This window comes from Gobius niger (assembly GCF_951799975.1).
Source record: "Gobius niger genome assembly, chromosome: 12".
Lineage (NCBI taxonomy): Eukaryota > Metazoa > Chordata > Actinopteri > Gobiiformes > Gobiidae > Gobius > Gobius niger.
In genome coordinates, this window is record NC_136863.1 from 10,718,135 (window position 1) to 10,856,355 (window position 138,221).

A 138,221-nucleotide genomic window follows, 5' to 3' on the forward strand; every position below is an offset into this window, starting at 1 on the left:
AATACCCTTATTTATTTGTCAGTTTGTGTTTCTCGTTTGTTTGTTTTTTTGCGTTTTGTTGTGTAATTCGGGGCTTCGTAAATGAAACAGCATTCCGCATGTGTTCACTATTAGAGTGTCCCTCAGAAATATCCAACTAACCACCATTTCCATTATAACCCCTTACTAAGTGTTATGAGTAAACGTGAGACTGGTCATGAGTAGTCACTGCAGTAGAAAAGCTCCATGTTGTGCTTTGCTTACTTTTTCGCACTTGATGATGTACTGTATGTATAATATTTATCTGGTGACAAAGGTATTTTTTGTATCTACCATAAATAAAAAGAAAAAAAAACACAAAAGGTTATGTCCATGGCTCTATATCTTCAAGAGGTATGACTGAGAATGAAATAACGTTGTCGCAGCACATTTTAACCAGCAGGTGTCAGTATTCGTCTCAACACCATAAGAAACACTCTGCACTCTAATGGAAAAAGTGTAACATCCCAGACCAAATATGGTGATAGTGGATGTGCCTTTTCCCGTCTGTTTCTAAGGGCAGATGCTTTACTGAACATGCATCAAGCTTTCCCATGGTCACGTGTTGAGGATAAGCCCCCAGCCTCTAGATTTCACATAGTCTTTTGAAAAATATTTGCACTGATTGGTCCCAATGTGTGTTCTAGAATCTACAAAAGATTATCCTTTTTGGCCAGAGGGAAGACAACAGGGCACTTAATGGGATAAATGCAGAGGGGGGACATCATAGAAAGGGCAGCTCTTCATTTTGGACCTTCTAGTTCTCTGTGGCAGTGCAAAAAATAGTTTTGCAATAATGTCACCATTTATAATTTAGTGAAAGCTAATGTGTGTCACTCTCTAATGTGAAGCCATGAAAGATGACGAGGGATTCCCTCAGCCATCACATGACTATTTTAGGTCAGCATAGTTGTTCCAGAGCTGCCCATCTCATCATAGCACTAAAGTGGTCTGTCCACTAACGAGTCTAATGTTGTGTAATTCAGCTACTGGTGGACTGGATTCTAACTCATATGGGAGCATTTATACTGGTTTTGTGGGTCTGTGACTAAGTGTCCCAGTCAAAGCAAATACCTTCTCCAGGGATTAGGCAGAAAAATGCAGGGATTCTTCCACATTTTACTGTCAGTAAGATAAAGCGTACAGTGGAATGTGTATCAATTATACAATGTTGGATGAAAGTCCCAATGAACTCACATTGTTGTCTTATGCATTCAACATGGCAAGTTTATTCCATAACATATAACTGTCTGCCTGCCATGGCTGCAGCATGTCTCCCCCCAATGCTGTCTAACAATATCTCACACTTTTCCATCGGATATGAGCTATGTGGACCTACAGAAACTCAGCCTGTTCCTGACACACTGCAGGGCCATATATGGACTTGTGCTGAAGGTAAACACGCACAAGTCTGTGGCACCAGCGCACAAATATTTAACAAGGCCATGCACACGCTCCTGTGTGCTGTCATTGAGAGAAAGGAAATTGGGGCTAGGGTTAAAATGTCAACTAACCAAAGTAAGTACACTCCTACGAAGCTACTCAAGTGTTCTCAAAGCATAAGGAGCTCTCTGCCATTTTTATTATGTCAAAGTAGCTCACAGAGTAAAAAGGTTGTAGACCCCAGAATTCAAGTCTGAAACATATCATTAACCGTGAACTTTAGCCCTGCCTCAACGTGAACTTGGTCACTGCCATTTTGCCCAGGCTGGAGATGATAAATTCTTCCTTCAGCAGCCCTCACTACTGCCACAGCACACACTCCCTGGCACAGGCTTCCCCACTGACCTCCACTCTGTGCACCTGCAACTGAAGAATGTGACCTTCAGTACCCAGGAATTTCTCCCCCTGAGCAACGCCCTCATGAAGAATACACTACATTTGGGACTGTAGGTTGTGTACATGACATTCAAGAATTTCATATAATAATATCAGGTAATGAATAAGGGTTTATGTAACTCTATGGCCAATTCACTAGCTGTTTTTGAAAGAAATATCAAGCAGAAATCCAGGTCCTTGAACTTGTAATTTTGTTAGACAGTGAGTTCATAAACTCGATGTCCAGTCAGGATGCCTGGGCCTGGTTAGTACCTCAACAAGTGAGATTTTTTTTGCCTCAAAGCCAGGAGCCAAGTGTACAGACATACTTATAACCATAAACCAGTTCAAATCACTTTCTATAGAAGTGCAATAATTGTTCAAACTCTCAAAAATGTGTGTCACTCCCCCTGTGTGTTGGTGTCAAATGTTGTATCTCTTATTTTTTCAATCATATTTTGTCTTCAAATTCACACAAAAACAGGCATTGCAAACATTAATATATTCAAATTGTATTCGCCTTTGAATATGGTCGCTGTTCACCTGGTTTGGGAAACTCCTGCAGCGTGCCCAAAGCAGCTCAATTTAAGAGAGAGTCAGTTGCCATAAAGCCAGGCTAATTTACAGGCGTGCTGACAGCTTTACCACCACACAGGACAACATGTGTCAAAATGGCACGGCCTCGTTGTGTCTGAAGGGGCTCCAGTCTGAACGTTTGTCAACGGTGGATAAACAGGCTCTCCAGGAGAAGCTTGGGGCGTCCCACTGACAAAAGTGTGTTAGAGGCAAGAACTTACTCAACATTAAATTGATACATTGCCATTTACACTGAGTGAAAAAAGAGGAGTGACCTGCCACAGAGAGAGCATAAAGAGAGGGTGAGTGACTCACCCAGAGAGAATCTATGACCAGGCCTCTTTTGACACCTTGTTTAGCCCTAATTTGAATACAGCTGAGAATGACAAGCATGACTCTTTAATTGTGTGTTTGTTCTTGAGTCCTTTTTCCCCTGTAGTGAGGCATCAAAACAGGCCTTGGAGTAGTTGGCATCGTCTTTCAAGTATTTATTATTAGGACTAACATTAACAGTATTTTGTAATAATTTCTAATCATTTTGAATGTATTGGGGTCATATTTCTCATAGGAAATTAGAAAAAAACATTTCCTTTTCTCAAACTTCCACAGTTCTTTTAATCCAACAATGTATTCAAATATTAACTTTTTATTTGATAAAGAATTACAACTGGCCATAAAGCACAGTATGCACCAGAGATTATAAACTTGATTCACGAATCTTGCTGCCAGTGGAACATGACTCTAAATAGCCGGCTCACAGCCGGCATAGCTAAATTGGGATATGTATTAGCTTCCCCTTCTCGCGTTTTGCTAGGCTAAATAACTATGGAGCTATCCAATCCCCGGACTGATGTCCAGCAGGACCCAGCCCCCACATTTATATATATTTATATATCTGAGCGGCGTCTGCGAAACTGTCCACATGGCATTTGGCACAAGGCCTGCCAGGACTCACACTCAGAACGAAGGCCCTCTGAGCTGCCCTTAATGCCCCCTGCCCCTTTCTGTCAAACAGTGGAAGTATCAAACAATCAAAGGATTACCATAATGCCAATGTGAGAGTTATCACAAAGAACAAATACTCAGAGCTAATCCTTTGAGCCCAGAAAGAGCTGCCATAATGCCCAACATTTGGACCGGACAGCTGTCTATCATGCCCAGGCATGGCACCCCGGCCCCTCACTGAGAGACAGACCTGGTACTGCGGGCACCCACTGAGAGAGAGACCTGGTACTGCGGGCACTCACTGAGAGAGACCTGGTACTGCAGGCACTCACTGAGAGAGAGGCCTGGTACTGTGGGCACTCACTGAGAGAGAGACCTGGTACTGTGGGCACTCACTGAGAGAGAGACCTGGTACTGTGGGCACTCACTGAGAGAGAGACCTGGTACTGCGGGCACTCACTGAGAGAGAGGCCTGGTACTGTGGGCACTCACTGAGAGAGAGACCTGGTACTGTGGGCACTCACTGAGAGAGAGACCTGGTACTGCGGGCACTCACTGAGAGAGAGACCTGGTACTGCGGGCACTCACTGAGAGAGACCTGGTACTGTGGGCACTCACTGAGAGAGAGACCTGGTACTGTGGGCACTCACTGAGAGAGAGACCTGGTACTGCGGGCACTCACTGAGAGAGACCTGGTACTGCGGGCACCCACTGAGAGAGAGGCCTGGTACTGTGGGCACTCACTGAGAGAGAGACCTGGTACTGTGGGCACTCACTGAGAGAGAGACCTGGTACTGCGGGCACTCACTGAGAGAGAGGCCTGGTACTGTGGGCACTCACTGAGAGAGAGACCTGGTACTGTGGGCACTCACTGAGAGACAGACCTGGTACTGCGGGCACTCACTGAGAGAGAGGCCTGGTACTGTGGGCACTCACTGAGAGAGAGACCTGGTACTGCGGGCACTCACTGAGAGAGAGGCCTGGTACTGTGGGCACTCACTGAGAGAGAGACCTGGTACTGTGGGCACTCACTGAGAGAGAGACCTGGTACTGCGGGCACTCACTGAGAGAGAGACCTGGTACTGCGGGCACTCACTGAGAGAGACCTGGTACTGTGGGCACTCACTGAGAGAGAGACCTGGTACTGTGGGCACTCACTGAGAGAGAGACCTGGTACTGCGGGCACTCACTGAGAGAGACCTGGTACTGCGGGCACCCACTGAGAGAGAGGCCTGGTACTGTGGGCACTCACTGAGAGAGAGACCTGGTACTGTGGGCACTCACTGAGAGAGAGACCTGGTACTGTGGGCACTCACTGAGAGAGAGACCTGGTACTGCGGGCACTCACTGAGAGAGACCTGGTACTGCAGGCACTCACTGAGAGAGAGGCCTGGTACTGTGGGCACTCACTGAGAGAGAGGCCTGGTACTGTGGGCACTCACTGAGAGAGAGGCCTGGTACTGTGGGCACTCACTGAGAGAGAGACCTGGTACTGCAGGCACTCACTGAGAGAGAGGCCTGGTACTGTGGCAACTCACTGAGAGAGAGGCCTGGTACTGTGGGCACTCACAGAGAGAGAGACCTGGTACTGTGGGCACTCACTGAGAGAGAGACCTGGTACTGTGGGCACTTACTGAGAGAGACCTGGTACTGTGGCAACTCACTGAGAGAGAGGCCTGGTACTGCAGGCACTCACTGAGAGAGAGACCTGGTACTGTGGGCACTCACTGAGAGAGAGACCTGGTACTGCGGGCACTCACTGAGAGAGACCTGGTACTGCGGGCACTCACTGAGAGAGGCCTGGTACTGTGGGCACTCACTGAGAGAGAGACCTGGTACTGTGGCCACTCACTGTCTTTTTTTTTTTTTTACTTGAGGTATATAATATGTCATAGTGCTACCGGTGCTGATAATTATAATGCATTATAGAACTTTTCCAGATGCTCAAAGTTACTTTACAATTTTGTACTTTATTCAGCCACAGCTGCCCTGGGATAGACTGACAGAAGCGAGACTGCTGATCTGCGCCATTGGCCCCTCCGATCACCAACAACTAATCACTCACACTCGTCATTATCAAACTGGCTTCCTGGTGTTCCCTCACGGTCGCCCACTAATGAGGCCCCTCACTGCTTAGCTTCCTGCCTGGCACATCAAAAGTTAGTTTTTTGTTTTTTTCCTGTGAATCAAAGCAACTGGATGTATACTATACCGAGTATAGTATAATCAAATGATTTCTTCTGAAGTTTCTGTCATGGTCCCATAAAATATAAATTACAAAAACAGTGTTAGTGTTTCAGAAGGCTCTCTCTGCAGCAGGATTTTTCCAAAGAACACCAAATTATATGTTTGAAATAGTTGGACTTCTCTAGTGCCTCCGAGCCAGAGGCTGCTTTTGGACTCAACATGAGCTCTCCAAGTCAAGTCAGCAAACATTACTGCCAATTTGACCTTTTTTATCTTTTTCTTTCTCAATTTTTTCCTTTTTCTTAATCCCCCCCCCCCCTCCCTTTAACCAGGAAGGTCCCACTGAGATTTCATAATCACATTTTCAGGGGAGTCCTGGCCCCAGAGAAGAACCCTTTTGTACATGTTATTCGTGGTAGGAAAAAGCTGAGAAAACCTGCAAACATGTAAGCCACACCCAGCCTGGAATACAGAATAACCGAGGACCCTTGCAGTGAAGCCACCATGCCCCGCGGAGTCAGATTGTGTGGCTATGTCCCTATGTGAGCTCAGAACATAGTATAGCAGTATATGCTTATATTTGTCTTAGTCAAGTCATAGCGTTATCAATAGGGTGTATGTCCCTGTTGTATTGAGGAGGGGCTCATATCCGATGGCATCACACTACTGGCTCTTCTTACAGACAGGCCAGGTGCATGAAGTGATGGCAGTGCCAAAAATATCCCTGATATTTCTTCGAGGAGACGCTTGGAAAGCTCCGGGTCACCTCTTGTCTGCTTCATAATTGCATTAAAGAATAGTGGCATGTTTAGGAAACGTGATTTTTGAGGATGACGAGCAATGCCACAGGCTTGGGCGTTATCTCTTTGCTTTGGACTTTCCGCAGGAACATTGCTCAGTGTAAGGGCTGACATGGACAAAACCACACAAACATTCACTCTCACGTTTAGAGTCACAGTTGACCTAACTGTCAGACAGTAGGGTGAAAGAGAATCCCCATAGTAAAGGACCGTGAGTGACACAATGTGCTCATGTTCCATGTCCTGTAGTAACTTGAGACATGAAATCCTTCACTGATTTTATTTTACATTCAAGATGGCATCATTTAAAAATAGGATCAGGCAATAATTGACATAATAGATGTTCCCAGACTTTTCTGTCTTGCTTGATGTGGCAACACAATACCTCTTGTGGATCAATAGTTTGTCTAAGACTAAGTATAAGGCTTTAACAAGACCAAAAGTATGTGTTTCTTGATCTCTGGCTTTACAAATTAAGAACAAGCTCTCCACACATGCATGGAGCGTTGTCAGCTGTTCACGGACTGAAGATGTCTAATCTCCAGTTTAGAAAAAGGTGTTACTTTGAAATTGTTAATCAATCCTCCCCGAACATTGTAATCGGTGACTGAGGAATTGGTGAATTTATACACATTTTGAGAGCGCAGAAAATATGATTTCATTTTCTTTTTTTTGAACGAATGTAACTTGTGTGTATGTGAAATTATTGCCCTGTCGCTTGGCCAGGACACTCTTGAAAAGGATATTTTTAGTCTCAATGAGTTTTATCCTTGTTTAATAAACGTAAAAAATAAAATACAACAAAGGCTTGTGACTGATGTTTGATGTTTTTGACTTTATAAAACATTGGCTTAATGTTGGGCTCCTTCTTTGAGGGACTTCAAGCTGCTGAGGCGGCTGTCTGCAGCTCCCGTCATGGTCAAATGCCACATAAACAGTTTGCAGGAAGGATATGAGATCCTCTATCAGCTAAATGCGCGCTCCACTCATTCCTGAGGACGCTGCACGCACCAAGTCGACAACAAATCTATACGCGAGTCTGTTCACCAAACCCTCATCCTGTGGCCCATCTGTGCGTAAAATAGTATTGAGGCAGGAGCTGCATCCACTCAATCTTATATGCCCATCATATCCCATATAAAGGCGTGTCAAACGTGTCAACTTTTTGCGCACGGTGAATGGCACTTGGCGCAGGGACGCACGCCCACTCCCAAAAAAGTCTTGCATGTCCAAAGGCATCCAGAAGCCCCCCTCTTTCCCAAGTTCATATTTGACAGAGCGCAGAGAGGCAGAGCCCGCACTCCAGCTTTGCGTTCAGCTCAGCACAGGCGCCCCGTGTCCTCCCGAACTTTCCCCTTGTCTTCCACAGGTGTTGGTCCCTTACCAATAAGCAGCCATGGACGCCATCAAGAAGAAGATGCAGATGCTTAAGCTCGACAAGGAAAATGCCTTGGACAGAGCTGAGCAGGCCGAGTCAGACAAGAAAGCAGCGGAGGACAAGAGCAAACAGGTCGGCCACTTCAAGCCTACTTCAAAACTTTGTGGGATTACATTAAGAAATAGATTTTTTTTTTCAAGCAAAGTAACTCCGGGATTGTCGACCAATTATAACTGATATTATCAATCCATCCTAAATTTGCATGAATTTGATTCAGGTGTCATAGTTCTATCCAAGAAGCACAATTTGCATGTGTGGTAACTATATCATTGGTTTTAATTGCATGTTTAGTTAGAGGATGAAATCAGAGAAATGGAAAAGAAATTACGCGCAACTGAAGACGAGCGGGACAAAGTGTTTGAGGAGTTTCAATCGGCAGAGGAGAGGCTCCTGGCCGCGGAGGAAGTCGCCACCAAGGTATCCCCCCCACACGTGCATGAGACTAATCCCCTCTCTCTTCTTTTCTCTTCTCCTGTGCTGCTCTGTCCTCTTCGCCCTATCCATCCACCCACCCGTGCGTCCTTGTGGCACGGCTCCCTCCGCACCTGCACCTTTCTTCTCCTTGCTGCCTGCTCACCTGTGCGCGCACCCACATCACTGCCACGCCGCAGCTGGAGGACGACCTGGTAGCTTTGCAGAAGAAGCTCAAGGGAACAGAGGATGAGCTGGACAAGTACTCCGAGGCGCTTAAGGACGCCCAGGAGAAACTTGAGCTGGCGGAGAAGAAAGCCACTGACGTGAGTATAAGGAGTTCCAGCTGTACACACGCTTCCTCACACTGTTTCCTTTCCATAAAGTGGCACACAGATATCATTGGACACTTTAGTCTGTATGATCTAATAAAAACCGCAATGAGTTGAGCTGTTTTGGCCTTTAGAATAAACCAACTTCTTCCTTTTTTGCTATTCCAGCTTTATGCTGTCTTTATGCCTCAAAAAAAAAAAAAAAAAGGGAGAAAAGCCAGATCCGCTTAAGAAGTAAATATAGGCCCATGTCTTCTAAGTCTTACAAATATGTTGGCTCTTTACTCAACTGACAGACTTTTATAACTCCAAACTGTCTGAGCTGAGGAGTACAGTGCGCACAGACTCAGACGCGCACGCGAAGACGGACTGGATAAATATAGCCCACTGCTTTATATGGTCAAGAGAGGCTCACATCTGCAGCCTCGCGTACTTCGTTTACCACAAGAAAAAAAGGAAGGAAGGAGGGGGGAAAAAGGGATCCCAGCTAACGGCCATAATAATAATATATGAAGTATGTGAAGAATTTAGATGGAGGTATTTAAAGTTCTCAAGGCTGACCGCCGTGCAGAAAGTGAGAGGGAGAGAGTGACGGCCAAGGCCATGAGCTCAAAGGTCCCACCTGAGGAAGCACTGAACTTTTGGCTCTCACACAACAAGACACTAACCATTACTATATAATTATTATAATTATTAATATCATGACATTTATATTTTGTTAACTACTTTACATTGTAGGCTATGTGACAATGTCAGTCAGTCAGCAGGGTCACTCGGGGTCACACAGCAGTGATTCCCAAAGTGGGGATCGGGACCTCAAATCCCTCAAAACTTTTGGGAGCTTTTTTGGAAAAACGAGACCCAAACACGGTTGATTGAAATATAATCAGAGGTAGAGCAGCTAAAATGTTTACTCAAGTAAGAGTAGCGTTACTTACTTACTAAATTACTCAAATAGGAGTAACAAAAAAAGTAGTAGGGTATAGGGTCTGATTCAGGGTTCAGTTATGACATAAATTATGAGAAACGAAACATGAAATAATGTGAAAGTTGTAATATAAATAACCAAAAAAACACAAAAGAAATTATTATAAAGAATGAATTAAACAAAAGAAATGAAGATTTGTCACTTAAACATTTACTCACAGTAGCACGAGCTTTTTTTACTCAAGTAAGAGTACCGATACTTCATTTTGATATTACTCAAGTAGAAGTAACGTATCGCATGAAAAAAACTACTTGCGAAAGTACAATTACTTTACAAAGTTACTGAAGGACATGTACTTGAGTAAATGTAACTGAGTACTACCTCCCTCTGATTATAATGTCATGTATACATCAGTGGCCTTCTCTAACTCATTAAAGGCCTATTTCTGACTCCTTTATCCCTAAAATAGACTCGCCTACAGTAGAGTTTCGAGCATTGGCTTTATATTGCGCTTTTCTGGTCACTCAAAGACGCTTCACACTGCCTTATTCATTCACTCCATATTGTAGCCACACTCACTCACATACACACTTAAAAAAGCGGACCCCAGAAAGAATAGTTATTGTTGTGGTGGTAATAATAATAATAATAATAATAATAATAATAATAATAATAATAATAATAATAATAATAATAATAACAATAATAATAACAATAACAATAATAATAATAATAATAATAATAATAATAATAATAATAATAATAATAATAATAATAATAATAATAATAATAATAATAATAATAATAATAATAATAATAAAGAAAAAACATCGCCTGGGTAAAAAGGTTCGGGCCCAACCCACTGTATATAGTAGGCTACACAGAAGACCGCTCTAAATGTAAAAATGTGCAGTACCCACAGTAGCACAGAAGATGTCCCCATTGCTCTTCTGCTCACTCAAAACCTCTGCATTCCCTAATGTGCATAACTGAATGGGAGTGTTTCTCTAACTAAAGAGGCACACAATCTGGGCCCAGATAAATTTGACATTTTACTTTCCCCCACACATAATGAATGCACAATGTGCAGTCCCAGCGCGTCATCGCGCGCTGAACCTGTTTGCGGTCGGTATTGTTGCAACTTCCTGGATGCAATGCAATGAGTGCGTTTCTTGGTCTTGCGCGCTCTCTGTCGCTCGCCTCCTGCAGCCTTCAGCACACACGGACGTCATCTCGTGCCTTGATATTTTCACAGACACCGGTGTAGTTGTGATTTAGGAGGCCTTTTAGGGGCTAGTGATTGTAGTAGTAGTAGAAGAAGATGGCCGGAATTACATCGCTGGATGCTGTGAAACGAAAAATCAAATCGTTACAAGACCAAGCAGACAGCGCTGAGGAGAGAGCTGAGCAAATACAGAAGGAACTGCTCGCGGAAAGGAAAGCGAGAGAACAAGTAAGCATGAATGATCTGTGGGCCGTGCGCTACTGCAACCAACAGTGGAGAGACGTCCTCTCTCTTTGTAACCGTGTCCACTGTACTGGTAAAATGTTGCTGGATTTCTCTTGTCTTGTGACACTGCGCGTTGAGCTTTTCTTGGTCCCACACAGGACTCTATTAAGTTCCAAAATTGACTTTAGTCTGATAGTTTCCCTCGGTGCTTATAATTGGTAGCATCAGGCCGCTGATGTCAAAGTCCAATCAGCTGTGTTTGGATGCGTTTAACTCTTTCAGTGACAGATTCACCTGCTTTCTGACTTATAGTTCTTAAGAGTACCTAAATGATGCGTTTGAATATGTCTCAAAGCAGGAAGTCACTTCTAAATATCTGTGGTGCCACTCTGATGAGCTCTCACTTGCCCTTATATGGACAAGCAATGAGAGATTCTCCTCTGCTGAAATGCCAGGGGAAAGACAAGACAAGCAAATCTGACTTTAGAGCACTCCACTCCCTTCCTCAAGATTTAATAATCATTCACCAGGGCAGTGCAGGCCGTCACCTCAGTTGACAGATTATCAGTGAGTTGCACTTTGGCCCAGTGTTCACACTTTAACAAGCAGCTGAACAGTTGCTGTTTGTTTTAAAGGAGCCAACTCAAGTCCATTGTCAAAGCACCTACTCTTTGTGCCTTAATATAAAATGAAAGGATTTTGAATGGGGTGGGGGTGGGGGTGGGGTATACTTTTTGAAGCTACTGTGTTGATTTATCCTGAATTACTGAATTCTTTATCAACTATAGTGTAGTCTAGTCTAGTTTCTAATATTAATACAGGGGAAATCTACAAACTCTGACAATGCCCTGTTTCCTGCTATATTTATCCAGCCCTTCAATTTGCAGATTAAAATGTAAACATTTTCATTCCACGTTTCAAATGAATACTACAAGCCCGTGCATGGGTTCCAAGTGATGTAAAATGAAGATCACTAGAGCAGAACGCCGTTTGAAACATTGCAGCTGCAACTTTTGAATTGTTAAAAGTCCTTAAAATCTCATGTTACCAAAACCCATGGATTAAATGTTTTAGCATGACATGAAAAACCCAGTGTAAAAAGTGTCTCTCTCTGACAGGCCGAGGCAGATGTGGCTTCCCTGAACAGACGCATCCAGCTGGTTGAGGAGGAGTTGGATCGTGCTCAGGAGCGTCTTGCCACTGCTCTGACCAAGCTGGAGGAGGCTGAGAAGGCCGCAGACGAGAGCGAGAGGTGGGTCCATACTGGCCCCTTTGTGTTCCCGGAGCCCGGCGGATAAATGGGCCGCTGTGTAGACCTGTCTTTGTAATAGAAACAAGTGTTGCCTTTTAGCTTTAGATCTGCATTTAGGAGATGCAGGGATGTTAGGATAACTCTGCAATCAGCACATCTCAGCAGCACTGGGGTTCACTGCATCAATTTATTCAGGCCATGTCTATTGATTTTCTTTATGTATCTTATTTGGATACAGTGTAATCCAAATCCACTTCATTTATTTGGCACATTTTATAAACAAAGTTTCCACATGTGCTGCACAAACAGGATAATCCTCTACTTTATAGAACTTAAACATTGCACGTTACACTTTTTCAGCACCCTAAGAATGTGCCATAATATAGATGTGTGAGAGGCACCTTTTGATTTGGACCCCAACCATTCAGAAAATACTCTTTTTGAGTTCAAGATGATCTAAACCTGCTTTGAATTACACCAAGCTTCTCATAGTGCTTAATACTTGAATAACATAAATTAGAACTGGAGAGGATCCCACACACAAGGTTCACCTGTACTGCAGAGTGAGAACTACTCCTAGCTCATAAACACAGATCTTTCTAATCATTATAGCAGAATATATTATATCAGTTCAGTTGCTGTTACCTGAGCTTTTATCCGCAGCCTGTTTACTGTGTTCTTCTCTTACACAGAGGCATGAAGGTCATTGAGAACAGGGCCATGAAGGATGAGGAGAAGATGGAGATCCAGGAGATCCAGCTCAAAGAGGCCAAACACATCGCTGAGGAGGCTGACCGCAAATACGAGGAGGCCAGTTTCTCAATTTTCCACATACACTCTTGCACACATACCCCTGTATCATATTACCATCCACTAGGGCTGCTCCGTACTGCAAATCACAAAACTACTCTTATTCTAGTATAACTTACTTACACTCCAAAAATGGTTGTACAATTTTCTTTTTTTTTTTCGAACCAGTAGTTGTTGTTTTTTTGTCACAATGGAGAAACTTGAATGGGACTGTTTTGAATATCAAGATTTCCCCTCATTCTCCTGTTAGATTGTTTACGAGGGATTACAAATGTGGTATTTAGGCATTAAAATGGCATTAAAAAGCATTGAATTTAACGTTTTAACACCATGATAATACATCCCATGTAAAATTGGCTACTGCTTCAATTTTATGCCGCAATAGTTAGATCAGTCAAACATTGCCGCTGTTTTCCCTCAGTACCGAGCAGCCCTGCCATCACACAGCCAATCCATCCTCTTATGCCTAACATTGAGTTGGGTTGTGCTCACAGGTGGCCCGTAAGCTGGTCATCATTGAGGGCGAGCTGGAACGTACAGAGGAGCGCGCTGAGCTCTCAGAAGGGTAACGCACACTGCCACGCTACAGATGATGAACCCACACAAACACGCCGCCACGGCAACAGTGCCCTCCACTTATATCGGCACCCCTAATGAAATCTATACAGGCAACCGGCACTTTGTAGTTTTGATTCTCAGCTGGTGCAATTTGAGACCCACATTGAACCTTTGATGACAAATATAAATGTTAATTTCAACATGAACATTTAGCCGTTTGTCTCTTGGCTATTGTCTGTTATCAGGATACAGGATTTTGTTCGTCAGATAGTTCAGTTTATTCACATTAAGGCTCACTATTAAAAACTATGAAAACAAGATATCAACATGGCAAAAACCCTTGGCCCACTGAAAACACTGGTTTATATATATGATGTTATATTATTTCTGTTCTAGACTTGGTTTCATCTTCAATTTACGTTATTTTCAAAAATTTCTCAAGGGTGCCAATATTTATTTACTACCCACTGCCTACTCGCATGAACATGCTGCCATGCATAGCCACAGCTCAGACACAAGTCATATTTACACTGAACCAGCGTCTTGTGTTCTCACCGTATACGCTGGTTATTTGCATGTTCTTTACGGTCTGAATTATTTTGGCTTGCACTCGTACGCCACACCCTACTAACAGACGAGCACGTCGACTTGAAGAGGAGCACAGGGTTCTGGAGCAATGCAGCAAATCACAAAACGTCTCGGTGCTGAAGGTACACGAGCACTCAGCGGCCACTGTCGCCTTCTCTAATGCTCACCTTGCTGTTGCTTGGCTTGCTCACTTGCTTTTAAGGCTTTCAAGATCCCTGGCAACTTTAACAACAGGAGGAACAGTGCACACATACTGGATTACTAATGAGGTTATTATCTAATCATTGCCAGTTGTGTTTACTGTTGGAACTTGGTACTGGTGTTTGGGTTGCGTTTATGTGATGTCAGATTGATTGTGGTGGGCAGGTAAGAAGAATTCAAAGGCAAAATCTGCGTCTGAATTCACATGAATAGTTTGCATTGGTTTATGGTTAATATGTGCATTTACACCGCCTGTCCGTCTGAAACAAAAGCTGTGAATTCATTCTTAACTGCAGAACCAAAAAGTAGTAGATCTAGGGCTGCATGATTAATCGCAAACTAATAAAAATTGTAAATTGAGACTGCAATTATAAAACATTTAGGTAATGCCTTGTTTACTGATAAACTCTCCATAAGGATTTATCATGTATCAAAGCTGCTAACCCAAGTTGTGGAGGCATTAACATATTCTCAAATGCATGGGATTCTTATGGTAATATAGCAGTTTATATATATCGGTCTTCTTTCAAATGTTAATGCAAAGTTATTTAAAAGAACAGAATGTGTTTTCCCTCTTTTAGAATATTGTGAACTCAGTGATTAGATGTACTGTGTTTTTCCTCAAATGTCTAAGCATTTGGATCAATTTAATGACAAGGCAACCTTTGTAGCATTTCTGTAAAAGCGACCCTGCAAGAGACATGTGCCTGTAATAGGGCTGGGCGATATATCGATATTTAAGATATATCGATATGTTTTTAAATGAGATATGGAATTAGACAATATCGCATATATCAATATAGTTCAAATTCAGATAAGCTATTAAGTTAACAAAAAACAATCCCAAGCTCATGTTTTGAAAAGTTTATCTTAAACTGAGCACTTTTTTTTGTTATCTCTTTGTATATAAATGCTGCCCTCAGAAAAAAGATTGACCTATTTTATTTTATAAGATATTTTTATTTAAGATATTTTTTTTTTCATTTAAATGTGCACCTTATGGAGCTTTGTTATACAGTGTTAATGTTTACATTAAGAGTGAGTTTTTAATAAAGCTAGTTATATTTGGCTTTGACTTAACATTTTACAGCTCTCACTTTGCGGAAAAAATATCGGGATATATATTGTATATTCAACCTAAATATATCGGGTTATGACGTTTGGTCCTTATCGCCCGCCCAACCTGTAAACTCATCCCTGTGAAGAACTGGGATGCTACAAACAGTATATCTTAGGAAAGTTGGGAATGCATTTAGACCACAACTAACCTTTTTATTCAGTGGCTTCCTCATTGTTTCAAGTCACACTTTACTCTGAAAAATTGCAATTAGGTCTTTTTTCAGAATTGTGCAGCCCTAGTGGCGTCATTATTCAATCACACTGGCTCGATAGTTGTAGTTTTACAAGACTTTAAGCCCCACAATTCACATAGTGAGTAAGTGTCTCACCATTTGACATCGTGAGCCCACTCAACAATGTGTCTGTGACATCTCTGCTCTGTTTGTTTTTCTCATTTTTCGGGTTCTTCTTTTCTAATTGTGTATTGTGTCCACTTGTTCCCCCCTTGTTATTCCTTTCCCCTCTATCCTGATTTCCTAAAACCCCAGCAAATGCGCTGAGCTTGAGGAAGAGCTGAAAACCGTAACGAACAACCTGAAGTCACTGGAGGCCCAGGCCGAGAAGGTAGGTGGCTTTTTCCGTTGGGGATTGCATGCTGCCAGTCTGTGCCAGAGCAGGTGCTGGTTTCACGGGGGCCGCCCTTTTCCAATATAGCTCACTCTTAAGCACTGGCTGTTATGCCTGATTGTTTCTCTGTCCGTCATTTGTCCAACAGTACTCACAGAAGGAGGACAAATACGAGGAGGAGATCAAAGTCCTGACAGACAAGCTGAAGGAGGTAATGTCCCATGATGAGACCCCGAAATGAGTCTTTCCATCCAAATCAGGATTTTTGAGAGCTTATATTGACACCTGTATGATTACCGCAGGCTGAGACCCGTGCTGAGTTCGCTGAGAGATCAGTAGCCAAGCTTGAGAAGACCATTGACGATTTGGAAGGTAATATTTTCCCCCACCTACCATTATACATGTACATATCATTGTTTTCACTTACAGTACAGTGGGTTATACTTGTTTCATTTTTGCATAATGAATTAAATCACTCTTATCATTCCAATCCAATTTAGTTTTACCAGTTTCACACATGTTTAAAGGCCCTGTACCAGTCTTTTTTTTTTGTCCTCCACAATATTATAAATCAGACATAAGAGACAAAGGGACCACTGTGCACTATGTATATATGTGTAAAGCCTTTTAATCCATTATGAAAGAGCAGACTCGTTTTTGTTAGCATTATGGTTCAGGTACAGGCCCTTTAATCTGTGTTTGCACTTTTCTTAAATAAATATAAATATGTATACAGAATAGACAAGTTGGTGTTACTAAAGATTAGTCGCTTCTTATTTATCAAAGGGAAATCATGATAGGTCAGGTTTGCTGTTCTTTTCCCCGTTTTCTCACTTTGTTTTGCATTCGCTCACTTCTCTGTGCCACTCCGGCCGCTTCACCTCCTTCGCTCCACACTCCCTCTCTCTTCCTCCTCCTCCTCCTCCTCCCCAGACGAGTTGTACTCTCAGAAACTCAAGTACAAAGCCATCAGCGAGGAGCTCGACCACGCCCTCAACGACATGACCTCCATGTAACTTCCCACCTGCACCCCGTTCTGCTGCACCCCATCCTCCTGCACCTGTCCTTTCTTCTGCCGTCTTCTCTCACCTTCAGTTCAAGCCCAAAGACACTTGAACTATTGTGGTTATGGAGTGTTACAAATAGGGCTGCGCAATATATGGCCTAAAGATTGTTATTGCAGTTAGAGGGGATGCAATGTTGCGTTACGGCACATTACACTGAAGATTTTCCATATGACTGCATGCAGCCTAAAACAAAACTTAAGGTCAAGTTTCAGTTTTAGTCATCAATCTCTTAATTTTGTTAAGTTTTGGTCCTGATTTTGTTTTTAAGTCTTATTTTAGCACAGTCTTATGGTGGGAAAAAAAACTAATTACTTTCAATTTAGTTTGTTCGTTATCAGTTTTTTTTTTCTCATATTGCACAGCCCTAGTTACAAAGTCCTTAATTATTTTAGTCTTAAAAATGTCTGCGTGCTAATCCTTTTGTTCCGATTTGAAGCCGAGACACTGTTGGATATAATGATCCTATTTGCGATGATACTGTCTGTGGAGTATCATTGGTGGAGATGCTGTTTTGTGCATGAACCATGATGGAAACTGTAAAACGCATGGTTTGGTTGAAACATAACAACCTGATGTATACATATGGTGTATGTATACTGTAATTGCAAGGATTTTTGGTAAATTTTAAAGGTCGCAAAATTAATCACAAAATAATTTTGCTGCAATGTAATGTCCTCTGCAGCGACAGCTAAAGGCCTGTGCCTCTGAGGTCTTTTCATTTACAAAACCTTGACCTCTATCAACATGTTTTGAAACGCATGTGATTCTTGTATTTGCTTAGCAGTGATCTCTCAAATGTTAAGGATCTTGTTCCTGCACCTGCACTATTTTGAATCCAAATCTGATAGCAATCGCTGTGAAATGGGTTGCTCTGCCCTATTGTATTTAAATACATTGGGTTGGTTTGGAAGTATCAGTACTTGTTCCTCCCCGGCATCTATGGTCTCCTCCTGTTTTGAAGAAAGGCCCGTGCGTCTTAAAATCTCTTGTAAGATTTGCCTTTTTCTTTTGAGCCGGAGTCTGTCAGCCAGGTGTTTGGATACTGGGTAGTGCCTGTTCCGCTCAGTTTGCGCATTGTGCCTTGTCATAATGGTTCGGGTGCATTTATAGAGCACTGCCAGGTGCCACAGTACCTTTACTCTACCTCTTCTCTCCTCACAGATAAACAGTTTCCCCCTCCTCAAGGGCGCCTCCTGTTGGCTGCGCGGCGCCTGTGCCCTTCCTTCAATTCTATTCTATTCCTCTCATACCATCCCTATGTCAACATCACTCGCCTCCCATCTCTTGTACAGTCTCAGAGAAACAGTCTGCGTCTTGTGAAAAATAAAACGTTTTTCTCTGTTTTCTGTATCTTCTTAATCTGTCATTCATCTCCCTTTGGGTTTATTTAATTTTCTGTTTGCCTTAATAAATCTTTATGTTCTTCCCTTTTCTTTGTCCATCTCAAGTAGAGCTATAGCTATGCTCTTCAGTGTAGGCATGTAGGCAGGTAAGGTTTATGTTTATCAGGATGAGTTTAAAATGGCTGCCGTTCGTATGTGACATTTTGCAACAGAGGCGGGTAGTACTCACTGACATTTACTCAAGAAGAAGACGTAACTTTTTCAAGGAACTGTACTTCTTGGAGCCGTTCTATCGTGCTGTTTCCTCATCACTTCTACATGAGTAATATTATCTTTAAGTAAAAGTACACGTTTGGTTACTCTCTCCACTATGAGTAAATCTGAATGGAAAAAGCTTATTTATTCTACCAAAGTGAATGTATTTTACAGTTACTCTTACTTGAGTAAACTTTGGCTTCTCTACCCACCTCTGGTTAGCTTCAAGGAGGATTGGCAGGATTTTACAGGCAAGATATGAAGCATAGCTGTTGTATCACAAGCTGATTTAAGAATGAGAAAGACGGTTGAGATGATTGTATGTAAAATGATATGATATTGAAATAAATGTACAAGCACATGGTTAAAGTGTGTTTATTAAAGCTCAGAACAAGCACAGGTTCTTGGGGGAGGTAGTGGGTTAAGGGAACACTAATAGACTGGGGAGTTGAACACTGGCCCACTGTAGTTGTGTCTCTTGGCAACTACAGACATTAACTACTCCAGTCACAGTATAGGAGGCCACAGAGGAAGGATTTGTGGTGTAAAAAGGGAGAAACTTAATTTTACTAATACAGTGGGATCAGTTTCCCTCTACTCCTTATGTTGAAGTCTGATACTATTTTTACAACAATTATTGTGATTGACAAAATGGCTACACTAAGGCTTGCTGTATTTCGAGCCTGTATGTTTCTTTGTTGTGGTCTATTTGTGGGGAAAAAAATGAACTGAAGAAATGCATACAATTTTAGTATCAGGCTGCTACATAATATAATTGGAAGATGTCTGGAACCCTTTTGAACCATATTTTAGAGTTAGTGAATAGAAAGGTGTTTTAAAGGACCTTTTTCAGATTCTTCTTGGAGGTAGGTTTCTTTCCTTTTTCCTATTTTTCCACTGATTCCCTCTTTTCTTTTCTGTTTCTCTAAACTTGCTTTCTGACTGCAAAGATCGCCTCCACCAGCAAGTGGAGAAAAGCTGTCTCCTCAGCAAAGAGCTCTGCCTGGCCCTGAATAACGTCTAGAGTTGCACTTTTATATATATAGTTTGGTGCATGAATTTCGTCTATAATAGTGGAATGATTTGTGTGGTTTGTGACGATTTGAAGAACGGGCTCAAGTCAATATTCTATCATTTAGGAATGAGCAAATGATAAAGCTGTGAAAAAGGTCTTCCCCTCTTCTCAAAATGTGTTACATTACAGTTCCTCTTGCACATGCTTGTTGAGTTTAGAAATACAGCTAACCAATACATACAGAAAGCTATTAAATGATTCCTTTCTTATGCGTAAAGGCTACCCAGACAATAGTGTAGTGAATTCCTCTTTCATTTACCTCTGGTTAAATCACCATTATTAGAAAGCAAACAGGGAGGGGTTACAATGCTACTAGAGAGAGCCATTATTCATAAATGAATCTGTCTGCAGGGAATGTTCCGAGACTAATAAGTGTCTTACATTTAGTAACAATATCTTGATAATCATCCGTAGTTCTTGAAAAAATCAAGGCATCAGGGAACTGCTAAGGGGCCCTTGAGCAAGGCAACAAAAAGCCACTTCTCAGCGTTGTGCTGACGATACTCAGTGGGTGCACCTGTGATTTTGTGTGTCGTGTGCGGTGTACGGTGTACAATGTCATAGCAATGAAGCCACCCACTTCTGTCCTTTATCAAACAAGAGGGTGGGCGTGTTCTGGACTAACCACATTCCTAAGTCTTTGTGAAGGACATTTGTGAATGATTTGTGAATGATGGCTCACATTATGGTTTACTGAAGCCTTCCAAATGGCTCCACCACTCTTTCCCGCCCTTATTACGTCAAAACAGCATTTTGTTTTCACTCTGCTTTGTTGTGGATGAAAAGGTTAATTTTACCGTGCCTTACACATTGAGAACAGGGCTACTGCATTTCCACTGTTCACTGTGTAATCACTGTACCGTCTAATGTGATGATTAAAATGTGGTTTTGATTTGGCATCCTGACAGAAAAAGTGGCCCAAGCTAAAGAGGAGAACCTGAACATGACGCAGATGCTGGACCAGACTCTGATGGAGCTGAATAATCTGTGAAGTGGCTCTGCTGGAGTGACTCCTCACACACAGCACTGACCCGCCCCTGCCCCAGTCACTGCTCACACCAAGGCACCAATCCCTTTTGTACGTCATATGTGGTCATTCTGCCGCTCTCGCACACTGCTGCTTTAGCGTGGCCCTTTTGTTTAGGCAGGCGGTCAGTGTGTCGACTGGTGCTACACTCCTCCACAACAGTGACTGAAGATGCAAACCTCGCGCAGTGTGTCGGGCCCAAATGTGTTCTTTACACAGATTCAGTCAGCTGATTTTGTTTTAAAATACTGTATGTCATGTATGTAGAGGTTTCTCGTTTTGCTGTACAAATTATAAAAATAAATAAAAAGCATGTTTCCATTTTTTTTCCTTATTTGTTTATTTTATAAACCCTGACAGAATATGGTTCAGACAAACTTCTCAGGAAGCATTTGACACTAGCCTCACAGTGACTAAGAAACTCATGGGAAGAACATGCGAACTCCACATACAAAGGCCCTGTAGCCTGGAACTCAAATCCTGGAGTTCTAATAGGCCTTCAATTGTCTCTGTTGTTGACTTTAAATAAAATATCGTGACTCTATTTCAGTTTATTTCACAAATTATTGCTTCTTTCAAGGTACTAGCTGTAAGGTGCGCTCTTAGTGTTTTAAAGGAACAGGCCACCGTTTTTCCATACTGTGATATGTTCTTTCCTGAGCTTAGACGAGTTAATACATACCTGTCCGGTCTTTGTGTTTTCTCGTGGAAGAGCTTGGTCGCTTCTAACTTCACCCCGTTTGGGGCCATAGGAATACATTGGGAGGGGCCAAATGTGAACAACATCTTTGGTTGTTATGCGTGACTGAGGGCACGCATAAAGACTAGACAAGTACACATCAACTCGTCTAAGCTTATGTAAGGACATGTCTCAGTATGTAAAAACGGTGGCCTGTTCCTTTAAGGCACTACAAGTTTGAGTTGTCTGAAGCTGCAAATGAGAACACAAGCACAAGTTTTCCTGTAATAACATGCTTTTCTTCATTTGAATGACCTCCAGAGTTCAGTCAATGGACGATCGTAAGAGTACTGTGTTAGTGTGGGGCTCATTCTGCTTTCTGATGTGATCATGCATCCATGGCATAAATAAATATAAAACCCTCATTGTTACAATTTGTAAAATATTTTGTTTATTGTGAATAGCCAACATTACAATAAAACCAAAGTTTGATTCATGTTTACCTCATATCTGGAGACGCAAACCATTATTATTATTATTTTGACCTTTTCTTTTCTTCAGTTCGGCTTTACCCAAATCTGAAAGCTTCTTGAAAAAAGCGTCAAAATAGCAACACAAATTAGATGAAAACTAAGACAAAAAAGCAACAAAAGAGTGACAAAAACGTGATAAAAAATGTATGAAAAAGTGACAAGAAACACCAAAAAGCAACAAAAAACTGACAAAAAAAACAATGGAAATTTGGCAAAGATGTGATGAAGACCCAACAAAAAAGCAATGGTTAAAAAAAAAAAAAAAAAAGGGGGACGACAACGCAAGGAAAAAGATCCATTTAGATGAGTTTTGTAGGTCTTAGCTTTCAAATGAGGCGTTACACACTGGCGTGCAGGCTGTGACCTTATTTGGGTCAAGCCAAAGTGGAGAAAATGTGCTCGGTTCATGTGGGGGTTAAAGGGTTAAGAGGTCAATCAGACCTAACATTTTCTTGTAATGTTATAGAGCGGCCGAAAGAGGCAGCAATGTGCCCCCAAATGCTTGGCCACTCAAAATAACGTACGAAGAAGAAGGTACCCGGAAGTTTACAAAAGTAAACTCAGCAGAAGAGCTGAACTTCGTCGAAAGAAACATGTCCCTGCACATCATGAGTCGGGTGATCAGTCCAGCCCGGACGCGTGTGCCATGTTCAGTGCTTTCTGCTCACAGCCAGCGCCAACTGCAGCGCGTCAACAGGTTGTTTATCCACCAGCAGCAACAACAAAGAAGTCACGCCGGAGAGAGAACCAAGTCCAAACTGTGGCTGTGCGGGCTGGGGGTCGGGGTGGCTGTTGCTTTTGCTGTTGGTCTGAAATCTCGTTGCGACTCGGCGGAAAGTCCGAATGGTCCAAACCGAGGCGCAGATGTGGCGCAGTTCAGAGCAGCGGTGGAGGCGAGCCGGGAGCTGCTGGAGCGGGTCCAGGTGAGAGCTGTTGACTGTGCGGACTGTGCAGGAGCGCAGAGGCACTGACATGGTGTGCTTGTGTCCAGGCGGAGGTGGGAGCCCCGGGGCTGGTGGTGGGAGTCTCTGTGGATGGTGTGCAGGTCTGGTGTGAAGGTGGGTGTCACTTCACTTTACTTCATGGACTTTATCCTCACACAAACAAGTGTAGTCTCTCCACCACTGGACATACTGACTGCTGTCCTAACATTACTAAAGACTATTATGTTCTAACCCTCATAATCAAGGGATTACTTCTCTTTCGCTCAATTAAATGCATGTTTTCTATTTATAGAGATGACTTTTGTGGCTTTATTTTAAAATCGTTGCTTAAGACACATTTCTAAGCAAACGCTTTTAACACTGTTTAACACATATCTTGGCCAAAATATAAGCTGTTAGTGCTTTTTGCTTGTATATTGTGTTTTGTTTATTTATTTATTGTTTCTGTACTGTAGACCTTTTTGTGAAGCACTTTGGTCAACAACAGTTGTTTTAAATGTGCTATATAAATACATTTGATTTGATTTGTAAATCATTTTTTTTACTTCTTAAAGTATCATAAGCATTTAAAACAATTTTACACTGGTCAAAAATTATTCAAAGGTTATATTGAGGCAATTGACTCATTTACTCCAAATATCAACACCTTTTTACTCAAAAAAGTATATTAACACAATATATTAAAACTTGTCTTAGAAGAAATTTGTAGAAAATACAGAATTTATGGAACACACTGCCAGTATCTTAAACTTCTTTTCTCGTCATGTAACGGCCACTGTTGTCTGATTTCCAGGACTGGGTTATGCGGATTTGGAGAACCGTGTCCCCTGCACAGCAGATACAGTGATGCGCATTGCGAGCATCAGCAAATCTCTCACCTCTGCTGCTGCTGCACGTTTATGCGAGGAAGGCAAACTGGAGCTCGATGAGCCAGTTCAGAAATATGTCCCAGAGTTTCCCAAGAAACAGTTTGAGGGGGAGGAAGTGAGTGGTTTCAATGGTGCGACTGAATGTTGCACTTTAGTATCCCGTTTGCCAGATCTTACCTGCATTAATGTGGAGGTTTTAAGTAATGTTGCCGCTACCTTCAGCATTACAGTTATAGTTACATTACAGTTCTTCTTCCCATGCACCCCTTGAACTTTGGCTTAAGCTATCAGAGTTGAATGCTCCAAAATGGGCTTTAGACTACTTTTTGATGAGCATAATTTTTGCAGGTAGCGATCACCTCACGGATGCTCCTCTCCCATTTAAGTGGGATCCGGCATTATGAGAAAGATGCAAACAAAGTGAGAGAGGAACGAGAGAAAGCGAAGTGCCGTTTAAAACCACAAGGAGGCGAACAGGAGGAGAAGCAGAAGCAGAAGCAGAAGAAAGTGGTTCAAAAGAAGAGTGAGTTTGAGCTGGAGGAGTACTACCTCAAGGAGCATTTCAACAGTGTCGTTGATGCTCTGGACCTCTTCAAGGATGATCCTCTCATTTTCAAACCAGGTTAATGTTATTCTTTGTTTGTTTTTTTATTGTTAAGTTGGGATACATTTCTCAGCAATGTGAAGTAGCCCACCAACAATCCTTAGTTTAATATCCATTTCCGATGGTGAAATTTCAGATCCCAGAAGTGGGATAGTTTTAGCCTTTTGAATTATTGGTCCTAATCAAAAGTGACTGTCCACAGGCACTACATACCTGTATTCCACCCACGCATTCACGTTGCTCAGTGCTGTTGTGGAGAAAGCAGCTGCCCAGCCCTTCCTGGACTACATGGCGGCCATGTTCCGTGAAGTGGGCATGCTCCGCACTTTGCCTGAGCAGAATGAACCCATCATCTATCACCGCTCAAGGTAAGTCTGCTGCTATGAGAGTAAACATATTTCAATGTCACCACCTTAATCACAGGAATATGGTAAGGTTTAACATTGGGCCAAATTCACAAACCGCCTCCAGCAGGACATTCTCCTGGTATGGGCAGGATTATTGGAATATCTGCAATGTCAGGTCATAAGCCAGTAATCCTATTAAATGTTCATAAATATACTATTTCCAAATGTAGATGACCAAGATTGAACCAGATCATTTATAGCAATTATTTAGAGGAGAGTCCCTTTTTTAAAATTTCCAAGCTAATATTAGCAATAGGATCTGTAAACCCTTAGTGTGGACCTCTTTTGCTTTTTGCTTGAATATTCGCCAATACAAAAAATGTCAGCATTAACAGCGTTTACGTAATATTAAATGTGGACTCATATTTTTTGGATGTCATGTTTGAAATGTTGGAAAATATGTTGGAAATATTTGCAAAATACTCAACCTATCCTCCTTTTCAGGTATTACCATGTTAACAAAAAGGGCCGTGTTGTAAACTGCCCATATGTGGACAACTCCTATAAATGGGCTGGAGGTGGATTCCTTTCCACTGCCGGTGACTTGCTTGTGTTTGGAAATGCTCTTCTGTATAGCTATCAGATTGCACAAGTCAAGGACACTGAGAGGTTGCTGCCTGGCTTCCTCAAACCCCACACTGCTCTGGAACTATGGGCTCCCGTGGACAGGACAGAGGGAAGTTGGGACAAGGATGGACAATACGCTCAGGGATGGCTAGTTGTGGAGAAAGACCAGAAATATGGCCAGTGTAGGAATCGCAGGCACTATGTTTCACACACAGGGGGCGCTGTGGGAGCTAGCAGCGTTCTCTTGGTGTTACCAGTGGAGAAAATAGAACAATGCAAAGGGAAGACTGAGAAGCTACCACAAGGAGTGGTGGTCACTATCATCACAAATATGCAGTCCGTAGGCCTCAACACCACTGCCCTGGCAATCGCACAGCAGTTTGATCAAGCCAGACACAAACTACAGTGAGCTTTTGTCGGCGTCTCAAGATTGTGTAAAATGTGTGCGATAGAGAAGACTACAGTGGCTCAATAATATGATTTTATTCTCCATACTCTTTTAAACAAAAAATATATTTTTATCATATGTGACATTTTTTATTTTTACAGTGTAAAGAAATAAACACAAAAGATAAGAAGATAAAAACCTGCTGTTTTATGAATACTGATGTGTGCAGTTAAATTACCTGTCAACTGAAATCTCCCGTCTTACTTACTGGAACTCCAACAAATGTCTGTTTTGTAATATTTAATCTCCAATGTTATGGCTTGATTCACAAATGTATTTACAATATTAGTATTTTATTTTTAAGTTTGCAGTGACTGCAGTTAAGAGTAAAATAGAAGTTTGCTTTTGGTCTCCTTTTCTACATTGTTTTGAAACAGGATTGTCTGAAATAAAAGCTTTTATTCACAATTTAAAACTTTTCTTAACAAATGGACAGGCATCTATAAAATGTCTTCAGAATCCTTTGATCCTGCAAGCTTTAAGTGTTTATGTAGACTGGGTAATCTGTGTTATCTATAATGCTCCCAACTTCAGTCAGTGACCCTAAAAATCACTTAACCAACAACTCGGGACCCACATGTGTAAAATGTAATTGCCGTTTATAATAATTATCATGGTTTCATGATGTTAATTTGGATACTGTGTTTTGGCTTCATTTCAGTGTCATGCTACCCCCACTTTGGGAACCACTGCTCTAAAGCAATATCCATTGATGTTTATTGCGCACAATAATGGACGTGTTCTAGCACATTTGTGAGAGGCATGTGTATCTCTTTTGTAATGATGAAGAGAATTGGCACCAATTCCTACAAGATTTGCATTTAAGCTTGCCAGTTGCATATATAAATATTGTTTGTTTAGCCATTAGAAATCTTGCACATTTATATGACTGATCAGAACAGAGTAAAGACACAGGCCAAGTTGTGATGCTAAGAATTTTTGGAATGGCCATTTTCCAGCCAGCAGGAGACAAATAGTCACTTACCCTACACATACCTTTTAAAATTCTGTAGGGGTTTACATATCTCACTGACTTCATAGAGTTGTAAGAAAATAAAACTGCGACTTCCCTGAGAGCCATATTTCTTTCTTCAAATTGAAAAGTGGTATGTTTAAGTGCAGAGCACATACCTTTTAATTCCCCATATTAAAACAACTATCTCAACAGCATGTGAGGACATGCACAACCTGCAATCTTGTTCAGCTGACATTTAGTTGACATTTAGCTGACATACTGTGGTTTTTGTCAGTTTTAAAGTCATAAAACCTCTTGACAGTTGTATTCTCACAGAAACAACACAGACTGGTTATAAAGTCATAAATATATTTACAATAGCAATATACAAGGTGATGCACAAGTGTTGTATTACATCGATACAATTGTTCCACAGAACTTAGCTTTGTAATAAATACACTTCAGGCAAAGCATGTGTATTGAAATGTACCTAGTAGTAATAGTGTAATTAACAGAAGAACCAGCTGCATACCACTGTTTAGAAGTGATTATTGTGATGGTCACCTCCTGGTTTATGTCAATAATTAAATATGACGACATTTTCCATTAGCTTGTCTATCCAGTCATTACCGCATTCAGCCACATACAACCCTGGTGTAGAGGGGCCAACCAGGACAGGCCTCATGCTCTTGATTTTACTTTCCAATAATGGCCCTGCTGATCACTGTTCTGGCGCTGTTTTCGGCTGATTTTCAGTCTCCTGCAGGTAAATGGGAGCATGGTTAAAGACATTCAAACTGGCAAATATATGGCCCTTCGTGAGATGTGCTCTCCAACTTCCTCCAACTGTGAATAACCTTAACAATATTTTTGCCCAAACTCATGGGTTAATATTGGATCTTGAGTAACTGCGCTAGTAGTACTACCCCCATATACTGATAGAGCATCTACAGTTGATTCACCTGAGCCAGGCCATTGAAAACATGGTTTGGGGCATGTTGCTTCAAACCCAAGTAGACCATGAAGACAAGTCCTGAGCTCCAGGATTTATTAACTAGGTTCCAGTGCCCGGATATTTGTTATTTTCTACATTGTTCGTAATCTGGGACTGAGTTGCACTTACTTGATAATGTAGAAAATAAAGACTGCCACAGCCACTGCAATGAGAATGGTCACAATAATGATAGCGGCGATAAGGCCCTTGTTGTGTCCATCCTGAGCACTGGTGAATAGGCTGAGGGTCTCACAGCGACTGCCTGTGTACATAAGCCGACACCTGCAGGACAGCACAGACACAGGTCACATATGTCCTCGTGAACAGCGCTTTGAACAGGTAAAAGCCTCACTTTCATAGGACAGGAATAGATGGTATGTACATAAGGCATGAATGGAATGGCTGGGAGGACCTGCTCCGGTAATTGAGAAGACGACACTTTATCAAAACCGTTGGATACCACATTGCTACATGTTGCCGCAATGTAACTAATGGAGAACGCCCACGTGTCATAAAACCACATGAAGAAGATGTGGCAAATGTTGCCTTTTGTTGCAACATTTGTCTTCGGTTACAAATGAAAGTTCTGCTGTTCTGAAAGTCTGACAGTCAGGGTCTGGGAAACAAATTAGTTGTAATTTAAAATATATTAGGCCAATTTGCCTAAAGGTCTTGGTGATACTATTGGTCTATTTATAAAATTATTAGCCTAAAAGACTTAGATAGAATAAGTATCAAGCACAAAGACCTTTATCTTAGATTGGCAGAACATAATTTAAAGAACTGTAGATGCCAGTGTAGCCAGGGCAACATGTTCATAGACTGTGCAATTTGGTTACACTGGGGATGAACTTAAGAATAAATTCTTAATATATCTTAACAGCCTATTACTCGGATTCAGTCAAGTTAATACTTAGACTATCTATGTCAGTTAACTTCTTAGAACATATTCAACATTTTTTGGAAAGTACAGTGCTACGTGAGCCTATTATTAAATCTCAATACGCTATGACACATTTATTTAAAACAAACAAAAAACCACAGAGACACAATGAAGCACTGACTAGACAACAACCCAAAATAGCCTACCTGTCCATTGCATTCTTCAACTTCCACACCTGAACTGGCTACTAATAGCCTGCAATAAGTCTCAAAACTTACACGCATGAGAGCTGGTTCATGGAGGGTAATCTGTAACAGGTTCCACCGTTCATGCAAAAGGTGGCTTCCTGCCCACTGCAAGTATCTCCATGTTCTGGAAGAATAGTGACATTAAGTAAATCCAGTAGCTAAGGCAACACAAACCCACACTTTGTTTCTAACCTGCCATCATCGGAGCTGTATTCGGGTTGGCTGAATCAACACATCTATCAACATAGACTAGAATAATTAATGTTATATTGATGTTTTGTTGTTGTTTTTTGCCCAGATCCAAATTGGAAAACAATCTCGGAGCAAGTCCTTACCTGCGAGCGAAATGCGGCGTGTTCTTGGAGGCGCCTCAGTTACAGTGACGCGCCGATTGCGCAGAATAGGCTGCTATGATCAGGCGACAAGTGGGTGTGTCCATCCCGTCACCGTGCCTAAAAAATGTAGTGATGGCTGTTTGTTCACATTGTCAATGAGAATCTGGACGATACGAAACTACATTCTCATGAGTGTGTCGCAAGTCTATTTCGTTGTGTGGGTAGAGCTAGATCAACCGCACAGGTTTTGACAGAAACTTCCTATAGTGTTCCAGCACGTTTACCCATGAATTTTTAATGCAAGATTAGTTTGTTGCCAGAACAAGAAACTCACTCTATTCGACCCGACCGGGTCACAAATTAGATTTTTGCAGGGCCCTGCAGGGGCAACAATTATGATGAATTACTCCCTGATCATCTTAATGTCAGGCTGCCTTGTTATCTCTCACTTCCCCTTTAATCAGGACAGGTGTGGGGGCTGATGGTAGGTGTTGTGGGCTGATGACAGGTGTTGTGGGCTGATGGCTGGTGTAGTGGGATGATGGCAGGTGTGGGGGCTGATGGCAGGTGTTGTGGGCTGATGGCTGGTGTAGTGGGATGATGGCAGGTGTGGGGGCTGATGGCAGGTGTTCGGGGTGATGAGGGGTGTTGTGGGTTGATGACAGGTGTTATGGGCTGATGGCAGGTGTTGTGGGCTGATGGCAGGTGTGGGAGCTGATGGCAGGTGTGGGGGCTGATGGCAGGTGTTGTGGGCGGATGACAGGTGTTGTGGGCTGATGACGGGTGTTGTGGGCTGATGGCAGGTGTGGGAGCTGATGGCAGGTGTGGGGGCTGATGGCAGGTGTTGTGGGCGGATGACGGGTGTTGTGGGCTGATGGCAGGTGTGGGAGCTGATGGCAGGTGTGGGGGCTGATGGCAGGTGTTGTGGGCTGATGACGGGTGTTGTGGGCTGATGGCAGGTGTTGTGGGATGATGGTAGGTGTGGGGGCTGATGACGGGTGTTGTGGGCTGATGACGGGTGTTGTGGGCGGATGACGGGTGTTGTGGGCGGATGACGGGTGTTGTGGGATGATGGCAGGTGTGGGGGCTGATGGCAGGTGTTGTGGGCTGATGACGGGTGTTGTGGGCTGATGGCAGGTGTTGTGGGATGATGGTAGGTGTGGGGGCTGATGACGGGTGTTGTGGGCTGATGACGGGTGTTGTGGGATGATGGGAGGTGTTCGGGGCTGATGGCAGGTGTTGTGGGATGATGGTAGGTGTGGGGGATGATGGCAGGTGTGGGGGCTGATGGCAGGTGTTGTGGGCTGATGACGGGTGTTGTGGGCTGATGGCAGGTGTTGTGGGATGATGGTAGGTGTGGGGGCTGATGACGGGTGTTGTGGGCTGATGACGGGTGTTGTGGGATGATGGGAGGTGTTCGGGGCTGATGGCTGGTGTTGTGGGCTGATGACGGGTGTTGTGGGCGGATGACGGGTGTTGTGGGCTGATGGCAGGTGTTGTGAGCTGATGGCAGGTGTTGTGGGCTGATGACGGGTGTTGTGGGCTGATGGCAGGTGTTGTGGGATGATGGTAGGTGTGGGGGCTGATGACGGGTGTTGTGGGCTGATGACGGGTGTTGTGGGCGGATGACGGGTGTTGTGGGCGGATGACGGGTGTTGTGGGATGATGGCAGGTGTGGGGGCTGATGGCAGGTGTTGTGGGCTGATGACGGGTGTTGTGGGCTGATGGCAGGTGTTGTGGGATGATGGTAGGTGTGGGGGCTGATGACGGGTGTTGTGGGCTGATGACGGGTGTTGTGGGATGATGGGAGGTGTTCGGGGCTGATGGCTGGTGTTGTGGGCTGATGACGGGTGTTGTGGGCGGATGACGGGTGTTGTGGGCTGATGGCAGGTGTTGTGAGCTGATGGCAGGTGTTGTGGGCTGATGGCTGGTGTTGTGGGATGATGGCAGGTGTTGTGGGATGATGGCAGGTGTGGGGGCTGATGGCGGGTGTTGTGGGCTGATGACGGGTGTTGTGGGCTGATGACAGGTGTTGTGGGCTGATGGCTGGTGTTGTGGGCTGATGACGGGTGTTGTGGGCTGATGGCTGGTGTTGTGGGCTGATGACGGGTGTTGTGGGCTGATGGCTGGTGTTGTGGGCTGATGACGGGTGTTGTGGGCTGATGACGGGTGTTGTGGGCTGATGACAGGTGTTGTGGGCTGATGACGGGTGTTGTGGGCTGATGACAGGTGTTGTGGGCTGATGACGGTGTTGTGGGCTGATGGCTGGTGTTGTGGGCTGATGACGGGTGTTGTGGGCTGATGGCTGGTGTTGTGGGCTGATGGCAGGTGTGGGGGCTGATGGCAGGTGTTGTGGGCTGATGGCAGATGTTGAGGGCTGATGACAGGTGTTTTAATAGATTTGAATTAATGGATAGAAAGTAAATGCAACAGGCTTCCCAATGAGATACATTTTCGCTACACTGTCAATGAACACCTTGCCTGTTATCCCATAATTTTTGGTCTTTGTGCTGATTTTTATCTTGGGAATATGAGACTGTTGAATAGGCTATGGGGCATCACACACAACAAAAGCAAAGAGGAGGTGTATGTGAGACAAATGTAGGGTGACGGTGGCGCTCGGGTCGCGGGTTCGATCCTCGGATGGGCCTTTCTGTGTGGAGTTTCCATGTTCCCCCGTGTCTGCGTAGCTTTCCTCTCGGCATTCCGGTTTCCCCTAACAGTACAAACATGTACAATAGGCACAATACTGTATTTGAGGGTCCGAGTGTGTGGATGGAAGTAAGCCTGAAGCCACTATCCGGCATGGCTTGTTTACATGCACGAGTCCCATGAAGCCTATGTTCAGTTGCATGCACTGCGCAACCTCTTCGTCGTGCTACCACCTCAACCAGACATAGGGTGAATATGGGTAAAGTGGGACACTTTTTGAAAATTGAGTTTCCACCTAATTTTTTGTTTGGAATTAAATGCCAAAGTCTTTAATGTTATATATTTTTAAAAAGCTTTAGATGTCTATTTTACACCAGTGGAGGAAAAAAAGTCAAATGTTTAACACAGAAGCTATAATTTTGCTTCAAACACAGGTTGGTCCAATGATACATTTTTAGAGGTGCTATTGGTAAAGTGGGACACTTGTAATTGGTAAAGTGGGACACTATTAACATGGTAATTTTTGTATTCAAAATCATTAATATTATTGTAGCAACTACTTTTATGAATATGTGAAGAGGTTATGAATAATAATAACCATTCTAATGGTTATTCTAACTGGTGTGTGAGACATATGACCATGATGGACATGTGTCTGATGTGCAGCCTGTGCTGTTGGTGCAGAAGGAGTCAGACATGTTACAGTGTGGAATATCTAACTGGGACCTTTGGTATAAACTAAAAACAAGAGTGACAGAACAATGGAAGAATAATATTGTAAAGTGCCTTCATCAGATTTGTTTTTGTTTATAAATGAGTGAGGAATAATATGAAGGACATGCCCAAAAAAACACATGTTAATCTGTGAACTCAGGCTGCCTTTAATTGGTGAAGTATAAGGGAACAAACATGTTTTAAAGATTTGAAAATAATTATATATATATAGAGCCAATATTTAAAAAAAAAAAAATCTACAATTAAAGAACTTAGAAACCTCAAAGAACAACTTAATGTTGAAATGTTGCTAAACGGCGATCAACAGTTCGTAGTGAACAGGAGAAGAAAAATGTAGAAATGCAATCATCAGAAAACTTAATCAAAACAAGACATATAGAGTTAAATTGATCTAATTTGAAGATGTGTGAATACAAGAAACACCTAATACCCAGGATTTTCCACAAAAATATACTGTCCCACTTTGCCAATAGCACATTGGTAAAGTGGGACAGTGATAAAATCTCTTATAAAAATAAAAGTATAAAGAATAAACATGTGATTTTGAGATGTTTTGTTTGCAGATGCATTCCATTATATAATGTATCAACAAAAATCTGCATGTCTGTTAGTTTTAAAAAGTTATAACCTTAAGATCATAAATCCCCAAATGCTATGTCATTGGACATACCTTCACTTTTTTACTACTTGGTGGTAGATTATGGTTTGCCACGCCATGTGAAGTGAATTAATATCCACAAAACCATTATTTTCTTATCCTGCACATTCTAATTATTCGGTGTGTATGTATTTTTAGTTACAAAATATGACACATTAAAAAATAATCATGATTAAAGTTAAGTGTCCCACTTTACCCATTGTCCCACTTTACCCATATTCACCCTATCAATAAAAGATGTTGAACAGGAGACTTGAAAAGACGAACCAATTATAGATTTCCTCTTGCAGTGTTGAGGGGGAAAGAATGAGCGCACAATTTGCTACACTTACGCTGCAAACCACTCTGTTTTATTTTTTTTTATTTTAACGCACCCGCGCCATTTCTCAGTCTCGTGCGTGAGAGTTGTTATCGCGAGGAAGAGCGAAGGTGACTATTTTTTTCAGTCGAGTCGACGCTGGCAGGGTGGAAATTGTTTCGCACAGGGACTGTTAATTTGCCGCTAATTATAGAAATTATTGGAATAAGAGGATTGTTTATTTTTTTATTCTAAGTCTTGGTTAACCATCTCTTTATTCACGACCACTGGAACCACGACTCACTCTGCCCACGTCTGGTCTGTTCTGCCCATAGTTCAGCCCCAGTGGTTCAGACCTTGGACAGCTCCTACGGCTCCCCCCCTGTTGTCCTCGGGCACATGGAGTCCGAGGTGTGCTTGTGGGAGAAGAGCCAGCACATTTTAGCCTGCACCGAAGACGCTGTTTTCTGTTCGAGCCAGTGACAGCAGTCGACGCATGCCAAAGCATGGTGCCTTCGGTCTGGTGGAGAAGGACCGTATACGTGGCGATTGTGAGAGGAAGCGCATCCACGCATCGGCCAACTGTACGTCCGAGCATCCTTAGCGCGCTGCATCTTCTCCCTCGGTGAGGAAGGGCACAGGAGGCATCGGAACACCTTGTACATTGTAGAGCGAGTACAAGGCTTGCAACCTACGTGCAGTCTATTTTAAGAGCACATGGAGAGAATGTATTCATGTTGTAAGGCCTATATCTACACTAAGCAATGTGTAGTCTAGGGATGCATTCTCTCAAGATAATCTAAACAGCTAACCTGTCAAAGCAGCTGGTATGGGATGTATGGCCTTGTAACGGGCTGATATTACGAACTGTGCTTTATGATATCTTTTCTCTGTGTCCACTGGAAGACTGTGTGGCTGCAAAAACTCATCACCTCTGTAAACTCTACAAGAGCACAGAGTCCATATATCCAACTGTGTCCACAAGCAAGGACAGAACAGAACTATGGTTTACATGTAATGGTCATAATAATGCTGATTAGAAAATTTATTTGCATAAATGCTTGTCAGGTCAATAGACTGCTCTGCTGATGTGAGCCTTCTCACTTGGGCATCAATGGCTGCCTGTTTTTGTGGCTCAATGACCTACCATGCCCTGCACTTGCTATGCAAGAGAAGATGTCCCCGAGTCTCTGTCTGTATTTTTTTAAAAGCACAAAGAGAGCAGCCAAATTATTTGATCATGTTTTTTTATGCAATATTACATTTAAAGTAAAAGGTTTAGTTTATTGTAAGTTTGTTGCAAACCCCGTTTGCTCTTGCCTGCTGCTACTATTCATCCTGAGGACCTATTCACATTAGCACATTTCAAATTCAACATTTTACTACAATATATTAGGGATATAATTCATCAACTCAAACAGTCCAGCGTTTGTTCTTTCTCAAAATCATGTCTTCTGCAAATGCTACCTGAAGAAGCGCTTTGGTTAATGTTTAGAAGTACTTAAAGACACTTTACAAATGACAAAAACAAGACAAGATGCAGTAATAGAGCAATAGAGACAGGCTGAAGGTAATTGATCATACTGACTATTGCTATTTTCTTCTGTTTAGAAGTGTTATGAGTCAAACGTCCATTGTGGAAACACTCCATTAAGTGTGAACATCTGAAACCAGACCTCACCATGATGAGCAACAAGTAAGTAGGAACACACACTACTACACTGTGGATTTCCTGAAACTATGACAAAACTTGGCTGTAGGAACATTTCTAATGAAGAAAAGAAAGACTTTGTTGATCTCATTGATCTCACTTATTACATAAAGTTTAACTAACTTTTAGCCCTAAACCTGATTTACAAAGATAGAATAACGATATCTTATGTGCATAATATATGATCTATTAAATACTGCTGAGTTAATGCTTTTGCCTTTTGCACAGGGCTCCCCCACAGACCGGGGCCTCTGATCTGGAGGTGATTTCAGCTCAGGTTGAAGAGGAAAACCAGCGCCTGGGCCCTGTCCCGCTGGTCGGCTTGGCCTACAGAGACCTCCCTTTGGCACCTCTGGACATGTCCCTTGCTGGCTCTCAGCTCATCTCCAACCCAGACGAGGATGACAACCGTGATGGGTGAGTTCGATCAGAAACACAACAGGCATTACTGTAGCAGGGTTACTTTGACTTTATTGCTTGAAGTGGTCGGGCTTTAATATTACACACTTGAGTCTGTAAATTTAAGTGTTGGTTAAGGATTTTTTTTTACAAAAGCTTTCATGTTAAATTGTATTCAGTTATGACATTAAATTTTACAATGGAATGGGCCAGCAACAGATCATAGAAGTTCAATCAAGATGCACAATGTGCCTTTTATTTTTCTGTGAAGAGCTTCCGGCTCCCAATGGGATCAGATCATGCACAGACAGTACCACAGAGGCGCACATCTGAGACAGTGCAGTGAAACTGTCCTGAGATCGGAATGTTTGATGGACACAAACATTCCTCACTAGATGTGTCACCGCAGGTTTTACACAGGAAACATTTGTCTTATGAGTTGCAGTATTCTGAAATAGTTTAACTCTGAAATAGTTAGAGCATTAGGCAGGTCAACACAAGTTTGGCATGTCTGTGTAAACTCCTTATCACATGACAACAAATCTGATTTAACAATGGCAGAAATATGGTCTTGTTGTGGGGCCTGTGCCAAACTCTGGTGCAATACCTGGATAAGGGCGCTCACAGGCGGGTGGATCCTCTTAAGGCATTCTTCACTGGGGTCGAACTCTATAGGCGATTTGGTTAAACCTTCTTTACCTTGCACTGACAGGTTTTTAGTCATTAACTTAAGACAGTGTGTCCTAAATGTCGCTTTGTTACTTCCAAAGGTCCAACTGGCTAAAGCCGTGCTGTGGACACCGGGCCGCCCTGTGGCAGCTCTGCCTCCTGTCTGCAGGCTTCAACTGTGTCCTGGTCTTCTGTGTGGTTGCGGTGGTGCTGCTGCTCACACTGGAGCTGCTCATAGACACCAAGTTGCTGCAGTGTAAGTACCACTGCCTCAAGAGAAACTGCTAAATGAGATACTGACCTTTGTCACTTCAAAGTCAACAATAGCTACAATCTCCACTTCACGCTGTATCATCTGCTTGGGGCTCATAATAAAGTACCTTTTGTTGTTACAGTTAATAATGCAGTGCAGTTTGCCTGCATTATCCACTGGATCAGTTTGGCCATTCTGTCAGTCTTCTTCACTGAGGTGAGTGTACCTGCCTCATATTGCAGCCATTCACACATCCGTTAATGTTATCTGAGAAGAGCACAGGGTCAGGCCTGGAAGAGGAGAGAGCAAAGAGGAACAAAGTGCTGAGGGAGAGAGTTGTTTCTGTCTCTCATTCTAATACTTTATATTCAATCTGTTTGTCCTTCCGACGTAAATTAATCTCATATAATTTAGGGCTTCAAAAATGTGACTTCCATAATCTCTTTGAGAGCCACACAGGTTTTCTTCTTTCCACAGACTGTGTTCCGGATCGTGGTTTTGGGAATCTGGGATTACATAGAGAATAAAGTGGAGGTGAGTCCTTGCTCTGAATTATTTCTCCTCAGAGTTAGAACTCAAGACTTTTTCGGTTCACAGGTGTTTGACGGAGCTGTCATTGTGCTGTCCCTGGCACCCATGGTGGCCTCAACTGTGGCCAATGGGCCCAGCAGTCCATGGGACGCCATCGGCCTCATTGTGACCCTGCGCATTTGGAGGGTCAAGAGGATCATTGATGGTGAGTGATCTTACGTGATCTACAGCTCTGGTTCACAACCATTGTTCTTGGAGGCCCACCCTCCTCACACCAGACAGCCTTCTACCCTACCACTCAAAACTGTGGCCCCCCATGATTGTGTCACAAGATAAAAATATGCTTTAATTACAATAACAATTAAAACTGAGAGTGTTGTTTGTTGTTTTATTTTACTACACTGATCTAACACATCCCGACTATAATAAAGTAAATGCTTCTGGTGAGTTTCTATAAATGAGATGGTAATGCTGGGCCCTCTGTGTTGCAGCCTATGTACTCCAGGTCAAAGTGGAGCTGGATTTGGAGATTCAGCAGTTTGAGAAGGCCAAAGCCATTCGAGAGGAGCAGCTTGAGCGACTAACTCACATCTGTCAGGAGCAGGCTGTATGTGCTGCTTTCCTCTGTCTATCTTTGTGCTGCCACTAGAGGGGGATATAGTTCTGTTCATCAACTAGCCCACAGTCTTGGATTTATGTGTCAACACTAATTACGTCTTATCTTAAAGTAACATTAGTAAATCTAGTATTCTGTTTGTTCAGTTTGAGATCCGGCAGCTGAGGGCACATCTGGCCCAGCAGGACCTGGACCTGAGTGCAGAGCGGGAGGTGGCTCTGCAGATGCACCGTCTGTGGGGCAAACGAAACAGCAGCTTCCAAGAGATGGACGGGCTTGAGCAAAGAGGGGCAGTGAGAACCCGGGAGCCTGGTGAGGCCACAGGTAATGCCATATTTTAACACGAGCAGTGCCATTGCCCTGTCCAGATGACATGATAGATCAAAGCAGTTCCCCCACCATTATTATTATTCATCAAATGGGTGACACAATATCGGGCCGTTACAGTCATAAAAGTCAGGTTTGCATCTACAGCTTATTCTGTGCTCAAAGAGGGGAAACAGCTTTTTAAAATACAATGAGGTGCAAAGAGAAACATTGTAGAAGTGTTGGTTATGCCAGATGTGTAGTTTACAGTATAAATATCTAGCTGTGATCATAAATCAATGTTTCTTTCAGATCACCGCGGTCAAGACGACATGAATAACTACATCAGCCAGTACTACAGTGAACTCAGCAGTGGTGAGCATTGACTCTGTCTGACTTTCTACTCAGTCTAGCAGCATGTCCTTAACATAAAGGATTGTTTTTGTAGACATGGGTATTCCAGACCCTGCCGCCAGAGTCATCACCACCGCAGCCATAGATGTCCATCTACCCACCAACCCCAGCCAGCTGCCCTCCACTCTGGTGAGTGCGGAGGCTGTGAGCTCAGGTCGTCTACAGCCAACAGAGAGTTCTGTTAGTGAGGCATCCAGCATAGACCTTAGCTCCACAGTGAGAGAGGCCTCCACCTCCACAGATTACCCCCCGCCCTACAGCAGCCCCCTGGTCCGGGGTAGTCCCAGCGCTGTGGTGCAGGAGCTGCTGTCCTCGCTGTCTGAACACTCATGTTTGACTCAGAAAGGCTTGGACCCTGTCAACCTCAAACCTCCAAGTCCAACAGGGTCCACCAAAAGCAGCCCTGAACTAGAACGCAGGTTAAACATCTACAACAAAAACCAGGAGAGAGGACTGCACAGCAAAACTCTCATCCACCTGCAGAGCAACGAGCCGCTTGTGGACGAGAAGCACAGACTGATGGAGCCAGTGCAGACGTCACTCAAGCGCCTCTCGAAGACATGATACATTCAAGGGCTGCAAAGGACAACTCTACACTCAAATACACTTTCAGAACAACCCAGAATGAAGTCTGCTCTATGCTCTAACTGCAGAATCTACTCAGTTTTTTTCAGGCTCCACTTCAGGAACAGACACTGTTTTTACTGAATGAGCTGGCAGCAGTGGCTTCACACATGGCTAAATTTCTAAAGTGATTTCTACTGAAATTCCATTAAGCTGCGTAGTGGTTTTGGCTCATTTGATACACTTTTTACAAGATTTAGATGCAGACTTTATTAACAAAACTACACATTTGTGCATCCGCTCTTTGTAACTGCAATATACTTTTGGTAATATTGCTGACCAGTTGATTTTTCTGAAAGTACTTGTATTTAAGTTGCAGTGTTACAATTGTTCAGTTTTACTGGCTTTTTCAGGTGCCATAAGTGGGATGAAGACAAGCTAACTACCTACCTGTATTATAAATTGAGCCATACAACATCCTACACATGCTTGTTAGTTTCTTTTAGCTGTAGAAATTTCATTGTCAAGTTTACTGTCACAGCCAGAAAACTGAGATGCTGCTGAATGCAAACATTTCAAAGCATGAACTTTCCTTTGAAGATATTTCAAACTAACCTTGTTTAGGGTTATATTTTTTCCCCAGATTAAACAACAAGACTGTACAGGGATTTATTACAAACTTAATAAATGCATAAAATCACAATGAAAAGGCCGTTGTAACATTATTCAATTTCATGATCAAAGCTTCTTGGATGAGACTGAAAACGTATTCAACTCAAAGAAATAATGTCAACATTTTGGAAATAATTAAATAGCTTTATTATTTTGCAGCAGCCCAAAAAGGCAGCCGTAAATTTAAAGAGTTGAGGATAAAAAATAGCAAGGCAGTAAATTGACAGATACCACAACACATTTCTACAGTTCCATATCCAAAGATGTCAATCCAAGGGGCTTTTTATTAAAGAAGGCAACACAAAATTTGCTTAGTATTGAAAGCAATGTTGTTCTTAAAATTTACATTATGATTAAATATATAAAATAGATAATATCAACTACATATTTTTACATGAATTACAAGTCAGTTCATGGGTTGGCAAAGCTCTCAGCTGCTCTGACTCAGATTATTCATCACGGATTTTAAAGATTGACCTCAGAAAGATGCTTGTAGCCAGTGAGGGTCACACACTTTCCATCTTTTTACTTGTCCAGAATGGTAGTCATCTCAGGAACAGCCTAAAAACAAGAGAATATGTCAAACATCAACTATGTTTGGAAGAGTTTGTGTTTTGTTTGACTATTTGTATTGGAGGTAGAGATGCATCGATCCAGCTTTTTGCATCTGATACCAATACCGATACTGGGGGATAACGATTTAATTCTCCAGGTTCTTAGCTTCAGAATGATATACAGCATGTCAAAATTCACTTAGATTTAGTTGGTGAAAGTTTTGTTTTTAAAAGCAGCGAGAGCCAAAACTGGTATTGGTTCAGTATCAGATATTTGTAGCCGATACTCGATATCATATTTTTTCCAGTATCGGCTCCAATATCCAGTACCATAATAGGATTGGTGCGTCCCGAATCGGAGGTTGACAGTTTTTTGAAAATGTAGCCGGGACCTTGTTTTCTGAGGCACTTAATTTTCATTGAATGATTAAAGTGTGTTTAAGATGTTTTCTCATAAATGCAATGTCACTTGTTTGTGTAGGATGAACAAGCCCCTCCACCATCACCTTAAATGTTTACTTGGTACTGTGGCCTTAGAGCATTTTTGCAAGATTGAGTGATCATATACCTTGAAAAGATCCGCCACCAGGCCATAGTCAGCCACTTGGAATATGGGTGCCTCTGGGTCTTTGTTGATGGCAACAATAGTCTAAATATCAAAAACAACATTATTCATTTGGAAGGAGAATGTCCATGGAAAATTGTGAAATGACAATACATTTTCCATTACAAAAGGCAATAATAACAACGCAGGACTACGTTTTGGTGACAAAATAATAACAGCTCAAGTATTGTGCAATTTAGACAGTGATTGAGGAGAATATTCTGTGCTGTGGTTACCTTGCTGTCTTTCATTCCAGCAAGATGCTGAATAGCTCCAGAAATACCAACAGCAATGTACAGCTCCTGTAACATGGACAGACATAAACTTCGCATCGGACTACACACACAGACTAAAATGTAGCAAAATGTTGAAAAAAATAACTTAAATGTGACGGAACAGTTACAATTCTAGCCCTTAACTCGCTTTGTATGTTGTTTAACTTCCTCAAAGTTTCTCTCCAAGTACAGCTCATGACGATCATAGGACGAAAATGTAAACAGCATCACCATCACTATTCTGTTAGTAAAAGACTTCTTACCGGTGCCACAATTTTGCCTGTTTGTCCAACTTGCATATCATTGGGGACATATCCAGCGTCCACAGCGGCTCTAGAGGCACCAACTGTCAAAACAATTGCATCATTTAACACACATTCAAACCAAGTAAAAACGAGACCGCTTTTAACACGAACCTGCAGCGTTTAACTTGTCAGCAAGATCGTAGAGCAGTTTAAAGTTGTCGCCACTCTTCAGCCCCCTTCCTAAAACAGAGGTTAAATTTTGTTGTAAAAAAACAGCTTGACCTGACAATAGTATTTAGAAACAGGGTACATACCTCCGGACACAACCACCTTAGCACTGGTCAGCTCTGGACGATCACTTTTGGTCAGATTCTGCTCGAGCCACTCAGAAACGCCCACAGTTGAAGAGGCATCCACTAACAGAACAGAAATATTGTTTCACTAGTCCATATTTTAAGTGTTTTGTTATCTCGGCATAAACACGCTTTTCAGATTCGGGTAAAAAAAATCCACTGTACACTGTAACTCCCCAATAGACTTCTTGTGGTCTTCAGCACATGTTCAATTCTGTTTGACCCCAAAAAGTGGGGGCATCCACGTGTAATGATCAGAATTTACCCTTTAAACCCATATGGACTCTGTGCTTGTTGTCCTCCACAGGCAACATTAGTGAAGTGCAAAAGACATCCTGTCCTGAGACCCGTGTGTTTTGTTCCTCAGTCAAATCTTTCAGAAATTGAATATGCAAAGAGACAGGCTAGAAAGACTTGTACCGGTTTCAGATGTGGCGCTGCCCCCCTCAGTAGCAGCTGCCTCGAACGAAGTCCCTCTCACAGTAAACACCTTGACTGGCTCGTTACACTTCACAGTACTGAGAGCGTTCCCTTCAAATCAAACAAGAGAAACACTTAGATTATAAAAAATATACACATGTACAAAATAAAAACGTATCATTACACCAACATCTTTTTCTAAATCAGTGGTTCTCAAACTTAGTACAACCTTTAAACGTTTTTGACCTTCCATGTACCACCAGACCTACACCAAGATCAAACAGGGCTAAACCAGTGTAAACAATATCAACACACCTAACTAAAATACGTTGCTTAAGCATATATTAAATTATCTCTAATCAAAATGAATACATTCTAAAATTGCAGATGACCCTGAGTAAGTAGGTACCGCCTGAATAACCCCAGGCAACACCAGAGGTACACGACACATACCACAGTTTAAGAACCACTGATCGAATCAATAACAATACCTAACACGCACACATAATAAAATATCGGTTTGTATGTTCCAGGCATTATAATGGCATTCTGTACCTGCATAGATTGTTCTAACAAAGGTGTCTGGAGCCTTGATTTCAATTATATCAGAAATTGGAGCGACATCCAACTTGGCCGCCACTCTGGGGAGCAGGTTCTGACAAAGGCAATTCATGTCAAGTTATGTATTAAATACACAAAGAAAATGTCATTGTTACTTTTTACCTTTCCAAAGGCGGATGCACCGGCACAAATATGGGTGAAGCTGAACTGCTTCTGTGTTGCCAGGATCAGTGGAGTTAGCTCCTCTGAAAACAACCTAAGTCATTTCATCTGACTATCCATATTAAAATGTACATTTGAGTCACATACCTGGTAAGCCACCTTTGTAACAATCATGTTGGGCCACCAGAACTTTTGTTATTCCTTGGACTTTGCTGATCTCTTCTGCAACCTGACAAAGATCAGAACAAAATGCAGATGAAACACATGAAACATGCCCGCAGAACAAACTCTGTACAACTCTCCACCAAGCTCTCTCTACCTTTGCACAGTTTGTCCCAGCAACTAAACAGGACACTTCTCCACCGAGCTGACTGGCAGCAGTGATGGCATTTAGGGTGATTGGTGTCAACGCATTATTGTTGTGCTCTGCAACCACCAGCGTGCTCTGACACCGGTGGGCGAAGCCCATCTGTAGACAACAGTAAATAGTTAGACAATAAACTTCTCCATGTCTTTTACTGATGTAGCCCATAAGTCCTTATACATGGGGCAGGAAGAGACATCTATAGCACCAAACGTGGACTACACTGAACCATTTTGTGGAGGGGGTGCAGGAGGAGGCATATGGCAAAAAAAAAAATTGTCAAAATGTTCATAATTTTATGCTTTTATCGGTTTGTTTTGTACTTATGCAAGGTTTCCATCAGTTGCTCCAGGTTCATGCTCACCCCCAGCATAGAGACAGTGGAGGCAAAGTGTGAAAGGTGTGGGTCTATTACTGTATTGGCCATGTGCACATTGATAAAGGCAGACTTTTTGGTCACTGCCGACCTTGGAAATGCAGCTCTATGCGTATTTGGTAAACTCCACATATGTTTTAGTCAATTCCTCCAAATGCATTAGGGCAGGGTTAAGCATATTTGCACAGTCGTGGGTCCGAGTCTAAAGATAGGGAGCTTAGGCTGTCCAAGGTGGTCCAAACAAAGAACAACAAAGAGAACAAAATGTACAAATATTAAACGATATTTGTGTATTTTGGGAAATGTTAGAAATGTTAGAACAGCTTAGATAGATAGATGTTGTGTAATAATTTTAGCGGACACTTATCCAATCTCTCCGTGCACTGCCACATAAGCGGTGTTCAAGCCGCTATCACCTTGGTCAGGTTAGGGCCAGTCCTATCTGGACCTACTGGGGCTGGTCATCCGTATGAAAAAGATATCCAAACAAACGTAATGCTGACTTATCACGATTTTACCTCCGTATAGCCTACTGACAATATGCCCAAGGAAAATTTCATAACAACTGCTCTTGACAGCGTGGTTGTTGTTGTTACCAGGTTTCATAACTGTTCTTTCGCTTTGTTTGCTAACTGCGGTGGGAAGGTGAAGATTGCACATCGGAGTAGACCTACTGGTAGGCTCTGCAGATAGCCTGTCAGATTTACCATTAGTCTGAAGATGACTTTTGTCTCATTTCAATAATACCCGAGTCTGCTCTGGCGTTAGCAGTTGTGCAACCCCGATGTGCGACGCTAATGTGTTGAACCCATGGATCTATTATAAACCACTCCGAAACCATGCACCCGGCAGGTTAGCCTCGGATCAGGAACGTAGTTATAGCTAAATAAACCACATAAGTTATAGCCAAAATGACTCACCAGGAGCCTCAGGTGAGATTTGTTGAGTGCTCTGTTCATCTTGGTCCTCCTGTGTCGACACTTCAGCTATAACTGTAGCAAAGGTCAGTCACTCCACGTTTATCTTCGAGTTCTCGCGAGATTGAAAGGGCTCTTACGAGAGTGGAGTGAAGGTGGAGAGTTTGTAGCATAAACATAAGTTTGGTTTGTAACCATTCCAAATAATAATAATATTAATAATAATATAATAAAAAATATCATTTTAATATAATAATAATTAATTAATAATATTAATTAATATTAAGAATAATTAAGAATGGTTAAGAATGAATAAATAAAAATGTTACTATATTATTATAATTATACTTATTAAAATTAAAATAAAAACAACGATAAATTATAATTATCATGCATTATTATTATTAGTAGTAGTATTGTTGTTGTTATTGTAATTGTTGTTGTTATTATTATCACATGAGGGCGAAAATATGCGTGGTAAAAAATTAAGGTTCTTCTTGTGTGAGGATGTGTCATATATTTCGTAAGGCCCATCACAAAATAGCTTATAGTCTAGGCCATAAACTATAACACAAAAAATTAATTGCGCAATGAAAATTTGTCATTTAGAACACATGTTTGAGTGGTTTCTGGAGCTGGCATTTGTGCCATAAGTCAGAGGGCCAGACTTCTGACACAGACACCAGAGCTGGCCCCAGACGTCACCGGCTCTTCCCCCTCCTCCTCTCTCCTCCAACTCCTCCATCAGTCACAAGTTGAAGTCGCGCGCACTAGACGTCCAGTTTCTTTACCGTGTTCAGGGTCCGTATTCCCACCTGCTTCTTCATGCTGGACATTCTTCTTGCTTTCTACCTGGATGATATGGGGGGTCATTCACAACGTAAGTCTATTCGTGCGTTCATGTCCACACGTGCGTATAATGACCTATTGGCATCGGCCAATTGATAGCATGGGGAAATCGAAACTTTTACTGTCTAAAATTAAACTATGGAAGGCTCTTACTGTTTCGCTTTAATGCAAGCTTTAGAGTTTTGCGCGCAAACGGCATAATGCATTCATGTTTTGTGGTCCAGAAAGGTCAGGAGGACTGTGTGCGGGCTGTGGAAACCAAATACACGACCAGTACATCTTGCGCGTTTCCCCGGACCTAGAGTGGCACGCTGCGTGTCTCAAGTGCGCTGAGTGCAGCCAACACCTGGATGAGGCGAGCACATGCTTCGTGCGCAATGGCAAAACCTACTGCAAAAGAGACTACATGTGGTAAGGGATTTTTTTTTTCTTGCTTTTGTAAGGTTTCTTTAATGTTTCTCCCTGCTACCCATAGGTTGTTTGGAATAAAATGTTCAAAGTGCAACAAGAGCATCAATAGAAACGACCTGGTTATGCGAGTGCGTGAGAACGTGTACCACATGGGGTGTTTCCGCTGCACGGCATGTAGCAGACACCTTCTGCCCGGGGACGAGTTCTCTCTCCGGGATGAGGAGCTGCTTTGTCGCGCGGACCACAGTGCGCTGCTCGAGCTGACCGACAGCGCACCAAGCCCCGAACTCAAGACGCACGTTCGACCGCTACTTATGGCAGGTAAGGGGCAAAAGATATCACACCAATAGCCTACATTATTATTGTTATTATTATTATTATTATTATTATTATTATTATTATTATTATTATTATTATTATTATTATTATTATTATTATTATTATTACTAACAAAAGCAGACTCCATATAAAAACTGTGTTGAGATAAAGTACTGACAGGGCCTTCTTTGGGACTAGTTAAAATGAGAGAAAAAAAAATGAAAGAAAATATACATATTAGCTATATTATTTTTTATCAGGCATCTCTCACTCACTACAACTTCACACACACACACACAATGAAGTTATTCTGCTATTAGGCTTAATTACCGCGCCTTTGCCATCACTGCAGCCAGTCAGAAACTCTGACTCACTGCAAACTTTTAAAACATGCTCAAAACCCACCTCTTCCACAAAGCTTCACACTCATAATCACCGTCACTACTTTGTTTGTTTGTTTCTCTTATTTTTTTGTCCCTATGCAAAGCATCTTTATATCATTTAAGGGAATGGCTGAAACACATTTTCAAAGTGGTGCTGTTTACAACTCTCCCCATTTCTAGACTGCCTTATATTCTTATTTTATTCCATTTAAGGCTGTATTTATGGTGTAGAGGTATGGAGCTGTTTTGTGAAATGTTTACTCCTTGAGCTGTTCATATCCAAATCAAAACTGTTCTCTAAATCAGATCCGGTGTCGGTTCGACAGTCTCATCATCGAAACCATGTCCACAATGCCTCTGAAAAGACTACACGTGTGCGAACAGTGCTTAATGAAAAGCAGCTACACACCCTGCGTACATGCTACAATGCAAACCCTCGCCCAGACGCACTCATGAAGGAGCAGCTGGTGGAGATGACCGGCCTCAGCCCCAGAGTCATCCGCGTGTGGTTCCAGAACAAGCGCTGCAAAGACAAGAAGAGAAGCCTGCTCCTGAAGCAGCTGCGGCGGCCACAGCCAGGCAGCCACACGGTACAGACTTAAGATGCTCATGATAACCCAGCTGCACACAAGTATGAGCCTTTAGTTGTGTTTATTTAAGTTGTTTCAACTTAAGGACTTAAGAACGGTTTTGCTGAGCTGTCCTTTCTTTTCTTAAACAGACTTTTTACATAATTCAAAATGGTCTTGTCAAATGTTCCCAACCACATTAACAAACTATGACATCATCTCCCAATATGAAGTTAAGGGCATTGGACTAGCTTTTAACTGATAAAAGTGTGAATGTCAGACACCAGAAGTGGCACAGAAGTGGGACACAATCTTCAGGCTACTTTTGATGAACAAAAACTGAAAAAGTACAATCTTTGTTCAGCTGTCCATTATCCATTGCTCACATTAGTAAAATTATCCAGCTGGTAGAAAGACAAAATTCAAACAAAGTCTATAAAGTTTAGAATTGAATTTTATATTAAGATACTGTTATAGTCAATAGAGAGGTTTTGTGTAAGATAATGCAAGTGGAAATGTGAAATGTGATATGAATCTTTAAAAAAAAAAAGAAAACGTCAAATGTGAGGACAAACGTAATTTATGTCGGGGGAAAAAAATGTATTATCTTTCCAAAAATGTAGCTACTTTGGGAGTTTACTATGAGTTAAATGATTCTATTGCTCTGTGTAGAACCTGCAGGGTCTGACAGGAACCCCACTGCTCGCGTCAAGTCCAGTTCCCCAGGAGAACACTGTGGAGGGAGAGCTCGTGGAGGTGCACGCCCATCAGCTTCTGTGGAAATCCCTCAGCGATTTCACCCTGCAGAGAACAGTGAGTATCAAAACTTGAACACAACAAAACAGAAATAAATGCAGAGTCCACCTCCTTCTGGTTTGTCTGTTCAGGTGTCTCATTCGGACTCTGGAGGCAGCTCCACTGGAAGTGAAGTTTCCATGTCCTCGCACTTACCGGACACCCCCAGCAGCATGGTTTTCAGTCCTGATGACACGTGAAGGAGCCACAGTCATTCAAACCTCACTGGTCCTGGGGACACTCGAGACTAACGTGGACTTATTCAGACCGGACTTAAGGACACGTGAGACAGGAACTTATTCACAGCTCACTGGTCCTGTATTGTTTTTTGCAATACCGGACCTTAAAGTGTTTTCGGACAGAAGAGCCCAAAGGTGACATCTTTTAAATGTCTGTCTGGTTATTACTGTGTCGAATTTAGGAGGAGGTTAAAACACAGACTCAGTAGAGAGAAGCATATTCTATTTGTCAAATCAGTGGCTACGTTTTAAACCTGCTAATATTATAACTGTAATAGGCTAAATTCCTGTTGGATGATAGGACAAAACGAAAAGTAAATTAAGTTTCAATCCCATATTTAAATTGCAAAGTACTAGAGTCATCTATTTTTTTTATTTTTTTTACAGTTGTGCTGTTGTGGTGTAAAATATTTGAATTAAATCAGGCTATCAGGTATGGGCTACGACATTTCTTTTTAAATACTGGATAATAAAGAACAAACACAGAATCAACCGTTCTGAGTTTAATTTCTAACCCTGTATAATTAATAAGTAGACTCGCACAGGAAAGCATTACTGCATACCTGACAACTGAAAACTTTTTGATCATACTGTTGTGAGCAATATAAACCATGCTTCTCTTGGCCAGCTCGGCACAAAAAAAATGCTATTTTTGCAGAGGGTAATCACAGAAAGGATTTAGATGAGGACGACCTAGCCTATTTATATCCCATATTTGACTGTCTTTAGTGAACATGATGTCGTCATGTCGGGGGGCTCTGGTAACTTGATGAGTTCTATGATTGGAAAAAGCAATGTTCACAAACAGGGCATTGCTTCCCTAGATTGTTAATTTGATAAAACAGCGTTGAGCTGGTTGCATCAGCTGTTGCCCCCATTCACTAAAACATCGCCGATGCAGTAAAGTTACAGGACCTTATAGCAGTGAGCCGCTCACAGCAGACACATGCCATTTTTTCAAGGATAAAAATGTTTGTAAAAAAATAAATGCTTCTTTTTATTGGGTTAAATGTTACGCAATGTGGTTTTAGGTCAATTAGAATAGGACATAAAAATGATTATTATTGTGAAAGAAAACAAATTCTTCCAAATTAAAGCTGGGCTGTATGGAAAAAAGAAAAAAAATCATCACAATTTTTCTTCCCACATATTGATCGGTCTTAATTTTTTATCACTTAAAAAACAAATAGACCAGGAAGATCTTTTTAAATGAACTTCTGCTCAAAAAATGTGTGAATGTTTTCCACTCCTGTATCATTTAACTCCAAACCGGATGTTATTACTGCCACAGAACTGGCTGCAGACCTGATGACTAAACAAATGCCACATTTGAGACTGACCGTAGAGCAGATTCTGATTTTGATTTGAAATGAATTGCGCCTCAGCCATTTTAATTTATGCCTGATCAGCATCAAAACCATTGTACACTTAATTTATTGAGTCAAACTCTTGTACAAACTCATACTTTATTATGTCAGAATGATAAAGAAACCAATAAATTAACATTTAATAAGTGCATTCAAACAAACTAAAGAATCCAGAAAACAACATGAAATATACATCTTTTTTTCCTTTTCAAACAAGGCAAGTCATGGAACACAGGACTCAACGAAAAACTTCATTTATCGTTATGACATTACAGTATAACGTGTTTCCAAAGTATAATACACAAACAACACAAAGTATGGACACGAGGCAGTAAACAGTATTTAACCGTGTGATGAACAAAAACATTATGTGCAAAGGCAAATCTATATGAACGGTCAGAAAAGGAAACAATGTCTGACACAGGGATCAGGGCAGTAGTAGTGTGTTTATGATTGCTCTTCTTTCTGGAGAAAGAACTTGAGGGCAGAGTCCCACTGATCTCTGGGGAAACGGTTGGACAGCTCGCCATAGTCTGGCATCGGAGAAACTGCAAAGAGATACCGATAATATAAAATCGAACCCCACGGGACACATGCAGTGTACATGTATGTCCACAAACAATATTTATCAGGGTTCCCATCACATCACTCACCAGCCTGCCTGGTCTTGTTGTCTGACTCCTTCTCATTTGTCGCACAGTCCTAGGAAATACAGAACATAGTCTTGAAAACCAATGCACTCTTTCTGCATCAAACATCTCTGTACACTTTCTCTAAAATGCTTTTATTTTATTTTTTATTTTATTTAAAACATTGCCTCCTGGGTGTTTTTGTTTTTGCATGCACAGCAGCAACCAATTTGAAGGTAAATTTAAGAAACATCTTATTTCCAAAGATAAGCAAATGTAAATTTCTTCTGGAGTTTGAAGGTGTAGACTGGAATCCATTGTCTCTGGAAAAGTAAAGTGAATGTTTGGTTTGAAGGTACCGCAGAAAGTGCACCCCCTTGAGGAGAGAATACACTTCAAAGAGTTTGTGGCACGCTGCCCAGAGACAATGGAGCTCAAACAGACTGCATGTGTTGTTATGACGATAAAAAAATCAAGAGTAATATTTTAGATCAGAATTAGAGAGACATTTGTATTTGTGTTGTATACTGTGAGTATGTGAAGTACATTTCATACCTGAATGAAAGTAGCGAGCAGCACACAGCTCATCTCATGCTGGAGGATGACCTTGTTGTGAGGGTTGTTGTAGCAGGCGGAGATCAGAGTGGGAAAGAGCACGCGGATCAGGCCTGGGTGACTGAAGTACTGGAAGGGTAATTGACAAAGCTTCTGCAGCACACTGGGCTGTCGGCCCGACTGCACAATCCCCTGCAACAAACACACAGAGAATCTTATCATATAGTTATATAGCCATTTTACATTAAGCAATTAATGACAAAGAACATGTGTTTTGAAAGCATTTGACTGCGGAGGCAGTGGACAGCAGTTCTATATTGTATGAAAAAACAAAGTGTAAAAACTGTTTTTGGCACAATAAGAATGAAGGAATTATCCTTTTCTTCATGTTGCGTGCATGAGCCCATGCTGAAGAAAATTGGTTTCTTAACATTGTCACATAACTTGACGATTTGAAAGGGAAACAGGAATTAGCAGGTTTAACCTGTCAACGATTCCAAACAACTGTTCCAGGTCAGACGGGTCAAAGATCCAAAATCTCATCACCTAAAATGATTCACCTGTGATTACAGTGAGCCCCAGAGATTACTGCTACGTGTCTCGGCAGGCTAAGCTACACTTGGCTGTTCCTACTTAAATAAATGATCAAAATAAAAACTACCTTACTTATTTTGCTCAGAAGAAAAAAAACTTTCATAAAATGTACAAACATTATTTCACTGTAGTCCATTATTTCATATAATCAATAGTGTAAGTAATGAAAAAGACAAGATGATGTACTGGTATCAGAATCCAAGCACCGTTACAGTTCTACCAAAACATTAAGAGTCCACACTGGTGGCACTGGTTCATACTGATGGACAAAGTAGAACAAAGTTCTTTAACTTAACAGACTTTACAAATTTGACCATGTCATCATTTCCAACACGGCAATCGATAGTAGATGAAAGGCTTTGCTGTGAATGGCTGATTGCTGGTGTACCTGGTTGTCGGGGTGATTGACGGTGAAGTAGCCCACACTGATGATGACCTCGTGCAGCAGCGCCTGTGAGGAGTGCTGGCTGCAGTACCAGAGCAGGGAGCTGACAATATGCCGGAAAGCCAGGGACAAGCCCTCAGCCCCTAAAACAGACTGAAGCGTTTCCCATTACTAACGAAGACCCAGATTTAATCTCAAGATACGCTAACTCCTCCACTTGAAGCGGGGAGAGTTGAGACTGATGCCTCTGCAACTCAACCCCAAATAAAGTGGAGAAGATGAATGGACGATTTATTCCTGATTTTGGGTAAAACTGCATTATAGTGCATACCTGAAAGGCTGGTAAGTCAAGCAGTGCGAAGCTGTTGAGGAAGCGGATGCCGTGCAGAGCCACCTGGATGACTCCGGGGCTGTAGGGCTCGTGGCTTTGGGATGAAGACTCGGGGAAAGCGTGTAGAAGGATGGAGTACAGAGTGTGAACAACCCCCACCAGGTCAGTGCTCTGCAGGAGGCTGCTCAGTCCAGTCGGGTCCTGACGCTTGTTATCAAATATACTGGGAGCCCTGATAAAATGAGTATATAGTAAGGGCAAGGGCTGCAATTCAACTGCTACAAAGAATATCAATACACACACAAAAAAGTGTATACTATGTACTGTAAGTAAATGAGGTAAACGATGTAGTGTAAACTCCTGACAAATCAATAATGTACAGGCTACATAATTTCCTTTTGATGTGGGTTAAAATGAGCTGTAGTCGGACAGATTCTTTAAAATGTCCTGGAGAAACGTTTTGGTCAAGAAATTCAACCACTATTGCAGCCAGTCTGACACACACACAGAGCGACTCACCGTCCAGTAACCACGAAGCACAGCTTACACAAGCTGTGGAGCAGAGCAGAGGCTTCACGGAGGAATGAAGACATTTTGGGGCAATCGTCTACAGGAGTTTGGACAGACAAGAAGCAGCCGTACAGCTTATCGATTAAGCCCACGTTAACCACATAGCTGAAACACAGCAGAGAAAGCACAGTTCAGCACATTTTACAAACATCATCTAAATATTCATCAAAGTTTTGACAAGTGATGGTGCAGAACACACCTGATGAGGTCCTGGGTGCGAGTGTTGAAGGCCTCTGTGCCAGAACTCTTGGTCTTAACATCTGGGGAGGAAATTCTTTCTCCACTTTCACTAATGGGAGGCCATAAGGATGAGAGAATGGAAGAAATGGTCTGCAGCAGGCCTGTAGTCAACCCTTCAAAGACCAGTTTGTTCACGCTGCGCCCAAAAATGGACTTATCTTCATCAGGAACGTAGAGCTTAACATTTGAATGAAGGCAGAAATATTAAAACAAAGCCTTCGTATTTGTTTAGTATCAACATTTCTGTGTGACATACCGTGAGCTGATGCAGCAGCAGGTCCATGAGAAGAGCGATCTTGTTGCCGAACAGGACATAGGAACAGTTGGGTGGGCAGGAGGCACATGTCAGGTAGTACGTGTTTACAGCTGCACAAAGCGACCTGTGGACAGACGCAAATCACAAAAAATAACAATGCTCAAGCTGAAAGAAGACATTTTGCCTGTACGTATTCGAAGTAGATTAACTGTTTGAATGGTTCCAATCAGCAAATCTACAATAAATTAGGCAGTATGTCATTTTTTTGAGTCTTCTTTACGACCTGCTAACCCTAGTATAAACCGCTACCATTCTGAAAAGCATCCAATTCTTGTATTTGTGTAGCAATCCACATATCAGTCTCTCATCCCATCTGCAGCCCCAGCTAGTGGTGAACTTTTTATTTATTTATATCTCTGCTTACAGACAGCTCTTGCGGGAGGGAATAAAATGTTTCCCCCTGGTCCATTTACTTTGAGGAGAGAAGGTGTTCTACAGTGTCCCTCAAGGCTCATGTAGGGGCTCTTCACTAAAAGCAGGTTTTTGAATGACCCTTTTTGCACTGCTGTGGCTTGATTGAGTACAGAAATGCCTTAGGACTCCAAATGTGATAATTTGTCATTGTTAATATGTAGACCGCTTTGTGTGGGAGAAATGGTTCAGCACCAGCACCCACTCAAATCTTCTCGGGGAATTCTTTCTCCTAATTGGCCTGTTGAGGCCGACACCTGATACCACGCCCTCTTCGTCACCCTCAACCACCTCTGTGCTCTTCAGGGGCACATTGTGTAGGATCGTTTTGTAAATTGTTAGGCTCACCTGTCTCAAGTTGCACAAAATGACTGGTGCACGCCAACAGTGATTTTCCTGCCCGTGTTAATGATGAGCCTCATTACCAGAACATTACACGGGTTTTGCTAAATATGTTCCACAAAGTGACCACAAATTACTGCTGCTGGCTTACTCAGTTTTAACCAATCTATCACTGTCAAACGCCACTGAAAAGATCAAAACGACACTATGCTATTGTATTATCTTGCTGTATAAGCTTTCTCTGCCAACAGGATACCCAATGATCGCTTCCTGGGCTGTCAAGTGAAACCAAGAGTGGGCGAGCGGCTCGGACACCCCTCCCCTGTGTCACAGCTCCTGGGACCTCTGCATGGGTGGTCAGCAGCTTCCCAACGCACAAATCCACCAGAACACCACATTTTTATTCAGTTTATTACTATTATTTAGACTTAGAGCTTTGAAAAAAGGTTTTCAGTCAAGATTCATACGGCAATTTCTTTTTAGTGTTTTACTCTATGAAAATAGCATAAAAATCTAGTCAAACAAATACATTTGGTCAACTTTTCACAGTCACATAATTATTCAGGCATATTTAAATTGCACTGTTCATGGAGCTTTACCATGGACTTATTTCTTGGACATGGCTTTAAATGACATGAGGCTTTTTCAAATGGTGTCATCGACTCATTGGAAGCTTAGATGTCCCGAGTTTCTTTTCCTTTAATTTATATTTAGTCAAAAAAATAAAATAACTGAAGGTTTTCACATAATTGTTGTCATCAACAACCATTTAGTTATTTATTTGCTTATTTTGTCGGGACGGTGCATGTTAACCTCTTACCCCCCGCCTTAATTTTCTCCAGTTCAGCTCTAACCAGATCTAAAAGCTTCTCGACTGGTGTTGTCGCTGCGTTTTTGTCACATTTTTGAAAGTGTTTTTGTCATGTTTTCGTAATTTTTGATGCGTTTTTCTTGTCTTTTCATTGTTTTAATTATGTTGCTTTTTTTGTCTTGGTTTCGACCCATTTATGTCACTTTTTCATCACATTTTTGTTAGGTTTTCAGCCTAATTTTCGTTGCTATTTTGACGCCCCTTTCTCAAGAACCTTTTAGATTTCATCAGTCGTCCCTACTCGCACTCTAAAATGCACTCTCATTCATCCTGGCCTATTGTACATGTTTTTAGTGGTGGGAAACCAGAGTAAAGCTACGAAGACACAGGGTAAACATGCAAACCGCCCTACTACTTTTTATTTAGTTTCAGCCTAATCTTTTTTCAGATTTATTGTCATTAATTAGTCAAGTAATACTTTTGCTTACTATGACAATTTCATTTTAATGAAAAGAACACTGCTCATTGCTCAAGCAAAGGCCTGTTATTCTGGCTGATACATAGGGAGCAAAACAAATCAACCAAATTTAGTTTCTCTATACTGTATGCTTCCTCAGATTCTGGCAGGAGCGACGGCCACTGCAACTTAAACAAGCTAAAAGTGAGAGGAGGAAATAGAACCAATGCCAAAATAAAAGCAAATCCATGTCCTTGTGCCATGAAACAATCCCTTCATTCAGAGCAAGTCAAGTGACATTTCATTTGATTCTGCCACTGATCTCCGTAATACCCTTAAAGTGTGTAGGATATGCAGCCAGGCTGTGTGGGGCACGGAAGGGCAGTGAAAGGAGGAAATCTGACACACCGGCGCGACACAAATGGCAAAAAACATCCTGAAATCGAGCCACCAGAGCCACTACGATTCGCAACAAGCTGTGGTCATGTGACAGGACAGGGCCCAGTGGACTGACAACAAAAAAACTGAATACATTATCGCAGTGGGAGGATTATTCATACAGTGTGTGAATATCAAGAGGAGTTAAGTGCTACTCACTTCACAGGGATGCGGGGGACAGCGCTGGGGGTGGATGCAGCAGTGATGACCTGCAGGATTTGCTCCAGAGCCAGTAGACCGCCGCCCATTTGGAAAGAAACTTGGTCTGCATTGTTCTGTGGAGTCAACACAGTAAATTCATTCATTTTAAAACTGAACAAATGTCGTCATCATATTCACCCAGTTACATCAATGTTATAACATGTTGTGTATTTAATATTTAAAGATTGATTTAGGTAGATCGCAAAGGCAGTGGATGGCGGGACAGGATGTACACAGGTCTCCTGCAAGCTACAAGTCAGATTACAAGCAGTTTACTGTACTGGCCACTGGTGCACTCTGCCCATCAGAGTGCCATGGACAGTACAGACTCGCTCGCACTGTATGTTGCTGCTAAGCTTGCGCAGAAGCGTTACAAAGTGTTACAAAGAGTAAGAGACAAGTGAGCAGATTCCAACCTGCCTTAAAAAGGAGATCGCGAGCCCAAATACGTTGAGCACTCCTGACATAGACCATAGTGTAAGATTACCTGTGACTGGTTCCCTGCCCTTTCAAATATATTGTTAAATGGAATTTTGACTGAACCTGACAGAGGAAGTTGTCTGCAGACCAGAACACATGGAAATGTCATGTTCTCATCAGCTACAACAACATCTAAAATGTTCTACGACCAGATGGGGGCCCACTCAACATGAAGAAAAGTTACCGTATATACTTTTAATGTATAATTTTCAGTCTTGAAGCAAAAGGAAACATCGCTCCGTAACTTTCCACTTCACAGAGTCTAATCCACTCTTGTCAATACGTCTGGTTAGGTTAAAATAGGAATTCTTTTCAGAACCTGTTCATAGCAGCTTATCAGAGGGTATTAAAAGAAGCAGCCCGGGCCTGCCCAATCCTGACTGTCTACACTCTGTCCTGCTGACAGATCTTCCTCCTGTGATGATGGAACTAGACTCCAACCCATCCTGTGTCTAGGTGGTCTCCAGTGAAAGTCTACTGCACAGACGTCTTAAAACTGTGCTTCCTAAATAAACAGTAACAGACATTTTTTTCTAGATAAAAGAGCGTGGGCACTAGCGCCTTCCACAATGGCCGAGGTCAAGCCCTTCTACATAATACTTGGGTTTTACATTGTATTAGAGACCTAATGTGGGTCTGGCGGTTTTCTATCACAATTTTCAACACTTAAACTTCTTATTTCTAATCTGAATAAAACCTTACACATACTGTAATACACCAGTAGCTCATTTTGTACATGTCAAAACCACAAACTTCTACCAAGATAAATATAATGTGGTAAACCACCAGTTTGCTGCTGCGAGATAATGTCAAATGTCTATAGCTCTACAATTTTGTGATTAAAAAACATCAGCATTTGAGCTTGTGTTAGTTCTTTAACCCATTATTTTAACTGTATCAGAATCATTATCACAAGTATCTGGGAGGAACTATACTTGAAGACACAAAAAAATATGTTTTAGGGTTGCACATATGAAATACAGTGGAAGGAAAAAAGTATGTGAACACTTTGGAATTTCTCCTGTGAATGTTTACATGTTAAAATACGACACTGTTTACTCATTCTTGTGATTTTAATAAAGATCAGACCACATTTTAGGACCAATATAGGCACAAATGTACAGGAAGAAATTCCAAAGGGTTCACAGACTTTTTCCTCCCACTGTATATTTTGGGGAATAAGAAATATATCTACTTCTAACAGACTGTTTGGAAATACAATTCAATGTAACATCCAAGTTAAACAAGTGTTTTGGAGAGCTGCTCTCGTGTTGAAGACACCTACCATTAACGCCACGTGGTCAATGAAAACACAGTGAGTCTGCTCCTCATTAACCAATAAGAAAAGGCCAGTGGTTAGAGTAAGCGATACTCCGCCTGTGCCCAACCACAACATCAGCAACACAGACAGCCTGGTATTTAATATAGGCTTTTACTTTTGCCGAGTTGCTGTTGGACATGTTGAAATCATGTCAATCGTATCCTTTCTTCATGTGAATGTAAAATGTATGTATTGAATGTAAAAACGCTCTATATTATACTATCTGTAAAGCTTCAAATATAAATTTTATCTGAAACAGGAACATTGCAAGCTGTTGAAATGGTGCTTGTACCTGTTTCTCTAAAATGCGAGAGATCTCTCCCAGAGTTCGGTCGAGCGCTGACACTCGGCTGCTGCTCCACTGCCCGCTGTCCTGGCCCTGCAGCTGCTTCAGGAGGTCCCGCACCAGCCGCTGCAGCCTGTAAATACACGGCACTCTTTACCTACATTTGTATTTTAAAACCTCCCTGGATGGACTTAAACTGATTTACAGGAACCAGATTCAAGCTAAAAAACAAGTAAATTACATCCAACTGTATGTAGCAAGCATATGTATCCATTGTTAGATCAATAAAGTCTTATCTTATCTTCTGTATTTATTGCAAGTGGGAAACATACACAGGTTTTGTGACTTGTGTACTTCCACTTATACTGTAATAAATTGTCTTCTGTGATTAAAATGATATTATAAAATTGTCAGAAACACAGAGCTTTGGAATTGTTACTAATAAATTGGTTAATGTAATAAAAATAATTGTGATACATTTGCCCAATAGTTGAATGTGAACGGATTTACACAACTCGACGACAAAACACTGCACTCACTTGGCCTTGTATGGAGAGTCAGAGACCTGGGCCTTTGCCTCCAGTGACGTCTCATATTCCTTTGCCCTGCAGAAAACAGTCGGTACAAGACACACAGCATGTCAAAAAAAGAGAGTCTAGTTTAGTCTATTTATTTGGCCTGTCTGTCAGACATTCCCCGCGTAAGCTGGCTCCAAATAATCACCCACAGATCAGTAAAAATGTGTTTTTTCTTCCATCTTGTCATACCACATATAGCCTTAGCCCAACCCTCAGTCACACTTAGCACGAGAGGATCAAATTCTTTATTCTACTCAATGTCAAATAAACAGTTAAGAGGGGAGTATGCCCGAGCGTCCCCTTGGTCTGGGTCACTCAGACATTCCCACACACGATAAAAAACTATTGATTACAGCGGCACATTCCAGTCAGCCATTCCACAGCGATGAAATCAGTGTTCCCGGAAAAGCACAGGTGAAGACAAAATCTAATAAGTCTAATCAGGAGTAGATGGAGGATGCCTTTGAGGTCTGTCTGGAGGGCAGTAGAGTAGAACGAAGCATTAAGTCAGGGTTTCCCATTTAAAGAGGAGACTAGGGTCCCCCCCCCCATAGTCTAAAAAATAGATACAAAGTAAATTGATATAATACTTTTGTCTTCTGAAATGATCCCACATTTAACATTTAAACCAATACTATACTGATCAAAAATAAATCCTTAGAGATTACATTACAATGATGTGTTGTAAGAGCACAAAATGGCAGAGCAGCTCATGTACACCTCACTCTACTGATGGCATTTTACAACATGCTGAAATCATCGTGTGTGTGTGCGTGCTTTAGAACCTGGAGTTCATCCTGGCGCGCAGTTTCTTGGCCTTCTTGCGCGCCTTTTGTCGCTCCTCTCCGTCCTTCACACTCTCAGAAGTCACACAAGTGTCTGGCACTATATCCACAATGTACTTCTTTAAAGAAAGGTGCTCCTAAAACAGAAAAAAGAAAGAAAAAGATTACCATGATTCCTGTGGATAAGTAGGTCAATTAGGCATCTCAGTTTGATAAAGATAAATGTCCAGGGGAATCATGTCAAATCAGTGCATACAGTGCTGTTAAAGATACAGTGCCTGTCAAGTTTTCTGACAACACCAGGCAGAACAAATAAATATGTAATCTACACAACTGTCTGTATTGCTATTAATGTCATGTACATGAGCACATTTTACACACAAACCCCTCCATTTCAGCGATGTTGAGTGGTGTGTTTTTCTGTTTGGACATATCAATTCATGCGAATCCCGCTGAGGTCACTGTTGTTTGGTATTTTATTACTGTATCTATTAAGCCACTCTTAATGACAGCCTATTTTATCCTGCCCATAAGTGTCAAACTTAAAGATGCTAATACATTAAGCTAACATTTGAGGTGGTATCTATATCTACCCCAGGGCATCCAGACTGAGAAAGCAAGTACACACCACTTCCTCGTCAGAGAGCTCGCGGCCCTGTATGCTGCTGCTGTCCCGCACTGCCTGCTGGTGCCTCTTGCCCTTGGTGTGGCTAAACAGGTGCACCTCAGAGGTGATCTGTAAACACAAGCAAACAAAAAGAGAAAAGGCCATCAGAATCCCTGGGGCACTCAACCCAACAAGAGCTGCTGAAAGAGCCTTCACTTATAGGATTATTTTCGCTAAGTTCCCTGCAAGGCATTAAATACATGTGAAATGAAAAGAAGAAACAAGAGCTCAGTGAAATGATTTATATGAAATCAATCAACCTTAAAACACCAATGTTAGAACTACACAGTTTGCAATATAAATTAGCTTTGGAGGGGAGAACGAATGTTTATTTTGGGTTCTTTTCTTGAGCAATGTTTTATATTTGGCTCATGGGCACCCACCATCACAGAGCACAGGGAGCAGTGCTTCTTGCGTTCATATGGTGTGAGTTTCGGAGCGTAGTCGGTGTTGGCGTGGCGTCCACTGCTCAGCTCAGCAGCCTTCTCCTTTCTCTGCTCTATCTGCTCCATGTGCCTTCTGCTGCTTTCATCGTGCTACATTAACAAACACACACACAAACACAAAGGTCACAAGACAAAATCAGTTTGGGATAAAGTATGAAAGGGAGGTTTCCCATACCTTCATCTGAATCTTCTTCTGCAGTTCCTCCATGGCCTCCTGTTGGGCCGCACTCAGAGCTGCCAGCCGCTCCTCTCGATCCCTTTAAATTAAAATTTAATCTGCCCATCACACAACTGGAAAACAGTCTTTTGAATACCACTCATCTATAATGTGAAACTATGACGTGTTTTTTTATTATTTATTTCATTTCTTTGTAACAGACTGCAGTGCTGTTTTTCAACTATTCCATTTGGCCATTCCCAAGTGTAACCAGTGTTGGGGGTAACGTGTCACAAAAGTAACGAGTTACAACATATTACTTTTTTCAGTAACTGAGCAAAAAAACATATTTCTTAAACAAAATTTTGGTAATATATTAGTCATTACAGGAACTTACTATGTACAGTTTAGATTTTGACAAAAGTAACTCAGAAGTAACTCAAAGTAATGTAACTCAGTTACATTTTTGAAACAGTAATATGTAATACAAACATATTAATTTTTTAAAGCTGTAACTAATATAGATTATATTACAATTTTAGCAAACCTGGCTCTTTCTCGTGCAGCGTCCTCCCGGGCCCTCTCCTTCTCCTGCCGCTGTTGTTCGATACGAGCTTCCTGTTCCTTCCTCTTCGTCAGCAGCTCCTCGACCCTCGCCTGCCGCTCTGCCTCAAGGACCCGCTTTCGCTCCTAATAACACCAATAGCTCATTAAAATGTCTGCTTGTGCAGTTCTCTTGAATATGCACAACTGTAAGACACTGTCTATGGGAGCAAGAGCTGTGCTTCAGTTTCTGTACGTCTGCACAAGCAGAGAAATTGACAATAAAGATAATCTTGAATCTTGAATCTTGAAAGCGATGATGATTTCACCTGCACGGCCTCGTCGCGTGCCTGTTTCTCCTCCTGCCTCCGCTGCCGCTCTTCCTGGAGCTCGTTCAGGCGCTGCTCGTACTCATTTAATTTGGCCAGAGCATCGTGCCTCTTGTTTTGGGCCTCTAGGGTGTTGATGAAGGCTATTTCATTCACCTAAACAGATTATATGGTTTATCTCAAGTACATTTCTGTGTGATCTGTAATGTTCAGTCGAAAGCCAATGCACAATGTACAACAAACAAGAATTGTATTGATTATTTGACTAATTGTCAAGGCACAATCTCAAGTACAAGGCTCATACAAATACTGAACAAGTATTTGCACCTATAAATACTTTACCTTGGCTTCTTCTTCTTGTGCCTTTTTTACAATGGCCTGTAGCTGCACCTCGCGCTTTAGCTCAGCATGTAAAAGTTTTTCTTCCATCATTTTTCTACGTTGCTCGAGAAGCTCCTCTTTCCATTTTCTTACATCCTTCTCCTGACAAAGACAGAAAAATAAACACAGTTAAAATACTGTCCACTTTTTATCCCTACATGTTACAGCAACATTTTCAAGTCAGAACTGCTTCACACAAAATCAAAGCAAACGAAGAAGAATCCAAATAGTAAAATACTACCAAATACAACAAATATACAGTACAGGTAATCATCATCAAAAAGCACTGTCAGGAGGATGCTTGCAATGAACGAAAAAAAATCTCAATGAATCAGTGCTGGACTCTGGGGAGCTGTGGAGGTTAGTTGGGTCCGAAAGTGACTACAACTACAACAAAGTAACTTATAAAACGATGGATTTTATCAGGGGTGCCAAAATAAATGGAGGGCACTGTATATTTTATTCAACCATCTGAACTCTCTCTCACGCCTGTCTGGGCCCAGCTGTCCACAAAGTGATAGGCGTTTGGATATTTGGTGATTGTATCAGGCGGGGCGCTGACAGACGCCCTCATGGGAGCCGTGTTGGACCGTGCTTGCATGGGGCATCTGACTTACCCTCTCTAAGAGCTTCTGCAGTTTAAGCGTCTTTTCCTCTCGAAGTTTGTCCCTCAGCTGCTGTGCCTTCAGCTGTTTCTCCTCATGTTTCTTCTTCGACTCCGCAATGGTTCTGCCAAAAATATGGAAACAAATCATTTATCAACAATGCACTTGCACACAGCTAAACTGCAGTTGTTTTGGAGTTCTGGGTGGTACTACGGACAAAACAGAGGGTCAAATGACTTGGAGATTTAAGTCATTGTCAGGAGACCAGAATAAGGGCTGCAGGATATCCATATCGCAAGAAGGCACAATATTTCACAGAATAACTAAGGTCTACCATTTGACTGAGATTGGCATTTATGGCCATCACAGTCAAACAAAAACACGTGGTAACTTAAAGATGTGTAAAAGTTCAGTTGTAGTGTCCAGATATTGCTAATTTAGTTCAATTTCAGCCTGGTTTACAAATACTGTAAACTGTAATTCTTTCTTACACTGCAATAATACAACAGCCCCAATAACAAATGACCCCTTCAGAGCCGTCATGCACCTCTTGCGTGATGGTGAGGACAGTTTCTCGTGCATGTGGATGCCGTGTCCCGGAGGACGCGCTGGCTCCTCCTCCACCATATCCCCCCATGAGGTACTCTGCCGCCACGGCTCCCTCGCTACATTGACACAATCAACAAGTAGAAATAACAGGTGACCAAAACAGTGAGAGATTTAAACAGTGATAACGAAAGCCGATGTAAATTTCTTACCATCATAGTCTGCCAGCATGTCGCTCCAATCGATATTAGCTCCGCCTCCTCCATTTTCAATGCTAACCTGTGGCAATCAAAGAATATTTGATCCCAACTCAGAAATGCCGACTTTTATCAAGTGAGTTTCCACATCAAAAAAAGTCACTGTGATTTGGCATTAGCATGGCAGTATTTTTGTTGAGGAAGGAACTTTCTGTCACAACCAAACACATACTTGTAGGGCTGGACAATACTGTATGATGATCAGATTGAATCAAGAAAACAGGAGCTAGAGCAGCCCATGACCTGATCCCTGTGATGACCAGCCAATCTGGAGAGGTCTACTGTGATATAATGTTTTGTTTTTTGTCAAATGTGAATTTTCAGAAGGAGTATATTTTTAGTTATGTCTTGAAGGCAATATGAAGCTACTACCGTATTTTTTGGACTATAAGTCGCTCCAGAGTATAAGTCGCACCAGCCTTGGCAACTACCTGGGCATAGAGGCGTAACTGCACCGTTGACAAGCCTCTCCCGGCAGCAGGTTGTTCAAGCACCCATTTGCGAACTCGTTCCTCTAGCTGTGGCTAGGTGCTCACACCACACTTTTTTATCTGCTGCTCGGTGTGAAAATACCTAACATGCGAAATTATATATTTTGATAAATAAGTCGCACACGAGTAGAAATTGACTTATAGTCCGGAAAATATTGCAGATATACATTAATTGTATTAAAATGTATATGTGTGCCCTCGGCATTTTCCCCCCTCCCACATACTTGATGGGTGAAGAGTCTAGCTGCAGTCAGTGCTAAGGAGATGTTAAACACAAAGCACCTCAAAAGCCCCTCATTTTTACACATTAAAATTACATCTGAACTAGAAGTATGGGATTGAAAATAAAGACGAGCGCTTACAGAGAAATCACTTTCGTTGTCAGTCTCCAGCTCATTGTTCTCTGCCTGGATCTCTCTGGTCAGCTGCTCCTCCTCAGCGATAGCACTGGCGATGGCCTCCTCATTGGCTTTTTCAAGACGGTCAGCCAATTCCTCTTTCTTCGCCAGCACTTCAGCCATGGACTGTGGCTGGAAAATAGCACACCGCAATGTAGCACCAATCACACTGTACAGGCACCGTGTACACGTATTTATCAAAACTTCACAACAACCCACTAACAAATGGAGCACGCAATAATTACAGGTGCTGCATACAGGAGGCATGCATAGTTACTGTGAGGATGGAGAGATGGTGGAAGAAGGACCAAGGCTTTGCTTGATTACTATTAGACTGATTGTGGTGTTCAACTTTTTTTTATGTTTTAGAAAGACTGGCCAGGCTTACAAGAAGTTATGCGAAACATATAAATCATAATCTTCAGCAATAATATTAAACAAATTCACTCAATCTACGTGTAAATGTGCAAAACAGTAATTCTCCCTGAGCCCCCTTTTTCTACAACATCCAACTGACAGCTATTTTTCAGCGAACACAGCTTTTACAACACCACTCGGAGCGTTGCAGCTTTGCTTTCTTAAGACTGACTATGTTTAGGCGGTTAAGTACCCATGGGGGGGTACAGCGCCACCATCTCTCAGCACTCACAGTAGAAAGCTCTGTGGCGTCCAGTTTCACCGCTGCCATGGACGTCCTGGCCTTTCCTGGAGCAGATGTGGCCCACTCGGTCTCACCGCCCCCCACAGTCAACAGCCCGTCGGCGGGGGCTGACGGGGCAGTGTCTGAGGGGGAGGTGAGGGTGGGCTCAGGGGCTCGGACAGGGAGGAGGGGGGGTGGCGCTTCATCCAGGGGAGCAGTGCTGACAGTCTGCCCTGAGTCTCCTGCACCCTCTGCTGGGGGCTGCACCAATAATTACACACAGAAAGATGCAAACTCAATTAACACATGCAACTTCAAACAATCCATGAAAGCAATGGCAAACATCAAAACCAGTCCGTGCGACACAGTTGCACACACACACATGCAGGGATATACTGATACCGACAATTAGGGCTGCACAATACAATGCAAAAGTATTGTAAAAAATTATATTAGGGAACATCTGACAGAGATAAACACATTTTTGCCAACATAGCTTAAAAGAGGATGCATGAAAACAAATAAAATTAAAATTTAGTCATGTCTTTCCTAATTAACTACCATTTTTGTCTTGATTTGTCCCGTTTTAGTTTAGATTGAGCTAATTAGTGTTGAAATGGCTTCGTAAAATATTGCAATCTATTTGGAAATCACACTTGCCTACTCATATTCTCATACTTGCCTTCGACTGACAATGATATCCTAAAAATCCAAATGTTTTAATGATAATAACAAGGATAATTTCTTCTTCTCCATTTTAAATTAATAACAATGCATTGAAGGCAAGAATTCTTTGTAATCACTTCTTTTGTACTTATTAATTTTGCAATGGTGGTGTCTCGTATTGTAAGAATTCTACCATTTCTTCAATAAAGCAGTGAAAATCATCATTACTGTTATGATAATCTGCTTATCTATAAAGGCCAAAGAGAATAAAATTTTATTGATTTATAACATCTACCACAAAACTTTTTATTGTTGGGCTGTCAAAATATTGCCAATATTGTTGCACCTCTACTTGTTAGCATCATTGCTCTCTCAGCACACGACTGATGAATAAAGCGCTCGGGCCACCCCAGTGTACCCCAGTACCTCCAGTGCATCCCCGTTCTTTGTAACCTCTTTTGGTAGGTCCTGCTGAGTTGGTTGAGGGTCCTGCTCGGTCTGGCATTGCCGTTGGGAGGCCGCTGGCTCCTTTAGCGGCGGTTGGGAAGCTTTGGGCTTGGGGTTGTCCGCTTTGGGAGGAACCTGAGCCACAACAGGACTGACCTTGGCGATCATGGTGGCGGAGCGAGGTTTGGCAGGTCGGCCCCGGTGCACCGTCTCCCAGCCTTCCGCATCTTTTTTTGCTAGAAATGAGAAATTATGTATTATTAAAAATATATATAATTAGAAAAAAAACATTGTATGGCTGTTTTTCAGATTTACAATTAGCCAGAACTATGCTGTAGATGCCACAGAAGGAAAGACGCAAGAATACCTAATTTTAATAGTGACCTCTCTAAAAAACGACACTACATTACATTGTGACGTTTCAATTCCTATCAAGGCAAACTCTATATTTTACAACGAGTATAGATCTTAAAGGTTAGAAGTGAACAATTTGTCTTTCCTGAGAAGTTACTTACCTGGTTTCTCCACCTGGAAGACTATAGTTTGACTGTTGTGTGGTAGAGACTGAGAGCATTTGACTCTGTCGGCCCAACTGAGGCCTGTGTGAGAGAGACGTGCTGCGGCCAGTGAAGTTGAAGGTCCCCTAGATTCACAGAACCGCAGTTACACAGGAAGCTTTCAATTTCCCTGGGAGGCTAACATGCACACCAAAAGTGGAGAAAAACATGTCAACAGATTTGTTCAACGCCAAGAATGTTATAGTTAAAATCTCAAACTGCACAAAAATGTGTTTCTATGATGCCTATGCTTTTATTGATCACCGGTGCTAAGAAAACTTACCCAAAGTTTAGTGCCCGGCGAGCCCCAGGAGAAGGGACCATTCTATCAGCTGAGGGGCTGGCCATCACATGTCGCCCTGGAGACATCTTCCGTACCTCCCAGGCCAAAGATGTGGGTCTAAACAAAGGAGTACATGGGCATTAGAAAGGTCTTTGCCCTCACTCATTTAAATGGCAAGACATAACGGGGCCGTGGTTGTCTCTTTGATCATCATTTGTGAGAAGTGGACAAATCAGCACCTATTTTGAGCATCAGTGTTCTCCAATTTCTCCTGAAGCTGGATCCAATCGATGAGCGCTTTGAAATCCCGAACATAGTTATCCAACATCATCAGCACCTCCTTATGAAGAAAACAAGGGAAAATGTGATATTTTCTATTGGCATGGATGTTGCACACACTTTTTATGGATGGATAAAGTATTGTGTTCAGAAAGAGACTACAAATGTTATATAGCTCATGCACAGACACCGACGCACCCTGCACTCGACCACACTTTGATCAGATTCACAGGTGACGTAGATCTCATCCACAGCTCGTCTCAGGTTTTCAAAAAGGAAGGCCCAGTATCGAGCACGCAGGTCCACTTTCCGAGGCTGCCTGCCCTTGGACGGGCTCTTCTCCACGCCTTTGTCCAGCAGGGCTGATGTACTTTTGCTGTCACCCCCAGCATTCTGTAACCACACACACACAAGAGGGAACATCAACCCAACAACACTCAAACTCAATATTTTGAGGTCATTTTTGTTTTATTTTGTCATCCGTGGTCATTTTTGGACGTTATGCTTTTTTTTTTAATACATCAGTTAATTTACAGTATAAAAGAAGCTAGAACCATTTACTTAGGAAGTGTTGCCCTCTAGTGGAGCTTAGTAGTACAAACCTTCTTGCTCCTCTGCTGTCCAGGAACAGTCCTGTGGGCTTTTGGGCCGCTTTTGGACTTTGCTGCATGAAATGGAAAATGGGAAATGCATTACAAAACAGGAATCTTTTCTATTCTAAATTTAAGAACTCTAATAGCATTGACGTATCTATAGCTCAAACCACCCATATCTGTCCACAGAGGATTAAATTGCTGTAGACCAGGGATCCCAAGGTTTGCTTGGTCGTGGGTTGGTTTTTGCCATAGTCAAAAGACGGGCTAGTCGAAAGACTGTTTACCTTCCTCTTCTTTGGTTTCCAGGGGAACACTCCATGCAATGAGGTTTCGAGCTGCACGTCCTTCTTCTGCAACAATCTTTCTCACTTTGTCATGGCTGTTGGAGCGCTGAAAAGAGGCCTGTCCAAACACGAAAAAACATTTTATTGATTGAAACGACACTATTTACATTTTATTACTTTTACACAACGTATTAGCAATTAGTAAAAATACAGTAAATATCTAAGCTACTGTCTTAATCCATAGAGTTCAAGTAAAGATACTATAGGAGCACAAGCACATTGAATTGATGTATAACACTGAATGAGTTGATTGTTGTTATAGATGCACTTCTAGGTTACATGGTAGATTAAAAGTCTGCTAATCGAATCATCTGGACCAGGGTCCAAACACGTAATTTCCCTTGAATGTATAAAAGTGCAGCACGGGTTGAACACAATCATGTTTGCATTTAAATAGGCCATAAATGCAAGCAGAACTAAGATAATTGTACTGCTAGGAAAAACTGGTTTGGTCTCCCCGCCAACTATTGGGCAAACTATACCTTGCACAAATAAATTACAAATCACCCCTCGGGTGGATAATCAACCTCTGTTTATTTAATCTGTTGTTGCTGTCACCCAGAGACAGAAATTGAATATATCCTTAAGACAAAGTTCCTAACTGCTGCATATATTTGCCAAAACACAACCCTGTAGAACGGTGATGGTAGACGAATGGAGTGAACATGGACTTAATACTTAATGAGGGGGTATTATGCTTTTTTCAATCACATAGCACCAGTCTATAGCACACTACAATGATGACGAAACCTTCTGTTGGTCTGTAAATGCAGTAAATTAAAATAACCGCCTTGTATAAAATTGCACTCTCAAAATGGCTGTAGCGAATGTCTTGAAATAGGCCTCTGTACATGCAAACACGTATATAGTGAAAAAGGTGACAGTTCATGGGGCCGCGGCGGTACGCGCGGTTTGCGGCTGTTGTAGAACATGTAGATTCTATGATTAATGAACTCAAACAATCCACTTGTTTGTAGTGCATATGATGGACAACTATTAATTCAACATTAAACTTTCATTTTGTTTTAGAACTGTAGTTCTACTAATGGTAGTTTCATCACAGAGTGAACAGAGTAAAGGATTTGTACATAATTTGGAATTACAAATCAGGTTCTGTACATCAGAAGATAATGTCTTCTATTTGAATTATATTTAAAAAGGACAAACTATTGTTACATTTTAGATTTTTAAATATAGATTTTAAACTTTTATTGACTCTTTATAGAAATATAGCATACACTGCAGAATATGCCACCCTATACCATGCTAAATAAAATGGTATCTGTTTTTTTCTGGCTTCAGTGGGCGACTAAAAGCTTACAAATGGTTTGGCTTAATTCAGACATGCAAACACATATAAAAAGGTGACAGTTCACGGGGCCGCGGCGGAACACGCGGTTTGCGGGCATTTTTTAACACGTAGATTCTATGATTAATGAACTAAAACAATCCACTTTTTTTAGTGCATATGATGGACAACTATTAATTCAACACTAAACTTTCATTTTGTTTTAGAACTGTAGTTCTACTAATGGTAGTTTCATCACAGAGTGAACAGAGTAAAGGATTTGTACATCATTTGGAATTCCAAATCAGGTTCTGTACATCAGAAGACACTGTCTTCTATTTGAATTATATTTAAAAAGGACAAAATATTGCTACATTTTCGATTTTTAAATATAGATTTCAAACTTGTATTGACTATTTATAGAAATATAGCATACACTGCAGAATATGCCACCCTATACCATACTAAATAAAATGGTATCTGTTTTTTTCTGGCTTCAGTGGGCGACTAAAAGCTTACAAATGGTTTGGCAATATTGAATAGTTGCAAGTCTCTCTCGTTCAGTTTTAGTAAACTTGCCAACGTTAACATCTCTGATCAGCAGAAACCATGTCAGAACCGCTAATATCTGTGATCACCCAATGACCACACGGTCCACCTGGAGAGGTCAGCCCTCTCCTCAATGATCACACGGTCCACCTGGAGAGGTCAGCCCTCTCCTCAATGATCACACGGTCCACCTGGAGAGGTCAGCCCTCTCCTCAATGACCACACGGTCCACCTGGAGAGGTCAGCCCTCTCCTCAATGATCACACGGTCCACCTGGTGAGGTCAGCCCTCTCCTCAATGACCACACGGTCCACCTGGAGAGGTCAGCCCTCTCCTCAATGACCACACGGCCCACCTGGAGAGGTCAGCCCTCTCCTCAATGACCACACGGCCCACCTGGAGAGGTCAGCCCTCTCCTCACTGACCACACGGTCCACCTGGAGAGGTCGGCCCTCTCCTCTCCTCTCCTCACTGACCGCAACCGCGCATCAAACGAGCGCAGAGCGCGCACAGAACCACGGGCGCCTGTCCGGTCAATTTAGCCTCAAAGTAAATGTAGCTATCCGTTAGCTTTATAGGTTAGCTCTCAAGTTTCACGCGGTTATTATCAAATATAAAGCTACAGGCATCACAAAACTTGCAGTAGTTTGGTGCTCAGTCTCGTGCACAGTTGCGTGCTGTGTCGGTGTAACTTTGTTGTGCAGACTGATGCATTAGCGCGCTGCAGCTAGCTACGAAGTAAAATCAGTTAAAGTTCACTTGTCGTAATATAAAGCGGTATAACTTTCACCTCAGCGTCAGCGCGATGTCTCATGCGGTTCATCACCCTCAGTGATGCGTCTGTTGGATCGGGGTTCGCGAGTAGACGAGCCTACAGTCAGCCGGTGCATGCGGGCGGCTGTTGCACTGACCAGGTGAAGTGAGTGAGCGCGCGGGGGGGCAGCCTAGAGCTGGAGGCTCACGGCTGCAGCCACGGTGAAATGGCATAATTGGCCTAACAGCACCAGTGAACATTTTACAAGCCTCAGCTTGTTTTTTAATTATTATTATTGCAGATCTACACGATTCACATGAATGGCATTTTTCGAGGTCAAAACAAAACGGCGAATTTCGCGAAAGGCGACAGACCTCTGACCCTTTCCGACACGCCCCCCTCCACGCGGGGAGGGGGTTCTGCTGAGGAGCAGTGATTGGTTACTCAGCTGATGATAAAAGATCGGAGGCGTCTCCAGGAGGTGGGGGCGTTCCTAGGAGGACTCAGGCAAACCTATCCCTAAAATGGCTGCCAGCAGAGTTTTTACAGATTACTCAAAAATACGTGAATGTGCCAAGGCAACACTTCAGGCATGTTTTTAATGAGGGAAATGACATAATAAAATGATGTAACGCTTGAAAAAGTCGATTTTGCATAACACCCCCCCTTTAATACTAAGCCTATATGTCCACATCAGTTATATTTCTGCAGACAATGTCCAAGCTCAGCAGCTCTACACTGCAGGGTCACATTGCTCTTTAACAGCACATCACAAAAGACACTGGGCTCTGTGGAGTGGGGGCTCTACCAGTGCCGCCTGTGTCTGGCACAAGGCTTCACTCTGCTATATTAGCCAAAGCACTGGGCTCTGAGGAGTGGGGGCTCTGTCAGTGCCGTCTGTGTCTACCAGAAGGCTTCATTCTACCATACCCAAAGCTCTGTCCTTTCCAGTTGCCAGGGGCTGCCTCACAACTATGCCCTCACTCAAACAGAATAACTTTATCAGGCCCAAAGCGCTTTACAGTAAGGAACCGGTCACCCATTCACTCTCATTCATACACCAATGTATTGTACGCAGACAGACACTGGAGGCAACTGAAGTGAAGTGTCTTGCCCAAGGATACAACGACGGCGTGCATTTGCGGGAGCTGGGATTTGAACCAGCGACCTTCCGATCACTCAACCATCTGCGCCCCTAACAAGACTTTACTTCAAGTTTAACCTCTTAAACAAGTGCTTTTTCTCCAGTTCAGCTTTACCCAAATCCAATCTAAAAAAAATTCGACTGGAGCCTACAGGCCAGACTCATTTGAAAGCTAAGACCTACAAAATCATCTAAATAGATCATTTTCCTCATGTTGTTGCTGCATTGCCGTCACTTATTGGACTTTCATTGCTTTTTTTTATTGCATTTTCATCACATTTTTTTCTCTATTTCATCGCTCTTTTGTTGTATCCTGTTTTTGGTCTCATTTTGTTGCACTATTGACATTATTTTCACGAAGCTTTGCGATTTGGGTAAAGCCAAACTGGAGAAAATGTGCTTGGTTCATGTGGGGGTTAAGAGGCTGCTTCCCATGTGAGATACTTTTGTGAAATAAAACTGGCAGAGAGCTTCTTATGCTTATAGGATACTTGAGAGGTGACCAAGGTGGAGAGTAAAGACTGTAAAGCTAATGGCCAAGCTGATAAAAGAATGAAAATTGATCGAGTGTCCTACACTTTATCCACATTTGCCTCATCAAGTGTAGGACAGAGATGTAGAAAGTCCCTGGAGCGCGACATGGAAAGAGGTGGGACAGCTGCTGGTGCCACTGTTTATAGTAATGAAAGATCAAAACATGCAAACATGACGCATCGGAATTATTGTCACGGCCATGAAAGGCAGGCCGCGCATTTTAGCAGTGATGGTTAAGAACCAGCCAGACTGAACGCTTACCCTCAGGGCGTTTATGGATGTATTTTTGCTCCTGCCTCCTCCATGAGAAGATCCAGAGCTGTTACTCCCAGACCTGTCCCTGGTGTCCCCCCCAGCGCCGCCGCCTTGGCTCAATCTGGGACCCGATCGGTACTGTCCCGCGCCCCGTCGCCTCACGTCCTTGGACATCTATCCTCCCTACCTCTTTATTCCGCCGCAGCCGCTTATGCCTGACAAATCAACACCTAAACGGCCTAGCAGCGGTCTCCGTCTCAAAGATAACACAGAAATATGTCAGACATGTTGGCTACGTAAGGACAACCGAACGCCCAAGTAGGAAGAGCTTGAGGATCCGGTTTGACAAACGGCGCCCTCGGCCAATCATTTGACGCGACAGTGACAAAAACTGGAGCACGGACCAATCGTGTTCAGGTAAAATGGGTCAAAGGGCGGGACTTCCTGCTGTCTACCATGGCAACGATAGAAAACGAGCGGGACTTTTATTTTATCGTGGATCTTATTTACGTTTTCACGTCGCGGACTTTTATTTTGAAATCCGAAAGGCGGAAACAAGAAGTCGCTACAGAAACAAGCGTACGTTTTTGCCCTGCTTTCCCCTTCATTTCTCTCTCGATTAAAACATGTTGATATTGTTTTAACAGCTGAAATAGCCTTTAGATGACACGTCGAATGTCTGTTGTTAGCTGAACTTCAGTTAGGCTGTAGTGGTAGTTTTATCTGCTGCTTTCCGGAGTCTTTGCTGAGGTCTCAAACTCTATTCAACTTGGCAAACCCAATGATTTGCATTGTGTTTGTTTATCTCCTTGTTTATGTCATGGGTCCTTGTAAGAGAACAGGATTGACAGTTATTCGTTTTAGCTTCTTCTTTTTTAAGCAAATTTTTAAAATGTCAATACTTTCTCTACACAATGTCCATCTTAAAAAAGTTCTGTGCTATTTGTGACAAAGTGTTCTAATAGTAATGCATTAGTTTTATATAAAGCGCTTTTCTAGACACTGAAGGACATTTTATTGCATTATTCATTCACTCCATACTTGGTGGTGTCAAGGTACTATTGTAGCCACAGCTGCCCTGGTGTATACTGATTGTATCTTGGCTGCCAATCTGCACCTTTGGCCTCTCCGACAACCATTACCCATTCACTCAGACGGTACATTCTTACAGGCAAGAAGGGGGAAGCATTTTCCACAATGACAGTCTGCACCTGCAGGATTCAAACCACCGACACATAAAATACCATCCTCATTTAATTTTGCTGGACTGCCATCAGTTCATCGTGCATTTCAGATGTCAAAAGTACACCCTCATTTCTCAACAGATTTCAGCATTTTATTCTAAAGAGACTAAGAATGACTTTATTAGGAAAAGAGATGTTTTGTTGCAGTATTCTCCAAAAGGTACAGTAACCATTAGGGTAAAACATGTGGTATATCATGCTGTTGGGTAAATATTACAATAATAAATACAAATGGGCAAAGAAACTCGCAATAGATGTTACATAAGAAAATAAAGACACTGCACAGGAAGTACACCTGAAGTTTAACTGACCAGTGCTTTTTTTATGTCTATGATATTACAGGATTATAATTTGTTCGTCTTGTGATATTTAATTAAAAAATAAAATAAATAATAAAAAAAACTTCCATTACAGATGTCGCTCTGTGTATTGGTTGCGGTGATGCTGATGCAGTTTTACACCACACAGCAGCACGATCCACAACACGGGCCGAACATCCTACTGGGAGAAGAGGTATTGTTTTATTGGCTTAAGGTAGCTTTATGCTTAACTATGAATTGCTTTACCGTGCTTTTAAGGACACAGGTGAAATGGAGAAGCTGAGCCCAGCAGAGCAGAGGCAAAAAATGTTTGAAATTGTGAAGAGGATCGATGCAAATGGGGATCAACTTCTAAGTGCAGGTGAACTTGTTTCTTGTGTTTGACAAATATCAATATTCTAGTTCCCATCAACTAATGCAATTCGTTACCAGTCTGTCCAGTATTGTTTGGTTAACAAAGTGCAGATAAAGTGTTGGCAGCCGCAATGTTATCGTACTTGCATTTTACTAAGTGGCTTGTGTGAGTTTGAGGCTACTTTTTGATACTTATGTAAGAGATTACCAATGAGAACTAGCTTAATTCAGCCAACTGGGTACATTCATTAATTTACTGTCTTTATGTATTTATTATTATTATATTTTTCTTTGTGGCTTTTAACCTCTTAACCCCCACCTTCACTGAGCCCATTATCTCCAGTTTGGCTTTACCCTAATTAAGAAGTTTCTTGAGAAAAAGCATCAAAATAGTGACAAAAATGAGAAGAAAACAAGGATGAAAACGCAACTAAAAAGTATCAAAAACTGACCAAAACAAGGAACTAAAAAGCAGGATGTGACAAGAATAAGGGACAGAAACTCAACAAGAAAGTGGCATAAATGAAATGAAAAGAAAGTGAAAAAAAAGTGACGGCAACAACGTGAAGAAAAAGATCAGTTTAGATACGTTTTGTAGGACTTAGCTTTCAAATGAGGCCTTAGTCTGGCCTACAGGCTGCAAGCTCCTGTCCAGAAACTTTTAGATTTGGGTTAAACTGAACTGGAGTAAATGCACTTGGTTAAGGTGGGTGGTAAGAGGTTAAATTTTAACTTAGCAAAAATGGAAATATTTAAATCTAAAATATCTCAAATTAAAAAGTAGATAAATAATCCAACTCAATACATTTTCTGCAGAGGAGATGGCTGTGTGGATCCAGCGGGTGTACAGGAAGTACGCTCTGGAGGATGCTGTGGAGCGGTTCCCAGGCTTTGACCTGGATCAAGATGGTCTTGTTTCGTGGGAGGAGTACAACACTGTGACCCATGGACACCTCATACCTTTAGACGATGCTTCTCTGAACGACCCAGAGCAGGAGTCACTTAGACATGTACGCACGCCTTCTCTCCGCATTTCACCACACTAGGATGACAGGACATTTCCAAACTTTTTATTAATTTCCCCATAATGCAGAAAGGTACTGTGACTGTCTCTTTATTTTGAAGCTTCACAGACGAGAGAAGCAGCGTTTTGATTTTGCAGACGTCGACGGCAACGCAGGCCTCAACGTGACCGAGTTTTTGGCCTTCACGCACCCGTCTGAAGTGGACCACATGGCTGTAAGAAGGATTTGCATCTCAGAGCCCTTGCCTTTTACATTATGCTGTTGATATGAATGTGTCTGCTGTAGGATTTTGCCATTGAAGATGTGTTAAATGAATATGACTCGGATCAAGATGGATTGATCACTCTCCGTGAATTTATAGGCGATATCCGCAGTGAAGGTGAGGCCTGTAGTTACTGTACACTAGATATATATAGTTGTATTAAATTGTATTAAATTGTACGAAAGGCAATGACCATAGAGTTCAGGACTGTGGTGTCTCAGTCATCATCATAGAGTCAGCAACTATGAAGCCACTGTTCGCATCAAGGCACACTGAAGTAATGCTATATGTTTTCATAGAAAGATGAGGACAGATTGTGGTCAATACAAATAAAGTTGTCAAGGGCATCTAATGTTTTCACAGCTTTTTTATTTGTATTATTCCTTAGAAAGACTTTCTTTGCCCATTTGCACTCATGGATGTAATATTTGCCTAATAATATGAATAGGTTTACCACATATTTTTTGTTGCTGTCCACATCATTCTGCAAGTAGCACAACAGATGCATCTTTTTCCTAATCTTATTTTACACTATAAACTTGAAACCATAGTTTATAATAAAGCTGCACAGTGGCCATGGCAACTGTTCCTGTGACAAAATTGTATCTCTCCCTCTGTTACTTCTGTTTTCCTCTACTTGCCAGCTGATTCAGCCTCACAATGGGAAACTGAAGAGACGGTGCGTTTCAAAGACCTATATGATCAAGACAAAGACGGGAAGTTAAACAGAGAGGAACAGCTCAGATGGATTGCACCAAACAGTTACGGCGCAGCCAGGGAAGAGGTACAAGTTTTTAACATGTGAACATGAATGTCATTTTCAATAAAAGAATTACAAACGACAGAAGGAGAAAAAACAACAAGTTAAGTTTTTTTTCTGAGCTTTAGTTCATTTTTACAATTGCATGAACTTGTGCTTTTTTGTGTGTGATAAAAGCACTTCAAACCGATTCTTGAAATAGTTTAGAACAAACTTCAGATCAAGCAGATACATTTTTAAAAAAATATTTAAAGTTTATTGACAATGAACAACATTTGGTAGGTATGGATAAAAATCTTTACAGTACATTTTGTTAATCTTTGTTCTTCACAAGTCATTTGTCAAATTTCTTCTTGAAATTATAGAATAGGTTCTAACTGTCTAAAATAAAATATTTTTTGTATATTATAAAATCATCAAAGCTGACTTCTCCAATGGGAATAACAGGCGCTTCACCTGATCAAAGAAGTGGACCATGATCAGGACGGACTGTTATCCGTGGCTGAAATCCTGAAGAACCAGGACACGTTTATGAACAGTGAAGTAACAGACTACGGTCGCCAGCTACACATCACCCACGATGAATTATAACGACTGCCAGGAGGAAACAAAGTGGAAAAATGTATTCGGGCATGTGTCACCACTGCATATGCATATCCTGTTTATTTATGGACTCACAAGCCAATTTCACCACTTCAAAAACAACAGGCATGTACAATGTCTGTGTCTCAATGTGCAATACATGGAGTAATGCTGGTACTTAAAATATTGCTCAAGAAGTATCACTGTAACACTGTAATAAGTCATTTGAGCCGCTTAAAATCCTAAACTATACTAAGAAGTGAACAAACTAAGCCAAATGACCAAAACTGTTGTGCCTGTTTTAAAGGGAAACCTCATGATTATTGTTACTGCAACTACTGTACTCAACTACTCATACCTGCCTCTTTTAGAGCCTTGATGCAGATATGTTTTTAAAACAGCCTGATAATTAGCAGTGAGCACTACCACATTCCTGAATTGATCTTGGAGGATTATTTCAAAGATGTTAGACAAAGCACTGAGCATTGAGCGTATAGTTGTTCTCGACAGTGAATGTCTTCCCTAGGTTGTAAATCACACAAATCACAAAGGCACATGTAGACCTCTAAATGTCAAATAAATAAATGTCAAAAACCTTTTGGGGCAATAATGTTTTTTTTCTCCCCCTTTTATTGGCCCTTTGTTTGCCGGTTGTTGTTTTTTTTTTTTTTTTTTTTCACAAAGTTGAAAGTGAGTAAATGTTTTATTTATTTATTTATTTATTACTACTATTATCATTTGGAATGAAAGATCAGTAGAAATGTGGAGCCGGGCCAAGGCTGAGGCAGTTGCGGTAATGCACTGCGTTTCTTCCTCTTTTGAACGGTTCACTGACTATGATTTCCTCTGTCATCTGTCACTTGCACAGAGCGTTTGTCCCCCGGCTCACGTTTCTATTAGACGGAAATGCCACACAACCAAGCCGACATGGCATTCCAGTTTAAGGACTCTTTTTGGGTAAGTTGTTTCTGATTAATTCTGTGGATTAACAGTAGTTGTGGATGAACCTTGAAATAGTTGTACTTCAGTGACTCCCAGGCTGATTTAGAGAGTAAAGCGGTATGCATCTTCACAAAGATACATTGCACCATGCTATTGTATTGTGCCTTATAAAACGGACTTCCCAGAATAACGCAAATTTGTGAAATACATTGATTGTCTGCATTTCTGTTGCGCTTCTGCTTCTCTTTAAGTTTAACACTAAATCTGTTATGTGTGAATAGAAATATGATATGACCATATACAGCTGTGCTCAAAGTTTGCATAATTTTGGATTTTTTACTATTTTTTCAAAGAATATAAAAGATAATACACAAGTGTTTTTTTTCACTTATAGTGGTTGTGTGAAGCCATTTATGGTGAAACAACTGAGTTTGCCATTTTTAAACCATAATGAAAACGAAAGTACCAAAATGACCCTGATCAAAAGTTTACATACCCCAGTTTTTGATACAGTGTATTGCCCCGTTTAGCATCAATGACAGCTTGGAGTCTTCTGTGGGAGTTGTGGATGAGTTGCTTTAGTTTTTTGAGGGTAAAGCGGACCATTCCTCTTGGCAAAAAGCCTCCAGTAAATTCCTGCACTGTCTTGCATGAACTGCACTTTTGAGCTCTCCCCACAGTGGTTCAATGGTATTGAAGTCAGGAGACTGAGATGGATACTCACGGGACCACCATTTATTCTGCTGGAGCCTGTGAAACACCTCCATATTTCACAGTAGGTATGGTGCACTTTTTTGTTTCTGACAATGATGGCCTATGATGAAAAGTGCAACCATACGTACTGTGAAAAATGGATGTTGTTCGCTGATGCCAGTGGCTCCAGCAGAATAAAGTGAAGGTCTCGTGAGTGGCCATCTCAGTCTCCTGGCCTCGGTGTCATTGAACCACTGTGGAGAGAGTTGAGATGTGCAGTTCATGCAAAACAGCCCAGGGATTTACAGGAAACTCAGCTGTTTCACCCTTAAATGACTTCACACAACCACTTTCACATTCTTTGATGAAATTAAAGAAAAAAAAAATTCTGCCAAGTTTTGAGCACAACCTATACATGTTTATTTAGAGCTATGGTTCTCACAGTCCAACTTTTTACTCATTCTTTTTTCATCTATACAGCATCATGCTAATGTTATTGTGGATAAGAATGAATGAGTACAAGTGTTAAAATGTGCAAATAATCTAAAAGTAACAGTAGCTCTAATGTTATTTTAGAATGCAGATTTTATTAGTTTTGCGGGCTATGAGGTTCTGACACAGAGACTCAATGATGGTCGGCGGACGTGCAAAGACCTAGAGGAGATATTAAAAATGAGGTGAGCATATTAAAATAAGCACCAGTAGTTTTGTTTTACAGCCTTACCTGTCATTGCATTGACGTGTGGTTTTGTTCACTCAGGGCTTTGGCTGAAGAGAAATATGGCAAGGAGCTTATTTCTATTGCACGCAAAGCTGGTGGCCTTTCTGAGATATGGTAGATCTGCATGTTTGCCTGTGCGTGCTTTATGATGCAGTTTGTGTATTTATCCATTTCCTTTTTTTTTTTTTACCTTTCCCAGCACGTTGAGAGCATCGTTTGATGAACTGAAGAAGCGTGAGCATTTTACATCAACTTGACTGCATTTAATCTCTTTTGTTACTTTGTAATTGTTACTTTTCAATGTTTGTTCTGGTGGTTTTTAGAAATGGAAAATGTTGGGAGGCAGCACATGCACCTGTCCATGATGCTCAGGGAGGAGATGAAGAGTATGGAGCTGTTTCGCGAGCGGCAGAAAGAACAGAGAAGAAAGGTTTGTTGCACTGTTCTTTAATACGCATTTACAACAATACACATAGGAACAAGGGACAAAAAGAGACCACGCATTTTGACCTATTACCACAAAAGCCCACACTCTTTAGTCATACCATGCCTAAAAAAAAATGGTGTGTGTCCTGTTAATAATAATTGTAACATATGTGAGTAATTGTGTTCTCTTTGCAGTTTGAAGATGTCATGGAGAAAGCTCAGAAAACTAAAGTGTCACTTTATAAGAAGACTATAGATGTAAGAACCATTCAAACGTTTCTGTTTCAATTTTTAGAGGCCACATAAGTACTATATTAGAGGCTTGTTTCGAATCTTCCTTATCAGATGCGGTCAGTACAGACGATGATATTATTGTCTCATGCTGTATTGTCCTTTCAGTCGAAGAAATCTTATGAACTGCGCTGTAGAGATGCAGATGAAGCTGAGCAAACTGCAGAGAAGATGACTAATACACCTACAGCCACTCCCAAGGTGACTGAGAAGGTAATGTTGCCTTACCTTTATTAGTAAGACAAAGGAGGTTAATGTAACAATGAATGTAAACTCCTCAACAAAACATAAACTAAAAATGTTCTGAAGAATAATCCCTGCTTTTTGTCTTTTGATTTACTGTAGGTAAAGATCAAGTCAAAGCAGTGCAGAGAAGAGGCAGATAAAGCTGGTGAGTTTAAGATATGTATTTGTGGCTAATTATGGGTTTTTGTGGCTCTGTCAATGATTCTTGACTAGAAATCATGCTGCTTATCTTTATCTTCTTGTTAGAAAAACAGTATCTGGCAAATGTGGAACAACTTGACAAGATTCGTCAAGAATGGGAGGCAACGTATATACGCACATGTGAGGTAAATACACAGCCTGCACTATACTGATGTGCTACTTTACATTAGTATCTGTTGTGTACAATATTTTGCCATTGACTATGTTTACACAAGATTAAAACATCTCTGTAGTATATTCTGGCCAATATGGCTGCCCAACCGTTGGTTCATTTTGAAGGTTCATAAACACTTGGGCGATCTAACCCCAAACCTCAGAGGAAACTGTGGTTCTCCGATCTCAGGGGAAGCCAATGCTAAACCAAGCCCAAAACTTTGTGTGTCAGATGTTTCAGCAACAAGAGGAAGACCGCATCGTCATTCTCAGAAACTGCATGTGGGTTCACTCCAACCATTTATCCAGTCAGTGCGTGCAAGACGATGAGGTGGGTTGGTTTAGCTATATACTTCAAAATACATCCGTTAAGTCATATCTATTCTTGTATTTTCACGTTCACAGTGTTATGAGCTTATAAGGGCAGTTTTAGAAAAGTGTGATGCCACAGAGGACAATAACGGCTTTGTGGAGATGAAGAGCACTGGCTCCACTCCCCCGGGTTTGAGAACTTCCTTATTTGACAATAACATTAACATTCAAGTTATCGGACAAAGCATTGTGTGATTTGTGTGTTCTGCCACCAACTTACAGTATGTACCTTGTTTTTTTTACTTCCACCACAGCCCCAATTGATTTCCAGAATTACTACCAAAATGACATTAATTCTGAGAAACTTGAAAGCAGCAGATTTGGTGGCGTGATGAAAAGGTCAGATGATTTTTTTTTTTAAATCAATGTAATAATAGTAATGGTACTACTTTTATAAACTCTTCTGTTTCCAATATGTAGGTTTTCAAATCTTATACAGAATACAGGAACAGCCTTCAAACTCCAGCTCAGTGAACCAGACACGCAGACTATCGGTAATGTTTTCAAGCTACGATCTTTTAATGCCAGTCCAAGTAGAACAATGCACCAGGAAGACCCAACTTACGTGCTTCACTATATCTCAAACCTTTTAAAGAAGTAAGGACTAGGGGGTGCATAAAAAGCACAGTTTAAAAGTTGAACCATGGACTTCACTCTCCATCTAGTGATAGACATAGGGAGGCATAAAAGGCATAGGCATAAAAATCTTGGACCTGCTGAAGGGGCAATGTCTCTAGTTACAGTAAAATCAAGCTGAACAAGGGCCGAGAAGCTGTGTGTGAGGTGTCAGGTGCCATTAACTGTTTTAGCACAGTTGACCAAACTGCTTATCGGAGACACAAAACTTAAATTTAACCTCATTCAGAACTAAAACTGTCTAACCCAAAACAGGCCTTTCATAGTTTTTATCTATAAGTTCAGTTAGCGAAGCATTGTCTTAGAACTAGCTTTCTAATAATTCTTTTTTATTTTATTTTTTTGCAGATGAGAATTCAGAATCTGTATACGCCTCAATCCCACAACATCCAGGAGAAGATGGAGAGTTCAAAGTCATATACGAGTACATGGCCCAGGTTAGTTCACATGTATTGTATTGTATAGTTTAATCCATGAGTGACTATTGCAATGAAGAGCCAAATGATGTCAATGTGTCCAATAATTAGATTATTGTTTTGTAAATTCTCTCATCCTTGTAATAACGCAGAACACACTTTGACCAATAGATGTCAGTATTAGACTAAAAATATATATTTTTACTCTAATACTGAGGGTGGTGCAGAGGGTCTTCTCATAATCAGAAGGCTCCTGAAGATGCACACTGCCGTTGTGTCCTTGGGCAAGACACTTCACCCACCTTGCCTCCGGTGTCTGCGTACATTGGTGAATGAATGAGAGAATGAATGAGTGACTGGTTCTTTACTGTAAAGCGCTTTGGGCCTGATGAAGGTAGAAAAGTGCTATAAAGCAGTGGTTCTCAACCTGGGGGTCGCGAGACAATTTTGGGGGTCGCCAGATCATGTAGATAAATATATACATACCTTTTTTAGCGTGTATTATAATATTTTATTGTGGCATGTGTGTGCCATTATATGTTCAGAATTTGATGAATTTTATTGAAGCCATTTGTTTTTTTCTTTGTTTTTTAAGAATTATGTAGGCTAATGTTCCGATGTCTCACAGTGTGACCCGGGCGGGGGGTCACGAACCCCTTTAACTGTTATAATGGGGGTCGTGGCTCCAAAAGGTTGAGAACCGCTGCTATAAAGGTTAGCCATCTATTGTGAACTGTCCTCTTTTTCAGAGTGAAGATGAGCTGTCTGTGTGCGTGGGGGAAACGGTCTTGGTGATGCAGCGTGGAGAGGATGGCTGGTGGACAGTGCAAAGCAACGGAAAAACAGGCTTGGTTCCAGGCTCTTACCTCTCATCAGAATAAAACAGCTCATAAGGACAGGGTTCAAAGATTATAGATTATTATTATTACTGTCTAGAGTACTTTAAAGCAAATAAGCAAACAATATAGCAATCAAAAATGGTTCACTGTGCCTTTTGCTAATGCCACTTTAATGTCACATGCTGAGACATGCTCAGGAATATTGGCACTAAAATCTATTTATTTGTTTTTATAAGACTCCATCATCAGGGCCTCGTTTCTAATAGCCATGCTGACTCGGCCATTTCAACATGTTTCACTCTCCACTGTAGACCTAATCCCAGTGAACCAAATGGAACACATCACATTTCATAAACGATATGTTACTTTTTCTGTCATAACATAGATATTCTGAGAAGAGCATAAATGGGGAAGTTTCAGATGCACCGACTTCTTGTTCTGAAATCTGTTACCTGTGCAGTTGAAAGCATAAATAATTAGTCCGTGTGAGCCGTCACTTGATAGGCCTATATAGTACAGACTGTGCAACAGCGGCTGAGGCACACACTTCCTCAGCCTTCAGTACCATGGAGCTGACACTTCCTCGTCACGTTTGGATCAACTATTTTCACAATGAGTCCTTGCTGCAGCCTCTCTGGGACACCCTCAGGCTCCACTATAAAGACTACTTAAGATCACCGCTCTTCCCTGTCATTCTCACCGTATCCTCTTATTTTATTCTATGCGTTCCCTATGTCATCTGTGACCTCATGGGGGACAAGTGGCAGTGGGTCCAGCAGTTTAAAATTCAGCCTAGAGGACGGCCAACATATTCAACGATGCTGCACTGTGCTGGCGTGACTCTGTGGAACCACCTGTTTTTGGTCTTCCCCGCCTCTGTGGCACAATGGGCTTGGAGGCCCCCTGTGGACCTCCCTGAAGTGGCTCCAACTTTACCGGAGTTTGTCGCCGGTGTCATTGGCAATCTCCTCCTCTTTGACTTCCAATACTACATCTGGCACATGCTCCATCACCGCATCCGCTGGCTGTATGTGACCTTCCACGCAATACACCATAAATACTCTGCCCCCTTCGCCCTCGCCACCCAGTGTCTCGGGGGGTGGGAGCTGCTCACCGTCGGCTTTTGGACCACGCTGAATCCGATCGTGTTAAAAAGCCACCTTCTCACGACGTGGGTGTTCATGGTGGTGCATGTGTATGTGTCAATCGAAGATCACTGCGGGTATGATTTCCCCTGGTCCCTCTCGCGCATCATTCCCTTTGGTATGTACGGGGGGCCCAGCATGCACGACGTTCACCATCAGAAACCCACCAGCAACTTCGCTCCTCACTTCGGCCACTGGGACAGAGTGTTTGGCACTCACGCCGAGTTCTGCTTTGTAAATCCTAACAAAGACACTAAATAGATGTGCAGTGGATTCAGAAAGTTTTCAATTTTAGTAGCAGTCTTATACTAATCATTATGCTACCTACTATAATATTAAGTATGGATTAGTTTTCAGACCCTAAGCAACAACACACACTGTTGCTCTCAATAGTTTGTTTTTTGTTTGTATGTCTGTTGTAAACTTCACTGATTGTCCTTGATACAGAAAGCATATAGCCCTGACTGTAGTGTTTTAGGTTAAAAATAATGTTTTAAGCGTATTTCAACATGATAGCAGTGTACAAATAAATGGAGCCCACTGTATCATGACTTTAAAGACCCTATACCGGATTTTTTTTCTTTTCTACAAACAATAGGGAGTGCATGAGCTTTAAATGATTGATTAAATGGTTTAATAATTAGATAAACTGTCTACGATGGTCTTTTTTCCCCACACATGTCTTTTACATTGCACAGAAGGACAGACTTTCAGGTATAGGGTATAGACAATCAGGTATAGGGCCTTTAAAACTGGCCAGAATATCATTCGAATTGATGCTCTGACAACATTTATTATTATATTGTGGATTATAGCACAAAGCTTGCAAATATACGGTCTATTTATAGTACTGTTTGTGAGTGTCTGATCGAGCCCCTGTCAATCCATCATTGAAAAATCATCATGGTTGGACTGGACTCGCATCAGCTTTGCCTCATGTCTGGGATTAAGTTGCATTTCACATTGGATACAGGCTCACCTCAGCCGTGTTCTTTGATACCATGACTCAACAAGTCTTATTGACCTTTGAAAACCTAAACCCTGAAATGATGTGCCGAGTGTGGACAGTGAGGCCCCATTGTTTTAACCCTTCCCTGCTTCATTTGTTGTGTTTGAATTTGCAAAGCCTGAGTAAAGCATCACTATGGATGATTTGTTTAGTGTGTATTTAGTGTGTATGGATAATAAATCTCTAACTACTTATAGGCAACTGCATGTGAATAAAAGGCATAAATGCTGAATGTGTGTCTAGTCTGCTTGTACATGAGGAGGTGTCTGTGGAGGGGTCACTTAATTTACCTAATGGACAGTGTGCTTTTCCAGTCATCAATTATACACTGTCGTGTGCTTCATGTGGGCCAAGTGCTAAACACACTTACTCAGAGTGTGCTGCTGCTGCTGCTCAGACTCGGTTTTAAAATCAAGATATGTGTAGATTAATTAAATAATTAAAACTTTAGTGGCTGCCCTGACATCAGCTGACATCAATGTACATTCTTTGTCCCTGGGCAAGTGATAAGAGAAGAGCCAAACATTAAAAAAAAATATGACCTATTTACTACACTTTATAACAGTGGTTCTCTTATGTAGCTTAGGGCCCACTTTCAGTCCATTAATCTAAATTTCGTATATCCTTGCAGTTTTGTTACTTTAGGTTTTGATCGATGTCACAAATTGTGATAGTAATGATAGTAATAAAAGACAATAATAATAATACATTGTTGAGAACTACTGCTTTAAAAGATCATGTCTCGTGGACTAAATACCCTGTCCATTCTACACAGGGCAGGAAAGAAGACTGTGTGGTTTACCTGGCTAACTAAATACTACTTGGTGACAAATACATCATTTTGATTGACAACTTGTTTTGACTGAAGAGCAATAAATACACCAGAGCACTAGGTGGCACTACGTATTTCATTTTGCATGATTCATCCAGAGAAGAACATTCACGTGACCTCACTTGGCCCTATGCTTTTTTATTATTATTTAGACAGCGTTACACTTCTCCTTCTGCTTGGGAGAGTCAAAGTACACTTTAATCCGAGAGGACTCGTTCTGAAACCTGCCACCGAAGCTACTGTGAGTAAACCTCGTGTAACCCATGTGTTATGATCATGTCTCTGTGGGGCGGTGAGGTGTTTTGAGAGAGGGGTTGTTTGTGTTCTGTGCGCAAATTTAGCTCATGTAATATAACACTTTTGGCATTTTGCACTACTTTTACTGGTATGAATCATTGACTAGGCTAGCATCTGCAATAGCTATGAGTTATATGAAGCTAAGTAAGCTACATTGATGTTAAGTGACGGCTAAAGTGTCAGAAAATCACCGAAAGTAAAAAGAGGTAGCCCACACCAGTGGTTCTCAACTCTCCCTGGGTTGTACATTACCGAAAAAGGATGAAATTATAAGCTGTTAAAATTGCTTTGATTATGATTTCAGCGTATTTACCTATTTGTGATGGGGATGTAATATTACCTTATGTACAGTATAATAAATTCATTCATATTGCTATACCAGTTGTGCTGTCAGTGATTAACTTGAAGTCAAAGCCAAAGAGGCTGCCATTCTGTGCTAAAGGTCTCTCCCAACAGCACCCACACAGTGGCACAAATTGTTTACAGTGGCAAATGAAGTGTGAAGTGTCAAGGACACAATGGCTGTGTGGGAATTGAACCACCAACCCTCATTAGATCTTTCAGCAGGAAAAAGTATCTACTAGCCTACTTGATGTTGTTATAAACTTAAGAGACAGTTTTTTGTGATTTTATGTTTTATGTCATATATTACTTTCGTTCATTTATTGTTTCAGCTGTAAACAACAATGGCTGATGCACTGGTCGATGTAGAGGGAAATGTACCAGAGTCGATCTCCCGGACACCACCACTGTGTCGCTTCCACTCTCAGGGAAAACACTGCTACTTTGGGAAGAAATGCAAGTTTCTGCATATAAGAAATCCGGCCCCATCATCTGGTCCTGGTCTGCAGGATGCCCCCTCTCGCACAGAGAACCACAAACCAGACACTGTTAGGACTACCAGGACCCAAACAGTGCCCATTTCAAGGCCATGCCGCTATTTCCTGGCAGGCTTCTGCAGCATGGAGGACCGCTGTCGTTTCTTGCACCCTGCTCACATGCCTCCAGTGAAAGACCCCCCCGCTCCCACTCGGCACTCACAGCCCTGTGGCCCCGGCCCGACCATGAACCTGAAGTGGAGTGAGCTCACGGAGGAGATGGTTCAAAAGCTGCGACTCACAGAGATCCAGCAGCTGCAGAAACGCTTCCCCAAAGACCTTCTGATCGTTCAGGAGCAACAAGACGTGGCTTATTACAGGGCCACAGTAAAGGCCACTGATCCTGACTGGGTAATTCTTTTCATTGTTCATGGCAGTTCACATCAATGACTCATATTTTAGAAGAGATCCCACATTGTCAACTGATGTGGAAACACTCTGAAAGCACATGTACCTGCATAAGCATGCTGCTACATATTTACAAAAAAACAATCACTGTCGTGTAATAAAAGTTACTTTATTACAGCCGTTTGATCTGAAGGAGATTGACATTATGGTGAACTTTCCAGATAACTATCCGAAAGAGGTTGGTACAACCGGTTATAGTTTACAGGATATGATTTGTAATACCAATAACACTATTTTCTTAGATTTTTATACTAGAAATTCCACTGGATCAGCAGCTGCCAAATGTCATGTCAAGGTTAGAGTAAATTACTGTGCTGAGGGAATGTTTATATCCAATGCAACCGTTGATTGTGCATTGTCATTTAGACATGTTCAGCAAGCTTCAATACAGTGGCTTCAAGCTAAACATGCCACCAATCAGCTGATGGGAAAAGTGGAGCTTCTGTTTCGTCCCTTTCTGCGATGGCTGGACCGCAGTCTGGAGCGACTTTTCATAGAAGGAGCTAAACAGGTCTGTCAATAATCCCTTTGGTGCTATAGAAAAGTACTGTCATTATCCAGTCCTTCGTGATTGAGTTTGAACATCTATTGACTTGATGTTTTTCTTCTGTAGTTGAAGAAGGACATGGATTTGGAAAAGGCTGGACTTCAGTTTATATCATATCAGGAACTACAGGCAACAGTGAGTGAGAAATCGACTGAATCCAAGCAAATTGAGGAAGCAGAGACCGAGGAGGAAGGGCTTCAACTGACTGAGGAAGTGGAGCCTGAACAGACTGAGGACACTGAACAGACTGACGAGGACGGGGTACATCTGGTGGAGAACATCCGCCTCCAAGAGCGACCTAGAGGAACGGAGGTCCAGCTGCTCGGGCTGAAGCTCGGTCAAAACACAGCGACAGTCATGACACAAAACATCACTGTCTGCCTTCGCTGTAACAGGTGAGGATAAAGGAACATACTTTGGTCAAAAGCTTATAATCATATCCCACTTCGTTCCACCGCTCTATGTCGCACCACCTTTTCCCACCACCTTCTCAAAGGACAAAGATTTGCAACATTAGATCAAGCATACCAATGCAGAGGTGTCCTAATAGTGCCACAGTCAAGACAATAAACATTTGGATGGAAGAACATGATAATGAAGTGTTGTTACTTGTTTTGCAGCTTTGCTATACATTTTCACACCTTTTGCGGTTGTTTTTCCCCATTTGCGACAGCATGACTGTTGCCTTTTGTGGTCGGCTTTGTTTGTGTTTATACAGCGATGCACCAAAAGTCTTGCAAATCTGTTCATAATTCAATGAAAATGAATTAATATTTTCCACTTGAACCCCTGCCTGTCAATAGGAAATGACACATAGGACATTCTTGTGTGCAGGTGTAAAGTGAGTGCAGAGCTGAGCCTGTCTGCGGAGGCTCTCTGTTCTGCTCAGTGTGAAAAGTGCAGTGCAGATATCACGGCAGTCTTCACACCCTCCATCCTCCACTCGTACAGCACTGTGCTGGGCTATCTCCAGCTCCACAACACGTCTGCCCTGGACCTGCTGCTCAACCGCTGCCTCTTTACTGTGGGCTGTCTCAACTGTTCCCAGGACACATCTGTGGAAGTGAGGACACTCCAACACCCACAAATCAAAACAACATGCGAGTAGCAGCATAAAAATATTCTCCTCTTTATCAGAACCTCACTTACGGCCAAACGAAGGAGTTGAATTGTGAGCACTGCCACGACAAGCTGAGCATTGAGGCAGAAAGTGCAAAGTTTCATTTGTTACAGCCTCGCAGCAGCAAAACAGGTGAGCAGCTCCTCCCTCCAAATACTCTGGAAGTATTTGTTCTAGCTCAATACACATCTAAGGTGGGGATAGATAGTAAAAAAAAAAAAAGTCAAAACAACTGGTTCTGTCTTGCAGGTCCAAGCACCAACACTGCCTATTCAAAAAACATTAGAGATCCCGCTGTGCAGAAGGGCAAACCACTGCCAGACAAAGGAGTCTGTAAACACTACGGACAGAGTCATCGCTGGCTCAGGTACTTCCACATGAACTCGAGAAAAATGGCATCATAAATTTGATGAATTCGCAAACTTTCAACCAATTCTAAGTAATTTATCTAGAATTTAAGTTTGGAATAGTCTAAAATAATTTAAATGTTTTTTTCTTGATTCAGATTTTTCGCATCTCACTTTATGCCAAACATATTGTTTTAAGTGTAAAAGTTAATTTATCTTTTATGTGAGTGGTATAATGCTTGTCCTGATATATATTATGTATATTTCCTTAATTCAGGCCATTTTAAGCTATTTATACAGGGTTTTTTCCTGTTTCTTTGCACGTGACCCGTTTGAGAATGTGCTGACTGTGGTGTTTCTGCCTCTAGGTTTCCCTGCTGCGGTAGAGCTTACCCCTGTGACGTTTGCCATGACGAGGACCAGGACCATCCAATGGAACTGGCCACAAGAATGATCTGTGGGTTCTGCGCCAAAGAACAGGTCAGATTAGGTTGAATAATTTATAGTATAGCACCTCACACAACCCCAGAAAAAATACATATAAATTAAAATCACGCTTGACCTAAGAAAAACTATTTTAAATCAAACTAAAAAAGGGACCAAACAGGCCCTGAGCAGTAACTGGCTTTTGTGTCTGTTGGTCATAAATATGTTTTTGTTCATGCTTGTTCTCAGGCCTATGGAAATGGAAAGCCCTGTGTGTCCTGTGGTAATATGATGACCAGAGGCGCTCGTTCCAGCCACTGGGAGGGAGGCCAGGGCTGCCGCAATCGGACCAAAATGTGCAGGTACGTCTGTACTTTCTGTTAATCACATGCTTTACCGTAACAATAAATGTCTGACAGAAAATTCTGTTTTTAGAAATGACCGGCAAAAATATGCCAACACCAACAAGACCATTTCACGGAAAGCAGCAAGTGAGAAGAAGTAATGATTAATAATAATTAATAATAAAAATGATTTATTTTAAAGAGTCTGATGGGGATGTCACTAGGGCTGAAACAACTAATTGATTAATTGACAACTAATCGATTATTGAAATAGTTGACTATTTTAGTAATCGATTAATCGTTTTCTAGTAAACAGACGCATATAGAGCAAAATGACATGATTTATTAATGGAAACCTACTTTGTTATTAAAGTTAGGCTCTGTAGTGTTTTGTACATTGCACATTTCATAAATATCTGTTTGTGTCTCTTCCAATCAAAAGGCGGAATTGGCCAAAAACACTCACTTTAAATTTACTCCATCAATCTGTCCTCAAGTGGCGCCACTTTAGCTCCAGCTTTATGTGATTAAAAAAAAATGAATAAATAACATTTTAGAGGTAGGTTGATTAATCTATTACCAAAATAATCGTTAGTTGCAGCCCAAGATGTCACAAAGAGCAATTATCAGAATTATACATCAACGGTTCAGTGATTACCATACCTGTTGTACTATGTGACTCACTTTACTAAATCAAACTTTTAAATCACAATATGTTGTATAACAGATTTACAGATCAGTTTGCTCAGCTATATTTCTAAAAGGCTTGCAATCATAGACATAGAAATTGTAAAAACAATAGATCCTGACACCCCACTAAAAATTATAATTTCAATGAAATTATCCTTTCAACATAAATGTTGAAATATTATGATCATCGTCATATATGTATGAGAAATAAATATTTTTAAAGTTTACCCTGAGACTTCTGTAGTTATTGTGTACAGTAGAAGGGTATTTGTTCTACCTTAACATGTTCCTGGCTAGTTGTGCTTAATCGTCTTGTAGCTGCTAATGATTGGAGAAAATCTCCCTGAGCTGGAGTACATAATGCCAGGTATTTAGTGCGCGGTTCTCAGTTTGCGTGTGTGCAGCATGTGGAACAGCAGCAGCATGTGGCCCCTACAGTCTTCACAGCGGCTCCTCCAGCAGCTGTGGGACTACATCCTGCTCCACCACCGGCCGCTCGTCTCTTCTCCTTTCTTCCCCGTCATCCTGGCCTTCTCCAGCTATGTGGTCTTCAGTGTGCCTTTTGCAGTGCTGGACCTCATGGGGGACAAGGTGCCTTATTTCTACCAGTACAAGATCCAACAGGACAGAAAGCCCACTTTACAAATGATGAAAAGGAGCTTCATGACAGCAGTGTATAACCATATCTTTTTTGTTTTGCCGTCTGTGGTAATTGGACTTTTTATTCTGCCACTACCAACACTGCCTCAAGAAGCGCCAACTGTCTGTGAAGTCTTTGTGGATGGACTTGCTACACTTCTTCTTTTTGACACTCAGTATTATATTTGGCATGTTATCCATCATAAGCACCCACAGCTGTACAAGTGGGTCCATGCTGTTCACCACGAGTACAAGTTTCCCTTCTCTTGGTCAACAGAACAGCTCAGCATCCCCGAGCTGATGACGGTAGGATTCTGGAGCAACCAAGACCCCATTTTGTTGCGTTGCCACCCGTTAACAACATGGTGCGTGACGGTCTTCAGCATTTGGATGTCTGTAGAAGATCATATTGGCTACGACCTGCCATGGACGCTGAACCATTTGGTGCCCTTTGGTCTTCTCGGAGGTGCACCCGCTCATGACATGCACCACCAAAAGCCCAACAGCAACTATGCGCCTTTCTTCAGCCACTGGGACAGACTCTTTGGCACAGTCGCTCCGTTAAAGAGAAGATATGTGAAATGATACTTTCTTTACTGATATTTTCCCTTATTTTCCATTTGAAGTTGGTACTCAAGTTCTTTGCAGAGGTAGGGTTCCGGAGTGGGACCAATATGGACGCATCAGTGTGTCCTCGTCAGGATTTTTTTTTCTATCTAAGGGGAGAGAAAAAAAACTAAAATAATCACGCATCAGGCCTATGCAATCGGTTATAGACAAATTATTTTTACAATGCTTTTCTACAGTGGTGTGCTTTAATTATATCCCGGTGCGTCCCTTAACTGTGTGGAGCCCTGAACATGACATTCAGATACAAAGAAAAAAATTCCACATTTTGTAGGATACTGGATTTTGTTTTGTTTGATTGAGCGAATTAAAACAATTATTGCAATTATTTACAGGACCTTTTTCAGATTTTCTTAGACAGTAATACTTTTTTGAAGAGCCATTGAGGGTGACTGAGCTGCTTATGATACAATAGCAGAGTAAGGAATCACTGTGTGTACTTTGTGTACAGGCTTAGCCACACTTAAAACGAACTCCTGTAATTGTACTGCACTCCTGGTTTTAACTTCTACTGGTCTGGACAGCCAAATCTACTTACATAACAAATGCGTTACTCAGCAATTTTTTGCTTACAAATTCCACCCAACAATAATCAGCTTGGAACAGAAAAGCTGGGTTCTCTTTGGGCATAAGCACCACCGAGGGATTTTCTGTACTGTGGAACCGGATCATCTAAAGAAAACAAGGGCTGGACATGGATACATAAAAGACATTTATTAATCATTGACTATTACAAAGCAAAAAAGTTCAGTGCAAACTCTTATTTAAATACTGCACAAACATGTTGGTGATTTGCCCACAGTCCTCCGTGGGATGACTCTTGGTGTAACTGATGAACTGGCGTCTTAATTTGCGCATTTCTGCCATGTTGATGTTTCCAGGAATCTCTATGTTTGAATGTTAAGGACTGTGCACAATGTTCCTTTCATTTCTGAGAGGAAACAAAAACAAGACATCTCCACCTCAACCAATGACAATGAGTGCCTTGTATTGAGACACCCTTATCAGACTCAGAATACAAGTATTTCTCTCATAGTCCAGTGCTTGTGAACACATTCATTAATGGTTCTGGAAAACAACAAAGTATTTCAGTTCATTTGTACTGGTCTAACCAATAGATTGTCAACCCAAAGCATGGGGCTTTGTGGGTTTTCTGAGTGGATAATGTGCAATAAGTGTGTTTAAGATCCAAAGCAAAACATGGAAATGTAAGAAATTCATAAATGTTAAATGTTTTTTTTAGTTGTAATATAAGAATGAATCAACATTGCATCTGTCAGTAGTAATATCAATTATTTACATCTGGAGATAATACATACTCTGCCACCCTCAATTTAAAATTCTAAATGAGTTCCTCACTATGGCTGAACTTGCAAACGCGTCATGGTTAGGTCAGCCAACGCAGGACCACAATGTTCAAAGAAACCTATTAGCATTGCTTTTAAAACGACTTGGAACATCTTCTTTCATTTCAATTCTTTGATGGGAAGGTCCTCTGTACTGTAGCCTACCTCACCCCGAAAATTGACTTTGAGGTTCCCACTGCTGAGAACATGATTTGCTCGAGTCAAGCTGAAGTAAGCAATCATAACTGCTCAGTCATTTTCTGATGAGGCCAAAAGGATATTTTCTCTGTCGCTCCTGGAATGGTTATAGGATCGCCCGAAACGCTGGTCTTCTGCGCGTTGAAAATGACCTGAAAGCACAGTGACAGCAAGATCAATCCAAACTAGTATCTACTGAATAGCCAATCAGGGCAGCGACTCTCTCTGACAACTGGAAAATGCATCTATAATGAAAACAGCATTTAACCTTCCCATAAGTACAGGGACAGCTCAGAAACAGCTCAGAAGTACAGGAAGACATCAATACTCCAGTTAGCTGTGGACAAAGCAATGACGCATGAAGAGAAAAGTGCAGGGAAGCAAGTCTTTTCCAGCACAAATGTTACACTAATTGGTTCAAAGGTGTCTAACTGTGGATAGCGATCACAATACAGCGGTGACTCAAAGCTTAATGCACTCCACATACAGGTTTGAATAAGAATGTGGAAAAAAGCAGGTTACACTTTAAGTTCCAATACAGTAACAGTGTGGTAATAAGATGTGTATAGCATGGCAGCTAAAATAGCGAGGCAATATTGTGGAAAACAAGCTGTGGAATCCATTTTCCCTCAAAATCCCAAGTTACCTTGCTATTTTCATCTTAGTATCATGTCAGTGCTGTGAAGTGCAACTAATCCACATCTCAATTAACACAACGGGTCTAAATAATGTTCTTGAATCTGGTGAGGATGTCAAACATTTGGAGCAAAGGTCAAATATGTGTATACCAAAAGGTCAAGGCATTATTTTTCTCATTTTTCAGAGATTTTGGCCCGTACGGTTTTTCTACAGGACAGTACAGCAGCGCGAGTGCAGCCATTTGCATTAAATGAATCAACAGAAAACATACCATGAGCACTTCTTGCGTAACCCGGTCCAACTCATAGAGGAAGTTGGTCGATGATAGAGGTTGCTGAAAGCATAATAAATGTAAGTTGGAATCACAGAGTCAGAGAAGAACAGACCATGTTACTTACACTCTGGGTGGACTGGTTTTGTTTAGGAGCTTTTCTTTTCAAAAGTGCATCAGTGATGTCCTCAAAAGGAAGATTGTCGTCCTGATGTATGGTAAACAGAGGGCTGTCCCAGCGATTCCTGGAGTCGGGATCTTCAAATCTCAGGACTAATGCATCAAATCTATTGAGCAAAAAAATGCAAAAGGTAAAGGGCCAACCGGTTTGTTTCTATAACACATAATGGAGGTTTTCTCTCACATTTCTTGGCTGTACTGCTCACTGACATCCCTCTGGGCATTCCACTTGGAACTGACTTCAGGTGAGGTCAAACAATAAACCTTAAAAGGAAAGAAAAACTCCTGTTAGCCGATTAAAAACCTGTTACAGGCCTGTACCCTATGATGCATTTACCAGACAGTGTGGGGTCTGGGTGTGCTTGATGAGGCAGAATAGCTCATACCGGTATCCTGAAGATAAAAATATGTTAGACCAAGGCTGATTAGTTCATTAAGTTCCAAGATGGACTTGTCACTTACCTTTAATATAATTGAGTGAATCCAAAATAACAATGTCATCCTTGTTGACTTTTCTGCAACAATAAAGTATCAGAGCAGAGCAAAATAAAGAAATTACTATAATAGTTTGACACCAACCTCTCTACTTCAGCTTTAAGAGCTCCTCTGGCATCCTTCTCCTTTTGGGAATCTGCTCGTTTTTAACAACAAACACTCAATTACTGACACCATAGATCATTTTCACTGAATTGGAGACAGTTATTAAAAGTTTAGTTAACTTTATAAAGACATGCATATGCGCTCACCTGCGTATACGGCGTTTCTGTCCAAAGCGAGAGTGTCATCTCCCACAACGTGAACCTTCCGCCCGGAGTTTTGCTCTAAATAAAGCTTCAGTTGTTTCGTTCTTTGTGTTTTACCACTACACGGATATCCACACATTATTATCAGAGGCATGATTACAGACTCATTTCACCCTCTGTGATCAAAACATAAAAGGCATGCTTCTTTTTCGCCTCCTCACCCGGATATTAACGCTGTAAACGACTTCCCTGGTGAACGAGCCCCCTCTGCCGTTGGGCAAGGGTACTACGTGGACTAGACGTAAACAAACCAAACCCTTGTGATTGAGAAAACGTGTTCACTAAATGTAAATATTTTAAATTCAAATAAAGTAACTGTGTTCTTCTAATCATTATTTTTCTTTAGGGAAGTTACTTTATTTCACTTCATACATTCAAAGGTGGGTAGAAGTATTTTTTTCCTTTTTTTTTTTTAGTAAAAAGTAGTGACCTAAAAATAAAAAACTTTGGTGAAATACTACTTGAGTAGTCTGTTTGAGCATACAAGTGTTGATATAATAGGACATATAAAAATAACATGAGAATTGTGATATTTCTAAAGAATAGACCATAAAATAAAAAGAAATGGAAATCAATCAAACGACCATGTCAATATGAGGCATGTCACGAACAGATTTACTTTCGTAAGTAAAAAGCACAGTGATAAAACTACTTGAAGTGGTTGTTGTATGTTGGCCCCTTATCTGAATTACACATCCTGGACAGTGCCAACAATTTAGAATCACAAATTAATCTAGAGTCCACTAACTTCACAACGAAAATGAGTCATTATACTCAAAATGACAAGAATTGCAATAGCTAAGTTTTGTAGCAGTTTATTTAAATGGTACATTGATCATAAAGATGCAGTGCAAGAAAAACATCACACTGTGGAAATACTGCTCAGGCTGGGTCTCCTCTTCTACAGAAATCAAAAATATAAAAAAAAAAATTAGTTACACTGTACTAGTTTGAGCAAAACACATAAGATAGTTGTGACTGACATTTGAAGTGAGCGTCTGTGTTGAGCATGTCTGGGGCTATTCAACAGCTGGAGCAGCACTGTCTGCACATCTTTATGGCTGTGCGCTGAGCTGAGAGCCCCGTTTTCAGCCTGATCGTGATCTTCAAGAGAAGAGTCCATGGAGGAACTGTCCACCACACTTTTCTTCCCCATGAAATGCCCTTACCAAATGAAACATATGGTAAAATCATGCATAAATACAAAAGTTGACATTATAAATGACTTACCTGTTGCCCAGAGGTTCCCCCTTGGATTGACTTTGATCTTTGAGACTTTATTTCTCAGCTCAGTTAAATCAAGACTCATAGAAGATGTGAAAGAGAAAAGAATGAACGAGTACAAAAAGCCTAACACAGCGCCTTTCATTCCTCTGTGCTCTGGGGGATGTGGTGTGTCGAAGATGTGCACTCCTCAGTGTCTCAGGCAACTTCAGAGGCAGGGCATCTGCTTTTATTGGGGCAAGGATCTTGTGTGCGAGTTTCTCATTGGCCCTGTGAGGATGTCATGGACCTCTGTGCAGCTGTGACGCCCAAATGACCTTAAGACGACTGAGCATTACAATCAACTGCAGTTTGAAGACGCATTGATCACATCATTTAACCAGAAAGTGAGCGCGTTTGTGTGAGCGACCGATGAAACATGGACAAGTGTAATTAAATGGGCAAATTTATTAAACTCACAGTAAGGCACAGGGCCACATGCTGAATAATGGCGTTAGACACAAATGCATGCAGGATTTGCTGGGATATTTATGTAAATAGAAAACAAGTTCTTAACAACCCCTATATTAAAAGTATGTTCCATAGCATAAAAAGTAATCATTTGTTGATGAAAAGCTGCTGCATAGTGAGTGATTACACTGATGGTGGTAAATGAGGAGCAGAGAAATGCCTCTGCCTATGAGGTCAATATGACCGTAGGACATTGATATTGTTCCCAATATAATTTATAAAATTTAATAACATGGGATCATACTACTAACAACAATTCATACATTGCTCTAAGTCTAAGATTATCTGCAAATTCATAGCCCTTCAACAATGGACAGTTTCCCAGAGGTAGGAGCGTAATACAGTCATTCCTTCAACTAGCACGAATTATAGTGCCTCTCGAAAGTATTCATACACCTTGAACTTTTGCACATTTTGTCATGTTTACAACCCTAAACATAAAGATTTTATTTTGATTTTTTTACTGAAAGTTCACACACAAGTAACAGACAACTGTGAAGTGAAAGCAAAATGATATATGATTCTGTTATTTTTCAAAAAATAGAAAAGTGAAATGTGGGGCGTGCATAAGTATTCTTATAACATTCCTAATGACTCCAGAATGTTCACTCCTTGGCCTAACCATTAAATAGAGGCCACCTGTGTGTAATCTACTCTCAGTATAATTTCAGCTGTTCTTTTAGGCCCTCAGAGCTATGGTCGGAGTGTATTGGTCACTAAACAACATCATGAAGGCCAAGGAGCACCAGAGAGGTCAGGGATAAAGCTGTGGAGAAATTTAAAGCAGCGTTAAGTTATACAAAGATTTCCCAAGATCATCTCCCGGAGCACTGTTCAATCCATCATTCAGAAATGGAAAGAGTGTAGCACCACTGCCACCTTACCAAGACGTGGTCGTCCACCTAAAATATTAGACCGAACAAGGAGAGCATTGGTAAGAAATACAACCAAGTGCCCCAAGATAACTCTGGAGGAGCTGTGAAGTCCTGCCGCTGAGCTGGGGGAATCTGTACATTGGACATAAGTCATACTCTACACAAATCTGGCCTTCATGGACGAGTGGAAGAAGAAAGCCATTATTGAAAGGAGGCCATAAGAAATCCCATTTGAAGTTTGCTAGAAGTCACATGGAGGACACAGCTCCATATGGAAGAAGGAGCTTTGGTCAGATGAGACAAAAATTGAACTTTTTGGCCCAAATGCAAAACGCTATGTATGGAGCAAACCTAACACTGCTCATCGTCCTGAGTGCACCATCCCCAGTGTCAAATATCCGGGGGGGAGCATCATGCTGTGGGGCTGATTTTCCTCAGCGGGGACTGGGGAGATTGTAAGAATAGTTGTGAAGATGGATGGTGCCAAATACAGGGACATTTTGAAGGAAAACCTGCTGGAGTCAGCAAGAGAACTGAGGCTGGGGCGGAGATTCACCTTCCAGCAGGTCAATGACCCTAAACACAAAGATAAATCTACAATGGAATGGTTCAATAAAAAAACATATTAATGTGTTAGAATGGCCCAGTCAAAGTCCTGACCTCAATCCTATTGACAATCTGTGGAAAGATCTGAAAACTGCTGTTCACAAACGCTCTCCTTCTAATGTGACAGAGCTTGAGTTGTTTTGTAAAGAGGAATGGGCTAAAATGTCACGCTCTATATGTGCAAATCTTGTAGAGTCATACCCCAAAAGACTTGCTGTTGTTATTGCAGCAAAAGAGGTTTCCACAAATTATTCATGCATGCTGTATGAATACTTATGCACGCCCCACTTTTCGGTTTTCTATTTTTTGAAAAATAACAGAATCATGTATCATTTAGCTTTCACTTCACAGTTGTCGGTTACTTGTGTGTGAACATTCAGTAAAAAAAAAAAAAAAAAAATCTTTATGTTTAGGGTTGTAAACATGACAAAATGTGCAAAAGTTCAAGGTGTATGAATACTTTCGAGGCACTGTACTTGGGGACAGGGGTAGGAGAAGCACACATGGGCCTCACAAGAGTATGTGACCTGTCCCTCCTGTTGAGATAGTCACACTGTCAACTTTAGTATATTCCCTCCAAGAAGAGCTCAAGAACACTGCTTCTCACAAACTGTGCATTTGCCAAAAGGACATTTGGCAAATTGAGGTAAATCAATAGTGTTCTGCTTTCTATATATTTGTTCAAAAAGTAAAACAATTTGATCAATCATGAAATCATACCAAGATTTTCCAATGCAGCACAAGCACAAACTTTGCTGAAGCTTTGTGATGCTCAAGATTGGTTACGCATTATGAAAGCAATGATTCACCCTGATAATGGAATGTATGAAGCTAATGAATGTAGTAAACTAGTCTGCAGATTAAACTGCTGTTTGTAAAAAATAAATACCCTTGTGATAGATAGCTCACCTCGAGCAAACACCCCTGAGGACAGAACACTGCAAATAGGCCAACATTATTATTGCTATATGTGTTATAAAGCTGAGCTCAATATGAACATGCATATCTCCTGCATCATAACCCCCTGACACGAAAAATAAGTGAGCAGATGAAAATAGATATTTAAGTTCACCTCATTGTCCTCTGCTCTGTGATTGGACGGCTGTCACTTTCCTCTGCTCTGTGATTGGACGGCTGTCACTATCCTCTACACACTGTGATTGGACGGCTGTCACTATCCTCTGCTCTGTGATTGGACGGTTGTCATTGTCCTCCGCTCTGTGATTGGACGGCTGTCACGGTCCTTTGCTCTGTGAGGGACAGAGGTCTTCACTTCAGGCTCTGTCTTCAGGTTCTAACTTTGTGGACAATGTGCAGATGTCTATTGAGGGCGAGCACTGAAGTGAAGCACAGACCACAGCGGTGACACTGAGGCGTGCTCTCCTCTAATTTGTGCTGAGGAATGTGCTGTTCAAACTCCTGACAGTCAGCTGTGCTGAAATCACACTTCGCACAACGAAAGCATGTCTTAAGCCGCTTCTCTGCTGGAGCCTCTCCATAAGCAGTGTCCTCGTCTTTGTCCCCCATAACAGGGGATCCAGACCCCTGGCAAGAACAAAAACAGTGGTTACTCATCCATGGGGGAGGTACTAGGAGGCTTATTTCCAAACCCTACCGTCCTTGAGGACTTGTTGGATTTCTGATCTAAAGATTTTGGCATCTGAGAAAAGTCAGGGTTTTTGACACCATGCATGAGACTCATGTGGTTCTTCAGCATCATGATTGATCCAAATGTTTTTGTTGCATCAGTGCAATACCTGAAAAAGATCAATGTAAATAACTATTTCCCCCAAAACATATTTATATTTAAGTCCTGATGAAATCTTACCAACAAACATAGTTTTTACGTTTCTCGTCATGGTCTTTGCGAATGTGTTTTCTTAGACTGGTGGAGAAGTTGAAGGACAGATCGCAGTGCCGGCATGGGTAACGCTTTCCTTGCTTTTTCAAAAAAAAAAAAAAAAAAGAAGATAATTAACAACACTAATAGTCTGGACAGTAAACTACACATTAAATTAAATCCAGTTTCTGCCTCTCGTAATCAGTAACAATTGTCCAAAATGTTTTTGTTTATGGTTGTCAACTAACTGACCTTGGCTTTGGGCCCAGCTCTGCTTTGGTCTGACTTTCTCTGTGGATCCTCTGTGCGCTTCACTGGGCTGATGGTTTTCTTATTGTGGGTAGCGCAATCCTGGTCTGCCTTGTGCATTTGTTTCCATGTTTTTTCTGCAGCACTTTTATGAGTGCCCTAAACACACCAATTCTTAGTTTGAAACTTGACAGACTCTTCAGTGTTTAAGTTCTGTGTTACACATTATGCATGAGATAGTTTACCTTGAAGTGCTGCATTAACTGCTGTTTCAAAGCAAAGACAGAGTGACATTTTGGACACTTAAACACACATTTGACTCGTTTGTAGGCATCCTCGTGGAAATGTTGATGAAGTAAATGTTTCTTTTTGAAAATGGTTTCACATGAGCACTTAAAAATCACCCTGTGAAAAGAAAAATTACGCCAAATTAACAAAGTCACACTGTGTCCGTTACTAAGCACTGTCTTACTTACTGAGGTGACATGTTGATGGCGCTGTGTTTAGTTTTTAAATGAAGTTCACAGCGGTCAGATGATTTAAAGGCAACTGGGCAAACAGTACACTTGAAGAACATCTCACAGTGTTTCTCACTGATGTGTGATTTCTGTCCTTGAAGAGACTTAAACACCACATCACAGTGAAGGCATCTGCACCAAAATACACAAATACAAATGGATGAATGCATGTATAATGTAACCATATAAAAGTCAGAGAAAAAGTCTGTTTGAGATTCATTGTTGGTAAGTGAGGGACTTTGCCACTTACTTGTACCATGCTTTGCGAGCGTAGTGCAGACAGTTCTCTTTGACATGGTTCTCTATGTCTGCAGATTGGCTCAGCGCCCCACACTCGGGGCAGCAGTATGGAGACTTGTGAGCATGGAGGCGCTGGTGAGCTCGGAGGCTGCACTTGTTAGGGAGAATCATCGAGCACACCTTACACATCTGCGGAGAAAACAGAAGATTTTTGATGGTAGTTGCATGTTTTCTGAGTCGCAACAGGACATACCAAAGTGAGTAAAGGCTAAAGTATCAGAAAGTAGTATCAATGAGATACTACCTACCTACTACTACTATTAATGTAAGTATTTGAAAAAGTCTCATTTTAATTTGACTCAAAACTCACCAGTCTGTTTGTATCTTCAGACACTCTCTGGTAATGTCCTGCAAGTGCCTTCAAGTCAGGACACTGTTGGTTACACTCCATACAGCACAGGCTCTGGCGGGCGCCATAGTCCTCCTGATACAGAGGCATAACAGGCTGGTTCTTCTGTGAGGAGGACTTAAAGAGACAGGACTCTACAGAGGGAGATCCAACAGTCGGGGTAACAAACATCTGTTCTTCTGTGATGGGCTTCATGTAAAGCTGTGTGCACTGCATCACTGTGCCATTGATCTTGTGCTCCCGTGCATGGGCTAACAATGCACACCTGTTGAAAAACAGCAGAGTCTTCCTACAGTGAGTACACGTCACCTCGATGTGAACGCTCCTGCGGCTGTAGTGGTACTGTAGACTCCTCTCCACGCTGAAAGAATCCCCACACTCAAGACAGCGGTACCCACGGGGAGGGAGGCTGATTTTGCTCTCTGCGGGAGGGTTCAAGTCAGGCATGTATGTGGGCACAGGGTTAGCATAGTTCAACAGTCTGTTTAAGGTTCCCACTGCAGAGTTAAGAGGGGAAGGGCAGGGTGTGTTAACCTGGTGCACTAAAGGGACGCTGCTGTAGACACCAGAGGAGACAGTCTGCAAACTGGACTGGTTACATGTAGAGCGAGAAGCTACAGATGCAGCCACACTGTGAGGAACAAGGTTCAAACTGGCCAAGTGCATTGCTTTAGGAACACGGTTTGGATTAATTGAACTATGCGCTTCTAAAGATTTCTTTAGTTTTTGCATCTTATGCACCGTGGATTGTCTTTTATTCTTCAACCCGACTGAGGATGGATTCTTCAACCCAACGGAGGATGGTACCTGTCTGACAGTGCTGTTTGATTTATTAGGAACCATTTTCGGTGAGGTTTTACCATTTTGAGGAAAAATATTGTAAGAGTCTTCACTAACTGTACTCTGGCAGGGGGAAGATTCACACGCAGAAGGAACCTCATCTGTCTCAGAATCTGGCACCAGGCTCGCAACAGTGCGTCTGATGTGTCCAGATGAGGTCTTTATAGTCTTAATCCTGACCCGGGGAATGGCCGGAGATGAGGCCACTGCTGGAGAGAACTTTCCACTGCTATCGCTGCACACACTTACTGGGCTGTCTGACGGCTTCATAAGCCTTTTCACAGTGTCCAGAGGGCTGCATGGACTTCCAGGGGAAAGAATTGCCTTAGGACTGGCCTTTGTACATTCATTGTTAACAACTCCCAACTCATTGGGATTTTTGTGTGCATTCAAGGCAGCGAGAGCTTCAAGACAAGGGGAGAGCCTAGACTCAGATTCAACATTTACATTTGAAATATTAGCAGACCCACTGGGCTCAAAGGTAATTACCTCTTTATTGTGTTCAGGATGTGAATTTTGTGTTTTTTCAGTTGAATTGCCAAAAGAAAGTTGGAAGGGATTGAGTTTTGTTTTATTACATTTGTCATCTATTTGAGTGTCTTTGTTAAACTCTTCAGACGTAGCCTCTTTAGAAGTGTCGAAATTCATATGTTCCATCAAACCATTGCTGAAGTAATCTTCTTGTTTATTAGGATGTGTTCCTTCATTGTTTACTGTTATAGGGCCAATAGAAGCTATAGCTTCTATACTCAAATCTGACAGTGGCTGAGAAAGTGTCCCATTGGGCTTCTGCTGAAGTGATGCACTGCCCACAAGTTCACAAATGTCACCAGAGCTGTCTCCATTCCACAATGAACCAAACGTTTTGGAAAAGTCACTTGTGAGGACGGGAGGCACTGTTTCTTGACCACTTGATCCGTTCTCAGCAGTTGTGTGGGAACTCTCTACTCCACTGTCTAGACACTCAAATTGACTGTATTTTGTCACAATCACACTCACAGCTGGGACAGCTGTAGCGGTCGGATGCAAGCCTTCTTCTAAACAGGTTCCTGTGGGTCTCAGTTGGCTGTCTGAGTCCCCCTTACTTGCATGAATTGTCTCTTTGGCATCCAAACTGGTGGTATCAGGGATATCAAAGGCTGCCAGGAGATCATCAAAATCTGGAGTCTTCATGTCACCCATGGCTGCAGACATCTAGAAACCTACGGCAACAAACCACGACCCATTATATGCTTTATTTTAGCATGCCACCAATGGTAATCTACTGAGAGCATGCACTTGTTTACGTTAGTTTACACGCGGGAGGATTAACATTGATGACTTTATAAATGTATAAATGGACTAATAAACTAACTACACGCTGAAATGTGCAATTACTACTATTTGACAGCTGTCATAGCAGCGGTGTAACGTTGCTATCAATGTCAAGCCAGTGCGTTAGCTAAGGAAGTTTCCTCAGAAAGCGTTTTGCTAGCCACACTGATAACTAATATTTTTCCAACTAACGTGTATACTTACCATTCGAAAATATTATGCATACAAACTACAAGCAAATGTGATTTATTGAGTACGGAGAACGCCATGAATGTCTTTGAAATGGTGCTGTCGCTGTTGTTAGTGCCACGATCATGATGCTAGCAGCAAGGCTTGTTTTCCTTATTCCTTTTCCTGTGAGCGGACTCGGAGCGGACAGCGGTTTTTGTGCCCTGGGTATTGACTGCCAGGCGACAGGTTGGTTTACCCCCCAAAAAAATCCTACACGATGATGTCCCACGACGACAGCCGTTTACAGCTCTGGTAAGTGCATAAAAGAGGCAATTACCACAATTACCTATAGGACGATTAAAAAATAATTGTTAAAAAGTGAATTAATACTAATTGAGATCAACACTTAGCCCACCCATACACTAAATTAGCCCATCACCTTATTTTGCGCAAGCTGGCTCTTTTGCATCAACTACAAATAAAACACACACGCGAAAAAAAGAAAGCACTGGATGTTCATTAATATACACTGTCCCATTCAAATAAATTAATTAATGAAATGAAATGAAATGAAATGAAATGAAGGGGAAGGTAGATGACAGGAAAGACCCAAATAACTGCTTTTCTGGCAACACTTTATAATAACTAGACCTTATTTAGCCTTAATGAAAAATGAATTAACACGTAATTAATCATGAACAATTCATTCGTTAACACTTAATAACTACTTAACTACAGTCAAAGCCTAACCTAATGAATAGTTCTTCACATACTTCACTTATTCATTGTTGAGTAGTTATTAAGTGTTAGTGACACTTAACTAATGAGTTGTTCATGACAAATAAAGTGTTAATTTATGTGATTTATTAAGGCTAAATAAGGTGTAGTTTGTTCCTGAACAAAGTGAAGGTGCATCAGGGTTTCAAGAAGACGCAAATAACAAAAAGTGTTTTGTAAAGCAACTAAAACTGAGGCTGGAAACATTTCAAAATGAGGCTAACACCAACCCTTTTGCAGCACTGTGGATTTGGGCTTATCATTTTAAATAAATAAACAAAAATTGATAAAACACTGTTTCAAAAGAGTCAACCAAAATATTTGATAGGTAATTAATAAAATTCACGGCATAATCATGTTGCAACAAATGCTGTGGTAGCATTTCTCACAGCAGTGTCAGTGGGTAAATGTAAAAAAAAAAAAAAAAAAAAAAAAAGATCTTAATTCTTTGCCATGAAAAATCACACCCAGACTTTGCCAGAAAAAGCAGAAAGAATCAGAATCGGTCACTTGTTTGCTTCTGTACATCCTCGAAGCCCCAACTTCTGCTTATCTCACATTCATTCACAGGTCGATTTGAGAAACTCACAAAGTAACATCCTGAGTCCTGGCGAATGGTGTGAGTAAGAACATGAAGGCCCAGTACTTTACATTTTGTTCTCGATCATCTCTTATTTAACAAAGAGTGTTATTGGAAGAGGTAGTTTTAAAGTAATTGTTGCAGTTGGAAATATCACAATTTCACATTATTTCATGTTTTGTGTCATAATGTATGTCACTATTCAGACTTTTATACAAACTTAACATTTTTGGAGAGGCAGCATGGACGTTCAAATGTCCATGCATTTTTGCAGATCAACATTAATCACCACAGATTTTTACTTATTTTCTTTTTTTTATCAAATATGCCAGACTGATTTTTTTTTAACCCAAATGTTATCTATTGTTACCCAACATTCATTTTGGGTAAAGTTCTGTATAATGGCCATACATATCACTTCATAAACCCATATCAACTGGTGCTGGTTTGGCGAAACAGGCCAAAGTGGTTTCCTGAACTCACCCATTACACAATATAATTTCAAATCTTTAGCAGATCCTCCAATATCCATTTCCCGGATCCTTTTTCTCTAAAATTGAGAAAAAGGGGATCACCGTAAGCCATGTGTTTGTTATCCAGCAGCATCTGTTCAACCAGTCAGGCATTGAAAGATGGGAAATAATAGATTCACTAGAGCAGCCTGACCCACACTTATGAGCTGTGAAACTTTAATGTTGAGTAAAAAGCGGTGATAAGCCACAAGTGGAAAATGATGCCTATTAAAACCAATCAGTCTGAAAGCAATGATCTGAAGGGCCCTCGAGCCTGCCACATTGAAGAAGGGCTGCTGTTTGTGAAGCGTGTGTGTGTGTGTTTTTTTTTTATTGTCGGATTGAAGATTGTATCAAATTAATGTCTTCCACCCTTGTGGCCCTCTGGACTTCGCCACCATGTGACATGAACATTATCTGAAGTTTATTAGCCTAAGAGCTTCCCAAATAAACATTATGCACTTGAGAAGCTGTCATTATACTGATAACATTTTAAATGTCTTCTTTTTATGGACAGTGACTAGTGTCCAAGGGATAGGAAGCAACATTAGGAGACACTGTCAGGTAGCTTTTGTTGACATGCTTAGTATGTCTCACATGTACTAAAGATCAATAGTACATGTGAGAAGTTTACAATTTTTTCTCCCGCTGGGTTGGAATATCTTTCTATCATGCTATTGCAGCATTAATTATAATAATAAAAAAGTATTTTAGATGTGTTTCTTGGGATAAAAGAAACAGCATATGAAGAGTTATTGACGTGATTTACAACAGTGTTAATACGTTTTGCACCAAATTTCCATCTTCATACTGTACAGTCTTTTAACTGTGACTCTTTTTGCGAGCTGTGCAAAAGATACATTGTTTAAAAAAACAAAAACAAAAACAAATATTTTTACATATCCCACTTGTATCACTTTTTGATACTGTCACTATATTTATTTGAAAAGGAGGGACAATACATATTAATGAACATTTTCACAAATGTAAATATGCCAGATTATAACCTGAGGCTAATTTCCATCTGCAGACCCCCTAGCAGGTTGGTGTTACACACAAGTTTGTGAAAACACCAGAGAGTGATCACATCATGTTAAAACAAACCATAACAACAAGAGTGGGCAACAATGGAGAATATAGAAAATAGTCATGGAAATGCATCGACTGTATTGCACAAACCCCAATATTGCACATGCCAAGACAGACCTGATATTGCACCATTCTCTATTGCACTGACCCGCATTAAACTGGCCCCTATTGCCGAGCCCATGTTATACTGACTCTTATTGCACAACCCGTATTACACAGATAATTGTAGTCCTCTACTTATGACTCTATGTATGACTTCCTGAATGCCTGGGTGTGACAGTGGAGATTAAGTTTTACAGTATTAATGTTATGTGAATCCCAGTAGCAGAGGTCAGCTTCTATCTAGCTCTAGTCTTATCTCTGGCCTGGCTCGCGTCAGAGGTCTTACAGTTACCATTTTGGTACATTTTGCCACACACACACGTCGGGGGTGTCCACAGCAGGACGTCCTGTCTCTGTTAATTAATGATCTGATGAAAGAGTGTGTTTTGGACCTAAGAGTGGCTCAGTGTTTCACAGCTGTGCAGCAGTGCAGGAGGACGCACAATGGGTAAGCCATTACCTCTCATTCCTTTACAGCCACTATTTGAGCACACATTTCCGGAAACAGCCTCTAAATCTTCTGGACCTAAGCTTATGTGATATTTATTTTGTAAATTGGAACCCACTTGCTTGTGTGTGTTTGGTAACGATACTGACCGTTTTCCCTGTTCCAGCAAAACCCAGCAGTTACGAGCTCCGAGGTCCAGGTGTTGACAACCATGCTTATGAAGATGAGGTAAGCCTCACACTGAGTTGAAGATGCACTTAACGCTAGGTGCTGATGTGAAAATGGCTTTGTTTTAGGAAATCTACGAAACTGTCTCAGTTCATGAGGAAGTCCCAAGTCCTCAAGCAAAGACAAAGACAAAAGCGAAAAATCTTAAATCCTATGTGAGGTGGGTCGCTTATGATATTTAGACAGCGCTATTTTCCTTGTAAGAGCCTGAATGTTTTTTGTTTTAGATATCAATCATACAATGTTAATCTTAAGAGGTTTTTGCTCTCAAATATGTTTTATGTAAATAGTAATATTGACAATTCTACAGTAACACACTTTTCAATCAACTTTGGCTGTGATTGTCATATACAATAACAATTGTGATAATATACTAAATATAGATATGGACTTACATGTGTCATAAAAGTCTTAAGTATTGCACTCATATGCACATGACATCCATGCTAAAAAATGTGCTGAGACTGAACTTCTTATTTCTTTGTTCTGCAGCAAAGTTGCAAAGCCTCTTAATGCTACACAGGATTATGTCAAGGCTCATTCACAAACCTTCAAATACATAGTTCTAGGCATCCTTGGAGCAGGTACTATCCAATTGTAATATTAAATGCAGATAACCTGGTCTTTATATGTGCTGTCTTTATGTGATAATTTTCTGCAGGTTATGTGGCATACTTCATTGCAGCGTGTGTGCTGGACTTCCAGAGGGCGACAGCTCTGGTGGTGCTCACATGTTTGGCTGTGGTCATTCAGATTCTGGGCCTTGTGTACGAGTATAAGGGAGAAAGCATCAGGGGCTGTTTTGAGCCTGTGAACGGGTGCTTCCAGTCCAACTTGAAATGGATCAAATGGTAAGAAAATTCATGGATGCTGGTTCCTTCCTTGTTAGATTGGTTTCAGTTGGTAATGCCAGTGCTATGTGTTGTTTGATAAATGCTCTGTTCCAGGGTTTTTATTTTGGTGATAGTGGTGCTCTTGATTGTGTGGCTGGCTGTAGACACAAGCAAACGTCCACAGCAGCTCATCTCCTTCGGTGGCGTGTGCATGTTCATCATCGGTATTTATGTATTCTCAGCTCACAGGTCTAAGGTAAGTGGAATATTTAACTGAATGACTGCAGAAAGCACAGTCACAGATGTTTCTTATCAGGGCTTATCAGCGTTAGCACTCCTGAGTGTGTTCCTATCACTCGGCCTTGGGCCTGTGTCATTATAAGGGTTACCTGAAGTGATGCCTTGGAATAACAGCAGTAACAAATATGGAATCCCACCCAACTCTATACTCGGTCATGATAGAATTATATTTGGATTGCTCTGGGGCAAGTGGTTTGTCAAACACAGTCGTAAATTATTCAAAATGAAAATGATAATTGGGGTTAACAGAAGCATCTGGGAATGAGTCATTTGAAACCGAGCCATAAAAATGTACAGTTAGAGCAGTTTTACTCCCACTCCCTTCTGTTTGTCCTCAGCAAACTATATGATTTGTTGGTAGTGTATGCACATGTAAAAACAGCACAAGTTGTTTTGAACAGCATTTGCTGTGCTTCAGATGAACAGTGCAGAATACTTCATTTGTTGCAGGTAAAATGGAGGCCAGTGCTCTGGGGTTTGGGGCTGCAGTTCTGTATCGGGCTGTTCGTTATCAGAACACATCCGGGATTTGTAGCCTTTGAATGGCTTGGAGACCAAGTGAAGGTAAAAAATAATAAAAATTTGCCACTTTGAATAAAGTCAGCTTCATCTTGAGGAGAAATTTTTCTGTTGACAACTTTTTTTTATCCTAATGCAATGTTCTATGTTAGTCAGATAATACATTTAAAGATTATGAAACTGCAAATAAAAATATGTCTTCACATTTGCAGATATTTCTGGACTATACCAAAGCTGGATCCTCATTTGTTTTTGGAAATCTAATTGATATCTTTGCCTTTCAAGTGAGTGACTAAAAGGGTGTTGTTTAAAGCAAATTATATGAATAAGATATGGGTGTATATATTCTACACTGTGAGTTAATGAGTGTTAAGTGTATTGATTGCATGTAATGTTTTGTGTTTGCACAGGCTTTACCCATCATTGTGTTCTTCAGTAGTGTCATGTCCATCCTGTATTTTCTGGGCGTTATGCAGTGGCTGATTCTCAAGGTGAGCATTCGCACCTCTCTGAGCGTCTGTGGGGGAAGTATGGACCTATTTTTAGTAACAAACTTTAGATAAAGATTTTTTATGTTCGCAATATTTACATTTTAGACAATTATAGATCATTCTTTCTTCTTCACTCACTTCTATGAAGGTGCAGACATCTAGAATTTGAAGTCATGATTTCAGACGGAGGGCTTGGGCTTTACAGTTTCATGGGCAATACATGGTTTTCTAAATAAATGTTTACCATAGTCTCCTCTACATACCAGGCAAATATCTGGACAGAAAAAAAGGCAAACTGAAGAGTAGCATTTTTACCTGTCCTCCACGTCATTGTTGTTCTATTAAAAGTGAAATAATTGTGAAATTACATTTATTTAAAACCACACTGTGGGATAATACAGGTTATTGCTTGTTTTGTGATATGAGCAACTAAACTGTGGTAAAATTCAAAACCTAAACATGTCAGTGATGTCTCATGAGCAATTCATTAGTTAAGTGTGCACTCCTCATACTCAGCTAGACACAAACACAGGCTATTATTTTTGCTTTAGCTTAAAAAAAGAAGAAGAAAAAAGGGAAAGCAAAGCAGCAATATCTCCATGGAGACGAACTGATAATGTCCCACTCTCTGCAAAGTTGTGAGTCAGGTCTGAGCCCACTCACAGTAAAGAATCATGTTTTCTTACTTAGTGGGTGAAATGTTATGCAGTATGGCTTTATAGTGGAATATTATATAACGGTGATGCCTTTGATGGTTTTGTCAGATCTCATGGGTGATGCAGATAACCATGGGGACCTCCCCCACAGAGACCCTGAGCGTGGCCGGAAACATATTTGTTGGGCAGGTACAATCTTACAGTCTGAGATTTAATGGTCGTACTTTGTCCTGTACTTTTACGATTACTCCTGCCCGATACTTGGTTTCCTGTAAATGTTCATGTGACTGTGTTTTTTCAGACTGAGGCCCCCCTGCTCATCCGGCCTTATTTAAAAGACATGACCAAATCAGAGATCCACGCCGTAATGACTGGGGGCTTTGCCACTATAGCAGGGAGTGTCATGGGGGCATTCATTTCATTTGGGGTAAGAACTAATGTGTGTTAGTTGGTGTAAAATGATTATACTCAAGATGAAGTGAAAGGCAGTGACCTGTATAATTATAAGCAAAAGAAAAAAAGCAGTTGGTGAAAATACGGGAATTGAAGGAATGTTATACACTGCCCTCAAACCGTCTCCGTCCCATCCCAAAGATTCTCAATGGGGTTAAGATCTGGGCCATACAGGGCTAGCCTGGTAAACCACACCCACTTCTTTTCTGCGCGAAAGAAGGTGGGTCTGGACAAACGCGGTAAACAAGTGGCTGATTGGCGGATGAGGCCGAACCAATCACGACCGTCACAGAGAATTGACAAGGTTACGTCACTTGCTATGTTGCTGTGTTGTAGATCAATCAATAGTTTTGCCAAAACTGATCATGGATGAAGTAGTTGAGGATTTTGCCTCCGCACTCTCGTCAGTTTATATTCAGTTCATATTTTGTGTATTGGATAACAGCTGTCCGCTAATTGCTGATTGGTTTATTTCACTGACAATCTGTGCGCATTAGGCCCGCCCATTCAAACTTCTCCAATTGCTCCATTGCCAGACTAACTTCCCTGAATGGAATGGACAGGGAATAGTATGTCAGAGCCAGGCAAATACATGCATACACTTTCAGGCTGTGTATGTACTGTATACTGCTTTTTTCACTTGACACATATCACACATTTCCAGGACTCCCCTGATGAAGAGGTTTTTAATCTCAGTGGGACTTTCCTGGTTGAATAGAGGTTAAATAATAAAAAATAAAAAAAGCGCTTCACAAGGGACAATATTTCACTCTGCAGGAATGGACCAACCACTCACACTCACAAATAGAGTCTGAATTATGTTTTAATGTTGGTGTGATAAACAGAACATAAAAAGGTATTCCCAAGAATATACCATCAAATAAAGATATGACAAGATGATTTGTTGAAATGTGTATGAGGCTTATGTCACAGATTAACTCACGGTAGAAAGAATAACCAAATGTTTCACTTAAGTAGGAGTACTGTTGTTTCAAAATAATAGAATACTGTGTGATAAAACGTCTCCAAGAAGTTACTTCACAAAGTTGCTAAACCTCTTTCATGTGAGTAAATGTAACTATTAGGCCTTCCCACCTCTGATGAGAACCTTGTAGGTTTTGATTTTTAAGCTGCACTTCATATAGCTTTAATTTAAAGGCGCATTATGCAACAACAGCAACAACAAAAACTTGATATTTGTGCATAATTTACCTTTTTGTGACCCAATGGCTGTATGGTATGAATGGTTAGCATGGCACATTTACTTGCCATTTTACAGTGCCCTATTAATAATAATACTAAAATGTTTTTCAAGCAGCACCAATTATGTATTGTTTTGGGGTATGTACGAGTTTGTTGTTGGCGGCTATATGAGAGGTTAGCATGACTCCTTGTCCTTTACTTTCCATCACGGTGGTCTCCACGTTGCTCCAGGATCAATTGTTTGGAAGGTTTTCACTGCTGATGGACCCTTTCACCAAAAAACCTACAAAACAATTGATCCTAGAGCAGTGTAGAGACCACCATGATGGAAAGTAAAGGTGCCATGCTGACCACTCATACAGCCTCTGTGTCACTACAAGGTTAAATGTGCCCAAATATCAACTTTTTTTTTTCTCATAATGCACTTTTAACAAGATTTTTAGTCTCAATGCAATCCTATGGTTTGTGCCAAATGTATAACTTTTTTTTTTTTGCATGAATCCTTTTTGGTGCAGATTGATGCCTCCCACCTGATCTCAGCTTCTGTGATGGCTGCCCCTTGTGCGTTGGCCATGTCCAAACTGTCATTTCCCGAAACAGAGGAGAGTGCTTCCAAATCGAAACAGACCATTAAAGTGGACTTTGGGTATGTAAGATTATATTCAATGGTTTGAAAACCCATATGTCGAGGTAATTCCTTTTTTCTGTGCAGTGATGAGGGGAATATTCTGGAAGCTGCCAGCAGTGGAGCATCCGCTTCCATAGGTCTGTGTGCCAACATCGCAGCCAACTTGATTGCCTTTTTGGCCATTCTGGAGTTCATAAACAAGTCGTTCAGTTGGTTTGGGGGAATGGTCGGATATCCCTCACTCACATTCGAGGCTAGTACTACTATACTATAATACTATTACACTGACTGATTGATAATTGAAATAGAATTTTTACTCGCATTGAAAATGATTAATATAACCTCTAAACATAATGAATTGATTTTATTACATTAATGCATATTGTTAAATAACGATTATATTTATATTTTATGAGTTGATTTTATCTGCCTTTTTATGTACCTGTGACTGCCTATGTGAATTTTGCTCTACAAACAAACTTGCCTAATATTGTATGAATACTTCCTGAAGCCACAGTAGTGAGCTCAATATGAAAACACATACACATGTCCTAACAAACAAAATACTAATACCCCTTTTGTCGTGAATAATGACTTGCACTGTGGTGTCTGTAATAGAGTCTAATGTGTGTGCCACAGCTCATCTGCTCCTATGTCTTCATGCCCGTGGCCTTTATGATGGGGATACCGTACCAGGAAAGCTTCACCGTTGCTGAGCTGCTGGGAACAAAGCTCTTTCTCAATGAGTTTGTGGCGTATGAGAAATTATCTGCACTGAAAACCAACCGGCTGAATGGACTAGATGCTGTCATTGACGGACAGTTACAGTGGATTTCTGTAAGCATATGTTTTTCTTCTTCTCTTCCTTGGCATAATGGCATGATTACGGTTTATTATCTGATAGGTTCGATCAGAAACAATAACTACCTATGCCCTTTGTGGATTTGCGAATTTAAGTTCTCTGGGCATCGTCATTGGGGGTCTATGTAAGTAGATTTTTCTCTGTGTCACATCAGGATAGTGGTGGATACTATATTTGAGATTTCTAACAATATCTATTATATTGAAGCATCCATCTGCCCATCCAGAAGAAGTGACATCTCCGCCATAGTTTTGAGAGCGATGCTCACTGGCACGTGTGTGACTATGGTCAATGCGTGCATAGCAGGTAGTGTTGATGAGTCGCCTACCTCTGTGGAAATGGACCATTTTAACTGAGTGTGTCTCTGTTTGGCAGGAATCCTGTTTGTGCCTCCTCTAGACTGTCTGAATGTCTTTCAAAATATTAACCATTTCAATGCCAGCAGCAGCGACATTACGAGCTGCTGTCAAGACCTGTTTAAAAAGTAAGAGCTGGAGCAGCAGTCTGTTTGAGACCTTTACTGATGGATCTGTTTTTTCTTCCACAGCACTGTCAACAACGGCACCCTCACATTCAACGACATCTGGAACAACGTTGCAAACGCCACGCTCTACTTCAAGCAGTGTTGTCAGTGTTGTAGTGTTTCTTTTGAGGCTCTTTGTCAGTAGAAGAAAGAAGAATGTGTTGATATGCAGACAGTATTTATGCTATTGTTAATAAGATGTACATTTTGTCCATTGACTTTTTGAAATAGGACACAAGACTATGCCTTAAATTCTTTGTTTCTGATTGTAAATAATGTATGAAGCCCAGTCTCAGGACAATGTTCATGTTTTTTTTTTTGAGTAATCACAATAAAGTAAAAAAAAAAAAAAAAAAACGATGTACATTTTAAAATGACTATCTTCATTGTTATAAACATGTTGTCTGTGCTATTATTCTCGTTGAGTTGATTACAAGATGTAAACACAATACCTTGTAATGAATGAACACTCCTATGTTAAAGAAATGTCACATTTATTACAAAATCATGGGCTTTGTCACTCATCCACACATACGTTTGTCTCTAGCACATTGTCAGTCCTCTTAGACTGAATAATAGATAATACTGTCATTAGTTCTGACCAGTTCAAGGATTCATGCAAAGTGTACAGTGAAACATAGAATCAAGCTGCATTCTAAAGGATTGTGTTTAGCTTACTTATTAGCTTTCCTACCAAGTATCTGACTCAGGCACTTTAGTTTGCTGCCTCTGATTGTTTCCAAATCCAGAACTGGTTTAATTCCAATAGTTCAAAGAACCGGCCGATCCGAAACTACCCCACACTGTAATGTGAGCTCCTTTGGAGATTCACAGCAAAAACATATTATTTTTTTGTCTTCATGTCCATATGATTGGATGCTGTGAGGCTTTTCACAGAAAAAAAACTACTGTATACATACAGTATGTGCTACTGCAGGGGTAGGCAACATCAGTTGTGGGGCCAAATCACCATAGATACACTGGCCCCAAGATGATTTTAAGAAGTACACACACAGTGTATTCTAGAGTAGTCTAGAAATAATGGAAATATTGTCAATCCCTTACAAAAATTCTAGTAGGAGGCCCTTTAGTCTAACCTGTTAGTAGTGACCACCACCGGGAGGTCTTTTAACTCTGAAAAAATGCCCCGACAAACTTGCCTACCCCTGGGTTTGTCGACTATCAAAGCCAAATGCCTTCTTCTGCATAAAGCATAAGACCATTTTTAAATTCACAGTACGTTTCACAACATAGTTCAGTCTCTTCTAATCCTTGTGCTCAAATCCTCATTATATTTGCTAGCTTTAGAAAAATATACAAACATTTGGTTGTAAAACTGTGTCATTTGTTGCCTGGCCGCTCCTACCTGCTGTCTACAGCCCTGTTTTTCTCCACAGAGTTACTGTCGTCTCTGTCCTGACTCTTTCTGGGCGCCTTAGGGCTGGAGCCGGCTTTTCTCTGTGAATGTGGGCTGAGTGAGGCTTTCTTCTGCACGTGTGGGCTCCCGGATCCAATGCTCAGTTTGCGGTTGAGCAGTGGACTTCGGGATCCCTTGATCTTACTGGGCGTCTGAAGACTGTCCACAGATTTGAGCGGCCGCAGACCCAGGAGTCCACAGTAATAGTTACACTGATGATGAGTTAGGAACTGCTCGAACAGTTCTGGAGAGGCACGCTCTGAAAGTCCTTGGTATCTGCAAAACACAAAATCACTGTTTTACTTTTTCCTGACAGTCCACATTATCCTCAAGTAAAATAGCTTTGGCAGCAGGAATCGGATATCACTGTTTTTCAGGAAATACTAACCCTTTGGACTTGGTAGCAACTCTAATGTTGGTAAGTTTAAAATCAACTCCTGCAAAAAAATAAAGAGATATTAAACATTTTTCTTCTACTGCATTAAAACCTCTTATTCAGCACTTTTAATGATAGAGCAGCTTTATACAAATCAACACTTATTAATTGCTTAAGTACCAAATGGAATCTTGCAACATCTTGTAGCTTAAATATGGCACTGTCAACAAGCCAAGTTCTGTCCAGTTCATACTGTCGCCAACAGAGGGCAATAGACACCTTATAATATGTATATATATATATTTTTGTACTACTCGCACATAACAATTTGAAGTTTTAAAGCATGGGAGCAGTGTACCTTCTAGTTTTGTGAGCAGCAGGTTGCTGTGGGTCCACTCATGGAGCCAATGCTGCAAAGTGCAGCTCTTCTGCTCCACCTCAGAGACGCCCTTTGAGTTCAGCTTGCCTCCAGCATCCACCCAGCAGTAGGTCTCAAAAGAGCCCAGCAGATCAGCCTCCACAGTGGCGTACGGTACAGAGTTTGCAGGTCGGTACATCAAATACTGAGAAACCACTCTGTCAAAAGCAGAATATTACACAGAGTGAATTTCTTTAACTAAAGCAGCACCAATGTCCAACATTATAAAAGGGTCTTACTCCAGCGCAGAGCCAAAGTTGTCAATGACTCGAGCCTCAGCAGCAAAGATTTTGCAGTATTCTCGTATCATGTTCTGAACTTTGCATTCCTGTGGGCAGGTCATACTTTTGATAAATTGCTTCAATATCATCAACAAGAATCTTCAATATTCAAAATCATATCATCACGATAAAACAAAAACATTTGTCCATCTTGTAAAACGCTTGAATCCAGATCCAATTCCTATAATTTACATTATTCATAAAAAAAAAAAAAACGACACATATTTAAGATAAGTAACACAGGAATTAATGTAAAAAACGTCACAGTCATAATGGCTGTTTTACCATGTATGTTTCCGATAACCATAGTGCTCTGTTAATGGGTTTTGAGGTTTATACAATGAGGAAATTAGTATCATTCCCATAGCGGTAAACAATTCAACACGTTGCTGCTGTATTTGAATGATCAGGAGGCATAAATGCAAAAAGTCATACGACTGAGACCCTTGACTTAGGCTACTTCACTCCTCTTACTTGTTTGGTGATTTCTTGGTTTTTCTCGGCTAAATTGCTCTCCAATTTGGTCCCGTAGGGAATGGGGTTTTGGACCTTCATGATGCAGGAGCTTCCAGACTCGAAGATGGGCTCAAGGCCATAGATGACCTTAGCTCTGCTGGCTTTGTGCGCCGAGCCCTCTCCCAGGTGCACCGCCTCAGTCATGATCCGACCAAAGAACTTGCCTCCCCAGCTGCCCGAGTCCGCCAGGCCTCTGTTGAATGTCAGTGGAATCATCTCTATCTCCTCTCCCACTGCAGAACATATACAATACTTTAATATGAAATGGGATCTGGTAGCGCTGTGTTTCAGCTGAAAAGCTGTGCATGTAGCTTGCTTTGTTACTGGTTTATAACATGTAAAACACTCATTGGGCTGCCTTAAACTCCATGGACTCAAGTACAGGTTTATGGACACATCCACACTGCAAAATCAGAATCTCCACAATTCAGTCAATAGTTTTAACTAATGGAGCAGTGCATAAGTGCTGAGAGTCCGTTTATGTTTATTCCAAAGTTTTAGCCATAGCATCTGATGATCCAAAATATGAGGCTTACTCTGCTTTCTGATTGTATAACTTTTTCAAGTACCAAAACATCATGTAATGTGACTAAATCAACAGTTGCCTACAGTAAAATTAATATTTGATTTTCGGGATGTCTACTTAATATCTAGGAATAGAGTAATTTTGGGGAAATATTTACAATTAAATTGACAATTTATATACCTTACCTTTAATTGGGATGGTGGACAAAGAATGAATAGGTTCTATGCAGGTTTTTTGGTATGGTTGGATAAATATAGCAGTAAATGTGGATTTATATAATGTAAAAAATGTGTACCTTCTAGGTCGTCTTTGAGCAGAATCTCTCCCATAACTAAGAAAATGTGGAAACAAAGGGATAGGTGATCATTTTAACCTTTAGTGTATTAAGGCCAGAATAATTTTACATGGACAATTACCGTCTTCACTAAGCAGGAAGTCAGTGGTGTCACTTCCATATTCGTTGTTAATGGTGCAGCCGTACACGGCACAGTCCAGGGTGGAGGCCAGAACAATTGCCAGCGCCACTTGACTCTCATCTCCTCCACTGCAAAAAGAGAAACAGCAATGGTTGGAGCCACAAGTTGTGGAAGCCCGTTTCTTTGTTTAAAAAAAAAAAAAAAAAAGAGTCATAATTATGACTTTAAAAGTCATAGTACAAGTTTTAAATCTACCCTGATTAAAACAGGTCTAAGCGTGTTAGTGATGTTTTCATTTGTTATGGCCTTCCACAACATGGTAACACATATCACAGTAAGGCTTGGTTTCAAAGAAAAGTGTATCATTATAGAAATGTGTCCCCTAATAGTATTTGTGGGCTTCAGATGACATACAACATTCTGATACCATGTGATGGTTATTAGAGATGGGGCAGGCAAAATGACTATTCATAATTTTAAGATGCGATTTGATAAACATAGCAGTTATTGTAGTTATTAGCATTATGTCTTTGCACCAAGCCTCAGACTGGACATACCTCCTCTGCACCTCCAGTATTTCTTGCTCATCCTTGTACCACTTAATGGTGGAGTCACTCAGGACATTGAAGAACTGGCACCAAAGCTTGAGGTGACCCGAGGCATCAGGGAATGGCTCACCTCGAATCTTACGGATCACTTGAGGAGCTGTGCAAAACATCAAGGATTGTAAACACAGATTTTTATATGGCAGCTTTGAGTTAGCCATAGGGGTTTGACTATATTGATCTTGTGATTTATCATGATATTTTGTGGAACAATACAGTACCAATACTTTTAATTCCGATTTTGATACTTTTGATAATGTCATGCATATTAATGAGGTAGCAGTGCACCCCTGTGTTCACAGTCAATAGATAGATAACAGTTTTTATCATTATAAATAAGATTAATTTAGTGGTTGATTTATTCCTTTTGAAATAGGGTCTGTGGTTTCTTGTTTATTTAAATGTAAATGAAGTGCTGTTACTGACAGATCAATGACCCATTTTCAGTCATGGATCATTTATTCAGTTATTTATTTAAGAAAAAATTGATACAAAGTGCATGACTGCAAATGATGAATGAAATGTAGTGTGTTAAGAAAAAGGTTAAAAATCATTTTTTTCTTAAAAAATCATGTCTCCTTGTTTTTGTGCAATATTCCAACTGTCACTGTATCGGCTTATTGTGAGGTTATTTTTATTGTGAGCCATGTATCGCGTATCGTATTGAATCGTGAGGTACCCAGAGGTATTTGGGTACCTTGTGAAATCACAAATAAATACGCTGAAAATGACACGTTTTACCTTTCAGAGGATCCGGCTTCTTGTCTCCAGATTTCTCTTCTTGTTTGTTGCTGAATTCTTCTGGTACAGGTATTTCTTCCACCACTTTAGGCACCTCCAGTGTGGCCTTCCTGCGGTTGAGCAGCGGTGAGCGCCTCTCCACTGGGGGGGTGCTCTGTCCACTGGGAGGCTGCAGAAAGGCTCCCCGGCGAGTTTGTCCAGGGGACATGTAGGGGCTGTCCTTTTTACTGTTGCTGTCTTCATTGTCCTCTTTGGTTTTGGGGATGAAGATCTTGCGCCTTGCCCCTGAGGCCAGCTCCTCTGGAGTGGCTGAGCGAATGAGGGAGAGGCTGTCGCGCCGTTTTAAGCGAGGGCTGCTCTCACAGGAAAGTGAGGAGGTGGGAGTGGAGCCTCCACTCAGAGAGTCGTCAGCCTTGTCACTCTGCCGGTCTGCTGCAGTGTCTGGATCAGTGGAGGTTTTGGACATGAACTTGCGCAAACTGGCTGGGCTCAGAGATGGGTATAGCGGGGGTTTGAAGCTCAGCCTCTCCACAGACATAAAGCTTTCTATCCGAGCCTCTTTCAGGGACTGAGTGATTTCATTTTCAATGCTGTCTGCCAGCACACTCACATCAGGCTGTGGTGCCTCACACACCACTGTCAGCTTGTTGTCTACAATATTCGGTTCCACCTGTTCACCTTGATGCTGCTTATCAGCGCTTTGTGATTCCACTCCTGTGGCTTCATCAGCTTCTCTCTGCTCAGTCTCAGCTGTGTCTTTGTGATCAATTGTTGTTATGTCTCTGGATTCAATTGTTTCTCTTTGCTCTGCTGTTTCTATGTAAGTGGGTAAATCCCGGCAAACAGCTGTTTCTTTTACCTCAGATTGTTCTCTATTCTCAGGTGTTTCTCTGCGCTCAATGGCCAGTAAATCTCCATGTTTTAGTGTTTCTCTGATCTCAGTGGTAGGCTCTTGCCTGAGCTCAGTGAAATGCTCAGATGTTTTGTGCTCAATCATTCCTCTGTTCTCAGTTTGCCGTGTCTCTCGTCGCTCAGTGATTTCTCTTTGCTCAAGCGCTTCTCTGTGCTCAGGTATTTTTCTGTGCTCTGGCGTATCTGTGGCGGGCGGGGTCACAAACAGTGGCAGAGTGGCAGTGTCCAAGGATGGGCTCATATCGGAGGACAGTCCAATTGCCTCCTCTGTGCTCGACACATTTATGATTGGAATTGGATAATGGATCTGAGGTGGCTCATGTGCTTGGGACATCACCTCCTGCTCTTTTTGTGTGCAAAAATCTGACACAAAATCATTCTGTATGATAACATTTGACCAATTATTAAATTCCTTTTGTGAAATATCAGACTCCATTTCTTGTGATAAAGGCGTGATAAGAGACGGACCCTCTTTGACATCAAGTTGTGAGACTTCGGCTGTTGGAGAAAGCATCTCATCTTCTATGCATATTACTGGAACAACTGCATGGATTTCAGGTATATCTTCTGTTGAGCATATTTTTATTTCTGGGAGAGCATTAATATCATGCACGAAGCCTGTCAAACGGTTTTCGGTTGGTAAAGATTCAATATTTTCTTGAATGAGCTCAGTCAATGAAATGTCATTTTGAGAGGCAGCTTGTATGTCTTGATTGTCCTCTATAGTAGAAATCTGGATTAGAGGAATTGTTTCGATGGGAATCTGGATTTCTATGGTCTCTTGTTGATCCACATTCTTTTCTGTCTTTTGGGCTACATTTGCACTTACAGACAAGCTCCAGTTGGTCGACTCTTGGCTGGTTACTGATTGACTCTGTGTGCTGTGCGTGCTGTCAGTGACCACAGAGGGCGGTTCTACATTCATTTCCTGAACAGCAGAGAGCACCACTGCCTGTTGCCCTATATTTTCTTCGTTCACTTTCCTGTCCGGAACCACACATTGCACATGACTTGATTCACTTGACACTGTTTCATCATCTTGCAACTGAGAACCCAAATCATGGATGTGTTGAGTGTGTTGCTGACATTCAAAGGTGGGATTATGGACACTCGTCTCCTCTAGTCGGAGTGAAGTGTCAGTGCTGCCTACACTTGAGCCCTGGTTGTGGTGGCGCTGAAAGGGCGGAGAGTGGGCTTTTGGAAGATGCTTTGGAACATCCATGCGGTCGTCTGACCTACTATCTGAGCTCTTAAGCAGCTGGTCGTCTTTCCTCACCACCTAGGACAGAAAATAAAGAACAGCAGGTTTACACCATTATGAAATATTAGTCTTTAGACCAAAGAGCCAAAATATTTCCATATTACAGCACCATAATTCTCATTTCACACAATTTATACTATTTATACGGGGCACAAAGCTGTTTCTTTCTAGGTGATGGGTGTAACACTACATTGGTAGAGAATACTTGAAGTGTCAGTCAAGAAGAAATAGCAAACAATTTGCACAGAAGTATAAGAAGTTCATGCTAACAGATAGAGTACCCTGTGACAATGCGTCTAATGTAGCTACAAGCTATTACCATGTCAAATGTTGCAGATTGTAAGGTCTATATCACTGATTGACTGTATTGTTGAAAATAATTAGAATAGAAAAATAACTCATAATCAGGTACATGCTCGTGGTTGTGTGTGCCTGGGTATGAAAAGATATACCTGAACCTTGCATATTCTTATGGTAACTTTATCAATGTAATCCCAATGAGTTCCCAATGGGAATACAAAAGTGAAATGCACGAGGACAGTAATTATTGAATATAGGGGTCGGCACACATAAGCTTCAGCTTCAGCCTACTCCTTTTGAGCTTCCATTACTGTGTAATGATATGACGTCTGTAACTAAATGAATGTAAACAGCTAAACTAAACTAAACTAAAGTACACTTTTCACAAGAGCTAAAAATGCCAAAATCAATCCAAGAAATGTGTAGGAAAAAGCCCAGGAGCTGTTGAACAACATCAGCCTCAGGCACAATCTCCATGAGTGCAGAGGAAGAATGATTAATGACCTAAAGCAATGGTCAAGTGTAAAAGTGATTATTGTTAGTATAGTATTGTTACTAAAAACATTTTAAAATAATTAGTGATCTTGACCTTTGCTTTACTCAGACTCTGAAGCCACAGCAGCATTTTCAACAGCTCAGTCCTCACATGTGACCTTTGGCATTCTGAGACATTTTACTACAAATCACCACAAGGATGAACAAGGTCAGGCTTTTACAGCAGTCATGGTGTCACTAAAATAGATCCTTTCCAAATAAATATTTGTGGGTTTCAGATGACACAACCATGACATTCTCAATGGGAGATTATTACTTTGTTGTTTAATTTCCGGATTAGATACGGTAAATCCAAATGGAGCTTATAATAAAATAATCAGATTTGTTTGAATGAATATAGGGTGAAGAAATACAGGCACATTGCCCCCAATCTGAGAGTGGGACCTGAGAGTGTTCTTGAATTGAAAGCAACCAATTAAGGCACGTGTTTAAATTGTGCAAATGTATGTTTTATGGGATGCCGTCCTATTTGTGGAAGCTCTGCTTGTGTCATGCGCCGGTGTCTCAATGTTTACTGGTTTCCATAAAACCATAAATCAAGTGGCAGTCGAGGGCTGAGACACGCTGTTAGTTAGCGAGCTGTTGAGGTATGCCATTACTTCTGTCTCATTCCGCAGCAAATTCAATTAAATAAAAGCTATGAATAGGAAAAAAATATTTTTTATTCGACTATTATCAAAGTCAAAGAGTACTTTCTCAGATGTTACTTTAAGGCTACAGTACAATAAATCAGGTTTACCTATCTCTGTAACTAAAAATGAAAAAGTTATTCATTTTTAATTACACAGATTGGTAAACCAAATCCTTAACTATCACTTTATTTACTTTAAAATGCAGTGTTCTTGTGACCTTTGTATGTGTTTGTCTGTTGCGCTAAACATGAAGTGAACAGTTCCTGCTTCAGTGGAAAGGAACTAGAGTCACGTTACAAGCATGAAGAAGTTGTGGTCAACATGCTCCTACATAGAGCACATGTGCACAAGGTACATCAGGGCTATTACAGCGAGCCCACACTTTCTCAATTCAGCATTCTTAAAGCATTCGACATACTCGACCACAGCAGCGACAAAAAGTACAAGTCACAATAACTTAAGATGATGAAAAACCCAACCACAAGATGCACTAATACTGGCCATGCCTCAATTTACTGTAGCTCTGAAAATAATGGAAAATGTTGGAGGAAACATCTCTCATTGAAATTCTTCAGGCTGTTAATGATTCAGAAAAATTAACATGATGCAACATGATAATACAAGAATGCTTTTCAGTTTCATGTTTGTAGAAACACTGGGGCTAGCAGCTTCTATACATAAGAAGATTCCACAGTGACAGAATATTTTGTTGTTTGGAAATGATATTGTACTTCCTAAGTAAGTGCAGTCTTTTGAATTTAATAATTGTAGTGTGCTGTCCTAAAATACAACTTTTTGGGGATGCAAAAGTCAAAATAACTAAAGATTTATAAGCAAACTTTTTCTCTCTATTTGTTTTCTCTTGTAATTGTTTAGCTCTGTTCATTTTGTGCATAGATGTATATTTATTTTATTACTCTCATCATCATCCTATTATTATTATCCAGCAGTGATTCTAATGATAGATTTCCAAACGCTCACCAAATCCCCAATTACGCAACAAATCATATTGTCACCACCATCGCTATTTCAATAGGTCACTTCACATTGCATTGGTTTGGAGACTTGAAAGAGAAACAGTGGAGTCACTGTTGATAAGTTGTCTGGGCTACCTTACACTGATGTGAAACTATGATTTTGCCCTGTATTTTCCCCCCTGTTGTTTTTGCTGTGGAGGATTTGTTTTTACTGTGACAAAAAGGAATTTAAAAGGCTATTCCACGTCTCATGCTTTTCCACGATTGAGCAATCAGCTGTGTGGCTCGGCTCCATCTTAAACATTCTTCTCCTGCTCTATCTTGTCAGAAAAGCTCCCTAAATATAACTCTCAAGTGTGAGGCAGCTGGCCATACCTCAGTGAGGAGCTGGGCACTGGACAATGGCGTTTCCTCTCTTGCTGTCAATTCCATGGCCTGGTCAGCACGCCCCCCCGCTGTGCCGTGACCTGGGCTCTCCACCACACTCTCAGCTCTTTGCATATCGTCCTGCTTCTGTGAGCTTTCTGTTGTAGCTTCTTGCACCTGCGTGACCTCCATCGGCATTTCATCGCCTTCTTTAACCTTGCACTCAGACCGGCTCTCAGACTGGACATAGAAAGATGGTGGAGTTTGCTCTGCAATGCTAGGCGAATCCGATGCATCGTTCTCTATGTGATCTGGGCGTTCATAGATATCCTTCTTGTTCTTCCCAAAGAAAAAGTCCTTTACAGAGTGGAGCATGGAGGAGAGGGAAGCCTGGATGTGATGGTCCTTGTGGTCCTTGTGCTCTTTATGTTCTTTATGTTCTTTGTGCTCCGTATGTTCCTTGAGACTCTTGCTGTGCAGCTTGGTCTTTTGTCGACTTGGCGGTGTTGGGTGCGACTTCTCTTTGTTGTCCTCTTTCACCTCGTGGTCTGCTTTGTCCTGAAACCAAAGGAACAAGAGATGTCACATTATTAATTTTACAGCTATAATGACAGGAAACACCATGAACAAATGTTAATAAGGTCTGAAAGAGATTGGATCCTTTGTATTTTTCTATTATTCATGTTCGTCTCTCAGCACGAAGGTCCTGGGTTCGCTTCCCGACCATGCGTGGAGTTTGCATGTTCTCATTGTGTCTGGGCAGTTTTCCTTCAGGTGCATCAGTTTCCCTCATCAATCTAAAATATGCACAATAGGTTAATCCTCCAGCCAGGTGATTCTGACGGTGAGTCTAGCTCAAGATCGAGCCACATGCAGAGGACAGATTTCCTCACAATGACGGGAAAGTACACCTTAACGTTATAACTTTTAATAGATTTTTGTTGCTAAGCCTTTCACCATCATCCTCCTCATGTGACAAATATAATCATTATGCAAGGATTAAACAACTCGGAGGCGTGCATTATACAGTTTTAATGCACGACTTGGAGGCAAGAACACGACGACGCGCTGCGATGAAACTCATTCATTGTGGCTTGCTTTTTTGTCTGAGTCTGGGGCGGGAGTTTTTTTTATGTTTGAAGCTGATTTACCTGAAATTAGTTCCAACTCAAATGTTGCTGCAGTGGAGTGATACAGAACATAATATGACATTTAGACATTATACAATTTTAACGCACGCCAGTTGCCAATCAGAATTGAGTATTCACCCAGACCGTGGTATAATAATTAATAATTGATGGTTAAACCTGGCATCTGTACCTGTAATGAGTCTTGTACCATCTCCTCTTCTTTCTGATGTGTGCTGTCCTCCTCATGAGCTTTCTCTTGTGCACTCTCAGTGCCTGCAGTTGCCTCTTCGTTATTTGAGACCTGTTTGTCCTCTGCAGCCTGAGACTGAAGCGCCTCAGCCAAAAACTGTGCCAAACCCATGCCTCCATCATAGTGGTTGTCTCCTCCTCCGTTGCCCATTGCCTGGTTACGACCACCGCCGCTGTTCGGTGACCCGGGTTGTTCGGTCTGTGCATCCAAGCAATTTGAGATTTTGATTTTCTTTTTGGCTAGATCGTGCTCATTGTCCTTTTTCACCTCAGAGTCTGCTGGTGGGGTGGCTACAGGTGAGGGTGGGACAGGTTCTTGAGCAGTGTTTTGGCTGCCCGTGCCTGCAGCCCCCGCCAGCGGCTCCTCTGCGCTCGGTTTTGGTTCTGGAATGGGTCGTTTTCTCGGTGTCCGCTCTGGGCTCTTCTGCACTGTCGTCTCTTTCTGAACTTGCCCAAAATCGCCTCTATCCCTGCGGTTGTTCACCTCAAGGTCCTGTTTCTTCTTCTCAGCTTTGGCCTTCAGTTTGGCAAAGAACCTCTGATGGATCTGATACTCGCTCATGGTGCCCACCTCCAGAACGCCAGAGCAGGAGACGATTCCTTTACTGTTGCAGGCCGAGACCTGGTAAATTGCCGCATCATCCAACGTGCAGCTAAAAATAGAGACAAAAAGTACATTATTCCAACACTCTATAGCAATTGAATTACACAGAGGATGTTTACTCTTATTCTTGCTCTTCTTTATTGACTATTTTATTGTTGCTTTTATATTTTAATATTCTAATTTAATGGAATGTTCTTGAATCACTGAGTCAGAAGTGCATTGCGTTGTTGCATCCACATTTTAAAAAAGCAGAGAGAACTGAATGGAAGATGATCCTTTGCCGTGTGTCAGTGCAGTTAACATGAAGGAACTACAATTGTGAAATATCCGATTACACCTAATCTTTTGAAATATGACTAAATAATTGCACAAAACCCTTACAATTGTAAACATCCAACTGGAGTACGTGCTAGCGTCATTAATCCAGCGAATAGCTTTCCTGAATGTGATGAAATAAAGGGTGATGATGGGCTCACTTGTAAATGTGGAGAGTGTGCGTTTTGCCATTGCGCGCAATCTCATATTTGGGAAGCCCACAGTACCGATCCATTTCCATATCATCTTTGTACCATTTCAGTTCAGGAGCCGGGTATCCTGGGCACACACAAACGTGCACATCCCACACAATGTGAGTGGACTAGAATACTAAAAGTTCTGCACAGAGGGAACACTTGCAATATTGTTATCATACAAGAAAATTACCCCAAAAAAAATATGCTTGAATCTTGATCAAAACAATTTCTTAATAGGGAAGTATAGGGCATTATGTTTAGTTTTCTGCAATAGTCCTAAATATTACATCTCATTTCCGTTTATTAGGCATTTTTAGGGTAAAAAAACAAATAAGAGAAGTGGAAAGAAGGATGAAGTGCACTGTCAACATTTAAAAGACATGACATCAAAACTAACCCACCAAAAAACTAAAAAGTGCAATAATTAATCACTAAGAAATGTACTGCCTTCTAGACATCACAGATTGTGGAGAGAAAGTCTCTGAATGAGTAATATATTTTTCTGTAATCCTAAATGGGGAGTGCAGATAGAGGTGACTTGTGTAAATACTACCTGTTACCACACAGGAGAACTTCACATTACAGTTTTCAGACACTGCCTTGGATTTGAGCGTAGTCTCGAAGGAGGGTTGCACATCTTCAGTCAGCTGAGCCATGACACTGCATAAGGTGCTCCTAGAAACACACAAAGTCGATCAGAAGGTTTCAACTACTACCGTGCTGTGCCTCGATCATCTCTGTGTCAACATTCCAACAACTGGCCCCGTTAAGTGGACGACTGGTTAATGGAAACTTGTGGTAGTAGTACACTTTAAAAGAGTGAAAGGACATCAGGCAAAACAGAGCAAAGTCAGTCCGAGGTGGGTCTTTCAACATCACTGTTACACTTGGGTGAGCTGCTTTCCAAATTAACATGTTAGTTGGGAGGAATGTCTCAAAAGTGTGCTTTACCTCGTTGGTCTGTAGTGAGAATACCTTGAATAGCTATTCGGAGAGGAGGTACATAAAAGGAACTTGTCAGTCACCAAATTGCTTGTTGGTTTAATTTGCCAAACTACAAATTCTGTTGCCCTCCTCTGAAACATTCTGCACTGTGGATATACCCACGACATCTGTAGGGTCACGTCATTTAAAATCACTCTTACCTGTTTTCAGGCCGAACATTGGACAGGTAAGTGTTGCGGCCGTTTGAAGAGCTGCCCTCTTCTTCGCTGAAGCTGCTTGTCCTTCCATTACCGGAAAAAGATCTAGTCATTGGCCTTCTGGATGTCATTGTCAGCCAAAATGAAGATAAATATATCCAAAGAAATGCAATGATGAGGGCCTGTGCCACTTGAGTTTTGTGTTATTCCCACAGAGGCCCTGGAAGAGACACAAACAGAACACCGTCAGAGTTTCACACAAAAGTCAAAAACAGCTTTGAGGCCTACTTGTCCTTTCCCATGCAAACGCTTACATAGAAGGGGGTTATAAATAGGATGAGCAGGAACAGGGGTTTTCAGGATCAAACACATGCTTAACAAGTGTAATGTAGTCATAGTTTAGCATTAACTCCAAGAGTTTCTAAGTCTTTTTTCAAACTCACCATGAAGTGGCCCCTGAGTGTTGTCCTGGCAGTCTGAGCTTGTGAGGAGAATCTCTCCAACTGCCTATCATAGACAAGCATGTGTTGCCAGGCTGGGCTTATTTTTAGCAGCTCTACAAATAGGTGCCAGAGCACGTCAGACTCTCTGAAACTTGATTTTAGAGTTGTAACGACTTCTAATTCACTAAATGTTTAGTCATTGCCCTCCAGTAATATTTTACACAAATATTTTAGACGAAAACAGTGCCTGACTGTCATAAATATTTCAGGAAAGTATTTGCAGTGATGATTTCCAAAACATTCTATTTCTTTTCTTTCTTTCTTTTTTAAAATACTGCCCCATTTGGATCAAACCCACGCCATTGCGTTGCTGTCCGATTGCAATACACACTGGTGCCCGTTTTCTGAACTTTATTCGAGTTAAAGGCCAACCTTTTGACAGGACGCGCTCATTACCGTAATGTCTGCAAGAAACGTGGGTCTGGATAACCAAGAGGCTGTTGCGCTATTTAGCGCATAATCTGCCTGCCCCTCTATAACGAACAACTTGGTAATGTGATGGTGTCATGACTATTCCGGTAAAAAGGAAGTGGTAAAAGTAAAAAAAAAAAAAAGAAAGAAAACTATTTGAAGAAGGGAAAAAAGTTAAGTCTGTCCAGTTGCTCCGGCGCGTGCCTCACAACAGACTTCTGACATGCAACAGTTTCTTTCACTAAGATGCTCTACCATCGTCAATGTTAAATCAAAGACCCACTGAAGACTGGATATGATTGGAGGTAAAATAGCCTAATAGTTTTCCATGAAGTAGACGTAATTATTACTTTTAATTATTACTTTATTGTTGTTATTGTTATCATCTAATCAAAACGTTTGAATTGTTCCAGAAATAGTTATTGTGCGCCATCCGGTAAACGCGTGCGTCCCGGTGTGCCACACAGTCAGACTGAGCGTCTTGGCTGAAGGCACGGGCGCGTTACAATACCAATGGTTCAACTACGTTCAAAAGGACGGCCATAAGGAAGTGTGTGAGGTACCGACTCCGGCAACATGGCCAAAATGTTAATAATAGTTCATGACAACCACTTGCCTATTTGGATGCCTTATTGTCTTTCTGAACATATTGCAGGTAGCAGGTGCGACGCAGCCACATCTCGTCATCAAAGCGAAGGAATCCCAGAAATATTCATGTCGCGTAAATGACAGACATTTTAATTGCAAAATAAGCGACTGGGCGCATATTACAGTGTTGGACGTCGATGAATCAGGTATTTGCTTTTACACGGTGCGAACTGACATCTCTGGCGCTTCTATTCACAACATCATTAGAACGGACTTCTCCCTATGGCATTGACTTTCTTTATTTGCCTTTCAAACACTATCAGGTTTACCGCCTCGGTGGCAGGGCGAGCCTCACATCGCGGTCAACCCTAAACCCCAGACACTTCGGCCCGGTGCCAGGCTGACTCTCCGCTGCACGGCCTTTGGGATCCCGCATCCCCAGTATCAGTGGTACCGGAATGGGCATCTTCTGAGCACCCAGACAAAGGAAAAACTGCTGGTAAAGAGTGTGCCCTTCTGAGTGTGTGAAAGAGTAAACATGGTGGCTCAGATGGTAGACCTATTGTTTCCCCTAAACCCTTTAAGCCTCTAAATGATTCTGATCCACTTTGCCTGCACATAGAGGTGTAAAACCGCTCTGTACATTGAACTATTCACAGTCAGGGGGCCGAGAGCCAAACCTTCAACGGGGGCTGCTGAGATTTGCACAGATTTCTAATAACAAGCCATTTTGACCCCTGCCCTTGAGAAAACATGTTTGGATACCTCTGGAAAACAGAGAGAGTAGAGTACCCACAGTCCGTGATGTGTTCAGAGTACTTTGTTGTAAACGAGTACCTCTCTGTGTGCAGGTCCAGCAGACGTCGTCCCGAGATGCTGGAACATACCTGTGTGCGGTCACGAGCGTGCTGGGCGAGAGCTGGAGCGATCCTGCTGATGTGGACTTTAGTGAGTGACTGGTTTACTCCACTTTATCACGTGCTGTGAGACGTTTTCAGACACATTCATTATTTTGAGTTTATTATGTAGCTGTCGTGTATTAGAAGTGTATAATTCTAGATTCTACAGTATTGGTAAAGCGTATTCTGTGGCAAATGTAATCCATTCCCGTTTTTGAAAACATTACAGCCTGTATATAAGCCTGAGTGTTTTTTTATCCATAAGTGTACAATTTCAGTATCACACAGGAATAAGCAGAGAGGTATGAATACTTGCTGAGCCTACAGTAAATATTCACACACACACACGCTCTTTTCGTTTCGTCACTAAACATAACTGGTTCCACTGCACCAGGATTTCTCGGTACTTTCCCATCTGCAGAGTCGAAGAATGTTATCAGACGCGCCACTGCAGGAAGAGACAGAACAGAAACTGATTTTTAAAGAACTTTGGTGACATTCTTAGACCACAGGCTGTCACGCATATTGTTTATAACTTGAGGAAAACATTTCAAAGAAAGATGTTTGGTCACACGTCACTTTACAGCACAATTGTGACACGATAACAGGATGGAAATAGCGTAATAAGTTTAGAGACAAGAGACATTTCTATATAAATCACACCACCACTCCCTTGATATTGGGTTAAGGTAAAAGTTGACATTATTAATTAGCATGAAATACATTTGTTGTGTGTCCTGTTGTAATGTTAGTACACTTTTAGGTAGATTACCATATTATTTCTATCATATTACCTTGCCATTACTGTGCTGTAAAGTTTAAATGCTGCCAGACACTTCCATTCTAATCGTGTTGTGCTTTATTCCAGTGCCAGTGGAGCCACGTATTCAAGCACCTCCAGCAACATTTACAGGTACACTATGATGAAACTTTGTGTTATTGTCATTTACTGTAGCTAAAGATGATTTCATTTATTGTAGCCACTGATAAAGTTGCGTTGCTCATTGGAAACTTGAACTACTCACACTACCTCGGGCTTTTGGCTCCTGTCATGGATGTCCATGAGCTGGGGCAGCTTCTGCTGGAGCTGGGCTTCAGGGTGCTGTCTCTCCTGGACCTCACAGCCGACCAGATGGCTGCAGCTGTGGACAACTTCATTCAGCTCCTGGATACAGGGGTGTATGGTGTGTATCTCAAAATCTCTCTGTATTTCATACTTTATGTTTCCTTTAAGGTTGAATGTTTGCATCGATGAATGTAGCGTCTGCTAGGACTCTACAAACATGTTCTGAAATGCATGTGATTCTTGTATTAGTTCATATTTTAGTGCAATACTTGTGTATACGTGTTAAAAATTGTTTCAAATTGTGCTGCCCCAGCGTTCGCAATGTGAGATTGTACTTCCCTCTTGGTGTGACGTGATGGTCAGTTTCTTCTTAAGAACTTGTTGTTGTGTTATTTTTAGAACTTTAATGTCCCCACTGAACTCCCTCTTACACAAGCAGAGCTAGTCGTTTTTTTTATTGTTTCACACACCTATTTTCAGAGCATAGGCATTTATTTTGATATCATTATGATCTATGTAGACTCTCTAGCCCCATTAAGGGTGTACCTTAAACTATCGGTTGTTTTATTCTCATTTTGAGCACAGAGAACGGCGAAAAGGCCTGAATTATGATAACAATAACCGTTTCAGATTGTCACAGACGTGGGTGACGTTTTGATAAAATGTTGCTTTGTCGTCCTCATCAGGGCTGTTCTACTATGCTGGCCATGGGTTTGAGCACGCCGGGAGAAATTACCTTGTTGCAGTTGATGCTCCACAGCCTTACAATACGTCAAAGTGTGTCTGTGTCCAAAGGATCATGCGCAAAATGCAGGACAGGAGGACTGCTCTCAGTGTCATCCTTCTGGATGCCTGTAGAACATGGTAAGATGCTTTAACAGTTTGTATCCGCATGGCATCATAATGTTCTTATTGTTTATTACTGCGGTGGAGGACAGGTCAAAGTTTTATAAAGGAACAAACACCAGACCTAAATCAAGATCAAATCAAAATGAAAGGCTCTAAAATAGGAGGTAAAATGTAATTAATTATATACAAAGTGGGTGTAAACCATGGTGACACTTTATTTTACACTACCCTTGATACATTGTACCTAACAAAATGTTGTACAATGTAATGAGCTCTGTAACAATGTCTAATAACTTGTACCCATGGGTTACATACACAATGGAATAAAATGTATTTGTAGTTTGTAGGTACATCATGTAATAAGCCATAACTCTAACCCCAACTCTAACCTTAAGCTCTATCCCTAAGGGTCTCGTGTCCTATTACATTATGTAGCTACAAAGTACTAATACAAGTTATTCCATTGTGTATCTAACCCATAGGCACAAGTTATTACAGATTGTTACAACGCTCATTACATTGTACTATTAATCATTTAATAATGTAATTTAGTTAGGTACAATGTATCAAGGTAGTGTAAAATAAAGTGACACCAGATCGAAACTTTCAGACGACTCGCCCATACGTACCACCTGAAGAAGCCAATACAGTGGGACACATACTACTCTTTTTCACAGAGCCCTTATTTATTTGTTAAGCTCTTAACCAAGCGCATTTTCTCCAGTTTGGTTTTACTTAAATCTAAAAGCTTCTTGCCCGGAATGTTTAGTCAGAGTAACGCCTCATTTGAACCACCTGCAAAACGGATCGACACTGCATTGTTGCCGTGTTTTTATCACATTTTTTTTAAAGTGTTTTTTACCTCTTTATTATCACTTTTTGTTGTTGTGTTTTTTTTCACTTTTTTGTGGTGTTTTTGTTGCTTTTTCATCCTTGTTTTTGTTGCCATGTGGGGGTTTAGAGGTTAAAGAAAGAGAATAAAGCCAAATTGCCTTTAGCCTCACTTTTACCCTGCAGTGACATCATCTGCATACCCTCTACTGATTTTTTTAAAACACCTGATTCAACAAAAATTGTCTAACGTGTCATCTGTCTGTTTCAAAGGTGTAAACAGGACAGTGTCCCGTCAGTCATCCAGCCTTTGAGACCCTCTGGCAACACGGTTTATGGATACGCAACGTATGTGTTTTGACACTGTATTCTAACCCTTGAGTGCAGGCTCTAATAAGCCAACACGCTGTGTCTTTGTGCCGCTGCAGAGGAGAAGATGCTCAGGCGTACGAGGTCCAGGATCGTGGCAAAAGCACAGGAATCTTCACCAAGTACCTGAACAAGCACATCCTGCTGCCAGAAAAAGTCACACATGTTTTAGAGAGAGTGTCTGAAGGTAAGCTTTACATTACGAAAGAAAATAAGCAAATAAATAAATGTATTCACAAATAAATAAATAAAGTTGACCCACATCGGCATATCAGCAACTGTGATAGATGGGTGATGGCAGAATATTTTTTTCCATGCACCATTAGCCAATGACCTCATTCTAAGGAAATTGCGACTCCTGGCAAGAGAACAAGCAGAAACCTGAGATGTGAGGCCAAAGCAGCTGCTGTGCCGCTTGCACGCTGCCGGCTCTGCTCTCAGGGTCAACCACCAATCAGCAATACCACAATGCTCCCATTCCTGCAGAAGGCATGGGAGAAGTGAAAGTTCTTTGCACTATTGAAATGATGACACCGGGAACATTTAAGAACATCTTAAAACAACGCTGATTTTAATGAATAATTAAAGCTGTTTATTCAAGGAGCTTTTTCATCACACAATCATCACTGTTAGGAGAGTGAAATACATTTGTTATTTAAGGATTCGTTTCACGGTTGTTCCTCTTTTCTTCGACACAGATGTGGACAGCGACCCTTTGGTGAAAGGCAAGCAGGCCGTCGAGGTCCGTCACACGCTGAAGGAGGCTCGCTCACTGACCGACCCGGTGCACAGCGCTGGACACTCCAGAGAACTGCTTCTGCGGGACGTCTGCTGGAGGCGAGCAAATGGTGCGGTGGCCTAATGTATTTGAAAACCACATATTTTCATTTCCTCTTGGTCACAAGGGCACGGCACCATGTGAAACAAGAGTGCAGTGACATTTTGTATCATTCATAAAACAGTTCATTGTTGAGCGGTGCTTAAATATAGGGAAAATGCTGTTCATCCCACAATTTGGATAGAGATATACTAACTGCAGTCAAAATGTGTCCCCTAAGAACTGGAAAACTATTGCCCTCACAACCAGAAATAATTGTATTTTGCTTTTTAATTTCTCTCATAGAAATAGCTGCGGGTATGAATGTAATTCTAACACCCCTCCTCTCAAGTTTCTTTCTGTCTTTCGACTCGTAACGTTGTATTTAAATGTATTTCAGAGCTGCCACAGAAGAGATGCGTGACGTTTCCCTGCGGAGCGCAAGTGGAGGTCGGCTTCTCGGCTTTGTTCTCCAACGTCCTGGTGGTGTTTGCCAGTGTCAAACGATCGGAGCCTCACATTCTGGATTGCACTGTTGTCCTTAGCAGTAAACCTGTAAGGCACAAGACGTCATACATCGAGTTGTATTATTAGATACGCTATTTTGATTCAGTGCTTCAGTTTGACATGTCTTTAGGTTCTGGCGCCATCTAGTGTTGAGACGGTTGTATTTTGTCTTTGCTTACTTTACTGCAGTAGCTTGGCGAGTATAAAATAGGACATAGAATGTTGCTGATCAGGTTATTGATGAGTGGGTCTTTAATGTGGGGGTTGTGACTCCCAGGACACTCTTGGCTTTACTATAAACACTCTATATGGCAATATTTATCCTTAATACTATAATGCAAAAGTAGATTCACCCTTAAAAAATGAATTTACAGCTGCACAACTTATCAAAATTCAGTTACGATTACAATAATTACATAATCGATTACAAAAATAAGGTATTTTTTATATAGCAATGTGTTTCAAGTGATAGTCTGTAAGTTTAAATGTCTTGCATGCAATTTGTTGTAATATTAGATTATTATATTTTTTCTTAAGTCCCTCCCTTTGATGATCTCAGCAACTAATCAGAATCCCCAGTGTCCTAACTTTGACCAATGAGACGAGGTTTGCTGTGAATCGGCACGGTGGCGCAGCAGTTAGTGCTCATGCTTTACAGCTAGAAAGTCCCAGGTTTGATCCCTGGACGGGGCCTTTCTGTTTGGAGTTTGTATGTTGTAACCATTTGTCCTATGGGTTCTCCGGTTTCCCCTTCCACTGAAAAAAAAAATAGTGTACAACAGGTTAATCCTCCAGCCAGGTGTTTAAGACCATTACTCTGGCTGTGCACTGCTCCTACAGGTTGCCCCAGTGGCAACAAATTTCCCTGCGGGGATTAATAAGTCTACCATAACTTTAACATTAACATTAACATAGCCGTAACAGGAGAGAGGAGGAAGGAGCTAGAGCTTTTACTTTTGAAATTTTGTTCTCACACTTCTCATTTTGTATACTAGGAGTGGCCATCATGACCAATCAGGAGATTCACTCTCTCTCTCCTCATTTTGCAATCTTACAGACTGCCACGATATCTTCCGACCTCGCCCAAAGTTTGCTCTCTGAGTCTGTGGCATTTCATAAGTGTCTTGAGCAGTTCAGTTGCACTGCATTTCAACAAAGATTGGCATGCCACTTGATATAATTTACTGTTTTCAATTATAGCGAATACATTTTGCATTGTTTTGTTAAAGGATTTTTTTCCATTTTTTAATCGTCAATTGTGACTAAAATACTGGTGGTTACTTATTATCCCCTAATCGTGCATCTCCTCTTTTTTTCCGTAGGCAATGGAAAACGCATTCTCGAGACAGGACATGTCAGGAGAACTCGACTCCCTGCTGCTTAATGGTCACTTAAATACCCCGGATAGCACCTTATGGCTATGTGGGCTACAGACACTTGAGGTACACTGACTCTTGACTCAGCGCGTGAATGTGGTTGTTTTTGTCTCACTCAGAGAAGGGCAAAGGTAGAGAGAGATTAGATGGTGTTATCATTGCAAGAATATGCAATAGGAAAATCCAGAAACGCTTAACTATAGACACTTTTTTGAAAACCTGTATGAATGTTAAGGATAAGATGTGAGATATAGCAATAATCAGGACTGAAATACATGATTAGACTTGTGTAGGACTAGCTAAGATTTCCTATTAGTTAAATCATCATCATTATTTCCTTCGCTCTTAGGAGTCGCTGCTCATCAGAGTGGATCTACACTATACTGACGGCAAGAGCGGGCGTCACTCCGAGAGCCAGCGGCTGAACGTGGGAAAGCCTCTGGTGGCCTCCTGTGGACTCAGAAACAAGGCTGCTCCCACAATGAACCACAAGGCACAAGCTCACACCGCGGACATCTCGCACCGCAGGCCCCACGAAGCCCTGGCAGGAACGGTCCGGCCATCTACCAGGAAGGCTGAGTGTGTCGCGCAAACGCCGGTGGGAAGAAACACGCCAGAAGAGCATGATGAAGATGACATGCTTGACTTTTTGTATCTGAAATAACTGATGCTCCTGATGTGATTAGGAAAAAAACATAACTGTCAACTTTTTTGTTATAATAATTATTATAAGAATGTGACTTTGAGAACTCCATGTACTGACTCTGTGCGTCCCACTGCTGTAGTGTAGACCCTTTAGTCATACATCCAGGACTGCTAGACCAGTGTTTCCCAACCAGGGGTACAGGGACCTGAGCAGGGGGTACTTATATGTCAGATTAAAAATTTAAGTGAATAGTATTATTAACGTTATTGAATGAATAGAAATATTCATGTGGGGTTCAGTTGGGCCTTCTGGGAGAAAAAAAAAAGATGAAAAAAAGAAGGGTCCAAGAGACAAAAAAGGTTGGGAACCACTATACTAACCAGACCACAGCAGGACTAAGACCAGTCTCAGTTATAAGCTCTTCTCAAGTCCCAATCTCATTATGATCCATCTGTAAACACTAAAGTCTCACAGATTTTTATCAACAAATGCAAACCAGAATATTTTATTTTCGGTCATTTGCAAAATTCAAATGCTCTTAACCTGTTTTATAATAAAGGTGTCCCTTGTGTTTACTGCTATTTGTGAAGGTTTAACAGGCTCAATTCTGTTCTGTTCAAAACAACTTCAGGGATTAGTGACAGTCCCACTGTGAAAGCAGAAGACGCGGGTCCGTGTGCTGTTAACTCAATTGTGCGGAGAACAAGCATTATCCATTGAAAAACAGAAAAAAGTGAGTGCATATTGGTCCAAAAAGTAGGCGCAGGTGCTCTTCAGAGATCAGGTATAAAACTTGATAAACAGAGGGGGAAAAAAGGATGACTTACAAATTAAAAG

At 41.4% G+C, this 138,221-nt stretch overlaps 16 protein-coding genes across 26 annotated transcripts; 10 read left to right on the forward strand and 6 right to left on the reverse strand.

Annotated features, from left to right (window-relative positions):
• Positions 1–7,622: 7,622 nt before the first annotated feature.
• Positions 7,623–21,075, forward strand: tpm1 (tropomyosin 1 (alpha); the record flags this gene model as incomplete). 7 transcript variants are annotated; one of them, XM_079567650.1, is made up of 10 exons in its annotated part: positions 7,623–7,854; positions 8,074–8,199; positions 8,394–8,519; positions 12,022–12,155; positions 12,848–12,965; positions 13,460–13,530; positions 15,920–15,995; positions 16,147–16,209; positions 16,301–16,370; positions 20,647–21,074. In XM_079567650.1, exons 1-10 carry the CDS (start codon positions 7,741–7,743, stop codon positions 20,727–20,729), a joined length of 981 nt encoding a protein of 326 aa, XP_079423776.1. In that variant the 5' UTR covers positions 7,623–7,740. The 7 variants fall into 7 exon arrangements, with proteins under 7 accessions (XP_079423776.1, XP_079423772.1, XP_079423775.1 ...); XM_079567649.1 differs by lacking the exon at positions 20,647–21,074 and adding an exon at positions 16,932–17,014 and having other exon boundaries at positions 7,624–7,854; XM_079567644.1 differs by lacking the exons at positions 8,074–8,199; positions 20,647–21,074 and adding exons at positions 16,932–17,010; positions 18,227–18,407 and having other exon boundaries at positions 7,627–7,854.
• A 1,431-nt stretch (positions 21,076–22,506) lies between these two features.
• On the forward strand, positions 22,507–25,940 carry lactb (lactamase, beta). Of its 2 annotated transcripts, none has more exons than XM_079567739.1 (6): positions 22,507–22,900; positions 22,969–23,035; positions 23,715–23,905; positions 24,139–24,412; positions 24,597–24,762; positions 25,246–25,940. In XM_079567739.1, the coding sequence occupies exons 1-6, from the start codon at positions 22,571–22,573 to the stop codon at positions 25,775–25,777; spliced, it is 1,560 nt and encodes a 519-aa protein (XP_079423865.1). In that variant the 5' UTR covers positions 22,507–22,570; the 3' UTR covers positions 25,778–25,940. The 2 variants fall into 2 exon arrangements, with proteins under 2 accessions (XP_079423865.1, XP_079423866.1); XM_079567740.1 differs by having other exon boundaries at positions 22,507–22,894.
• A 1,299-nt stretch (positions 25,941–27,239) lies between these two features.
• nrg4 (neuregulin 4) lies at positions 27,240–29,374 on the reverse strand. Its single transcript, XM_079567856.1, has 5 exons — positions 29,232–29,374; positions 29,089–29,132; positions 28,927–29,020; positions 27,895–28,047; positions 27,240–27,531 (listed from the first exon to the last, which is right to left on the reverse strand). The coding sequence occupies exons 2-5, from the start codon at positions 29,096–29,098 to the stop codon at positions 27,453–27,455; spliced, it is 336 nt and encodes a 111-aa protein (XP_079423982.1). The 5' UTR covers positions 29,099–29,132; positions 29,232–29,374; the 3' UTR covers positions 27,240–27,452.
• Positions 29,375–33,700: 4,326 nt separating this feature from the next.
• On the forward strand, positions 33,701–39,732 carry tmem266 (transmembrane protein 266). 2 transcript variants are annotated; one of them, XM_079567253.1, is made up of 11 exons: positions 33,701–34,158; positions 35,186–35,270; positions 35,514–35,702; positions 36,455–36,609; positions 36,749–36,822; positions 37,084–37,140; positions 37,204–37,342; positions 37,629–37,744; positions 37,900–38,077; positions 38,372–38,434; positions 38,508–39,732. In XM_079567253.1, exons 2-11 carry the CDS (start codon positions 35,257–35,259, stop codon positions 39,035–39,037), a joined length of 1,515 nt encoding a protein of 504 aa, XP_079423379.1. In that variant the 5' UTR covers positions 33,701–34,158; positions 35,186–35,256; the 3' UTR covers positions 39,038–39,732. The 2 variants fall into 2 exon arrangements, with proteins under 2 accessions (XP_079423379.1, XP_079423378.1); XM_079567252.1 differs by having other exon boundaries at positions 33,702–34,199.
• Positions 39,733–39,958: 226 nt separating this feature from the next.
• Positions 39,959–44,673, reverse strand: etfa (electron transfer flavoprotein subunit alpha). The gene is made up of 12 exons (XM_079568152.1): positions 44,544–44,673; positions 43,203–43,352; positions 43,031–43,112; positions 42,884–42,966; positions 42,716–42,815; positions 42,161–42,271; positions 41,702–41,803; positions 41,559–41,627; positions 41,406–41,488; positions 41,104–41,169; positions 40,832–40,912; positions 39,959–40,270 (listed from the first exon to the last, which is right to left on the reverse strand). Exons 1-12 carry the CDS (start codon positions 44,580–44,582, stop codon positions 40,235–40,237), a joined length of 1,002 nt encoding a protein of 333 aa, XP_079424278.1. The 5' UTR covers positions 44,583–44,673; the 3' UTR covers positions 39,959–40,234.
• A 692-nt stretch (positions 44,674–45,365) lies between these two features.
• isl2a (ISL LIM homeobox 2a) lies at positions 45,366–48,294 on the forward strand (the record flags this gene model as incomplete). The annotated part of the gene is made up of 6 exons (XM_079568446.1): positions 45,366–45,420; positions 45,614–45,800; positions 45,865–46,121; positions 46,808–47,091; positions 47,743–47,883; positions 47,958–48,294. 6 exons carry the CDS (start codon positions 45,366–45,368, stop codon positions 48,063–48,065), a joined length of 1,032 nt encoding a protein of 343 aa, XP_079424572.1. The 3' UTR covers positions 48,066–48,294.
• A 1,325-nt stretch (positions 48,295–49,619) lies between these two features.
• On the reverse strand, positions 49,620–72,542 carry scaper (S-phase cyclin A-associated protein in the ER). Of its 2 annotated transcripts, XM_079567638.1 has the most exons (31): positions 72,364–72,542; positions 67,774–67,891; positions 67,496–67,557; positions 67,092–67,286; positions 66,854–66,954; positions 66,615–66,731; positions 66,290–66,417; positions 65,754–66,010; positions 64,671–64,922; positions 63,986–64,153; positions 63,088–63,154; positions 62,877–62,994; positions 62,342–62,453; positions 61,686–61,826; positions 61,344–61,499; positions 61,019–61,161; positions 60,490–60,571; positions 60,252–60,404; positions 59,830–59,937; positions 59,202–59,338; positions 58,378–58,443; positions 57,845–57,971; positions 55,710–55,825; positions 53,032–53,155; positions 52,735–52,952; positions 52,485–52,640; positions 51,966–52,197; positions 51,638–51,787; positions 50,656–50,847; positions 50,125–50,173; positions 49,620–50,019 (listed from the first exon to the last, which is right to left on the reverse strand). In XM_079567638.1, the coding sequence occupies exons 1-31, from the start codon at positions 72,529–72,531 to the stop codon at positions 49,919–49,921; spliced, it is 4,314 nt and encodes a 1,437-aa protein (XP_079423764.1). In that variant the 5' UTR covers positions 72,532–72,542; the 3' UTR covers positions 49,620–49,918. The 2 variants fall into 2 exon arrangements, with proteins under 2 accessions (XP_079423764.1, XP_079423765.1); XM_079567639.1 differs by lacking the exon at positions 64,671–64,922 and having other exon boundaries at positions 49,623–50,019.
• Positions 72,543–72,679: 137 nt separating this feature from the next.
• On the forward strand, positions 72,680–77,488 carry rcn2 (reticulocalbin 2). Its single transcript, XM_079567643.1, has 8 exons — positions 72,680–72,936; positions 74,016–74,114; positions 74,180–74,282; positions 75,092–75,285; positions 75,401–75,514; positions 75,586–75,679; positions 76,207–76,346; positions 76,770–77,488. The coding sequence occupies exons 1-8, from the start codon at positions 72,814–72,816 to the stop codon at positions 76,911–76,913; spliced, it is 1,011 nt and encodes a 336-aa protein (XP_079423769.1). The 5' UTR covers positions 72,680–72,813; the 3' UTR covers positions 76,914–77,488.
• Positions 77,489–77,752: 264 nt separating this feature from the next.
• Positions 77,753–82,972, forward strand: pstpip1a (proline-serine-threonine phosphatase interacting protein 1a). 2 transcript variants are annotated; one of them, XM_079567905.1, is made up of 15 exons: positions 77,753–77,861; positions 79,116–79,216; positions 79,300–79,374; positions 79,460–79,494; positions 79,584–79,690; positions 79,882–79,944; positions 80,086–80,190; positions 80,323–80,368; positions 80,470–80,549; positions 80,810–80,908; positions 80,983–81,079; positions 81,204–81,288; positions 81,370–81,443; positions 81,934–82,022; positions 82,751–82,972. In XM_079567905.1, exons 1-15 carry the CDS (start codon positions 77,811–77,813, stop codon positions 82,880–82,882), a joined length of 1,239 nt encoding a protein of 412 aa, XP_079424031.1. In that variant the 5' UTR covers positions 77,753–77,810; the 3' UTR covers positions 82,883–82,972. The 2 variants fall into 2 exon arrangements, with proteins under 2 accessions (XP_079424031.1, XP_079424032.1); XM_079567906.1 differs by having other exon boundaries at positions 80,086–80,178.
• On the forward strand, positions 82,973–92,107 carry LOC306972003 (uncharacterized protein; the record flags this gene model as incomplete). Its single annotated transcript, XM_079568447.1, has 2 exons — positions 82,973–84,245; positions 91,288–92,107. Exons 1-2 carry the CDS (start codon positions 83,407–83,409, stop codon positions 92,105–92,107), a joined length of 1,659 nt encoding a protein of 552 aa, XP_079424573.1. The 5' UTR covers positions 82,973–83,406.
• On the forward strand, positions 86,799–90,394 carry LOC306971589 (uncharacterized protein). The gene is made up of 11 exons (XM_079567904.1): positions 86,799–87,352; positions 87,528–87,587; positions 87,652–87,704; positions 87,776–87,920; positions 88,023–88,351; positions 88,791–89,019; positions 89,094–89,208; positions 89,326–89,443; positions 89,792–89,903; positions 90,099–90,211; positions 90,285–90,394. Exons 1-11 carry the CDS (start codon positions 86,810–86,812, stop codon positions 90,352–90,354), a joined length of 1,887 nt encoding a protein of 628 aa, XP_079424030.1. The 5' UTR covers positions 86,799–86,809; the 3' UTR covers positions 90,355–90,394.
• Positions 92,108–92,857: 750 nt separating the features above from the next.
• kti12 (KTI12 chromatin associated homolog) lies at positions 92,858–95,758 on the reverse strand. Its single transcript, XM_079567608.1, has 9 exons — positions 95,530–95,758; positions 95,363–95,414; positions 95,246–95,298; positions 95,121–95,176; positions 94,968–95,047; positions 94,731–94,890; positions 94,604–94,666; positions 93,774–93,845; positions 92,858–93,037 (listed from the first exon to the last, which is right to left on the reverse strand). The coding sequence occupies exons 1-9, from the start codon at positions 95,678–95,680 to the stop codon at positions 92,897–92,899; spliced, it is 828 nt and encodes a 275-aa protein (XP_079423734.1). The 5' UTR covers positions 95,681–95,758; the 3' UTR covers positions 92,858–92,896.
• Positions 95,759–100,088: 4,330 nt separating this feature from the next.
• znf592 (zinc finger protein 592) lies at positions 100,089–104,560 on the reverse strand (the record flags this gene model as incomplete). Its single annotated transcript, XM_079568448.1, has 9 exons — positions 104,416–104,560; positions 102,019–104,099; positions 101,659–101,837; positions 101,367–101,540; positions 101,136–101,295; positions 100,894–101,049; positions 100,630–100,742; positions 100,417–100,558; positions 100,089–100,346 (listed from the first exon to the last, which is right to left on the reverse strand). The coding sequence occupies exons 2-9, from the start codon at positions 104,089–104,091 to the stop codon at positions 100,089–100,091; spliced, it is 3,255 nt and encodes a 1,084-aa protein (XP_079424574.1). The 5' UTR covers positions 104,092–104,099; positions 104,416–104,560.
• Positions 104,561–104,659: 99 nt separating this feature from the next.
• On the forward strand, positions 104,660–114,888 carry slc28a1 (solute carrier family 28 member 1; the record flags this gene model as incomplete). The annotated part of the gene is made up of 18 exons (XM_079568449.1): positions 104,660–104,694; positions 107,860–107,890; positions 108,057–108,118; positions 108,611–108,702; positions 108,780–108,969; positions 109,066–109,207; positions 109,702–109,815; positions 109,983–110,054; positions 110,181–110,261; positions 111,026–111,106; positions 111,219–111,344; positions 113,089–113,219; positions 113,286–113,454; positions 113,841–114,038; positions 114,106–114,187; positions 114,271–114,369; positions 114,439–114,547; positions 114,611–114,888. 18 exons carry the CDS (start codon positions 104,660–104,662, stop codon positions 114,729–114,731), a joined length of 1,935 nt encoding a protein of 644 aa, XP_079424575.1. The 3' UTR covers positions 114,732–114,888.
• A 175-nt stretch (positions 114,889–115,063) lies between these two features.
• Positions 115,064–129,088, reverse strand: alpk3a (alpha-kinase 3a). Its single transcript, XM_079568076.1, has 15 exons — positions 128,966–129,088; positions 128,526–128,742; positions 127,934–128,055; positions 127,345–127,462; positions 126,206–126,917; positions 124,895–125,443; positions 119,883–122,073; positions 119,094–119,241; positions 118,537–118,664; positions 118,416–118,451; positions 117,553–117,827; positions 117,037–117,125; positions 116,738–116,955; positions 116,392–116,440; positions 115,064–116,279 (listed from the first exon to the last, which is right to left on the reverse strand). Exons 2-15 carry the CDS (start codon positions 128,651–128,653, stop codon positions 115,949–115,951), a joined length of 5,094 nt encoding a protein of 1,697 aa, XP_079424202.1. The 5' UTR covers positions 128,654–128,742; positions 128,966–129,088; the 3' UTR covers positions 115,064–115,948.
• A 516-nt stretch (positions 129,089–129,604) lies between these two features.
• malt3 (MALT paracaspase 3) lies at positions 129,605–137,581 on the forward strand. The gene is made up of 14 exons (XM_079568120.1): positions 129,605–129,741; positions 129,850–129,995; positions 130,092–130,230; positions 130,348–130,523; positions 130,876–130,972; positions 131,792–131,836; positions 131,904–132,107; positions 132,676–132,853; positions 133,943–134,017; positions 134,098–134,225; positions 134,737–134,886; positions 135,256–135,410; positions 136,685–136,804; positions 137,088–137,581. Exons 1-14 carry the CDS (start codon positions 129,732–129,734, stop codon positions 137,400–137,402), a joined length of 1,938 nt encoding a protein of 645 aa, XP_079424246.1. The 5' UTR covers positions 129,605–129,731; the 3' UTR covers positions 137,403–137,581.
• Positions 137,582–138,221: the final 640 nt, after the last annotated feature.

Coding starts and splice junctions, on each gene's coding strand:
- lactb (XM_079567739.1), top strand. CDS start 22,571: ATGTCCCTGCACATCATGAGTCGGGTGATCAGTCCAGCCCGGACGCGT. Junction 23,906..24,138: donor AACAGTTTGAGGGGGAGGAA/GTGAGTGGTTTC, acceptor TAATTTTTGCAG/GTAGCGATCACCTCACGGAT. Junction 24,763..25,245: donor ATCATCTATCACCGCTCAAG/GTAAGTCTGCTG, acceptor CCTCCTTTTCAG/GTATTACCATGTTAACAAAA.
- nrg4 (XM_079567856.1), bottom strand. Junction 28,048..28,926: donor ATGAACCAGCTCTCATGCGT/GTAAGTTTTGAG, acceptor GCTGTCCTGCAG/GTGTCGGCTTATGTACACAG. Junction 27,532..27,894: donor TTTATTTTCTACATTATCAA/GTAAGTGCAACT, acceptor ATTTACCTGCAG/GAGACTGAAAATCAGCCGAA.
- tmem266 (XM_079567253.1), top strand. Junction 35,703..36,454: donor GAGGATGACAACCGTGATGG/GTGAGTTCGATC, acceptor TTACTTCCAAAG/GTCCAACTGGCTAAAGCCGT. Junction 38,078..38,371: donor GGAGCCTGGTGAGGCCACAG/GTAATGCCATAT, acceptor TGTTTCTTTCAG/ATCACCGCGGTCAAGACGAC.
- etfa (XM_079568152.1), bottom strand. CDS start 44,582: ATGAACAGAGCACTCAACAAATCTCACCTGAGGCTCCTG. Junction 43,353..44,543: donor AATCTCACCTGAGGCTCCTG/GTGAGTCATTTT, acceptor TGTTGTCTACAG/ATGGGCTTCGCCCACCGGTG. Junction 41,804..42,160: donor CAGCGCCACATCTGAAACCG/GTACAAGTCTTT, acceptor CTGTTCTGTTAG/TGGATGCCTCTTCAACTGTG.
- scaper (XM_079567638.1), bottom strand. CDS start 72,531: ATGTCCAAGGACGTGAGGCGACGGGGCGCGGGACAGTACCGATCGGGT. Junction 52,953..53,031: donor TGCTGCTGCATCAGCTCACG/GTATGTCACACA, acceptor TCAAATGTTAAG/CTCTACGTTCCTGATGAAGA. Junction 50,848..51,637: donor TCAATCACCCCGACAACCAG/GTACACCAGCAA, acceptor TGTTTGTTGCAG/GGGATTGTGCAGTCGGGCCG.
- rcn2 (XM_079567643.1), top strand. CDS start 72,814: ATGGCAACGATAGAAAACGAGCGGGACTTTTATTTTATCGTGGATCTT. Junction 75,515..75,585: donor CTGAAGTGGACCACATGGCT/GTAAGAAGGATT, acceptor TGTCTGCTGTAG/GATTTTGCCATTGAAGATGT. Junction 76,347..76,769: donor ACGGCGCAGCCAGGGAAGAG/GTACAAGTTTTT, acceptor TGGGAATAACAG/GCGCTTCACCTGATCAAAGA.
- pstpip1a (XM_079567905.1), top strand. CDS start 77,811: ATGCCACACAACCAAGCCGACATGGCATTCCAGTTTAAGGACTCTTTT. Junction 79,375..79,459: donor GGTGGCCTTTCTGAGATATG/GTAGATCTGCAT, acceptor TACCTTTCCCAG/CACGTTGAGAGCATCGTTTG. Junction 81,289..81,369: donor TTTGGTGGCGTGATGAAAAG/GTCAGATGATTT, acceptor TCCAATATGTAG/GTTTTCAAATCTTATACAGA.
- LOC306971589 (XM_079567904.1), top strand. CDS start 86,810: ATGGCTGATGCACTGGTCGATGTAGAGGGAAATGTACCAGAGTCGATC. Junction 89,209..89,325: donor GCCTCGCAGCAGCAAAACAG/GTGAGCAGCTCC, acceptor TCTGTCTTGCAG/GTCCAAGCACCAACACTGCC. Junction 90,212..90,284: donor AATCGGACCAAAATGTGCAG/GTACGTCTGTAC, acceptor TTCTGTTTTTAG/AAATGACCGGCAAAAATATG.
- kti12 (XM_079567608.1), bottom strand. CDS start 95,680: ATGCCTCTGATAATAATGTGTGGATATCCGTGTAGTGGTAAAACACAA. Junction 95,048..95,120: donor CCCAGACCCCACACTGTCTG/GTAAATGCATCA, acceptor TTTCCTTTTAAG/GTTTATTGTTTGACCTCACC. Junction 94,667..94,730: donor AAAACCAGTCCACCCAGAGT/GTAAGTAACATG, acceptor TTATGCTTTCAG/CAACCTCTATCATCGACCAA.
- alpk3a (XM_079568076.1), bottom strand. CDS start 128,653: ATGACATCCAGAAGGCCAATGACTAGATCTTTTTCCGGTAATGGAAGG. Junction 126,918..127,344: donor CACACTCTCCACATTTACAA/GTGAGCCCATCA, acceptor CTCTATTTTTAG/CTGCACGTTGGATGATGCGG. Junction 116,441..116,737: donor GCTGCTCACAAAACTAGAAG/GTACACTGCTCC, acceptor ATTTTTTTGCAG/GAGTTGATTTTAAACTTACC.
- malt3 (XM_079568120.1), top strand. Junction 130,231..130,347: donor GTTGGACGTCGATGAATCAG/GTATTTGCTTTT, acceptor AAACACTATCAG/GTTTACCGCCTCGGTGGCAG. Junction 130,973..131,791: donor TCCTGCTGATGTGGACTTTA/GTGAGTGACTGG, acceptor GCTTTATTCCAG/TGCCAGTGGAGCCACGTATT.